Below are 144,179 nucleotides of genomic sequence, written 5' to 3' on the forward strand. Positions count from 1 at the left end.
AATGAAGGCTACCCGAAGTGAAATAAAGCAGAATGTTCAGGGAACCAACAGTGAAGGGAAGGAAACCAGGACTCAAAGCAATGATTTGGAACAAAAGAAAAAAATAAACATCCACCCAGATCAAAATAAAGAAACAAGAATTTGAAAAAGTGAAGAAACTCCCACAAACCTCTGGAATGATCTGAAACATTCCAATATCCAATTTATAGGGGTGCCAGAAGGAGAACAACAGCAAGAAATTGAAAACTTATTTGAACAAATAATGAAGGAAAACTTCTCCAATCCAGCAAAGGAAATGGACTTCCAAGAATTCCAGGAAACCCAGAGAGTCCCAAGGAAGTTAGACCCAAAGAGGAACACGCCAAGGCACATCATCATTAAGTTACCCAAGGTTAAAGACAAGGAGAGAATCTTAAAAGCTGCAAGAGAAAAGGAGACTGTTGCATACAAAGGAGTTCCCATAAGGCTGTCAGCTGATTTCTCAAAAGAAACTTTTCAGGCAAGAAGGGGCTGGACAGAAGTATTTGAAGTCATGAAAGATTACTGCATCCAAGATTACTCTATCCGGCAAAGCTTTCATTTAGAATGGAAGAGCAGATAAAGTGCTTCCCAGATAAGATCAAGTTGAAGGAGTTCACAATCACCAAGTGCTTATTATACAAAATGTTAAAGGGATTTACTTATCAAAGAAAAAGAAGATAAAAAATGTGAAGAGTAAAATGACAACAAACTCACAACCATCAACAAATGAACCTAAAAGAAAAGAAAAACAATGGAAACACATCTAAGCAAACAACCAGAACAGAAACAGAATCAAAGAAATGGACATCACATGGAGGGATTTCAGTGGGGAGGGGAAGGGAGGAATGGGGGAAAACGGTACAGGGAATAAGAAGCCTGGTCACTAGAATAAAATAGATGGGGAGAGATTAAAAATGGTATGGGAAACAGAGGACTAAAAGAACTTATAGGTATAACCATGGGTGTGGACTAAGTGGGGTGGGGGGTGCTAGAGAATTGGGGGGCAGGGTGGTGGAGGGGGGATAGATGGAGAAAAATTGGGAAAACTGTAATAGCATAATCAATAAAAATATTAAAAATTAAAAAAATAAGTCTGGAAAAAAGAATCAACCAATGAATGCATAAATAGAACAACAAATCAGGTTTTTTCCTCTCTCTCCCATCCTCTCTCTCTCTAATATCAATAAATAAAAAAATTTTAAAGATATATTGATTTGTAGGTTTCTTTTTTGGTAACTTTGCCTTTACTATCAGAGTAATACTGACATTATATTATGAGTTAGTGTTTTTCCCTCCTCTATTTTTAAGAAAAGTTTGAAAATAATTGTATTAATTCTTTTTTAAATGTTTGATAGAACTAATGTGGTTTTAACTTTCACTTTTCTATTTTATAAAAAAGTTCAACATTGTTTCATGTTTGCTAACCATTTTTACATTATCTTTTGTGAAACTCTGTTCAAGTCTTTTGTTTATTTTCCTTGGTATTCTGTCCTTTTCTTGATTTATAGAAGTTTTTGTGTGCTCTAGGTGAGTTTTTGTTTTTTGTTGTTATATGTATTGTTATATTTTTCCCACTCATAGTTTTCCTTTTCATTCTTTTGATTAAAAGAATCTTCAATTTTAAGCCATTTTTGCATCCTCCAATGTTGCAAATATTTCTCCTGTGTTTTCTTTTTAAAGTTCCATAATCTTTCACTTGTAATCTTCAAACTGAACTTATTTTTGTGAAAGGTGTGAGATAAGGGTTAAGATACGAGGGGTCCCCCCAAAAAACAGAATTATCTTCTGGGGGGCAGGCCCCTTGTGGTACAGGCTTTCCCCGCTAGGTAAAGTGTTCTAGGAACCCATGTGTACCAGCTGACGTTGTGAGAGGCTACCTTCAGCTTCAGTGAAATTGTTTTGAAGACTCTTTCATTGCATTTGCCCATTTCATGATGGGTGATTTACGAGCGCACCTGCTTACATCGCACTGAGTGTTCAGCAGTTTTAACTGACAACGGCATACCCCCCATGTCCCACCCTTCTTATTCACCTGATCTCACCCCAAGTGACTTTTTTTTGTGTTTCCTCAGATGAAAAAGTCCTCAAAGGGAAATATTTTGCTGATGTGGAAGAGGTGAAAGAAAAAACAGAAGCACTAAAAGGCATTGAAATCAAGAAATTCAAAAATTGTTTTGAGCAGTGGAGAAAGCATCTCGATATGTGTATTGCATCCAATGGAGAGTACTTTGAAGGTGTCTAAAGTTTAAACATGTAAGGATAAGTACACAATTTTTATAAATAAATTCTGTTTGGGGTTTTAGGGGCCCCCTCATATATTGTTTCCATATAGATATCCAATTGACCCAGGACCTAATGGCTTGCAATATCATTCACCTTTTTTATAACTCAGGTAACCATATATGTATGGATCTTTTTCTGGATTCTTTATTTAGTCTATATGGCAGTTTGTCTATCTATGTATAAATACTACAATGTCCTAATTATTATAGCTTTATTATGTAAGTCCTAGTATCTGATAGTGAAAGTCCTCCAACTTTGTTTTTTCAAGATTGTCTTGAATTGTCAAGATTGTCTTTTCATTCTTTTGATTAAAAGAATCTTCAATTTTAAGCCATTTTTGCATCCTCCAATGTTGCAAATATTTCTCCTGTGTTTTCTTTTTAAAGTTCCATAATCTTTCACCTGTAATCTTCAAACTGAACTTATTTTTGTGAAAGGTGTGAGATAAGGGTTAAGATACGAGGGGCATCTTAAGATACGAGGGTCTTGTATCTTAAGACCTATATTCTTGCCTTTTGAAGACTTTGGAAAGACCTAGCCTGATAAAAAATATTTTCTCCATACTCTGCCTCTGACGGAATATTCCGTCTCTGACGGAATATTCTTCACCCTTTGCATTTCTGTATTAATTTTAAAATCAACGTGTTAATTTCCACAAAGGAAAAAGAAAAATCCTACTGAGATTTTGATTGGGAGAGTGTAGTTGCAAAAGGTTTTGAAAGCTGAAAAAATAAAGAACACATCTAAAAATTGGGGAAAAGACCAGAAGAAACATTGTTTAATTTAATAAAATTTCTTCAGTGGCTGATTCAGGCCCTTCAGTCTGTGAGGTATGGGATTTGTGTAGGGATGCTGTTGTATACAAGACACAGTACCTGCACTGAAGGAGCTAGTTTCTCGATTCCACACTGAGTATCTCCACAGAATTGATGCAGTCTGTGTGTTCCTTTTTTAAACATATATTTTATTGATTTTATATATTTTATTTTATATATTTTAATATATAGATATATTCAATATATTTTATTGATGGGACAACTGCCATTATAGTTGTCCCATTCCCCCCCCTTCATTCCCCTCCACCCTGCACACCCCCTCCACCCACATTCCCCCACTTTCTTTCATGTCCATGTGTCCCAAGTTCTTTAGCTTCTACATTTCCCATACTACTCTTGCCCTTCCCCTATCTATTTTCTACCCACACTCTATGCTACTTATTCTCTGTATTTTCTTCCCACCCCTCCTCCTCCCACTCCCGTTGTTAAACCTCCATGTGATCTCCATTTCTGTGGCTCCACTCCTGATCTAGCGGTCCACTTAATTTGCTTTTAACCGTGAGTTTGCTGTCCTTTCACTGTTCATATTTTTTATCCTATTTTTCTTAGATAAGTCCCTTTAACATTTTATGTAAGAGCTTGGTGATGATGAACTCCTTGAACTTGACCTTATCTGAGAAGTGCTTTATCTCCACTTCCATTCTAAATGAAAGCTTTGCTGGATAGAGCAATCTTGGATGTAGGTCCTTGCCTTTCATAACTTCAAATACTTCTTTCCAGCCACTTCTTGCCTGTAAGGTCTTTTTTTAGAAATCAGCTGACAGTCTGATGGGAACTCCTTTGTAGGTGACTGTCCACTTATCTCTTGCTGCTTCTAGAATTCTCTCCATTTTAATCTTGGGTAATGTAATGATGATGTGCCTTGGTGTCTTTCTCCTTGGGTCCACCTTCTTTGGGACTCTATGAGCTTCCTGGACTTCCTGGAAATCTATTTCCTTTGCCAGATTGGGGAAGTTCTTTTTTATTATTTGTTCAAGTAAGTTTTCCACTTGTTGCTCTTCCTCTTCCCCTTCTGATACCCCTATAATTTGGATGTTGGAACATTTAAAGATGTGCTTGAGGTTCCTAAGCCTCTCCTCATTTTTCTTGAATACTTGTTGCTTCATTCTTTTCTGTTTGGTTGTTTCTTTTTTTCTTCTAGTCCACTCGATTGATTTGAGTCCCAGTTTTCTTCCCATCACTATTGGTTCCCTGTACATTTTCCTTCATTTCACTTAGTGTAGCCTTCATTTTTTTCATCTAATTTGTGACTAAAATCAACCAGTTCTGTGAGCATCCAGATCACCACAATTTTGAACTGTGCATCTGATAGGTTGGCTATCTCTTGGTCGCTTAGAAGTATTGGCTCTGGGGCTTTGATTTGTTCTTGTGTTTGAGCCATAATGTTTTGGTCTGCTTGCCACTGTTATGTATGAGGGGCGGAGCCTTAGGTGCTCACCAGGGCGGGGCAACCCAGTTGCTGGGTTATGATGCTATATGTGTGGGTGGGGTCAGAGACGGAACAATGGCGCTTGCTCTGCTCTCTCTTGGATTTCAGTCCTCTCTGCCACTTCCCACAAGCAAATTGGGCCCTTCTGGTGCTGGTTTCCAGGTGGGTGGGCTTGTGTATGTTCTAGAACCTTGTGGGTCCCTCCAACGAACTCTCCTGTGAGGCTGGGAGTCTCTCCCAGCACCTTAACCCATGCAAGTTTTTTCAGTCAGTGCTTTTAGGCTTTATTTCCCATCGCCGGGGCTCTTGGTTATGCAGTCTGTCTCACTACCTGTTTTTGCCTAGTTTATCTGTGCGAAAGTATGTCCACGGTCAGCCAAGCACCTTGAGCACCTCACTGGGTTTGCTAGTTTCCTCCCCACACCCAGGACCGCTAACCACCAACTTTTCCTGTGGACCTGTCTTTGCTGGCTGCCAACTCCGTCCCTCTTACTGGTCTGGATGAATGGTTTGTTGCTGTTGGACTTTGGTACAGTTCAACTTTCTGTCTGTTCTGGTTGTGTTTTTGTTTCTAAATCTTTGTTGTCCTTAAACATGGTAGTGCAATGAGGTACAGTATTTTCACCTACACCTCTGTCTTGGCTGGAACTGTGTGTTCCTTTTTAATCATGTCAGTTTTATAATTGGTGAGATTAGACAACTGCTGGGGCATCTTCTGATCATTTGTAAATGTCTTTGTGATAAAACTGGGCACTTTCCAACTCTTCCTGAGGTTTCATTTAAGAAACAGAGGCTCAGAGTTTGTTGAGTTTTTAATATGTGCAACTGGGCACTTTACAGATTATTTTATTTCATTCTCATAACATCACTCAACATTGAGGTAAATATTATCCCCTCTTCTACAGGTGAGAAAATTGAAGCTTAAAGAAACTGAGTAATTTTCTCAAGATTATACAACAAGTATATTTTGGATCTCTTATTGGAACTGAGGTCTTCCTAATTCCAAAGCAAGTGCTCTTAACCAGTACATGTCAAAAGTAGAAACAGTATAAAACTACTATTCTTATGATTTAATGTATTGTGATGTTTGCATGTTTAATGTTATAACAAAAAACCCACAATATGAATGGACTCTTAAACAAAGATAGACTTATGTGAACTTGTTGTTTCTGTAGTGCTCCACTACAGAAAATGGTGATGGTGGTGGTGGTAATAGGGGAGCTAGGATTAGTTATCTGGTCCACTTGGGACTGAAGGGAGTAAAAATACAACTCACATTGAAGGATGGGACTTTGGATTAAATGACACTCTTAACTATGGTCACTTGCCATGATGTGATACAAGACATTGAGACACTTAGGAGGTATTCCTAAGAAAGAGTATGAAGGCATGAAGACTGCAAAGACTACAGGATAGTGTCAGTGCTTCTAATGATATTGGACAGCTTAATGGAAACAAATGTCCCCACTCAAAGTTCTAAACTCTCAGACTATGCCATGGGCTCAAACTAGGGACATTCTATAATTCTTTTAAAAATTTTGTTTTATCTATTGATTTTAGAGAGAGACAGAGGAAAGAAGATAGAGGGAGAGAGAAACATCAATTCATTGTTCCACTTAGTTACAATCAACCATTCATTGGTTGATTCTTGCATATGCCCTGATGAGAGATAAAACCAGCAACCTTGGCATATCAAGATGATGCTCTAACCAACCTGGCCAGAGCTATAATTGTTCTTAAAAGATCTCTTATCAATCATGAAGTAGGGTTAATAGGCCCCAAAATAAATGCTGGGATTACTGAAAATCAAACATCAATTTAAATCTTGTGGGTTATCTGATTGCAATATTAGTTCAAATACCAGCCTTGCCAGATTCTTCATGTTGAAGTTAAGACACTGAATGAGAAAGTCTAGGATCCTGAAGATTGGAGTATGGATATATGAGAGGATTAGAATAACTCAGAATATGAGTATACCAAACCTCCAACCCCCATTGAATTTCCCTTGACAACTGAAGCCGATCAGACTATTCTTGCCTTTTGAAGACTTTGGAAAGACCTAGCCTGATAAAAAATATTTTCTCCATACTCTGCCTCCTCCATCCCTCTCTGTGTCTGCCTGTCTATCTACCCATGTCATATATATTTTTGTGTGTATGTATATGGTTGTATATGTTTATGTTTATATATAAGCACATGTATATGTTTATATATAAACATATAATTATTATATACACATGTAACTTTATCACATATGACTATACATACTACATAACAATATAAGTACTGTATGGAATACATATATTCATGTATACATACATATAGTATGTAGTTACATATATTATATACATCCTAACATGCCTTACTAGAGATGGGCTATAACAAAATCCAAGAAAAGAAGTATTATCAATGCATCACAAGAATTGTAGAATTATAGTAATTTATACTGGTAAAGTTTGGAAGTGGATTCTCAGGGTTTTAGGCCAAAGAAAATGGCACAAAATTTCAGGTCAGGTTGAATTTATTAGGTGTGCTGACTCAGGAAGTTGGGAATGTTTTGAACGGTTTGCCCAACTGGTTGACTGAAACCTGGTTTAAAAAAGTTGAGACACCAAAATTCCTTCATAAGATATTGAGAAAGAAACTTAAATAGTATGGAGATAAAAATGTTAAAGTGGATTGGTCATGCAGAGGCTGTTCTTCCAACTTCTAATTGTAGTCCATAATACGTCTTGGTGAGGTGAGTGTCAATGCTGAAGAATGAATGCACATTATACTGGCTATTCTGTGTAGTCTGGGGATGTGCTGGGAGTAATGGACTCCTGATTTTATTCCCCACTGAACTCATAATGAGAATTCCAAGTTCTCAGATTCTATCACCAAGGCAGGTGTGTGTGGTGGCAGAAAAATCCCTCCAATGATATTTGTTAGCAGATATTTGAGTATTCATTTCCTAAAACAAAATAGATGGCTGGAAGACCTACTTGATCTAAATAATGAAAAATAAGTAAATATGGTGAGTATAGACTTGCTACGAGACTTGATGGTGGAGATTCAGACCTACTTACTTAATTGCTGAATCTGAGTCAGTTCAGTGCCCCAGAGTCCCTGCATTGAAAGGGAAGCTGGGTCCCTTGAAGGAAGAACATGTAACAACATCACACTTATGTACTGTGACTCTTCCCCCCAGACTTCCCAAAGACACCCGCAAGTCATTGATCAGGGTAAGTGTACACTGTAAAGGCAAATACCTTGATGATTGGGGATTATTAATTCCTGAGTGAAATTGTGATTTATAGGACGGAATGAGATCACTTCCTTGTTTCCTTTAATCTTAGCTCAAATAAGGCCTTCCTTGAACACTGTATATAATAATGCAAACACTTCCCCATGTAGAATTCCCTGTCCCCCTTCCTTGATTTACTTTTTGCTGCATGGAATGTGTTGTCCTCTAATGTACTGTATTATTTGCTTAGTTAATTTATTTCCTTTATAGAATAAAAGGAAAGTGGTATTTCACATTTCACTGAAAATGTGAAATACTTGTTTTTTAAATTCCCTGAACCTAAGTGAGAGCTGTCAGTGAGCTGCACTTACCAATCAAGGTCTTATAAGCTAGCAATGAGAAGACACAAGAGTCCTGTGCTCTGGTGACAGATGCCAACTGTGGCCATTTCTGGAACTGACAAGGGGCAGTAGTTCTAGCAGTACCCTCCTGCACCCAGCTAGTGACAGGTCTGTGTCCAGCTATGTTGTGTGCTATTCGTTCATTCACGTGCAGTGCTGTCTTCCATGGAGCAGTACTGTGGATGATTTGGGTTTCTGGCTGGGTGGCCTAAAAGCGTTGGCATACTAGATAGAGCCAACCATACCAGCTTGTAAAATTCAGTTGCTAAATTTTAGGAATTTTGTAAGTCAGTCATTAAATTTAATTCTAACTATTAAATTTTATAAACTTATTAAATAAATTATATATAAAACAAAGATAATAAATATTTTAAAAAGTGGGCTGTTTTATTATTTTTACTAATTATTTTACTGTTATCAATGAACTTAAGGTTGTTTACATCTATTGCATCTGTATGGTACATCTTTTTCCAATTCTATGATCACTGATATCACATTGAGAACTTGGTATCAGCTGTGCTGGGAATATTTATACCACAGAAATTAGCAAACACTGCAACTCAGAGCTTTATTTATTATTTTGTTGATTGTCTAAAGTTAAATTGATGGTGAAATGTTAATAATACAGATTAAACTTAAAGGTATGTCTATAATTATTATAGAAATTAAGAAAACATATTTTTTTCCAGAGAACTGGTTTCACTTACCAAAAGCTTCGCTCTCTGAATCTCCCAGAGATTTTTTCTGAACAAATCAGTCAATGTATGTTTCTAATGACTAAGAAAACTGATGCATGCACTGTTTTATTTCTAATGGAACAGATTTTTTTTTGGTAGCATGTAGCAAAAATCTCTACAATAAATTCACAGTTTCAAGTTGGGCAGGATTCTGCCTTTCATTCTGAAGCATGGCTTCAGCCTGTAACGAGAACATTCCAGCATCTCAGATAGTAGTTGAATTCCTATTTTAAATTGTTCATCTTTCTATACATCCCAATTTAACATCTCTTCCACATATTACGACATATACCTACTGCCCCAAAATATAAATTTATATTCTGATGTGGTACTATTTTACATATTTTTGAGGAATTAAGCTACTCATATTAAAAGTCAGAAACATTTATTGAGTACCAACAATTTGCACAATATTGTAGCTGAAATTTTGGGAAAATATGAAAGTTTTGCTTGGTTCTTGAAGAACTTTATCATATAGTACTAGAGATCATGTAAACACAGTGATGATAATTCAAAATAGAATGTATAGGGAAACATGGGAGGATTAAATTACTATGAAACCTACCTATTTCAGCTAGGTAAACACTAAGCCATCATAACATCTATAACAATAAGCCATGCTTGATAATTTCATCCAAACAAAAATGTTAATTTTTTTCAGTTCAGAGAATGGCTGAGATGAGCTTAAGAGTCAGACAGATCTGGGTTTGAGAAGCAACTCAGTAATTTGCTTGCTGCATGTATCAGTTAATAGTTTAATCAGGAAGGCAGAACCACTAGAAGTGATGTGGAATAAGAGATTCATTATAAAGATTACACCTTACACAACTGTGCGAGAAGATGTGGTAGGAAAGCTGTGGTAGGTAAAGATGTGGTAGGTAAAGGAGAGGATAATTGGAGGATCATATGAAGTAGCTAACCTGGGAGCCTGTAAAGGGCTCTATGGAAGGCTGATTCCTCAGCTGGCGGCCCTGACATCACCCCAGACCAGAAGGGAAGGCTGTTGGTAAGAAAAGCTGGACATGAAATAGTAACACAGTGTGTTGGCTTTTATTGTCTCTCACTGCATCTAATCTGGCCTAGGATTGAGAGTGCCTGAAAGAGAAGATTGGCAGAAAATGAAGAGACTGCTTGCTGCCCAAAGCCAACAAGGTGAGCCAGGAGATCAGCAATAGTGTGCTTTGAGCATTGTGGCTGCTGCCTCACTTATACGTTACAAAGCTTGCACAGCTTTGTCTTGCAACAACTTTAAATGAGAATCATACAAATCAGGGAATCTTAGGAAACATAATGCCAATTTAGCTAAACTGACAGTGTCAATCTACCACACTGTTACCTCTTAACACTCTCTTAGCTCCAGTTTCCTCATAGGTGAAAAGGGAATAACAATACTTCCTCGGAAGCATTGTTGTGAAGATACATCTCTTAAGGCATATCTCTTCTTATCTGGCATGTAGTCTATATTATTATTTGTCCCATAAAACAAATTACTTGAAAGCCTATAATGCCACTTTTATGGTATGTCACTCTATTTTTCACATTATCCTCTTTTGATAAGATTATCATTATGATTTGCTATTTTATTTGTCTGTAATAATTGCCAGTTTTATTCCTCTGGCTAAAAGATCCAGAAGTGATTTAAAGTTTACATGTTAGTAGTTATTTCATGAAGAGTTTAGGAGCCACCCTTGCCCTTATAAGCTTGTTGCAAGTTACTTGATTCTCTTAGGTACTAAGAAAATTTTAATTCTGTCTGTGACATTAAAAAATACATATAGTGGTGAAAGACAAATATCATATGATCTCACCGTTAACAGGAATCTAAACAAACCAAACAAGCAAGCAAAATACGACCAATGACACTCAAATATGGAACAGGTGTCAGGGCCCAGAGGGGAGAGGGGAGAGAATCATAGGGGAAAAGGGAATGGACTCACATGAACAAGTATAAAAGACACATGGACAATAACTAAGGGTGGGGGGTGGGCAGGGTTGGGAATATAAGACAGAAACCTGTACTTGAACAAAAATTAAATAAAAATTATATTTAAAAAAATACATATAAGCAAAAAGAAAACTCACACCACACAGAAATATGCACAGTTAAGTTTTCAATGTATGCATGTATATACACACGTGCACACACACAATTTGAGATTTTTATCCTACATAATGTGAGTTGATACTAAATACGTTGTTTTGTAACTTGTTATGTTTTACTTTACAATATGGGATACTGTAGGGCAGTGGTGTCAAACTCATTTCACCAGGGGCTACATCAGCCTGCATGTTACCTTCAAAGGGCTGAATGTAATTTTAGGGCTGTATAAATGTAACTACTCCTTAACTGGGGGCAAGGAGCTGGCACTGCTGTGGGGCAGACACAAGGTCTAAAACAAGGTGGAGGGGTGGATTCGGGCCAAAGGCCTTGTGTTTGCCACCTGCGCTGTGGGGTAAATGGAGGCAGTCTGGTTTCCTCACCCAGGTGTCTAAGTAACTAAAGGAAGCAGTTTCCCAAAACTTTGAATGGGCCTGATAAGCAATGTTCTCATAGCCTTGAGACTAGATCCGATAAATGGTTCCCATAACATGAAGTGAGCTTGTATGTGCAGAATCATGCTATATTGTATAATTTTTTGGCTTTTTGCTGACTTTGTTTGTCTCTAGTACTTTAGCAGCTAGGGGCTTCTCAGCAGAGGGATGTGCAGCTTGCCAGGGTGCATGGCTTGCCCACCCATAAATAAAGGATGTAAAGCATCCCCACAGCTCTGTGCATTTCCTTCCATCTCTCTGAATCTAGAGTGGACCTGCCAGGCCTTGATAGGCTGCAACAATTGGTGTAAGTGTCAGGATTCACATGGTACAACAATGGAGAAGCCTCTGGGGTCTCCTAAGGGGAGCCTCAATGGGTGGTCTGATACGAGGGGGCTGTGGCACCTGGTGGTGAGCCCCCTGGCCTCATGGGCGTCCCCAAGGGAGTGGCCCGATGTCAGTGGTATATCTGACACCATGGAGAAAGCCCTACAGGAGGTTGGGGAAGACCTTAGAAAAGCCCATTGCTCATAGAGCCGTGGGGACCACGAGCTGGGTGTTTCAACTTTGCGAGTTGAAACGAAAACTGCTTCCCTTAGTTATCCAGATACCTGGGTGAGGAAGCCAGACTGCCTCCATTTACCCTTACAGATATATATTTTCATGCATTTGTGTGAAAATTCCCAATTGAAAAACAGAACTGGAGAATGGGTAAAAATACAAAATCCTGTCAGATGCTGGTAACATGGAAACTAAATAAAACAAAATTCCATCAGATGATTAAAAGTAAAACAAAGGTAAAAGAAACATCAGAAAATGCTAACAGAAAGAAAGCAGGAGTCAGATTGTACATCAGATTAAAAAAAAACAGATTTTAAGGCCTAAAGCACAAGGATAAGGACGTCTGTGTGAGGGACTTTGCTTTCAATGCATCATCACAAACTTGTTTCTTACTCTTCTTATTTTGTCCCTAAGCCTTTCTAACTCATCTACTCTTCTTAGTACCTCTTCAGTGTCCTAACACCTAACAGGACTTTCCTCTTTAAATCCTTGGACACGATGGGCCAGCCTATTACTAAGGTTTCCTTCTGCTTCCTGGCTTACACCTCCTTCAGAAAATTGAGGATTTCCTTCTGCCTCCTGTGGTACATCTTCTGAAGGGCGGCCTTCACTAGCCTTTGGCTTGTTTTGTGGTTTTCCTTCATTTTCTTCATAAGACTCTTGCATGTTGAATATTTTTCCATTATTTCTTTTTTGGATTATTAATTAATCCTGCATGGATCCAAGGGATTTTTCTCCTTTCCTCACTTGATTTGTGTCATGCCCCAAAGACCAAGAGTCCTAAAAGGACTCTGGGCTCTTTTCCCCTCCAGCAGCAGGGAGCTGCTATAGGGAATCAGGCCCCAGACTAAAAGGACTTCTGCACATGTCTGATTTGCCATCTTTAAAGAAATTACATCTAAGTTTTTGAATATATACTAATACTATGTTTAATGTGCCATTTTCTCTGGTTAAAATGATTTTTAATATTATTGAGAGCAAAACTCACATACAGTTAACATTTGCATTTATGGCCCCCAAAATTGGCATATGGTTTGGATAATATGAGTTTTACTTACGTCATCATCAGTCTTGTCTTCAACCTAACTGAATGGAATTTTTAGATTCCTCCAAAAATTTTGTGATTCTCTTATAATGTTCTCTCTTTCTTTAAGGTCCTTGAGACGAACATCTATGCCAGATTCAGCAATAGAAATATAAAATGCCATGCTAAATTTGAATTTAAGATAAGCAATGAAAAATTTTTAAGTATATCCAATGCAATATTTGATACAAACTTATAAAAATTATTCATTATTCATTAAAAATTCTAATATAACTGAGCATCCTATATTTCATATAGTCACCCTCTCTGATTCCCGAGTCCTACAGAGGCACCCTGACCTCACTAATTCAGGAATCTCTCCTATTGTCATATCTTTCAGTGCTATTTTGCTGACAAGTCCCATAACAACTTTACACTCAACATAACCCAAGATGAAGCATGACCTTGACTTCTAACATGGCTAGCTTTTCCATCAAGACGTCCACATTTGCACTATTGACATTCTTCTCATTTCCTCAGAAAGACTTTAATTCTTGAGTGCACTTCTCCATTTCACCTACTTCTGAACATTACTAAATTCTGTTAATTATTTATTTGAAGTGATTTCCAAATGCTCACTTTCTTCATTTTCACTGCTGCTACCTTTGCCCTCTCATTGGCTAGATCATCTCCTTAACTCCAGTCTCCTTCTTTGATAAATTCTGAATTACACTCATCTCCCTAAACCATTAATGTTTCACTGTTCTGTGCTTCTCAAAAACTTATAACTGCTTGCAACTGTATATTTTATTGAGTACTATAACTACTGCAAAATCATTTGCTCTTTGAGAGACAATGTTAAGACAATGAAAAGTGACAGCTCTTAGAAATAATAGGTAACTTGAATAGTACTATATCCATTTTAAAAATAAATCATAGCTAAAAACATTAAAACAAAGAAAACTGCAGGCCCAGGTGGATTCCCTGAATTCCAAAAAACATTTATTTAAAAAATAATGTTAATTCTGTACAAACTGTTCTAGAAAGTAAAAGAGGAAGGAGGTCAGCATTACCCTGACACCAAAAAGGAGACAAAGATATTGGAAGAAAGCTACAGACCAATATGCTTCATGAACAAATATACAAAATCCTCAACAAATATTAGCAAATTATATACAGCAGTGTATTAAAATAATACATCAAGACCAAGTAGGTTTTACCTCATGAGTAAAAGTTAGCTTCAAAATTTAAAAATCAGTCAGTGTAATTCAACAGACTAAAGAATTGTATGATTATCTCCATAGTACAGAAATTGCCTTTTTATTTTCAATTTGAAAATGAAAAATTTTAATTATCATTTTAAATAGCACCTAAAGCATAAAATATTTAGGTATGCGAGGTCTATCTGGAAAAAGTCCAGCCATTGTTAATATAACAAGAATGATTTGCACAACATTGATGTAACCTGGCAGCCAAGGAGAGTGGACAGGAATATGCATTTGTGAACAATGACAATTTCACTGTATTAGTGCAGGTGGTAGATGCTATTGAGTGAACATGTGTACTGTGTGGCCATTGCATTCAAAATGAGTGAGTGAGTAGAACAATGAATCTGCATCAAATTTTGAACATTGCTTGAACATTGCTTAAGCTTGGACATTGCTTTACTATTCAGCAAATTATTCAGATGATGCAGAAGGACACAGCTATAGGTAACAGGTGATTGGCAGCTTCATCATGACAATGCACCTGCTCATGTATCACATCTTGTGCAGAGTTTTTTGGTGAAACATCAAATCACCCAGGTGAATCAGTCCCCCTTACAGCCCAGATTTGATGCCCTATTACTTCTGATTTTTCTCTAAACTAAAATCACCTTTGAAAGCAGAGAGACTTCAGACTGTCAATGAGATTCAGGAAAATACGATGGGTTAGCTGATGGCAGTTGGGAGAACTGTGTGAGGTCCCAAGGTGCCTACTTTGAAGATGACTGAAGCATTATTGTCCTATGTACAATGTTTCTTGTATTTTCTTCTTCAGTAAATGTCTCTATATTTCATATTACATAGCTGGATACTTTATGGACAAAATGTGCATAAAACCTACATGCTTAACTGTAAAACATTGATAAGAGAAATCAAAGAAGACACAAATAAAAGTAGAGATATGTCATGCTCTTGAATTGGAAAACTCAATGTTGAAAAAGAAAAGAGTTAAAACACTCACAGTACCATCTTTTAAAGCTTACATAAAGCTATAGTAATCAAGATTGTGTGGTATTGGCAAAAACATAGACACATATATCAATGTGTCATAGAAAATCCAGAATTATTGAAGATGGCAGTAGAGTAGGTGGAAGGTACACTCCCTCCTCCTGAGACCACACTAGAATTACAAATAAAATACAGAACAATCAACCAGAATAACCAACTGAAGACTAGCTGAACAAAAGTCTTATAACTGAGTAGTTACAGAAGCAGCCACATCGAGATTGGTATAAAAGGTGGAGATGCAAAAAAATGCTGACCTTGCAGTAGCTGAGATTCTGGAGGGATAGTGCAGCTGCAAAGGTTCTCCCTGAGGATCATGGGGGTCTCACCCCATGCCAGGCTCCCCAGCCTACAGTACCAGAGATGGGAAGAGGTGTCCACATCATACCTGGTGTGAAAAATCAGTTGGTATTCTGTCCACCAGGGAGAGAGAGTTTGCTAGAGACACAGGCACCTTCTTAAAGGGCCAACACACAAAATCTCAGAGCTCACTCACTCTGAGCTCTGGCAGAGGGAGGGTGAATGAGATGAGAGTTGTGTGAGGAGGGACTGGGTTTTGTGAATCTGGGGAGAGAGTTGAAGGGACAGCCACTAAGATCCCTTGTGCTGAGTTCCACTCCCACACTACAGATGTCATCTTTCATGGGTGTAGCAATCCCCTCCTTATGGCATCAGCTTGAGGGAATACAATAGCCCCACCCTCTGGACATCCTGTTACCTCATCCTGTGGAGCTCACACCTTGCTGAGGAGTCAGCTACTAGGGCTGGGGAGTAGAGATCCAAGCAGAATCAGGGGCTATCAGTGACTGAGTTGGGTGGCTTTGGAATGGAAGCCACTCACTCCTCTTTTTCATGAAACTGACTGCATGTCCCCCTCAGAGGAAAATCCCTAACCCCATCACCCAGGCTATCAGAGGCCCCACCCTCCTGAATGCAGGGCCCCTAGACAGACTGAATTGTGCGCCTCTAGAGTGAGGACCACTTTCCTGCCTTCCCCTAAGCCTAATTGGCACCACCACCTCATGGGAGATCCACTAACCCCACTCTCCTGACTTCTGACAGCCCAACCCGTGGAGCTACAGCTCCTGGAAGAATCTGGGACAGACTGAGTTATATGGCTCTAGGATGGGGGCCATTTTACCTTCACACGCTTGACCGGTACAGAGCCTTCCCTTCACACAGCCAAATCTTGGTATGTCTGGGCCAGACACACTCTGCTGGACTCACCTTGACAACTCTCTGAAATCCTGCTTCACCACAAATTTCTGCAGGGATCTGGCAGAGGGCAGCTAGACTTGGTATACTCTGGGACTTTTGCTGAGTAGCCTCAGATCCAGAACTAGCACCAAGTGTGAACCTGAATCAATCTGGGGAACACCTCTCACCCCTACCTGGTGACTTACTGAGAGCCTACTTCATGCCACTCCATTACCACCAGAAATTCTTTCAGTGACTTAGCCTATCAGGCAGCGGCAGGCAGAGGTGGATCTTGGGATACTTTGGGCCTTTTGCTGACCTCTCTCTGGCTTGGTGCTGGTAGAGGCTGGCATTGGGGCTCAGCTTGGTCCTTCCCACGCACATCTAAACCCAGCTAAGGAAGCTACAAATTGCAGATTGCTTAGTAGCTCCAAACAGGTTTCCCAGGGCCATTCATAGGCAACATCTGTCACTGACCTGTATCAGAGTCCCTCCCAAGATGCCCCAAAACAGACACACCAGTGGCCAGATTCAGACAATATCAAAACAGCATCCAATTTTGCTTTGTGTGGTCAGTACCTGACAGTAATTTATACACTGTCAGCCAGTATGAGAGTTGACACCACACATGAACAAGCCAATAACAATCAAGACTTAATTACATCAGGAGGGCTCACATAAACCACACAAGGGACATTCTTGGAGCACCCAGCTCAGATGATCAAAGAGACTACACCCTGGGTCCCACAGGACACCTACTTCATAAGACCAGCTTATCAAGACTAGGATAGTGCTCGCTTCGGCAGCACATATACTAAAATTGGAATGATACAGAGAAGATTAGCATGGCCCCTGCACAAGGATGACACGCAAATTCATGAAGCATTCCATATTTAAAAAAACAGACTGGGATATATAGCAGATCAACCTAATGCCCAGAAACAAACACAAAGAGGTAGCCAAAATGGGGAGACAAATGAAATAGGAGAAGTCTCAAGAAAAACAGCTAAATAAAATGCAGGCAAGCAATTTACCAGATATAGGTTTAAAAAATGGTTATAAGGATGCTCAATGAACTTAATAAGAATTTCAAGGACCTTAGTGAGAACTCCAACAATGTGAAAAAAGACATAGAAACCATGACAATGAACCAGTCATGAATGAAGAATACAATGCTTGAAGAATACACTAGAAGGAATAAACAGAAGGCTGAATGAAGCAGAGGATTGAATCAGTGATTTGGAAGACAAGGTATCAGAAAACACCCAATCAGAACAATAAAAAGAAAAAAAAGGATAGTCTAAAGGACCTTGGGAAATATATGAAGCATAGCAACATCCACATCATAGGGTCCCAGAGAGAAGAGAGAAAGCAAGAAATTGAAAACATATTTGAAAATAATAATGACTGAAAATGTCCCTATCTGGTGAAGGAAGAAGATATACAAAATCAGAAAGACCAGAGAGTCCAAAAAAAGATAAACCCATGCCCTGGCTGGTGTAGCTCAGTGGACTGAGCATGGACCTGAGAACCACACGATCGCGGTTCGATTCCCAGTTGGGGCACATGCCTGGGTTTCAGGCCAGTTCCCAGTTCCCGGTTCCTGGCAGTGGACACATGAGAGGCAACCATACATTGATATTTCTCTCCCTCTCTCCTTTCGTTTCCCTCTAAAGATAAATAAATTTTTAAAAAAGATAAACCCAAAGAGGCCCACACCAACACACATCATAATACAAAGACAGAATCTTAAGAGCAGCTGAGAAAGAAAGTTACCTACAAGGGTACCCATAAGTCTGTCAGCTAATTTCTCAATAAAATATTTCAGGCCATAAGGGAATCTCATGAAATATTTAAAGTGATGAAAAACAAGGACCTATAATCAAGCCTAATTTACTAAGCAAAGCTATCATTTAAAATTGAAGAAGAAATAAAGAGGTTACCAGACAAGAAAAGAGTTTATAATCGCCAAACCAGCATTACAAGAAATGTTAAAAGATCTTCTAGAAGAAGAAGAAGAAGAAGAACAACAACAACAACAACAACAACAACAACAAAAGAGGAACATAATTATGAAGAATAAAATGGCCCTGGCTGGTGTAGCTCAGTGGATTGAGCACAGGCCTGTGAACCAAAGGATCACAGTTTGATTCCCAGTCAGGGCACATGCCTGGGTTGCAGGCTGGTTCCCAGCAGGGGACACACGAGAGGCAACCATACATTGATATTGCTCTCCCTCTCTCCTTCCCTCCCCCTCTAAAGATAAATAGATAAAAATATTTAAAAAATAAAATGGTAATAAATACATACTTACCAACAATCACTTTACCTGTAAATTGCTTAAGTGCTCTGATCAAAAGATATAATGTGGATGAATAGATAAGAAAACAAAACCCATATATATGCTGTCTACTAGAGACCCACCTCAAAAAGAAAAGCACACACAGAGTAAAAGTAAATGGATGGAACAAGATATTTCATGTAAGTAAAATTTTTAAAAAGCTGAGGTAGCAGTAATTTTGCAGGACAAAATAGACTTTAAAATAAAAGCCATAGGACTTCTGATCAAGATGGAGGCATAGGTAAACATGGCTCACTTCCTTGCACAAACACATCAAAATTACAACTAAACTACAGAACAAAGATCACTCAGAATGGTCAGGAAGAACATAAAGACACAAAAACCCACCAAGCAGAGCTACAAAATGGAAATGAGCACTCTATCAGATACAGAATTCAAAACACTGATTATAAGGATGCTCAAGGAACTCAATGAGTGCTCCAACAGCATAAAAAGAAGGCAGACAGAAATGAAGGATATACTAATGGAAATGCAAGTTGAATGGCAATCCAGAAATTATGGAATTAAAAAAACACATCAATCCAGACTGGTAGGAGACATGGAGACCCAGAACAGGTGGATCCCACACCCACACATGGTAGATGACAATTCGGGAAGGATACCTTGGGAGTAAGAGTTCCCAGCCCCACACCAGGCCCCCAATCCCAGGTTACCAGTGCCAGGAAGAGAAGCCCCCATAACTTCTGACCACAAAATCTATTGGGATTGGAGTTAATGAAAAAAAAACAAAAAACCTACTGAACTGGCAGTTTCTCTTAAATGTCCCATGCCAAACTTACTCAAATGCACTCCTTCTGAACTCCAGCAGCTTGAAAGGCATACATGGAGGAAATAAAATGTCTGGCATCAGGGCTAGAGCTGGGGCACAGCTCTTTCCAAACAGGAAAGAGAACTGAGGCCATTGTGCCTTTTTTGAGACCCCTCCCACAGAGCCACAGAACCAGTGGACAGGAGCCACATCTGAGATTCCATCAACCTGGCTTACACGGTTTGCCCTGCCCTGGAGATTCCCTGAGGCTCTGACCCACCCAATTTATGGGCTGACCTCAGCCTTGTACCTCTATCTAAGTGGCCCCAGGTCTGGCACTAGCACCAGCCAGTTTGGGATCACAGTTTAGTTCCGCCTGGGAACATCCAACCAAGCCCAGCACAAGTAGCAGCCATCTGAAGATAGCTTTGTAGCTAATTCTGGGTGGCTCCAGGTGGAACACAGGTGGTGACTGAACCTGATCTGCACCACCCAGGAATCCCCAGAGCCTTTACACCCAATGGACAGTTACAGATCACATCAGAACACCACCATCCTGCCCCATCATAGCTGATCCTCCATGGAGAGTGGAGGTTGGTTGTCAGTGGTCAGAGCCAGTCCTTGAAACTGACTAGCCTGGGTAAGTCCCTCCTATAGATCTGCTAACAGCAAATAAGGCTCAACTACAAGAGGAGGGTGTACTCAGCCCACATGGAGGGTGCACATGGTGTATGCAGTTTGTGCGGCAGGAAAGGCTGTGCCACTGGAGCCTACAGGCCATGCTCCCAAGACAGGGATTCATAGCAGCTCTACCTAATACACAGAAACAAACACTGGTAAGCTGCCAAAATGAGGAGACAAAGAAACACAGCCCAAATGAAAGAACAGATTAAAATTCCAGAAACAGAACTATACAAAATGGAGATGAGCACTCTATCAGATGTAGAATTCAAAACACTGGTTATATAGATGCTCAAGGAACTCAGTGAGTACTTCAACAGCATAAAAAAGACTCAGAAATGAAGGATATACTAATGGAAATGAACAATGTACATGGAATCAACAGTAGATTGAATGAAGCCAGGAATCAAATCAATGATATGGAACATAAGGGGGAAAAAAACAACCAAGCAGAGCTACAAGAAAAAAAAAAGATTCCCCCCAGATGAGGATAGCATAAGAAGCTTCTGGGAAAACTTCAAGCCAACCAACATTCGCATCATAGGGGTGCCAGAAGGATGAGAGAAAGAGCAAGAAATTGAAAATCTATTGAAAAAAATTAAAGAAAACTTCCCTGATTTGGTGAAAGAAATAGACATGCAAGTCCAGGAAGCACAGAGAGCCCCAAACAGGATGGATACAAAGAGGCCCTCTCTAAGACACATCATAATTTAAAATGCCAGAAGTTAAAGACAAAGAGAGAATCTTAAAAGCAGCGAGAGAAAAACAGTTAGTTACCTAGAGAGGACTTCCCATAAGGCTCTCAGTTGATTTCTCAAAAGAAACTTTGCAGGCTAGAAGGGATTGGAAAGAAATATTCAAAGTCATGAAAAGCAGGGACCTACAACCAAAATCACACTGCCCAGCAAAGTTATCATTTAGAATTGAAGGGCAGATAAAGAATTTCCCAGACAAGAAAATACTACAGGAGTTCATCATCACCAAACCATTATTATATGAAATGTTAAAGGGACTTATTTAAGAAAAAGATTAAAACTATGAACAATTAAATGGCAACATAATACATATCTATCAAAAATTGAATCTAAAAAACAAACTAAGCAAGCCCTGGCTGGTGTAGCTCAGTGGATTGAGCACAGGCCTGCGCACCAGAGGACTGCGGTTCAATTCCCAGTCAGGGCACATGCCTGGGTTGCAGGCCGGTTCCCTGCAGGCCAACTCCCAGCAGGGGATGCACAAAAGGCAACCATACATTGATGTTTCTCTCCCTCTCTCCTTCCCCTCTAAAGATAAATAAATAAATTAATAATCTTAAAAAAAATAAAATAAAATAAAAAACAAACTAAGCAAACAAGAACAGAGACAGAATCATGCATACAGAGAGTATCTTGATGGTTACCAGATGTAAGGGGAATATGGGGTAATGAATGAAGAGGTGAAGGGATTAAGAAGTACAAATAGGTAGTTACAGAATTGCTGTGATGATGTAAAATACAGTATAGGAAATTGAGCACCCAAAGAACCTATGCATGACCCATAGGTATGAACAAAGATGTGGGGGTTGCCTGAGGGAGTGGTTTATAATTAATAAAATATAATTTAAAAATAAAAAATAAAATAGCTCAGTCAGTATCACTTTAGAGTCCCTGAAAGTAAAGACGTACTAGGCAGTTCAAAGTTTTTATTTCATTTTATGGGTACGGGTTTGTGTGGTTGAGATCCTCAAGTGCTTATATCATATGCACAACAGCTATAAATTGGAATGAAAAAAACCTATGACAGTAAAAACAAAACTATAATTACAGAATTATGTTATTTGGTTATAATGCACGTATGGAGCACATGCACGATTTGGCTCTGAGAGCTTTTTCAAGAGGCATGTAAAATGAGTTGCCATTATTATGTCTACTATACATTCAAGGAAAATGAGACAGAAAAAAGAAATCCAAGATTATAGAACTAGAAACAGGTGGAATAAGCTGTAAGCTCCACTTGTTCTGTCTCTATGCTCTACTATCTTCATTCAATTAACATTCTTGACTAATGTGTACCAGGTACTTGTCTAATTAAAGGACTCTTCATAAATGCAGCAAAGTAAAAAAGTAACAACTATAAAGGTTTAAATCCCATGAACTTCAATATATTTAAGAAAGCATTCTAACTTATTTATATGATTTATAGTGATTCTCACAGTTATTAAAATAAAAATAAACTTTTAAAGCAAAGCTATAAAAATCTCCCTATTAAAAAGAATAGAATACATATTTGGACAAATACACCCAAAATATTTTTTATATTTCTTGTCACTAAATCTTGTTATGCTAATTAAGTACGTTATTCAAAAGATTCGTATTACATTTGAAAGTAAGGATAAACTATAATCATTAAACTCATATATTTGCAAAATAATTATTCAGCTTGTCTTAAAGAAAAAAAGAGTAACTACTATTTTCATTTAAAAAATGGTACAATATTACTCCAATATAAAAAGTAGTATTACCTACTATTTTGTAATATTTAGCTGGAACAATCTTTTAAAATTTCTGCATAATATAAAACTGTACCTGAGATTCTAATGGCATTTCAATGTAAAGTTTTTTTAAACCATCTTAAAAATCATGATACATTCAAATATAAACCAAAGAGAAAAAGCTGAAAGCAAACACAAATAGATTGTCTTCATGCCATTTATGTCAATGGACAGATACTTAATGCTTAGCTAAAGAACTGTGTGTTACTTTATTGACATATGATTACCTCCCATCCCCCATTCACCCTTCCCTCTGCCAATTATCTGACAGGATGTTTGCTTGCAAAATGATTACTTTCCTACAGTCAGTCTTGATTTTAATATAACAGGGTATCATTATGACTCAATTTGAACATTAGTCATCATGGAATATCATAGTCTCTACAGACAAATATTGTTCATAGTAACTTCTACAAACAAAATAAAAGCAAAATAAAATTCATTTAAAAGTATTAGTTTGAAATGCTTTAATTTTCCAAAAATAATTATTGGTTAAAAGAGCTCACAAACATCTGGATTTAAGATTTTTACTTATGTCCAACTTGTTATAAAAAAAATTTAAGACAACCTTCAAATCTATAACATACATAGAGAATATTGTTTTACTTCTATTGTAATTGACAAACATAAAACCAATATTTCCAATACTGTTGAAAGAGTCTATTGTAATTGACAAACATAAAACCAATATTTCCAATACTGTTGAAAGAGTTTCTTTAAAAAATAATGTATATTGATTGGAGAAATTTATAAAACACAATCATCGCTTCACTGATACCATTGGTTTTATAAAATGACTCATTTCCGTTCTCAAATATTTTAACTACTATTTTAATAAAAACAAATTTTCTTAAACCTCTGTTAACTACTCATCTATATATCACAGCTGGGCCTCATTTAAAATTTTTTGTCAGATTCAAATTTTAAGAAAGGCAAATGAAAATTTAGTTTTCCTGGCCTAATTTGATGATGTATTGCCATTTCTACATTATCAAAGTTCTGATTTTTCATCTATAATTTTAGAGCAGTGAAAGTCCAATAAAAATTGCCAATATCTGATTAATTTTGATTTAGAATAATCTTGCTCCAAATGATCCAGGCCTATTTCCACTTGTAGCAAAAGAAAATTAAGTAATTGCCTAGATGCTATTTAACACATGTCCGAGTGTCTAATTACATGGACTAAATTGACTGTGTTAGCACATTTCTCCCTTTCACCCTGTTGCTGGTCATTCATTACAGATGCTTCTTGACTTATGATGGTGTTGTGTCCAGGTAACCCATGTTAAACTGAGAATACTTAAGTCAAAAATGCATTTAATATACCTAGCCTACTGAACATCATAGCTTAGCCTGGCCTGCTTTAAACATAGTCAAAACACCTACAGTAGCCTACAGTTGGGCAAAATCATATAACACAAAGCCTATTTTATAATGTCCACCATCATGAGACAGAATCATATGACATATTGCTACCCTGGGAAAAGATTAAAGCTCAAAATTGAAAAGGTTTCTACTGAATGCATATTACTTTTGTCCTATCATAAAGTTGAAAAATTATTAAGTCAAAGTTAAGTAAGTTTCTAGCTTACTGTTGTAAGCTAGAAACCATCTTTATTTCCTTAGTATTTTATGACATTAAAACATTTTTAAAAACTTGCTCCCCAATCCCTTTCCATAAAATACAGAGACTTCTGGCCAAGATGGAGGCATAGGTAGGTATGCTTTGCTTCCTTGAGCAACCAAAAGAAGAACAACAACCAATTTTAAAACAAAAAACAATCAGAACTGCCAGAAAATTGAGCTGTATGGAAGTCTGATAACCAAACAAAGAAGAAACATTCATCCAGACTGGTAGGAGGGGCAGAGAAAGGCAGTCACAGTGAAGAGGACATAAGGCAAGGTGGTGACTGGTGGACCCAGAAGTCCCACATTTATGTGGGGTAAGCCAGGAGGAACAAATTGGGAGCAAGACAGACCACAAAACCCAGGGTTTCAGTATGGGGAAACTAAAGCCTCAAAACCTCTTGTTGTAAAAATCTGTGGGGGTTGCAGAGGCAAGAGAAATACTCAGCCTCACAGAAGATTCTATTGGAGAGACCCACAGGGTCCTAGAACATACACAAGCCCACCCACCTGGGAATCAGCACCAGAAGTGCCTAAGGTGCTTGTGAGTAATGAGGGAAGGGACCAAAAGTGGGGTGAGATCTGAGCAAGCAGCATTGCTCCCTCTTTGATCCTTCCTCCACATATAATATATGCCACAATGAAGCAAAGTGGGCTGCCCTGCCCTGGTGAATACCTAAGGCTCCCCCCCGTCACAACATCACAGGTGTGCCCAGACAAAGAAATATGGCCCAAATGAAAGAACACATCAAAATGTCAGAGAAAAAACTAAGTGATGAGGAGATTCCTAACCTATCTGATGCAGAGTTCAAAATACTGGTAATCAGGATGTTCACAGAAATGGTTGAGTATAGATGCAAAGTAGAGGAAAAAGTGAAGGCTATGCAAAGTGAAGTAAAGAAAAACATACAAGGAACCAACAGTGAAGAGAAGGAAACTGAGACTCAAATCAACAATTTGGAACAGAAGGAAGAAATAAATATTCAACCAGGACAGTATGAAGAAACAAGAATTTAAAAAATGTGTAGAGGCTTAGGAATCTCCAGGACAAATTTAAATGTTCCAACATCTGAATCACAGGGGTGCCAGAAGGAGAAGAGAAAGAGAAAGAAATTGAAAACTTATTGGAAAAAAATAATGGAGAACTTCCCCAATTTGGCGAAGGTAATAGACTTTCAGGAAGTCCAGGGAGCTCAGAGGGTCCCAAAGAAATTTGACCCAAAGAAGCACACGCCAAGACACATCATAATTACATTACCCAAGATTAAAGGGAAGGAGAGAATCTTAAAAGCAGCAAGAGAGAAAGAAAGAGTTACCTACAAAGGAGTTGCCATAAGACCATCAGCTGATTTCTCTAAAGATACCTTGAAGGCAAGAAGGGACTGGAAAGAAGTTTTCAAAGCCATGAAAGGCAGCAACCTCCATCCAAGATTACTCTATCCAGCAAAGCTTTCATTTAGAATCGAAGGGCAGATAAAGTGCTTCCCAGATAAGGTCAAATTAAAGGAGTTCATCATCACCAAGCCCTTATTACATGAAATGTTAAAGGGACTTATCTGAAAAAAAGAAAATAAAAAACTATGAACAGTAAAATAACAACAAACTCACACTTATCAACAACAGAATGTAAAAAAAACAAAACAAAACAAAATAAACTAACCAAACAACTAGAAAAGGAACAGAATCACAGAACTAGAGATCACATGGTGCGTTATCAGTGGGGAGAGGGAACAGGGAGAGAGGGGGAAAAGGTACAGGGAATAAGAAGCATAAGTGGTAGGTACAAAATAGACAGGGGGAGGTGAAGAATAGTATAGGAGATGGAGAGGTCAAAGAGCTTGAATGTATGACCCATAGGTGTGAACTAAGCTGGGGAGGGGTTCGGGCAGGGAACGCTAGTGGGAGGAGGGGTGCAGGATGGAGGGGAATGTAAGGGGGAAAATGGGACAACTGTAATAGCATAATCATAAAGTATACTTAAAATCCTTACAAAAAGGGGTGTAATACTTGAAAGAGAACTGTATGTTCACCTTTAATAAAACAATCAAAACTTAGGGAGAAAAAAACTTAGTCTATGTGGGGTGGGGAGAATGGAAGTTTTCCATGTTTCATAGGTGCCTGTTTTCACAATGTATAAAATTACTTTCTGAGCATTTATGGTGGAAAAATTAGTTTTAAACTATGGTATTTTCTGAATAGTTCTATTGGTGCAGAAAATACGAACGAAAGAGTTGAATCCAATTATTCTAAGATTTTTTAAAATCCCCACCCATATCCTGTTTTATTGATTTTAGAGAGAGAGGAAGGGAGAGACATTGATTAGTTGCCTCCCACAAGTGCTCTGATCTGGATGGAACCCATAACCTTTTGGGTGTACAGGTGATGCTTCAACCAACTGAGCTGGCTGGCCTGAGCTGGTGGGACCTCTACTATGTGTGTGTGTGTGTTTTTTTAAGATTTTATTTATTTTATCTACAGAAGGGAAGGGAAGGAAAGGAGAGAGGGAGAGAAATATCAATGTATGGTTGCCTCTCGTGTGTCCCCTGCTGGGAACTGGCCTGCAACCCAGGCATGTGTCCTGACTGGGAATCAAACTGCAATCCTCTGGTTCACAGGCCCGTGCTCAATCCACTGAGCTACACCAGCCAGGACTACTAAGTGTTTCAAAGAAGTATTTTTAGAATGAATTTTGCATACAGTTCTTTCAAGTCTATGTTTTGTTTTGATAAGGGAGATAAAATATATATTCTCTTAAAAAAATAAGAGGTTCAAAATAACAATTAAAATGTTGAGTCCCTACCCCATATTATTTAAAATATCATACATATCCCAACATATTAAAACACTTTACCTAGGCCTTTCTTTGCCAGGTAAGTACTTTTAAAATATTATTTTTTGTTTAACTGTTTACCTTAAATGAGATAAAATCTGATAGCATTTTTAGTGTTTGCATTGTATTTAATTTAGATTATGTATTCTTATGTACACAATTTCCATTCTGAAATGATTTATTTAATAAGTGATGGTCCAATCTTTCATTTGATAAGCAAGTATAGTTACTGTTACCTAAGTTTTAGTATATAAAATACTCCTTGCATATTTTTATTTCCATTTTATTAAAAAATTATACTCCTTTAAACAGATAAGTATTAACATTTATATATTAATTAAATTTCAAATTTTAATATGTAAAAAGCATGCTTTCAAAATATAAACTTTTAAAAATCATTGGCTTTAGATGATAGTTCATAGAGTAGGTCAATTTTTTCTATTTTTTGTTCAAATTTACCAATGTGGCAATGCTCCAATTTCTAAGGCATGAGAAAATAGTGTTAGAGATCCCAAAATCAGAATTTAAAGAAAAATCTGTTAGCTACTCTGTTATTGTAATCTAAATATCAAGATGCAGGACATTTTGAAACTGATTAGGTTCTGCACATAAAAGATGAAACTTCCAGTCTACTCTGAGCATTATTTTGAGGGTCGATTAAATTCAGTGTAGCTATGAGAATCTGGCTGTAATGGATTGTGTGGGAGAAAGGAAACAGTAAGTTTTCTGTGATGTTTCTTCTCACCAAGTGAAAAACTAAACTACCTTCCCTCTCTCCCTTCTTTCCTCTCCTTCATTTCCTACTTCTTTCTTGCTTTCCTTCCTTCCTTCTTTTCTTTCACTGTCTTTCTTTCTTTTAAAAATATTTCATCTCTCTATTTTAAAAATATGCTAACAATTTAAAGGGCAGTCTATAGATAGATGACAGAATTCATTGGATGTATTCATCAAAGTAAACTTGTTTCAACTTTGCCCATGCTTCATTTTCATTCTCTTTGTAGCTGAGCCATGGGTCATTCTAGCTGAAGTGGTAATCTTTATAATTTAAGAAGAGAAAAAAATCAGCCTTCTGTTGAGGTAGAAATAGTGCTTATTACCTAAATTGGCTATTTGACAGAATTTATTAGATGATTGGTCAGTTCCTAATGTTCATAACACTGGCAAAGTACATGTGAATTATGTGATTTGAGGAATAAACTTGTTTTTTGTAATACATGAAAAGATGAGTAAATTGTAATCATTAAATCACTTACCAAATTTAAAGATAAATTATTAGTTTGTATTTGCCTACTTAGAGAAATGCTAAGACATAATTCAACCTGTTCTTTTCTCATTAAATGTAATATGGAGTATGATTGTTTTCTTTTTTAATTCCTAGCCTTTAAATTAAAATGTTCCTTCATCCCTTGTGAGACTGCATTTGTTTATTCTCATTTTCTTAAAAAAATCAATTCTTCATTTTTTATTCGCTGAAGACTTCACAGTTTTAGTCTGTATGACTCAGTCAGATGTTGCCATGTAATATTAATTGCTTTGCTTCAAAATAAGAGATCAAACTTCTAAAGGGCAGGCAAAATAAGAGATCAAACTTTTAGGGCTTCTAAAAGAAGCCTTAAAGGGCAGGCATGACTTTTCTAATATGCACAAAGTCTTTTTAAAACTTCAGGGTGAGTGGGCTGAGATGGGAGTAAAAGACAGAAAACTGTACTTGAACAACAATTAAAATAAAAAAATAATAAAGAAAAAACTTCAGACTGATCAGATACAAATATTTTACATTAAAATTATAATTTCATTTTTATGTACATACCTTTAATGACAGTCATCTTATTCTGACCCAAAGCTAGCAGAATTATGGCATAACACTTGATGATAACTCTCAAATTTCACTTCGCAAATTCAAAAGTATTCTCCTTTTGTGACAATATCTAGACTATAGAATTTTCTGTTGCAAAGTTTAACAAAATTAAAGTTTGCTAACTTTAGGAAATGCTTGAGACATTTTCTGAAGAAACTCAATTTCTTAGTAGTGTGATAATTTATCCTGTTAAAACTTAGATTTAAAATACTTAATTGTTTATTGTTTTATCACACTTTGAAGTTTTATACTTGATATTTATTTCCCTGATACAACTATCTTAAAAAATAAAATTTTAAAATGGTACAAGCTTGTGTAAATATTACTGAAATAGCAATTGTACTATGTAGCCAAAATGTTTTGAATAAAAGTTTTAGAAGAAAAATCCAAAACACTTGGGCAAAGCCATAAGTATGAATTTGCTAAGTGTTTTAGCTAACATTGTATCACTGATTTTCATTCCTTGGTTCTAGTTTCTTGAATGTAACTAGCATTTCACTTTCCTCACATATTAAGGTACAATTTCACTTAAATGAATTTGAGTTTAATCTAAAAGTCATTATGTAAAAGATAGGCTATATTATGTGAAGGGGAAAGGGCTCTATTTGGTTATATTAATTATTATAGCAATCACCATTTAGAAATTACCAGGAAGTAGATTATATGTTTAATTTGAAAATAAAAGCTTTGGCATCCCCTCTGGACACTCGATGTGATCTGTTGGACCACACAGGTGACAGAAGACTCAGTCTGAAACCACTGAACTCTGTGATCATGAATGTGCAAACGCTTGACCATTCAAATTCCAAGTCCTACTCTTTGCCTTACCAAGATATTTAATAAAATAAAAGAATATACATAGATGTTATAAACTTCACTGAAATAATTTTGATCTATACACTCAAATGTCATATATATAACTCAGTTAAGTATTCCCTCCAATTATTTATTTGTATTTAAAATAACTTTAAAAGAGTAAATTTTATTTTTATTAATATTTACTTCAAGGCTTTAAGATCACTAACCATCAAAGAATAAGTACAAGGGGGGGCAGAGAAAAATGATTTCTTGTGTATAGGTAATTTTAAAGCTTAGCTTTCTTTTCTCTGGAAAATGAGCAGGTATCCCATGGACAGGAATAAAAAAGAACCCCACTAGAACAAATAGTTTATATGCTAGGTAAAACTTCTTGATGTCTCATGCATGCCTAAGCATATTGGCTTTTTCCCCTCCCCATAGATAATTCAACAGACTCTTCAATGTAAAGGAATACTTTTCTTCAGCTTTATTTGCACAAAAGCAAAAGTACTTATACTATCTAAAACAATACAAGAGACATTTTACTTCATAAAACTAACAAAAATACCAATGAGGCCTTTGGGAAAAAGTGAGAACATAGATCCTATAATTGTACTCCCAGTGCAGAAGCCAATATTAAATTAGTTTCAACAAAACAAAACAAAAAAACAGTTCAAGGATACAATGTTTTAAAATATTGTTTAAAATGATACTTCCTAATTCTTTGAGTAACTTCTAGATTTTCAAAAAGAAAAACAAATTTATCAGCATTGTCTATCTTGATATTTTCAATGTAAAAGGAAAATTTACTAACATAAGAATGTTTAAATATCTATTTTCTTATTTTCAGCTGTGGGTGATTGTTATTTTTAAAAGGCTCTTTGAGGCCAAATTTAGTCTATTAACTTTAAGTCTACAGGATTTTAAACATTCTAGTGAATGCTCCAATGCAGTTTTCAGTAATTAAAACACAAATTTTAAAATAGTTTTTTCTTCACAAATCTGGAATGTGTTAGTACTTAGTTTTCCTAAGTAAAAAACTAAGTTTTGCTGAAACCAAGAGTCTACATCTGGATAATCATGCCATTTTGAGTATCATACTTAAGTGTATTTCGATGGCTGAACTGTCAAAGATGCACATGTTCTGACTGCACTGAAATAAATACTTAATCCTGTGCCTCCTTCAAAGGGAGTTGAAACAAATGTACCTAGAGTAGAGGAATTCAATTTTTCTAGCATCAAGAAACATTATAGTTAAAATTTTTGTGTGAGCCGGAAACATACCCATCATTTGGGCCTAACATATAAATATATTGAGGCAGAAGAAGACAAATGCCCTACAAGAGAAAGTAATTACATCTATACAAGAGAGTAACATAACAGCTATTAGGGAAACAATCCTTGTGAATTTTCTAACTTTTATGCCCACAAACTCACAACCATTTAATTGTATTTCCTTCCCTCTTAAAAAATTTTTAAAAATCTACACTCAAGCATTATTGCTTTCTTTTTCAACACCAGATTGAATATGATTACAATTATCAACTCAAATTTTATTACAGTATTAACAATCAATGTTATGCAAGGCCATAAACTCCATGTGTAATAAACATAATGAGCTTGGGTGTTGTTAATATTGTTTAACATTTACACAACTCTGCCCTGTAAAACATACCCCTATGTAAATCAGTTATCTGGAAATTTGTCGACTGATAGTTTACTACTGAGGAGAAACAAGGAGTTTAGAAAGAAAATAAGAGATGGGAAGAAAAGATGAACATGATTAATAGGTGTTTGTTTTATAAAGAGGCCAGGGAAACTCTTAAATCCTTCACTGCTCCTTCCTACGTGCTCATTGAACTGAAGAGGTAGTTCACATGCCTTTCAAAGCCTTCAAAGAATTTAGTAGTCTGTTACTGATGCTAAATTATTCTACTTGCATCCTATTGTATATGAGGTGCTTTCCATGTATTGGTGCCAGGTGAAATCTTGGCTTTATTCATTAGAAACTTTGTTTTTCAAAAAAGCAGCTAAATTATGCCTAGAAAAGTCTTTCATGTTGAGTCTATTTCAAATAACCTTTACTGAAAACTAAAACACCTTTCTAGTTCCTTACCCCTCCTCTCTACCCGTAAAAGACCGGCATTTTTACTTTTCCTTTGAAATTCTCCTGATCAAAAATGCGTAATCCGCTTCGCATTTTTTCCTTAAAGAATCACTCTTATTCTCCAACTTCGTAGAAATATAAAGAAGTTAAACTTTATATAATATTTGAATCTTTAAAGTTATGGGTACCCAATACAGTAACTTAGTTCTAATTAAAATTCTTGCCGTTCCTAACTGTATTTTACTAAGATTACTGTCTGATACAAATATATGAAGATTCTTTGAGTAATTAAAAATGGACCCATAGATGTGCTGAGTACAGTAGCACAAAATATGTTTGCTTTTGAAAGGTACTTATTTGCAGCGGCATATACAAGTTTTAATAATTTTGTCAAATATCTTCGTGAATAATTTATTAACCCCTTAATCGTTTTAGCACATTACGTACACACGCGCTATACGTATTATGTATGTGTACACACACACACACCCTACTCAAGAATCAATTGCAATATTCCAGAAATGACAATGAAAAAGGAAGAACAAGAATTACATAATTAGTCTCATAAAAGGGGAATGTGGGAGTGTTAAGCAGGTGAATAAAAGAAACGCCCCAAACTAAAACTCAGTAGCCTCAAATTGGAGCTTTCCGCAGACTGTCGCGCTGAACGGGGAAGGCATATTTTTGAGGAAGTGGGGTGGGAGGGATCCCGACACCTTTCACCACATCCCAAGGGGGTCTGTCAGGGAAGGCTGCCGCGGAGTCCCGCAGGAGATGCTGACAGTACCAGGTGAGCACGAAGGGGAAGAGAAAGCATTGAACGCGTCCACAAAGCGCGCGGGGCCGCCCCTCTAGCTCAGGACTGGCAGTTCTGTCGGCCGGCGCAGAAGGAAGCGGCAGCAGGAGCGCGCGGGTCGCAGGAGGTGGGCGGCTAGGGGCGAGGGCAGGGCGGCTTGGGGCGAGGGTAAAGCGACGGGCGGGGGACGCTCTGGGCCGGGAGGCCCACAGCCAGCGCCGCCGCCTGGAGCCGCGTGCGCGCGCGGCAGCATCAGCTGAGCGCGCGGCGCGTATCACGTGGTGTGCGTGTCGAAGGTCACAGCGCGCTCACAATGGAGCTCTCGCAGTATGTGCAGAAAGGCTTCCAGATGCTGGCTGATCCCGGCTCTTTTGACTCCAACTCCTTCACGCTTCTCCTCCGGGCGGCTTTCCAGAGCCTGCTGGACGCCCAGGCGGACGAGGCCGTGTTAGGTAAGCCGCTCGGCTCTGATCTGGATCGGCCTGGGTGGAGGGGCATTCAGAAAGCTGCGAGACCCAGCGAGAGGGCTAAAAGCCCAAGGAAGAGGAAGTCTCCGGGCTTTGCCCTTCGCTCCGGACTGCATAGTGTGGGGTTGTGGCTCTGCCAGAACCCAAAGCGGACCCTGAACGTTGTTCTATCTCCTGTCGGCACCTGCACACAGCCGGCTACACGCTCCTTGCCTGATTACCCCCTCCCAGGCTCTTTGTTCCTTTCTAAAGCCCGAGTTTAAGTCATGTTTGTGGCCTAAACATCCAAGGCTTTCAGCCTGGTATGGGGAAAGGGCTATTTGACACTTGGATTTCATCAGGCGAGCTCTGGCAATTCAAGCTTTTAGTGCTAGGCTGCCAAAGGTTTTAAAGGGTCTGTTTCTAGAGTAATTACTAGGGCAAATATTTTACAATTTAGAGTAATACCTCAAGTTCTACGATCACTCCAACACTCTAGTTAGGTATGTATTACACCTAGAACGTTAAGATACGGTACATAATGTTTTGTTCCGCACCAGTTACCAAGAGGCGAGTCTCTTTTAAGTGGTGTGGTCAGTGATTGCCGAGTGGGTATATGTATGGGTTGAAGACATATTTTAAGACAGATCGCTTTTAGATAATTTTCTTAAATATAAATATCCCAGCAATTCAAATTTTTGTATTTTTTCCTGTGGTTTCGTAAACTAAACACTTGTACAAAAAGTATGAAAGTGGAAGTTCTTCAAACGAAAATAGTCACCACCACCTGGGTAATCTCTGAAAAAAAGATGGCTGTCAAAACCTGAAAATATTTTGAAAATTATATTTAATATTCTGAACTCGTGCCCTCGCTTCCTTTGATGTATTAATGTCCATGGAGCCATTTACCCTATAATTAATCTTTAGAGAGAATGTTTATTCATTCTTAAATTTTCACTCTGTAAAATATTTGTGTTCTTTCTTCTGAATTTACTCCATCCAGTGTTAGAATGACTACTGTATGGTTATATTTTCCTTAGGACCATGATGTTTATTTAAAAACAAAAAAGATCAGAAACAGTAAAATTATGGCTGTGTGCTCTCTATTGTTTTGCCACTGACGTTGTTGCTCATCTCATTTACTTATAATTGCCAGCCCTTATTAGTGGAATTATTTTTGTTCTCTTGTTAAAGGGGGGGGGGTTACCCAAATTAAAATCTCTTTTAGAAAAAAGGCTATAAAAATTTATTACAGGCATCACTGGCAATTTATTTTAGATCACCCAGACTTGAAACATATCGATCCAGTGGTTTTAAAACACTGTCATGCAGCAGTTGCAACTTACATACTGGAAGCAGGAAAGCAAAGAGCTGACAAATCGACTCTAAGGTACAACATTTATTTAAATTCCACTTATTAGCAAATAGTAACTTTATGACCCCGATTTTAGTTTTTAAAATGGGAATTAAACTTTGGCTTTTTTCCTTCAGCACTTATCTAGAAGACAGTAAATTTGATAGAGAGCGAACAGAACTGTTTTGCACGGAATATCAGGTTATTTACATCAAATTTTTTAAAATTAAGTACTATTTTTTTCTACTGTTTGCAAATTTGTGTTTTCTTCTTTTCTTTTTTTGTCCTCCAGAATAATAAGGAGTCCCTAGAAAGCCTACTGGGAAGGTAGGTACCTTTATAAGGTGTCAAGTTGAGCTACTTTTCACTTGCAGGTATGAATGGAGAACACTGGTATGAAACGAAACAGGGATCTTGACCAAACGAAAAGGGGCCAAAGGGCAAGTTAAACAATTGAAGTTAAGCTAATGTTTTTAAAGATAAGTTTATTGAGATAATTAAAAAATGTTCTTTTACTGTACAGAACTTGAAACTAAAATTTAACAATATTTCAAGTTCAGAATGGATTAAAATTATGTGTGTTGGGGGAGGGGGTTGAAAGGTAGACACCATACTTAGTAAAAATACCGAAAGTTTTCTGTAGATATTATGTACAAAATTATGCTTGTGTCTTTCAGTATAGGCAGATCTCTCCCTCATATAATTGATGTTTCTTGGCGTTTGGAATATCAGATAAAGGTAAAGTTTAACTGTTTTCTAGGGTTACTTAGGAAACTTTAAAAAATGCAGTTAAAGTCTGATATGTGTTCTGTTGTTTTAGACCAGTCAACTTCATAAGATACACAGACCTGCATATTTGGTGACCTTAAATGCAGAGGTATTTATACATTAGCCCTATCTAAAAAATGTGTAATGAAATTTAATTTCCTTGATTTAAATAAACAGCACTTTTTTTCTTCTCTAGAACACTGATTCCCAATCCCACCCAGAAATTAGTTTTAGTTGCAACATGGAACAATTACAGGTACAGTATTTGGACCTGTGAATATGTCTTCCTTTTTATAGAAGTTTAACTAAGAATTAATGCTTTTAGAAAGTTCAGAAGAATAATCATCTAACCCATCTATCAGTAGATAATGAAGGTTGGTTAAGGATTTAATGGGAAGGGGACTTGAAAAGCAATATTTTAATGTAGGCTTCACTTTTGAAATTAAAATGTTACTAATAGAGAATTGATGTATATTTATTGTTCCCTCTTATTAAAATAAACTTCTGAAGTATAGTGTTGAGTGAAAATTCCTTCTGTTTGTGATCAGTTTGATCCTATAGGACAAAGCAAAGTTACAAACATGGCTTTTAAACTGTCTTATTTGCTTTCAGAATTTGAATTAAACTCTCAAAACAGGATTTTAAAACTGGTTTTAAATAATTTTCAATAAATGGGAAAGTATATGTAAAATTCCAAAACTTTATATTGCCAATGTAAGACTGGGGAAATTAAAAATTACATTGATTAGTGGACATGCCAGCGAATTAATTTCTTACCACTTAAAAAATGAAGATCATTGCTTGAAATTTTGATGAAATTTAACTTTTCAAAAGACATCTCCAGAGTTGTTTTTAATGTAATCATTAATCAAACTTCGAACTTGCAGAAAATGTGAATACACCATAATCTTTGTTTAGAATAACATGGGAAATTTAACTTAGATATGTCTTTCCTGTTAGGATTTGGTTATAAATCATACTTCAAATCTGAGGGCAAGTAGCCTATTTGAAGATTAACTATTTTAGAGGAAAAGCTTTTGATGGTCTGTCAAAGGTTAATGTCCTCGTGAATTTTAAACTTGTTTATCAAGTGTCTCCCGACTTTTTTCTTGAATCTTTCTCAAACTTGGATACCTTTTTACCATGTTTTATCTTAAAAACTTAGCACTATATACGTCTTTTAGGACCTAGTGGGAAAACTTAAGGATGCTTCGAAAAGCCTCGAAAGAGCAACTCAATTGTAACTTGGGGAAGTTAGCGAGCCGCCCGGGTCTAGAAGACCAGGAATTCCTTGCCGTCGGCAGAACCATCAGAACCATCGTTTGTGCGAACTGAATATGCTCCTTTTTAAAAGAAAGAAAAAAATTTGGATTTATGTCGTTCATAAACTTCGACGCTTTTTTTACACTTGTTTAAGAACTACGAAGGAAATTCTGCCTATTTGAATCTTTATTAATTGTATATTGATAAATTTTGATCATTTTTTCAAGTCTTACAAAAGGCAGTATTTACATTCTGAATAAATAAGTTCCCTCCAAAACTACTGAGCGTTTGTTTGGATGTGAGTTTTGGGTGTCAATTATTGCTGTAAAGACAGAGCTATTAGCGTTAACTTTTAGCGACCGCCTTTTCTTTGGATTAAAATTAAACTCAGTGGGAAAGGATGCGATCTCCGGGGTTTGTTGGAAGACTCCAACTTCAAGATATGGAGAGCAGGCGCGGTCACTCTTCGGAGGGGAGCTGGCCGGTCCCGTTACCTGCGCTGGAGGGCTCGCCCGCAGCCGGACCCTCCCCCGCGGGGCTCCCGCGGCCCACCCGGCCACCGCCAACGCGGAGCCCCTGGCCGGAGAGAACAGCTGCCCGTGCGCGCCCCTCCTCGGCCGCTGGCGGGAGCTGGTGCGGCCGCGGGAAGACAGGGGCGGGCGCTGTTGTTTCCACGAGCCCAACTCCGGCGCAGGTTCCGTGTCGCGGTGCCGGAGTCTGGGCCGCAGCCCTCGCGGGCGGCGGGGCCGAGAGGGGGGCGGGGACCAGCGCTCTCCGCTGTTCGAGCCCGGGGACTTGTGTGGCGCGGGCGGAGGCGTACGGCAGAAAAGAAATAACGGAGGGGTTGGGGTGGGCTGAGCTGCGAGCAGAGCCAAAGCGATGCCGGCGTCGAGAACCGGGTAGCGCGCGTGGCGTCGCGAAGAAACGTCTCCGCCGGCGCACTGAGCGAGCGGGAGGGGGTCGGGTCGCGCTGCTCCGAAGGGAGGGGGCAGCCACCGGCCCGACTACACCGACACTAATTCCCAGGCCGCCCTTAAGGAATGAGGGGAGCACGTGACCTGGTGGGGGGGGGTAGGGGAGGGGGCGGGCGGACTCTGAGCCATTTTGGAGCCGGTGTCAGTTTCCACTCTGCCTTCAGCGGTGCATTTTTTTCCACCCTCCCCTCCCCCTCCTCATCCTTCTTCCCCTCCCCCAGCCTCTCGGCACTCACACACACACAGCGCCCCCCACCCGCCCTCCTCTTCCAATAGCAATATGAAATAATAATCGTAGTATTAAAGGCAGCGATCCGGGCGAGACAATGGGGATGTTGGCGAGGGAGCCCCGATCCGGATTAGAAACACCTCCCAGCCCCGCAGAATAATACTGATCGCGCCCCCTCCGCGCGCTCCCTCCCCCGAGTGCGGAGCGGGAGGAGGCGGCGGCGGCCGAAGAGGAGGAGGAGGAGGAGGCCAAGGAGGAGGCGTTGGAGGCCGAGGAGGAGGAGGCCGAGGCGGAGGAGGAGGAGGCCGAGGCAGAGGAGGAGGAGGAGGCCGGGCTCGGGAGGCGGCATGAGCCGAGCGCGGCGGCCGCGGCTCCTCTCGGCTGCGCTCGTTGCCCATTGACAGCGGCGTCTGCAGCTTGCTTCAAGATGGCCGCTTGGCTCACATTCATTTTCTGCTGAACGACTTTTAACTTTCATTGTCTTTTCCGCCCGCTTCGATCGCCTCTCGCCGGCTGCTTTTTCCGGGTACGTAAGAGGCGAGGCGCCTCCAGGCCTGGGCCGGGGGCCGGCCGGGGCCGCGCGGGGCCGGAGCCGGCCGCGGGTGGACCGGGAGCAACCCCCCCCCGCGCCTCGCCCCGCCGGCCAGGAGGGCGCTGACAGCGTGGGCGCCGAGCCCCGCGCCGCCGCCCGCCGCCGCCGCCGCCCTCCGGCCCCGCGCGCCTCCCGCGCCCGCGAGCACGCGCCCGCGCCGCCCGCCGACTCCCGCGGCGCCGGGACCGACCCGCAGCCCGCGCCGCGCCGCCGCCGCCAGCCGGGCTCGGCGCCGCTCCAGCCGCCTCCCGCTCAGCCCCGGACGCGCTGCGCGCGGCCCCACGTTTTAGTTCCTTTCTCCCCTCAGCGCCCCTTTACACCCTCGCGATGCACATGGCCCCCGAGAAGAACACTTGTATTTGCAGCCTCTGCGGCTCTCGCGGCCGCGGCGCCCTTTGTTGAGAGGTATATTTTGATGAAACGGGGACGGGTTCCTGAAATCGGGAGCTGCTTGGGTCAAGTGGCTTCCCTCCTCTCCCGAAGAAAGGGCTTTTGAGGGGTATAAACAACCAGAGAACGCCCCCATTTTATAGGGACGGGTTACGTGGGGGGCAGCGGTCCCGCCAAGGTAGATGTTAGACCGGGGGGAGCCGAAATAAAAATGTTATTAACTTAAGTTGGAGGGACACTTGTGTGAAATTGGATGGCTTGTAAGATGGCGGTTCCCAGTTGTTTCCAAGGTCTTCTGCATTTGGGTTTTAAATGGTAAAGTTTTCAAGGTGTTATTTGTTATCCGTCTTGAATAAGTTCTTTAAACATCACTTGGGAAGTGCTCCCTGGGAAGTGGCCATTTCAAATTTGGAGCTTTTTTTTTTTTTTTTTTTGGATTGATGATGGTGACTGGACGTTAGTCTTGCAAGAAGGTTTCCTTTCTTTCAAGCCTTTTTCCTCTTTCTCTTTTTCCCTTTCGGAAACTACAACTTTTCTCAACCTCTACTATGGGATGCACCTAGAACCATGACCTAAAGTCTACTGCCTTTTATAGATTTTGCTAAATGCCATCATAGGTCATAATGGCAAAGAGATGCTTTGGAAAAGAAGCATTAAAAAGTGCTTGGATGTGTTTATGCAGTCTTTTGGGTTTGACAGCTATATAGCATGATCTCTTCTACAGAGATTTACAGTTAATAGTTGGAAGTAAACAAGTAGAAGGACTTTGATCATTTCCAATTGCAACAAAAGGATTTAGTGGGCTTAGTAGTCACCGTAGAGTATTTGAAAGAGAAGGATGTGTTAACCCCTTCCCTTAACGTAGGAGAAATTCTGGGCATAGTTTTTCAAATCCGACTGTAGGTTGGTGGTACCTGGAATGTTATGAATAGTTCAACTTATTCCTTAACTCTCAAGTTCTGGAAACACATGATAAGCTATATTAAACACTTGGAACTTAGAGATGCAAATTGTTGACAGTGTATACTAACTTATGAGACTATGTTAACATTTGAGTTTTAAGTAAACTAATCAGAATCCTTTAGAGGTTGATTTTATGAGCGAATGTATAAATTTTTCATACTTGAGTACATTCCTATACTTCTGCCCCAGAGTGCAAATGTTTGAAATAATCTACTTGTGCAAGTTATCCATCTAGTAACAGTATCTTTAAAGCCATGCAAAAGTCACTGTATGTGCATGTGTGTGTATGCACACACACACTTTTGTAAGATAGTTTAGCATTTCATTGCTATTGATAAATCAATTAAGATTCTACCAAGTTCTTGGATATGCATTAAGTGCCCAAATAGGCAAAATTCTCCCTAGGGGCCAAGTTAACCCCTGCTTCACCCATACTTGTATTGAGCTGTGAGCCTCAACTGAGGTTATGAAGTTCATTTGCATTTCTTAGATTGCAATAGTCAAGCTGATTGTTAACATAAGAACTTGCTTCTGTTTTCCTTCATTTTGACATTACTGGTGTCAGGCCTCCAACCAAATTGACAGCCCCAACTAAGTATACTATAATGGCAAGTTTTAACTATTGAGTATTTTTACCATTGTATGTTTGGTGCATCTTTGCTTGATTAGCTGGCAGTTTCTGTGTTGGAACATAGAAGGTTTTCATTTCCAAGGTGCAAGTGTTTCTTAAACCTTATCAACATGTCAAATATTTTCATTTTTCACTAAGCTGCCAGTACTTTCAAATGGAATAAAAAGACAAAGAACTGGTTTTTATATAGTAACAAAGTGATACTATTTAGCATTATAAATGATAATGAGATTGTAGCCAAATTCTTCTGAATTTAGGTTGAGGGTTGTGTGAATTAAGATTTAGTGTGAATTTGAAAGGGTTTTGGTCAAGTACATGTGACCTAAATGTTTAAAGCCAATCAGTCGATTAGTCTCCACTGAGGTTTGATTGTTGTGTGTATTAATATTTGTATTTGGTGTTGGTTTTCTGGAAAGTGGAGAAGGAAAGGCAGCTCTTTTTACTGAAGCCCCTAACTTCAACTTCATGATTGGTGACATTAGTATGGTATGCTTTCACAGGCAGATGGAAGTATATACTTTCTAGGAAAGGTCCTGCAGTGTCCCGAGGAGAGTCTTTAACAACCAAGAATGTTTGTCTTTAAGCATCAAATACGGTGGATTTAGATATTGCTACTCTTTATGGACACTGCTCTACCCACAACTCCTCTGCAACCCCATTTAGATTTGTATCAACAATATGTTGGAAAATTCTTCTAAACCAGGTAACCCAAAGATAACTGAGGAGTCAAACATGAAGCTTTCTGGTTGAAGTCGCTGGTTGCCACTGTAGGCACGTTCATAAAAGAGGTTTTGTTTTGTATTTTATCATTTTGTAGTACTCCAAAGCATTTAGTTTCAGCCATTGAAGTATGTTGATTGCTACTTTCCTCTTCTGCACTAAAATTTCCTAAGAATTAAAACCTCAGATACTTCTTCAAGTTTCACAAGCTCCCAGATTTCTATTCGAGGCACCTTTGAGAAGGTCCTTCAGACAGGTCTGAAAGTTTAGTCTTATTTTATGTTCTGAAATGAATGAAGTGGGTGTAAGAAATGTTGTTTTTGAAGACTACTACATGAAGTAATTGACTTCCTGGATTGTACATTAGTTTATGGTTACTGACAGTGACCTTTTATAACATATACTATCTGTTGGGAATGTCATTTCATCGTGTGGGGGTCTCAATGGAGTTTAGGCTAAAAAAAAGACATTTGTTTTTCTCTCCTATGGTTGCTGTGAGTTGACAGAGTGTTGATTTAGCCTTGAGAATGGGTTGGTCACATGGTTCTTTACATATTGTCACTATTTTACCTATTAAAGTAGCTTTTCTTGCATCCAGCATAGCTCAAATAAAATATAGGGCTTTGTCCCCGTCTTATCTTCTTGTAAAACAGATTTTAGTTTTCAGCCTTTCTAGAACTTTATCGCTCATCTAATGTACAGCAGAACTTCATATTGAAGAAAAAAGTTTTAAAGAGGTTCAGTTCAATAAACGTCTTTGCAATTTGAGCCCTGAGGGTTTGAGACTAAGTGCACCGTTGGCAATTCTCAAAAATATCCCTTCGTGAAATTTTTGACCTAGTGATTGCTAACAGGAGAGACCGAAAGAGTGAAGCAAGATCTGAAAGAAGCGAAGAGTCGACGTGGAAAGAGGCCCCCAAGAATGTCCGAAATGACCGGGAGTGCGGTTTGCATTTTCCTTTACCATTCGCCCACTCCGGGGTGCCCCCAGCTGCCCTGCTGGGTTGCAGCAGGCTGGGGTACTGTTCCCTAGTGTCACGGGCCTCGTGGGGCCGCCCCACCCCCGTGAGCGCCGCTGCGCCCACACCCCACCCCGCCCCCGCGCCGGCCCCGCCCCCGCGCCGCTCCAGCCCCTCCCCCTCGCCAGCCGCCGCCGCCCCGACCGCCCCGCACGCCCCACCGAAGCTCCAGCTCGGCCTGGGTCCGCACAGAGTTGTGGCTGTGGCCGGATGCCAAGTGTAAGTGTAAGTTGCTATGGAAACCCCGACAGAGGCCAGTGCCGAATCTGGAGCGAGACAGAGCCACGGAGCCACAGAGGTGGATCCGCCCCTCGCATCCCGGCCCCCCGAGTGTCCGCGCGCTCAGGCCCCAGCCCGAGGCCGACTTGGAGGTGCTTCTCCTGAGGCCCCAGCACCCAGCTCCGGAAATGCCAGGGATGCAGATAGAGCAGAATTTGTTTTCCCTTTGTGTTGCGTAAAAAACGTGCCAGGTTCTGGTTGCTGGAAGCGCCTAAAACAACAGGAACCCCTGGAAAGCCAGGGCATGCTCCTCAGCTTCAAGAACCCCTGAAGATCCTTAAAGAAGTTTTGCAATAAAGTCAGAGACTGAACAAGCCCTTAGCCTTTGATAAATATCTGCGGGGACGGTGTAGCGACTGCAGCAGCCGTGGGGCTGCTAGGCTGGAAGACAAATGGAAGAAAGAGACCCGAATACTCTCGGCTCCCTGCCCCCACCCCAGACCTTTTCTTTGCCCTGCTGGAATGACCGGAGAGACCACAAGTTAACTTTAGTTGGAACATTTTTCACCAGTTTAGTAGACTTGATTCGAGTCTGATTATAAATTTCTTTTGTAGAAAACATTTGGACAGTCTAGCTGTACAGTGTTAAGAGTTTCATGAATGCCTCAGCATTTCAAAGTGTACAGTTACTAAAATTGGAGGTAATGTGGATTCTCTTTCTGTGACTTATGGCCATGTCTATGTCTTGTAGGATTTTTTATCAAGCAGAAATGCATCGAACAACCAGAATCAAGATCACTGAGCTAAATCCCCACCTTATGTGTGTACTTTGTGGAGGGTACTTCATTGATGCCACAACCATAATAGAATGTCTACATTCCTGTAAGTACAAAGTTTTAGATCTTTTTTGTGTCATAGGTGTTTCACATTTTATCCTGAAATAGGGAAATTAACAATTCCTCAATCCTTGAGAATGGTGCTAAAAAGTGATGGAATCTATTTTTCTTTTGCATTTAGTAACATTTTATTATAAGTATGCAATGTGTAAGTATTTATGAGGACATTAGTTTAGTTAATTGAAAATATCTTTAGGTATTTACCATTTTGGTAGTATTAGTTCTCCATTTCTGACACTAATTTTAATGGTTAGCATATAATTTCTAAGCTTACAAAATGTCTCTATTTCTTAGTCTGTAAAACATGTATTGTGCGTTACCTGGAGACCAGCAAGTATTGTCCTATCTGTGATGTCCAAGTTCACAAAACCAGACCACTACTAAATATCAGGTAGGAAAATATTTAAAATCTTTGTTTGTAAGTGTTGTTGGAATTGCATAATTTAGTGAAGGTTACCCTGTTTATTTCTGCACAGAAATTGTATTCTTGAGTCTCACCTAATATATAGGCTTTTTGGAAGGTAGCCCTTAATTTCTTGTTGTGTTAACAGTGACTAATTTTAAACAAAGCTCAGTGTTATTCAAGTGCTTTTAAGATTCTTAAAAACTGAATCAGTTCTCCATTTTTGCAGTTTTATTGACTTCATGACAGGTAAAAAAGTGAATGTGTTTAAAGTGCTTCTTTCTCATCCCTTTGTTCCTTCATAGCTAACTTAGTAATTTAAAGCACACACGTTTCTTGACTTAGAGAAATGTGAAGAATTTATTGGTGAATATAAAATATTATTCTCCTGATTTTTGAGTGCTACTACATAAAGAACTTTCATGCCTATAATTAATGATTGTATTGGGGTAGTTATAGACAGTAGCACAATCAAGTAAAATACAATAGCACCAGGAAAACAAAGAATCTATTAATAACTTATGAGCATTTTTAGCTATTGTCATATTGATAGTTTACTTGTATAATTTATTTTTTTTTCAGGTCAGATAAAACTCTTCAAGATATTGTATACAAATTAGTTCCAGGGCTTTTCAAAAGTAGGTAACTTGCTTAAAAATGAATTTTAAAAAGTGTTTTATCAGTTTTACCCATTATACTAAATGTCTAAGTCTTCTCCTCCTCTCCCCCCTTTAGATGAAATGAAGAGAAGAAGGGATTTTTATGCAGCTCATCCTTCAGCTGATGGTAAACTCTTGGGAGCTGGGAAGACATTTTATTTGGAGGGAGAATTCATTCAGTGATTCTTAAAATTGAATGTAATCTGAAGTATCACTTCCATTCTCATATGTACAATATTTAATTAAATATTTATTTTTTTAAGATTGAATTTCAAAATGTCTTTACAGCTGCCAATGGCTCTAATGAAGATAGGGGAGAAGTTGCAGATGAAGATAAGAGAATTATAACCGATGATGAGATAATAAGCTTATCCATTGAATTCTTTGATCAAAACAGGTAAATTCTTTAGGAAATATGTTTTATATTTGTGTGTTTATTAGATACATTGTTTCACTAATAAATTATCTGTTTCCTAGATTGGATAGGAAAGTAAACAAAGACAAGGAGAAATCTAAGGAGGAGGTAAGGTTCCATGTCCCCAAAGCATAAAAGAAACATTGCTTAGATTCTAAATTTTACAACTGTATGTTGCCCTTTAGAATACTGTAGGGTCAGATGATGCTGTCAAATAGAAGAAATTTGTCATGTTTGATGTTTAAGAATTATCTATATCTGGTACTTAATAAATAGAATTTATTTCCTATATGATTACTATTGATATAAAATGTCTTAAATAATTAATGTTTTGCTTTATATACTTAAAGTTTCCTTATTATGTCAGGTACCCTTTCATTTAATATTTATAAAAGTAGTAATCTCAAAACGTAGTTGAGAATTTAGTAATATCCCAGTTTTGGTGATACCTTTTATTATATTCAGGCAACCGAAAGCTTTTTTTTTAATCTGAAAATTAAGAATAAAAATTTGTTTTTTTAAAATGTAATTAGGTGAATGATAAAAGGTATTTACGATGCCCAGCAGCAATGACTGTGATGCACCTAAGAAAGTTTCTCAGAAGTAAAATGGACATACCTAATACTTTCCAGGTATGTATCTTATATCTTTCATACATTTTATATACATCTCTCTCTTTTTTAAAAAATTCATTGACTTTTTTCTTTTGGATTCTAAACTAAAAAAAATAGAATTTTTTTAAATTTAATGTTATTTGGTATATAATTTGGAAGTATCTTTTAAAATAACTTCTGTTTTGTGCTATGAAAACAAATCCCTAAGTAAATTCAGGAAATATTTTCCCTTGTTTGAGATTTCAAGAGGGATTCTTTGTCCAAATGTTTGGGGAAAATGTTTTTTAAAGCATGTTTTGATTATATTTAGATGACAAAAGAAAAATCTAGGCTTATCTTTGTTCTTTGTCATACTTAATTGAAATACCATTTTTTTAATAGATTGATGTCATGTATGAAGAGGAACCTTTAAAGGATTACTATACACTAATGGATATTGCCTACATTTATACCTGGAGAAGGGTAAGTAGGATATCTAATACAGATTGTTGTGGTAAACTATTTTAAAAAATTAAGACTGATTTTTTTCCCCCTTTTAACTTTGTAGAATGGTCCCCTTCCTTTGAAATACAGAGTTCGACCTACTTGTAAAAGAATGAAGATCAGTCACCAGAGAGATGGACTGACAAATGCTGGAGAACTGGAAAGTGACTCTGGGAGTGATAAGGCCAACAGCCCAGCGGGAGGTATTCCCTCCACCTCTTCTTGTTTGCCTAGCCCCAGTACTCCAGTTCAGTCTCCTCATCCTCAGTTTCCTCACATTTCCAGTACTATGAATGGAACCAGCAACAGCCCCAGCGGTAACCACCAATCTTCCTTTGCCAATAGACCTCGAAAATCATCAGTAAATGGGTCCTCAGCAACTTCATCTGGTTGATACCTGAGACCTTAAGGAAAAAATTTTAAACCCCTGATTTATATAGATGTCTTCATGCCATTACAGCTTTATAGATGCTAATACGTGTGACTATCGTCTAATTTGCTTTCTTTTGTAGTGATGTTAAATTTGGCTATAAAAGATGGACTAGATGTGATACTGATGTGGACGTTAATTGAAAAGAAAGACTGTTCCTATAAAGAATTGGTTTCTGAGAAGTCAGGCAAGATTTTTTTTTTCTGTGTGTTAGGAAAGATATGAAATGGCTTCTGTAACTGTTTTTTGGATTTGAAATTATTCTGCAGTGGATATAAAGATTTGGCCATAGTTTGTTAATTTCAACTAATGCCTACATTACTTTCTCCTTGATTGTTCTTGTTATTAAGCTGTTTTGTGAACCTGTAGAAAACAAGTGCTTTTTATCTGGAAATTCAACAAACAGAAAGAATATGCATAGAATAATGCATTCTATGTAGCCATGTCACTGTGAATAACGATTTCTTGCATATTTAGCCATTTTGATTCCTGTTTGATTTTTACTTCTCTGTTGCTACACAAAACTGATCAAAGGAAAGTAAACTTCAGTTTTACAATCTGTATGCCTAAAAGCGGGTACTTCCGTTTATTTTACTGACTTGTTTAAATGATTCGCTTTTGTAAGAATCAGATGGCATTATGCTTGTTGTACAATGCCATATTGGTATATGACATAACAGGAAAACAGTATTGTATGATATATTTATAAATACTATAAAGAAAATATTGTGTTTCATGCATTCAAAAATGGTTGTTAAAATTCTCCAAACTGGTTCGACCTTTGCAGATACCCTCTGTTTAAGCTTTCTCGGCATAGAATATTTTTAATGTGGATATCTAATTCAAAAGTCTGTTCCTTTGGAAGCAATTGGCAAATCATTATACTGACTTTCTCTAGTGGTACATGTTTACTTTTAAAATTGTTTCAGTAAAGAAGAACTTTTAACTAAGGAATTTGGAAATAGTGTCTTCATTTCCCATTGCTTATAGTGAAATCAATGTGTTTTTAAAATACATATTGATCACTATAATCTTAAAACAAATTTTAAAATAAACCAGCAAATTGCTGGAAGAAGGCATTTTATCTAAAATTATTTTAATATGTGATATAATAGTAGTAACTTCAAATTTAAGATTTGCTTTTACAGTTTTAAACAATGGCATATGCCCTTTCTCTAATGTCTGGAAATAGAAGCAATTTATTTTGAGCTTCTACAGGTATTAATTTTTAAATAGAGTGAGCATGTCGAATTTAAAATATGAATAACCCCAACACTTTTTAGTTTGTGTTTTGCTTTGGTCGAACTTGGTGTGTGTTCATCACCCATCAGTTACTTGTTGAGGGTGTTTATTCTATATGAATATTGTTTCATGTTTGTATGGGAAAATTGTAGCTAAACAATTTCATTGTCCCCAGTCTGCAAAAGAAGCACAATTCTATTGCTTTGTCTTGCTTATAGTCATTAAATCATTACATATATTGCTGTTACTTCTGCTTTCTTTAAAACCAGTAAATGAAGTTTTATGAAACCACAAAATACATATATTTTTATTTTGACCTAAATTTGTACAGTCCCACTGTGTTGTTTCTAATTATAGATGTATAATTAAATTTTCATTTGTAATTGGGAAAAATCCAATGAAAAATATTCATTTAGAAAATAGCTAAGACTAATAAAAATTTGTTATGAAAAGCACAATGTGCAGAAATTTTGGAAACCCTATTGTGGATAACAACAGGTTAAAAGCTAAAGAATCCATTGCTGTCTTAAATAGTGATGTTGCTAAGAAGTACATGATTTGTTGTATAATTGCTTGAAAGCTCAATTGAAAGATGTATCTGTTTATTTACTTTATAATCTTTGAAGTAAAAATTACCCATGTTTGCCAATTTCTGTGCCAATTTAACTCATTTTTCTAGGCCTCAAGTTTTTCATGATGTCATCTAAGACAAAAGTTAGTGGAAGTTTCTAGTGGTAATTTTACTTTGGATGATCATGTGTATAAAAAAATGAAAAAACTTCTTCAAAGGCTAAAAACTTCAAATGCTAGTGGACTGTCATTTGACTTACATAAAACCAAGTTGTAAGATCAACATGGAACTTTAACAGTGGACTTATTTTGGAAGTTATTTATTAAAACACCAGCTCTTGCCTTTATGGCTTAACATTTGTCATACTTGAAAACATGTACATTTATTTTATTAGAAAAAGGACCCCCCCCCCACTACTTGGGAGTTGCTTCAGGCTATTTCAGCTAAAACTTTGTTTTTTTATTGAAACAGAAGATTATATTGTTTTGCATTCTCCCATAATCAGCCATCACAGTTCTGACAACAAAGATTTAAAACTTGCTGAACTACCACTTTAAAAAATTTCAGCCTTACAAAAACCTGTATCAAAGCTGCTAACTTTTGTAACTCTTAGCAGTAAAAACAGAGTATGTGAAAAGTTAGCTTTAAGTTTGGCTTTTGCCTTCGAAAAGGATTCTATACTACAAAGTTAGTACTAACAATATTTTCCACAGAAAATGCCTAAATTGATTTCACAGATTTTAGCTTAAATGCAGAAAGAGAATGAGGCTGTTTGCTGTTGTGTAAATAGTGATCTATCTTGCTCTACACATGCATACCACTTTACAATTACATTTTGCTTTTAAAATTGCCGGCCGTTAATTGCAGAGTTGGGGGGGGGAGGGAAAGTTGCCTTAACCCACCAACCACATTGCTTAGTTTCCATCTCTATGTGCAAATGTTAGGATCTCTGGAGAAACAATGCGGCTGGCAGAGTAATGTGGTAGGGGCTTTTCATCTTTTCCTCCTACTATTTTACTGATATTTGGAGTTTTAGTTCATTGTGAAATCTTTTGGTACACTCCTACAGGCAGGCCTACCAAGTGTTTTGTTATGAAGTGGTAACACATTTAATAGGACACTACTTGTGTTACCAATAAGAAATGAATGTTTGTTCTTTTTTAAGAATAGCTTACAGTAATCTTTGAAGGGATGGGATTCTACTTTTAGAAATAATGTGCCCAGGGAACCTAGACTCTTGTAGAATCCTGAGGTGAAGGAAGGGTTAGTTTTTCTTTTGTATATATGTCTATCCATATAAAGTTTTGATAAATGTATCTTTTCTCATTGCCCCTGGAATGACTGGAAATTCTGATTTAGTTTATTGCTTTCCCCCATTAAATCTAATGCGAATTTTATCCAAAAGTTCTTGATGAAATTACATTTAAATGACCCTTTTAAAAACATACACTTTTAAAGACATCTAATGGTGCAAAGAACACAACGCAGCTCCAACTTAAGGCTCTGGGTTAGTTAGATAACGTCATTTCACTTGATGTTACTTTGAGTATAAAATGAACAGTACAACAGGTGATTCTTGTTCAGATCGCTTAAAAAAAATCTGACTCCTCTAAATAAAACCTTGAACTAAACTGGGACTACAGATTTCAGGTAGCTGGGTCCTTCACCTATTAGAGCCTCAGTTAATCAGACTTGGGGAAATAGCCCCGCGAAGACTGAGCCTGTAGATCCTGCAAATCTCAAGATCGCCCAGTTTTGATTATGAAAGTCTCCGAAAATGTTTACACAGTCGAGTGTTTCCTGTTTCCGCAGTTAATTTTTTTTAACGTTTTTCTTCTTTTGGTTCTTGAAACGGATTTCCTTTATTTGCACCAGTTTCTTTTTCTTAGTGTGCATTTTCTAGAGGTCTCATAAAGACTTCACTATCAACTTTTGTCTTCAAGTCGACGGCATCAAAAGTCATTTATCTCTGGAAAGACAGCACTCTAAGATACTTGTGGGTTTTCTGAAGAAGTTCAAGTGCATGTGGAAAAGTCATTGCGAAGTCTCATTTAACCCATCAAAAAAAAAAAGAAGAAGAAAAAGAAGAGTAAGCGTTCCAAAACTTCAAAGAACGAGTTATATTACTTTCAGTATGTTAACTCTTGTCGTTAAGATTTTTATATATCCCTGCCAGGGATATATTCTTCCTATAGTTCCTTCCTATCAGAAGGAACTCCCCAAATAGTAGGTGATGTTGTAAGAATCACTTAATTTCAACACAAATATTACTTCTTGCTCTGATTGTTGGACGTGGGGGTCGCCATAAAATCCAAACTTCACAGAGAACGCGATTCCAAGTTGGGACCTGATTCTGCGCTCTCCATCCTGGTGTCCTCCTAAGTAGCTGGAACCCAATTTGAGTGGAGACGTGGATCGTTGAGGACCAGGGTACACAGGGGATCGGGTTGAAAACTGGGATGAGAAAGGGATAGATAATAAGATGACTGGATGAGAGAGGTCCACCCGGGTCTCCACACCAAGGGTGGAAGACACTGGAACAAAGCCCAAAGCCGAAGACGGGCGCGCACTGCAGGACCTGGAAGATAAGCCGGCACGACGGCATTTAGGGTGGAAAGATGAATGGCTTTCCATCACCCCCTAAAAGCCTTTTTATGTTCTGGTGCTCAGTGGAAAGCACCCAAGACGCCCCCTGCAGAAAATGACCTCCCCTTCTCGGCAGCGCTGCCTTCCCGGTCCGGGAACCTTTACCGAACGGACACGTTCGGAGGAAAGCGCCCTTCTCCCACTCAGTTTTTCACCAGCCGCTCTCGGAGGAGCGCGAGGAGCCGCGGCTCAGGCCTCCGCCACCGAGCGCGCGGTGGGGGCCCGGCCGGCCGGCGCGAGCCCGGGCCGCCTAGGGCACCGGGAGGCCATCTTGCGCGTGCGCCGCTCGCCGCGCGCCGCGCTCGGCCGGGCGGATTCGCCTCCCGCCAATTTTGAAAGCTAGATTGTCAGGCCCTTCGCGGCTTGGCTGGCGGAGAAACGAAGTCGTTTCTCCAACGTCTGACCCCGTGGTGATAGGCGGCGACAGCGCGGTGCTCAGGGCCTCACAAGGTGGCCCCTTCCTGCCGAAGGCGAGGGAACGGCGGGTCCGCCCTGCCGCGGAGGCGCAGCGCCCGCGGGAAACGGACCCGCGTCCGGGGGGCAGCGGTGTCGAATGCAAAGCCCGCAGAAGCGCGGTTTCGCTCGGCCGTTCGAGATAACCGCTTCGCTCTGATCTCCTGCCTCGAGTCCTTCGTCCTATCTCCTTCACTAACGAGGTGTCCTTGGCGTTGGGGATGTTGTTGGATGCATTGTGAACTAAATTAACAAAACGTAAAATCGCCACCTTGAAGGTTCCCCAAGGCTGCGCTTCGCAAGCATGTGACTGGAAAGGCCGAGGATGAGAGAGTACTGTCCAGTTGAGCTTCTTGGGTGGGGGGAACAGGCTCTAGTTCTTCGGGAAGGAAACATGACCAGGCGACAGAATCGAGGAGAGGGGTGGCTGCGCCGCAGGAATCCGGAGATTTTGGCGAATCAACCACAGCTTGGGACCCAACGGCGACGCCTGTGTGGGTCCTCGGGCAGGGCAAACCTGGGAAGGGCCAGGGCTCTTGCATCCCCGGCGCCCTCGGCAGAGGAGCCGGCGCTCGGAAGTGGAGTGTCGCCACCGAAAGCCTCGGGGACACAGCCAGCTCCCCGCAGAGCCCGCGCCTGCCGGACCCCCGGGGTATAAACGCCCTTCTGACCCGGGAGTCCCGCGTGCGCCCAGAAGCCGGGAGAGCGAGGCATGGCTTCTGGGAGAGAGGGTCGGGGCAACGGCAGGGACGTGGAAGCAGCCTGAAAGGGGCGACGCGGGCGAGCGCTCTCTCTGTGCGGCCGACTGCAGGGGCCGCCATTTGGTGGCGGATTTCGGTATTTCAACAGCACGTTGTGTTGAACGTCACAACTGGCTTGTCCATGTGGCATGAATTTTTTCCCAACCACGGTTTTTAAACATGTAAATTTTCCCCCTAAGGCTCTCCCTTTACCCCCTAGGAGTGAGCCCCTTCCCCACTCGTGGAAGGCTCCGGTTCGCCGCGCCTCTGGACCCCAGGGTGGGGGGACTTTCCTTGGGGCGACCACGGCGCTAACACCCAAGGGCCAGTGTGAAGCGCGATGAAGTCCAGCGCAGACCTAAGGGGGTGCTTTCCTCCCCGTTTTTCCAAGACTGAGGCAATGCCGAGCCCGCAGCATTCCTCTCCTCGGTGAGAAGAATCTCATTTCCTTGGGGGTCCTGACAGGCCTTGTCTTCTCGCGGGCCCTCGTCCCCGCCCTGGCCCTGCGCGGCGCACCTCTGGGCTGGGAGGCGGGCAAACCCGCGGGGCCTAGCCGCCCGACGGCAGGCGGCTCCTCGGGGAGTGGCGCCTGGGGATCCCGCACTCGCACCTCCGACTCCACCCGGAGCCCTCGAGACCTGGGAAGCTTCAGAGTCTGTGCAGTGCCTGGAGGCCTGGAGTCCCGCCCCGGGCCGTCCTCTTCCAAGGTTTACGTTAAAGCCCCCGAGTGTGAGGAGCCCACCGAGTGGAGAACAAAGGGCCGAGGGGTGAAGGTGAGAAGGGTTCGCACGCGAGGCTGCCCAGCGCTCCGCCTGGCTCCCACTCGAGGCACGAGCAGGGCAGCCTCCGGGCCTGGAAAGAAGCAGGCGGGTGCTTTGGGGCGTCCACAGTCCCCGGCTTCCCCGCAGACTGAAGGAACCCGGTGTCGGAGCCCCAGCTGCCATGTTGCATTGGCGGAGGGCGCCAGTAATTTGACGCTCCAGAGGCAATGACACCTCCAACCCAGGAGCCCTTTGGCCCTTCGTGCGGCACAGCTGTGGTCAAGGCCCCAAGGGGCCGCAGAGCGCGGGCGGGAGGGCGAGTCCTACTGGCGGAGGATTCGCCGAGACCGCGCCGCAGCCGCTTTCCCTCGCCGCCACCTTCCTTCCAGGGGCTGCGTGGCTGCGCGCTCCGCAGAGGCTCGGTTGCCAGTAGCAACCACACGACGGCGATTTGCAACCGGGGCCGCGGCCGCTGGTATCGCTGCCTCCCGGCACACCTCGGGGTAGAGCATTTGCAACTCTGAGGGTGGCCCTAGTTGCCATCTCTGGTCCCCGCCCCGGGTCCTCATTTTGTCAGGATCCTCAGCTTCGCTCAAAAGCCAGCTCCCGGGACTTGGCCCTGCCCCCACGGCAGACAATAGGGGAGCTAAGAGCGCACTCCGCAGCGCCCGCTGCGCTGAACAGGCACCTGAGCCCCTGAGAGAGGGGAGCTTTGCTTAGTCCCAGCCCCAGGTGCCCTGTCTACACCTCGAACTGAAATTCTTTGTCACTCCATTAGAAAGCTTTCTTGACATCATTAATAAGGATGGTGGTAAAGAAGGAAGTCAAGACCAGACGTCCACTCTCTTTCTAGTAGTGTCACCACAAAGAAAAGCTTAAGATTATGTCTGCTCTTGGTAATGGTGGCTTTCCTCTGGGTTAGAGCCACAGGCAAATAAATGCTACTGTCTTCCATCTTTGTCTGCCACGAATATTTTGCACGAAATCTACAATATAACCACTCGTGTTAGCTGAAACATTATATCCATATACTTATCCTTGTTTATACAGAAGTGGTTCATTTCATTTGATGAACCACATCACCCCCTGGCAGTGTGGACTGAGTGGTCTGGTGCATAAAGATGATGACTGAGTAACCCACACAAATGTTTCTGCCTTTTTAACTTTCAGTGGTTCTGGAACAATGATTTATTTTTTAAAACACCTTATTAGTATTTTAAACAGATTTTAATTGAAGAAAAATCTCCAAAGTATCCAGGAAAGCTTTTATTTAGTGAGTAGGATAACTCAGCAAATATGTGAACTGCTAAATTTCTTCACTCTTAATACCTGTCCTGGCTTTAAATAGTTATTTAGTTCAGTGTTCTTCGTGGGTTGAAATTTCATGTAAATCACAGGTGTGCTGAAATTTATAAGTAGGAAGCTTCTTGAGGACAAGTATCTGTTTTATTTATCTTTGTATGCTCCAGAGTCTTTTTTTAATACAACTCAACAAATATCTGCTGAATTTCCAGAGGATTCTAGAAATTCAACAACCCTTACTAGAAAAACAAAACCTTACTAATAACTATTATAAAGTTTGGATATCTTTAATGAACTCATTTGCCAGGCTAGTTGCATTAATCAGATATCTTCATTCATCATATTTTTATCTAATTATGTTTCAGATATGGTACATTGTACTAAAAATATCTGACAGGTGCTTCCAGAATTCTAAGAATAATAAATTGTAAATAAGAAGTTGTAACTTTGCTATTTTCCCACCAAAACTGTCTGAAGACTGGTTGAATAGCCATAAGTAAGATGAGATATTAAAATGACTTTCATACTTTCATAGAGCAGAGACATGACATTAACTATCTTTAGAGTTCAACAGGAACATTTAAGGGGCTAGTATTGGATATTGCTAATATGCTAAGGCAATGTTTCTTGAAATAACCTATTTAATTTAAATAACCTTTAAAACATACTGAAAGTAGTTAATATGTCTTAATCATATCAGATGGCAAACTCAAATCAACATGACTCCTAAAATGACTCTTAGGTATGATGTTATAAAAGGGTTTCGCCTTTACTCTGCACGAAATGTCAAGTTTACTAAATAAGACAGTTTACTTCAAAAAAGTAAGTTAGCACTACTTGGTTCCTGGAGGCAACATAATGACCTGTAGCTTGCCCAAATACCCCCACCACCACCTCAAAAATAGGAAAGCAAGGCTTTAGTGAAAAGTTTCATTCTATGGTCTTTCAAGAATGAAAAGCTCCAACAACTTGCTTTGGACCAAGTTAAAGAGATTATCTCCCTTTTTCACTACAACTATGTCTTTCAATGAATTGAAGAATAAGATCAAAGTACATTCATATTCATGTGAATTATCACTATTGACGTGAGAATGATGGATTTCATTGTTTTATTTAAACTGAAACCAGAAATGCTGCTGCTTTTGAGTCTATATCCCTAAGGCTGTAGAATTTCTTCTGAGTACTCAAAAACAAACAATTAGGTTTGACAACCACATCATATCCATAATGTACTTCCGCACAGAGGACCTTTTATTGGAATTGGTTACATTTCTATAGAATTTTACCGCATAATTTTTTACTACTTTCCAACATCCCGAACAAAACTCCAAAGTTCAGTAAACACACTTCCAAAATATGTAACTATAAGTTGTACTGGAGAGATTATGTTTAGAAAGCATCTAGCTGTTCATGAATCAGAACATTAATTTATCAGTAATTAACTCAGGATAGTGTTTTTGCTTTGAACATGATTCATTACAGTTTGTTTTCTAGTGTAACTGAAGAACTTAGAATAAGTTTGGGAAAATGTGTTTACCAGCTGTTTCTTTCTACATATGCCTCATGACAATTTTCTTAAAATATTTTCACTCGGGGTGTTTTCAAGCTATCCCATCATTTTCTAAAGAAAAAGATTATGAGATTCAGTGGACCTTATTCACTTATATCAAATGATCATTCTGCTCCAATTACTCACCTGTTATTTTTTGTCAGTTTGGGGAACACTTTTAAGGAAATTTACTGCAATAAAGTAAGTTTACAATGGAATAAGAGCAACCTTTAAAATAAACTTAAGGGGTGCCTTTTCATGAACTTTAACATACACAATTCATATAGGCTCTCTGAACTTAGAGACATTCTAGTGCAAAAGTCTAGTATAATGGTCCGCAATGGGTTCTGGGCATATTCTTTCCCAGAAAGTTAATTGATAGCATTTACTCATAGCACTCGTAAACATTTGCCATTCATCTAAAAGCATTAAGCATCACATTTAAAAAAATAATGTGTGTTTTTTTCTATCCAACTGTGCTAAAAGAAGTTTATATCTTTACTATCACCATTTGGTATACTTAGTTAAGCAAAGAGTTTGTAAGTTTGTTTTTCTTTGGGATTTGACCATAAACATACTGGCATTATTTGTATAGTTCAATGTGTATCTGTAAACCCCCAAGACCTTTACCTTTGGCTTATAATTACAATGACAAGCAATTACGTATTTTTTTCACCAGGAAGAGAAAAAACACTACTAGAATAAAGAGCATTTCTTTATAACTCATTTTCTACCTTACTAATGGGAAAGGCGTTACTATTTTCTTATAGGTGGCAATTAATCTTTTCTTATGCTTTTCATGTAAGAAACTTTATTCACTTTAAAAATAAATATGGAGTAATGTTGGATTATGAAATAAAGTAACCCAGCTTTAGCAGCATTCAGCTGTGTCCTCTAAATCAAGGGGAAAATGACAGGAGTTGCAAATTGTAGTGCAAATATCTCCTCTTAAAAAATTTGATGCTGTGCCATCATGTCTTCCAATTAGTCTACGTTTAGGTAGCTCTCTCTACGTTCTGATAATTCCTGTGGGGATATGCAGAAAGGATAAATAACCTATGCTATTCTTGTGAAAGCAGAAACATTGAAAACCGTTTTTCTGTACTTTTGCTATATTTCCTAGGCGTCAGAGTAATGCATGAGCAAAAAATTTGGCTTGGGTCTTGATAAAGAGAAATGACGTCAAAAATTAAAAAATTGAGGCTCGCACATGCGCAGTGAGGTGCAGCTTTTTTTTTCTTTTTTAAGTAAGCTTTTGCCTCTTCACCCAGCCACTGGGATTCCGCTTGCGCAGCGAGGTCTAGGGAGCTAGCTGGCTGATGTAAGGTAGCGCAGGGTTCCCCAAACGCACTCCGGACGAAGAGCGGAAACCCCACAGACTTCCCTCCCCTGCTCCCCGCCCCCCAATAGGACTCTCCTTGTTAAGTCCTCGGGGCAGAAAGTCAGCGGGAAGCAAGGCCTGGCCGACCGGCCGTGGCGAGTTTTTCTGGCTGCGCCAATGCTTCGGGGTCTTGGCTCCGGGTTCGCCCCTGCGGGCCGACCGCCCCAGTCCCGGCCCACGGGTCCGCTGCGCCGCGGGCCGGCTCGGGGCCCCCGCGTCTCCGCGGAAGCTCGCGCGGGGTGAGGTTCCTGCTGGAGGCTCGGCCGCGGAAGCAAAGCGAAAGAACAGAGGCCTCTTCGTCTCCCCTCCCCGCTCCACCCCCGCCGCCCGCCCCGCAGAAGCCGGCTCTGTGGGACCCATGGCGCCTTCCCTCCCGGTGTCCGGGCCGGCAGCCCGCGGGGCTGCGAGGACGCTGACCAGAGGGGCGCCCCCCTCCGCCCCCGCTCCACGCCCGCGCCCGCAGCGTCCCGGGAGGCCCCGCGGGCCGCAGGCCCAGCGGCCGAGCCTGCGCGGCTCTTCCGCACTCGCGCCCCGGGGCCGCGCGCCGCCCCTTCCTCCCGCCCGCGCTCCCCGCCCGGCCTCCCCAGCGACGCGCGCGGGGCCGCAGGGGTTCTAACCCGAGAGGCAGCCGGATGCAGCCCCAACGGGCGACCTGCGCCCTGCCTCGTTAGAGAGTGTGCGGGGAATGCAGAGGTGCTCCTTGGGGCTTCTAGAAACTTCGGGGTAAAGGAAAAGCCGTGGACGTCAGGGAGGTCGGCGTGTCTCCCTCCCTCCCACACCCCAGCAGCCCTGCCCGCACTGCGCGCAGGTGTCTGCCCACGCCAGCGCCTTCGAAACCGGAACCCTGCGGCCGCGCCGCGCGGGGACCCTCCCGCGTCAGGCTTTGCGGCGCTGGCAGAGAACCCTGGGTTCAGGGAGGGCAGAATCTGCAACAGCCAGACCACAGCTCCGATGCGGGCCTGAGGGGGTTCCAAGGGTTGCTTTACTCTATGGTACCTCCGATTGTAGTCTCCTGTGTCCTGTACTGATAAAAAGGGGTACCCATCTTCTCAAGTCCCACAACACCAAGATTTTAAACGGGTGGTGGGCTTGGGGGGCGTTTAGAGGCTGACTTGTTTGGCAAGGCGGTTAGAGATTTCTACCTGGTGATATGGGGTTTGGGTACAATTCTTGAAGAACACCCATGTAAGTCTTTAGAAAGATGATATTCACACACACACACACACACACACACAATTAGCAGTATTTTATTTTTAAGCATGCAGGTCAGAAAATGTTATGCCATATTTCAGACTTCTACATTAGAAGCATCAATCAGTTTTTAGTATCAATTACTTTGTGCTATATGTTGTCTTTGGACATGAAATTATTGTGTGTAATCCCCCTGATGACAGTTTACTTTGGGAGTGTGGAAAAGCTCTGCATCCACTGAATTAGTAGACAAGATCTTTAGGATTTGGGGGCCAGCTAAGTTCACTGTCAACATTTTATTGACCTTAATACTAAACACAACAACAACAAAACGTAAAAATTTTAACGTTTAAAATGTAAAGAGTTGACTTAAAAAGTCTTGAAAAGCAAAGAATGGGAGGACACAAGCATGGAAATGTTAATCTTCCCCTCCTGGACCAAAAAGTCTGCCAGTCTCCTGCTCTGCTGACAAACTTGGTGGCAAAATTGGTCTGCTCAGACCCAAACCTAAACTCAAGGCGTTTCTCCCCCACAGAATGGCAAAACAACATTTAAGATATGTGTTTGTTTATTTATTATAGATAGTTTGAATCCACTAACTTGGTTATGGGGTATGTAATGCCTTTACTTTTTATTGAAGTATGTAAACATGGAGTTATTTCATTAATTTAAAACTTAGTGTTGACAAAATAATTATTGTGGTCTCATAACTTGAATTACATGCAATTGCCAAATAAATGCCTGTTTAAATACTAACACTTTTTAAATTGTTTTGGGAAGGAGAAAAGATTTTATACCTAGATAAACAGCTATTTTTCCTAATAACAAGCAGCCTTTTATTTTTTAAGTGATGTTTTAGATAGTGTTACCTCTTCACCTAGGTTACCCTAAGTCCTTCATGTTTGTTCCCAAAGCACTTACAGTGCTTAGAGCAATTACAGCCCTTACAACAGGGCAGGATGCAGGATGTGCTTGTTAAATGAATTAATACTTTGTTTACATGTCTGTCTCCCACTAGATTTCATGTCTTAGAAGACAGGGACATTCTGTTACTAGCAAAGCTTCTAGCACACTTGATTTACCTCAAAAGCAATTTTAAAAATGTGGATGTTAATATCTAAGTACCATATATAAAGCTTTGATTTTTGAAATTCAGCTAGGAGCTTAAGGAAAAAAATGTATATGTTAAAATTAACAAAATTTCTTTTAGGCATGTGTAGGATATATTCCCATAATAATGGGAGTTTCTGACTTTCCAAAGCAGGTTTTTAAAGAGAAACAGAACAGAACTTTTCAACTGACTTTATACTGTCTTTTGGAGTTTCATTTATATAAAGAGAGGAATACAAAGATGATTTTGAAGTTATATAAGGTTAGCTTTTTACAAAAGAGCCAAAGTCTTCCAAACAAATCTGTCATGGAAACATTTTTGCAAGTTTTTTAAAGAATATGTTTTATTCTGAATCAAATGTATTATTTCATGTGTCAAGTACATTGTATATCTGTATTTAAAGTCAGCTGGTACGTTAGAAACTTTAGGTTATTTTAAATAGCACTTTGAAAAAACCCTGAAATATCCTTTTACATAGTTCCCCCCTCCTCACTGCTTAGCTGTTAGAAGTGTGTATATGATCATGGGGGCATTCAATTAACTTTGTAAAAACAGAATGGTATTTTGAAGTTAGGAAGTTGGAAAGTGGGTTAGAAAATATAGCTTGGCTTTCTTGTTAGTAACAATAGTCTCTTGCCATATTTTATTTGAATTCCGAACTATATTTATATTATGATCCTCTATGTTATATTTTTCCATTTAATTTCAAAGACTTCTAAAAAGAAAGCTAGAATTAAGGATGAAGCATCAAGTTTCTTTAATATGTGCAATTTCAGATATAAAGGAGGAATCCTATATTGTGTTTTATAAGGAACAGTACAATTTAATCCATAGACATTGTTAATGACAGACTCTCAGGCATCTATAGTTAAAAATAAATTAGATACCACTTGAACTTAAGTTTTCAAACTTTGTAGCATTCCTTAACTAGACTTAGGTTTATAGGTTTAGACCCTTTCACCACTGAGCTCTAATCTCAATACTTTTAAGGTAGAAAATACATAGTAAAAGAAAAGAAAATACATAGTACAACATTTACTAAAAATGGAAGCTGTACTAACTTGGGAGTTTAATTGTTTAAGGACCGAAACCAATTATGGAACCTTTTAGTTTTAAGGGGATTTTTTTTCGTAATGCAACAAGGAACTGAAAACAAAATTACAATGAAGGTTTTTTGCAATTTTAATTATTTGTTAGATAATCTCTTTCTCCCCACATCTCAAAATAAACACACACAACAACCTTAATTTTAAAGGTCTGTTTCCCTATGGAAATGTGGAGATCATTGTGAAACTTTTGCCTTAGAGTTAAGTAAAGGGATTGTGGGTATCACTGGCCTCTCAACTGAAGGGCAAAGATAGGCAGGCACCTGCCTTACTGAACACGCTGCGCTCTCTGATTGCTGGCCCATTCCCCAGCTATTTGGGGCTCCACAGAATATCAAGATTTCATCAGAGAGCTCGAGTCAGAATGAGATCTCCAAGTTTATTTCATAGGACTCACCCCAAATATAAGAACCAGTCACGTTTGCATGCTCCCTTCTATTGAAGAAGACATATCAAGAGGTTTCCTGTCTTGGCACTATTCAGCAGCAGCGGTGGCTATCTTCTCACTTGGCACCTGGTGAAATTGTAGTTTCTGCTGGGGAAACATTTCAGATTGACACCTGTGATTGAGACATATGGTCTACAGCTTTTCAGAGAAGCTAGAAACCAGTAATAGACTAAGTATATAATTTTTGTTAAAAGAGATCCAGGAAAGAGTTAAAGTTACATAAACTAGGGAAGTCTGGTTAACATCATTTTGAATTAGACTTTCCAGGTAAAGATTCTCTCCCGGCTGTTTTTTTTTTTGAAATGTCATTCAGCAACAAAATAAGCCTACACTTTCAAAAGTGATATGTTTTTTAAAAGTCACACAAAAGTGAGGAAAACAAAGTTAGAAGTAGTAGGCAAAGTCACTGAAGACAGGACATATATCCCCTTGATTCCCTGTCTGCTTTTCTCTTTGGATATCTAGGAGTGCTTATTAAATGCTTTCAACACAATATAATTCAGTGTATCAATATCGTGTCTTGACGAAGCAGGAATTCTGAAAGCTGAAATGCCAGGTATGTGAAAGCTGGACTCAAGGGGAAAGCGTTTGGCTTTAAGGTTGCATTGACAATAATATATTTATCAGATTACACTATGTCACACTGAGATTTCTCTTGACTGTCGAAGGCAAGACGACCCATTGACCAGTTTCCTGGTCTCCCCGCACTTGCACCGGGTTTTCCCTGCCCGAGGGGTCCCCGTTTGCAGGAGTTGCGTGCAGCCCGGCCGCACACAGGTCTGGGGCAGTTCGTGAAGAACCTGTGTTCCCCGCGACGCCCTACCCGCAGGTTAGGGACCCACAAGCCCGCCCGACCCCTGCGGCGGCTGCGCGCGCCTGGCCCGTAGGGGGCGCCCCCGCGGGCGGAGTCCCCGGGGCCGCCCGCCGGGCGAACTTGCGGCCGTGACCTCTCCCCGGACTGTCAGTCGCAGCCCGACGGCCGCGTTCCGGTTCCGGTGGGTTCACCGGGAGACGCGTGTCCACAGAGAGGACCCGCTCGCGTCCGAGTCGCCGCCTCGGTCGCCCCGTCCGCTCGCGGACGGACGGGCCGCGCGGGTGGAGAGCGGCGGGCGCCCCGCGTCCGAAGCCCGTGCTGCTGGACCGGCGCTGGGGCGGGCGCCCCGACGGCCGGCGGCGGGGGCCGGAGGACTCAGGTCGCGCGGACCCGGCAGAGCCGGCGACCAGACCTCAGAACAGGGAGACCCTGCGCCAGGCGGGCGATCCGTCTCCGTTGCTCGCCTAGCCGCGCTCCCGCGGGGCTGTGCCGCCTGGCGCCCCTAACTCGCGCGGCGCCCCGAGTCCGCAGTCCCCGAGTCCCCGGACCCGCCTCGCGGTCGCCGCCTCCCCTGCCTCTCCCTGACCCGAACTCCCGGGCCCGCCCCAGCCCTCTCCTTCCCTGGGCCTCCTTCCCACCCCATCCCCAGCTGGCTGAGTTTTGGGGAGGAGGAAATTGGAAGACCCGAGGACGGCGCCCCTAAACCCTTCCGATTCACCGCGGAGGCTGTACAAGCTTTCAGGCGCTCCCGCGGCGCTTTGGAGGTGAGGCCGAGAGGGCGAAGCTTACAGACGTGTGTGCGCGAGGCCCAACGTCCCTATTTCCATCTTTACCGCTACCAGCCAAGTGTCAAGTTGGAAGTCAGAGCCAAAGAAATTGCCTGGAAGTCATTTTACGTGAATGGGGATCTACCCTAATCAGACCCGTTTTATCTGGGTGCCGGTGCATGTCACCCTCTCTTTGATCACCTTCCACTTCTTTACACCAAAGGAATTCCAGAGTGGTTGACACATTATTTCTTCTTTTGCATTAGTGAAAGAGCAATGATGTGCTTGAATATTTTCCAGGAGATTTAAAGTCGGTAAAGACCCAAGTTTGAGAAATCCTTATGGTGTTCTCTTTTCACCTCTCAGCCCGAACTCAGACTACAGAGGAGAGTTGTGTGCGCGCGTGTGAAGTGCTTGTTATCTGTTACCAAAGAGATAAGATAAAACAGCTCTTTGCTCTACTCTTTTCTCCTCCTCTCTCCCTCCCTCCTCTTTTTCTCAGTCTCTCCCTCATTAAGCATGATTCCATCCACAATCTGAACTCAAAGTAAGATAACATTTTATCACTACCATGAAAAACCTTCAATTTATAGGATATGATCTTTAAAACTCATTTAAAGTAACATGGAATTAAAAGAAAATTAAGAACATATTGGCAGGGCAAGAATATTTAGACATAATATTTACTCTGTTCCCCAACCCTCAGGGGAATTACTAATATACCTAAATGATATATACTTTTTATATTTTTTGGTCACTGGGGGGGATTTTGGTGTTTATTCCTTGTATGTTTTTATTTGGAGTCAGGAGATGTATTTAGAACAGCAAGTGTATTTTATAATCACTTAAAAACTTTTTATTTAGGGATAGTTGTAAATTCACATGTAGTTGTAAGAAATAATAGATGATCCTGTATACTTCAAAACTGTAGTATGGTATCACAAGTAGGATGTTCACATTGATAATTCATTGATTTAATTTAGGTTTCCCCAGTTTTAATTGTATGTGTGTGTGCGCGCTCTACAGTTTTATCCTGTGTGTATCCATCACCACCATAGTTAAGATACAAAACTCTTTCATCACCACACGGATGGCCCCTTATATTGCCCTTTTATATTCACACCCATCTCCCTCTTGTGTCTAACCCTGGGCAACCACGAATTTCTTTCCATTTAAAGCATTTTGTCATTTCAGAGTTGGTAACCTTTTGTTCTACAGTTGTTTCGTGTGAAAACCAGTACTTTCTTCTGCATGTATGGTGTGCAGACATGCTCCTCAAAGTACTCAGAGCGGTGCTGGATACACGAATTTTCATGTATACGGACTAACCAAAGATGATTAGATTAGATTACATTTTTAAAATGCACTTATTTTTTAGATTATTCTTTCCTTTTTCAGTCCTACTCAATCGCCTTTGTAAATGAAAATTTGCAATTTACACATATTTACTTTTTGGGCAATATACAGCTAAACTAAAAAACAATTTAAAGGGTAAAATGATTGCCATTAAAAATTTGATGCTGAAATATGGAAGTATAGATAACACTTAAGACACAGACTACCATGTTTAGTATAATAGTAGTAAGTTTTCTCTTCCCATAAATGCACAATGTAGAATATATTATGGAATTTAATCAATCCAAACTTTTAGGCTAAGTGATCACCAAAATAAGTGACTTATATATGAAATTTTAAATAGCCAACTATTTCCACTTATGGTCTGGTGTATGAAAGAATGGAATACAAAAAATATATACCTTAATATTTTAAAGTTGTGTACACTTGACTAATATCTTGATGGAACACTAATAAGAGTTTTTCCTTCCTGAGAATTTTATTTTAACATGTTTCACGTTAGCTAGATTTAATTTAAGTACCCGTTTAGTTATTTTAAATAGAGACAGATCATAAATATTCTAGTATATTTTTAATTAAAAATAACCTGTAAGGTTTGTTATAAAAATGTTTCGTTTATTAATTTAAATATTTAAGTGGTTTATTCTTTTAAAAACCTGGATTTAAAAATACTTTTGAAGAAGTCACTGTATGTGTGCACCAATTATATGTTCTCAGCAAGCTTTGTTTTTTCAGACATATGACTTTATTTTGGTTGCTGAAGATACCAGTGCGTTTTATTCCTGACTTTGACATAGTTTCTGCATACATGGGAAGGTTTTTACTCACTCTTTTCTAATAAACTATTTAAATAAATACGTATCACATCCAAGATGATGTGAAAACCATTTTATATAAGCATCATGATAAATCAGTAGTTCACTTGTTAAGAATTCTTGAATTCATTCACTGTGAAAGGACTTTAAAGGTGAAAATCATCAATGGAGTTTTATTTCATTTTAAATCTCTGCTCTTTTTCATTGTGTTTTTGATGTGCTACTCAGTTAATGACAGAATTTGTCTTATTAAATATGTCCAAAGTAATTACTAAAGCAAGCCAAGTGTTGTCAGATATATTCTTCAGAGTATTTGGACAAAACTAAGTTTGATTTCTAATCAACCTTGGTTCTAGAAAGACTGTGCAGTATGTCTATAACCTAGGGTTCTTTTTTCTCATTGAGATTTTATTTCTTCTAAATAAAAAGAGCATACATGAAAACATTAGAAAGTTTATTGGTTGTGAAAAGTTTCTTTATGTACCATCAAACCCTGCTCGTTTGAACCATTACATCTTGCAAGTATTTAAAAATGAATTTTGATACTTTTCCTCTTTGAATAAAGCCTGTAGTAGTAGAAATATAGATTGCTACTTCTACCAGTTGTAGAATTGGAGTAAGTTAAGGTGGCTGTTTAGTTATAAAATATAAGAATTATGTTTAACAACATATTAGAATACCAGGCCACTCTTATGTTGTTTAAGAGGTCTTTTGAAATAAGCTAATAAAAGTTCCAAGTAAATTATTTTTAAACTGCTTAACTAAATAAAAATAAACTTCTCTGAAGCAGATATTTTTATAAGTAAAGTGGTGGTAAAGTTTAAAATAATACCTTGTAATATGTTACATGTAACCTATAGTAAAACAGTGGACATTGGCAAATCAGTAGGTATATATATTTTCAGAAGAGTAGAATAAAGTAGTTTGCGTAACACTTTAAATATGCATCTGTATGAAGCTGGTTTGCAAGTTGAGTCAATTTAATGGGTTCAGAACTCAAGAAAATGAGTAATATATGTTGGCAGAAAATGATTTTAAATTACATGTGTCTGGGGCAGGGTTAAGATCTTCAGATTAATCCACTCATAGCCCTTCAATTTGCTATGAGAATGAAAAGCCTGTGGTAAGCATTTATGATGTATTTAAAACATGTGTGGTAGGTAAAAATGTATCACAATTCTCTTACAAAAACTACTGTTCAATAGGATAAAGATAATTAGTGGAGCAACTTCAAAAGACCTAATGAATTATGCTATTTAAACTTGCTGCATTTTGTCAATATAAAAGAAATCATAATTGTAAATATATGATAAATCAAAGCACTGACTTTTTTTTTAAAGATAGGGATAGAGGTTTTTTTCACATATGTTAAAGTGGAAACTATTCTAGAGAAGTATAAAAATTCTAAAAATGTAGCCTCGAATAATATGTCCTAAAAACCAGATTATTCTGACATTTACTGTGTTCTAAACCACTGTTCCTACATGAACATTTATTTATTTTGTTATATAAGCATTGGTACATAAATAGAAAATAATATAGTGAGGGTTGCGTCTCATTGTTTTCTTAGGAAAAACTGGATGATTAGGGGAAAAAAACCCCAAGCTATCAATCATCCTATGAGAGTGGGGCTTAGAAATGGCAAATGGTGTGGGCTAGATTTAAATGTTACATGTTAAATGTTTTTGAAAGGTTATTTAAATAGTTTTAAATTCCACTTTACATTTTTAATGTTTCTTTATGGCCTTTGCTCCTATGACTAGAACCTTTCCTATACTCCTTTGCCTAATTAATTTATACTCATTCTTTATGGCTCTGTTTAGATATTGATTTCTCAGGGAAAACTTCCTTGGGCCTTCATAGTAAGTTAAGCCTCCTGATTTATGCTTTTCTTGCTTCTAATATTTCTCTTTCATAACACTTATTCTAATTGCAATGATTTAGTTTCTGTTTTCTCCACTGTGAATTCCATGCCTAGCATAATGCTTAGCATAAAGTAGATATTTAACATGTTTAAATAGAATGAAGAAGTAATTATATTTGCGTTTTCACATCTCTTAAAAATCAGGTTTTTGTAACAGCTGAGGTAGGTAGAGTGGTGATCTTCTACAGTGTGGATACTTAAGCCCAACAAGGTTGAATAATTACTCTCATCAGAGTGAATTAGTGGCCAAAGTGGGACTAAGACCTGTTTCTTAATTGCTGCCTGACCTTGTGCTCTTTCTGCTTGTAGGAATTAATAAACTATTTCTAAATGGTTCTAGGGATTCCTAATAAACCTCAGTGTTAACTGTTGAAACAAGTTGTCTGTTTAGGCCTTTGGATACCAAGGCTGTCTAGTAATTGTGTGTATAATTGCCTTTTGAGGTTTCCTTGAGGACCATTATAAGAACTTGAATGGAGGCCAGATGCAGAGGACCAACTTTAATAAATACCTGGAGGTTTGAGGGAGAAGGACTTGTATTAGGGTTAAACTGGCCTCAGAGCTCTAGAGGACCTTGTGGCCGTATCAAACCAGAATCTCGTTTGAAGCACCTGAGGAAAAGTGTGTAATCCACTGGGAACTGAGACCCAAGAGAGTACTTCAGAGAGTTGCCGGACTGAGACCCTGCTGGGATCAGGGAAGGTGCAGAGGAGGCTTCATCAGGGCCTGTGGCCCTGTGATTGATTGCCTTTTCTCCTGGGCTTTTTGATAACTCATGAGGCAGAGCACAATGAAGGGGGAGGCACTGGATAAATGTTGGTTAATTGAATGTATACTTAACATTTCCCTTTGTTTCTGATTTGACCATACTTTATATGAAGGATTTTTCTCCCATGTTTTTTAGGGGCAGAACTTTGGGATTTCTATTGAAGTGGATGTACTAACCCTAGGAGAAATCCAGGGCCACCCCTTGAGAAAAAATTTGGCCTGGCCTTGCAGTGCATGGGCTGGCCCATCAGAACACAAGTCAGACTTCCCTAATTTTCAAAGTGTGTAATGATTTGGTTTTGCTATTTGCCCCCATGCTCTCTATCATTAGGGTAGCTCATTTAAAAGATTTGTTATTATTTAAGTTCTGTTAAAACTCTAGGTTGAATCAATAACATTTGTTTTTGTGTGTATGTGTGCATGTGTCTCCTAAGGAAGTGATTTCTACTTTTCCATATATTCTGTCTCTGTGTCAAGTCAGAATCACTATTAAATTATGTAATTTACTAGATTATATTAGTTTTCCACAAAAATGTCTTTGTAGAGTTAGTCTAATATTATGCCTTCTATTTAATTTTTAAATCAAGGGTTTATTTTAAAAATAGACAATTTCCCATAGTTTCTTTAAATCTGCCATTTAAGATATTGTCCATTTTGTTATTAAATGTTTTTAATATAAAGACACATACACTCTTCAATTTAACTGTCTTAACTATTACACGTCAAACTAACCCCTGGTATGGAATTTTCCAAAAAGAAATGCTCCTACTTTATTTTATTTCATGAAGCATTTCCCTTTTTACTTTTGCTAACATAAAACTCTGTGTTTTGTTCATACCTCAACTGAAGCAACTATCCCTAACCTATATTTCTAATAAAATTGTCAATCCATGTCTTCTTTACATGGCTCTTAATGATTATCTTTGTATACATGTATTTTAGAGTAAATTATCTATAGAGAATTTAGGTAGAGTATAAATAAAATAAAAATTAATTCTATCTGAAGATATGTTTTTGAACTAACTACCTTCCAAAATTTTCCCCTTCAAATATCACTCATGAAAGCTCTTGGAGCAGACAGTCCTTTCAGAACTGTCCTGTATATTCATTTTCACCATTTGTTCATTCATCATTCAATAAACATTTATTGAGTGTCCACATGCCAGATGAATGCTGAGATGGTGATCATACAAAAATAGAAAGCCCTTAAGGGGCTTATTTGCTAATGGAGAGATAGATAAATAAATAAAATACTGCTTGATAAGTGTGTAAAGATAGACATATGGAGCACATATGGAAGGTACTTAACTCAGGCTTTGGGAGTGAAGGGTGCTGTTTATAGGAGATTTCCAGGAGGCATTCCTAGGAGTTAGCCAGATGAAGGGGGGAAGGAGAAACTGCATTCAGGAAGAGGGAAATTATGTGGAAAGGCACAGAGACAAGAAAAAATGTGGTATATACTTGATAGAAAAGACAATATTTAGGTATAGCTGGAGCTTCTTGGGAGTAATAAGACAAAGGAGAGAAAAGTCATTGTCTAGAGAGGAAAACAAACCTAATTATGAAGAACCTCTTCTGAAGTTTGGATTTGTCCTGAAATTGATAGAAAGTCATTGAAGAGTTTTAATTAGAGGAACATTGGGATCCATTTTGTGTTTTAGAAAGATGATTTTCCTAGTAGAGAACAAATTAGAAGGGCTAAAAAAAGGATCAGGAAGACCAGGTATCCATTTTTGCTGCACCACTCACACTGGATACGAGATATGCAAGACTTACAACTTAGTAGAAGGGGCAGGCAAGGAGAAATGAATTTAAGATGAATCCCAGGCTTTTGGTTGTATAGGCACATTAACGTCATTCATTAATGGAGAAAGAGGGTACAAAAGGCAGAGGCAATGGTGATTTCACTCTAACAGTGTTGGGGTGGTAGTGTGTCTGAGAGAGCTGTAGGGTAGTGACTATGTTAAACTATTTGGATATATAGGGCTCTGGAGCCTAGGAAGGATACCTTAGCTGGGAATAAAGGTTTAGATATGTGGAACTTACATATTCATTTCAAAATTAGAGTTAAAGATTATATTTTTTATGTAATTGTAAACATGTAAGTTTCAATCATTTTATCTAAAGTATGCATAAACTGAACTTGCCATAACTTGTGTCTTCTACATGCTCATTCAATTCAAATCTCACATATATAGACAGTGATGGCTGTGACATAGTGGAGAGTCAGACATACTGCAAAAATGAATGGAATTTCAATTTAATAAAGTAATAATGACAGCGACAGTAATGTTGGTGTAGAATAATGTCAATCCAGCAGGTTTACCCTTTGTTATGCACTCTAAACCTGGCAATAGGCCAGTTTTAACTGGTAAGTGGTACATGCTATATATCATTAAATTAGTAAATAACTGTATACTCTGCTTCCTTGCCCTCTTAGAAGAGTTGCTAGCTTGTTCAGTGAGTCAGTGGTCTCAGGCCCCTGTTCCTCCCACCTCTCCCCACCCAAAAGTGACATATCAGATGTGATAGCCCTTAACTCATAAAAATTGAGTTAATAGTGAATCACCAAACAAAATTCAGAAGATACTAACTATAGTATTAACTATAATGAGAATAATTTTCAAAGGAGAAAACATGAATTTTTATCATAATGTAAAAAGACTATACATATATTTTGTAATTCATTCTGACCCTGTAAATCAATTATAAGACTCTTTGTGTATTGTAAGGGATATAACATTTAAACACATAATTGAGAGACTATCGGTCAAGATGGAGGCATAGGTAGACACGCTTCACATGCTTGTACAACCACAAGAAGGATCACAACTGACTTCAAAACAAAAAACACCCAGAACTACCAGAAAATCGAACTGTATGGAAGTTCGATTTAAAACCAAGGATTTAAAGAGGCCATATTCATCCAGATGGGTAGGAAGGGCAGAGATGAGGAGCAAGGGTGGAGAGGATATGGTATGGTGGTGGCAAGGTGGGGGTGGTGGCTGGAGAAATGGGTGGTCCAATATTCACAAGTGGTGGATAAAAATTGGGAAGGGTAACTGGGGAACAAGTGATTCTAGCCCCAGGCCAGACTGTGCAGCCCAGGGTTCCAGTGCCAGAAAATTAAAGCCTTATAACTTATAGCTGTAAAAACCAGTGGGGGTTGGGGTGGTGGAAGAAACTGAAGGTCTCACAGGAGAGTCTGTTTAAAGGGCCCACATAGTCCTAGAACTTATGCAAACCCACCCACTCTGGGAACTAATGCCAGGGTGGAAGCTAGAGGGCCACCAGTCACATTCAGGAAGTAGGTCCATGATTGGAAACAGGGAAAGTGCTAAGCAAGCCACTAGCAGCCAGGCAGTGGCATTGTTTCCTCTCTAACTCCTCCCCAACATACAGAGCCATGAAGTGATGAAGTGGTTTGCCCCACCCTAAGAAATACCTAGGGCTCCACCCCATACAACTTAACAGGTGTGCTAAGACAGGAGTCAAAGAAGCTCTACCTAATACACAGAAACAAACACAGGTAGGCTGCCAAATTGAGGAAACAAAGAAATAGGGCCCAAATGAAAGAACAGTATAAAACCCCAGAAAATGGAAATTGCCAACCTATCAGATGCAGAGATCAAAACACTGGTGATAAAAATGCTCAGGGGACTTAATGAGTACAGCAAAAGCATAAGAAAAGAAATAAAGGCTACATTAAGTTAAATAAAAAAGTTAAAATGAAGGGAACCAACAGTGGAGGGGAGGAAACTTAGAATTACATCAGCAATTTGGAACAAGAGGAGGAAATAAACAGTCAGCCAGAACAGACCAGAAGAAATAAGAATTAAAAAAAAAAAAGAAGTGAGTATAAAAAGACTCTGGGACATCTCCAAAAAGGGCCAACATCTGAAACAGACATGCTAGAAGAAGAAGAGGAAGAGCAACAAATTGAAAACTTATTTGAAAAAATGATGGGAGAAAACTTCCCTAATTTGGTGAAGGAAATAGATTAACAAGTCTAGGAAGCACAGAGAATCCCAAACAGGTTGTACCCAAAGAGGACCACATCAGTAAACATCATATTTAAAATACCAAAGGTTAAAAGTAAAGAGAGAATCTTAAAAGCAGTAATTGAAAAGCAAGTAGAAACTTACAGAAGAGTTCCCATAAGACTGTCAGCTGATTTCTCTAAAGAAACTTTGCAGGCTAGAAGGGACTGGCAAGAAGTATTCGAAGTGATTGAAAGCAAGGACCTATAACCGATACTAGTCTACCCAGGAAAGCTATCATGTACAATTGAAGGGCAGAAAAAGTGCTTCCCAGGCAAGGTAAAGTTAAAGGAGTTCATCATCACCAAGCCCTTATTATATGAAGTTTTAAAGGGATTAATACAAGAAAAAGAAGATCAAAACTATGAACACTAAAATGACAATAAACACAATTATCAACAACTGAATCTAAAAAACAAAAACAGAAAATAAGCAAACAGCTAGAACAGTAACAAAATCATAGATATGGAGATCACTTGGAGGGTTATCAGTGGACAGGGATAAGGGAAAGAATGGGGGAAAGGTACAGAGATTAAGAAGCATAATTTGTAGGTAATAAATAGACAGGGGGATATTAAGAATAGTATAGGAAATGGGAAAGCCAAAGAACTTACATGTATGACATATGGATATAAACTAAGGGGAAGGAATTGCTGGGGGGAAGGCAAGTACCAGGTGGAGGAGGGGAAAGGGAAAAATTGGGACAACTGTAACAGCATAATCAATCAAATATACTTAAAAATAAAATCGTAATTCACTGGATAGTTATGAGAGTGAAAGAGCATTTCACAGAAAACAGAACTAGACATATGATACCAAAATTTATGATTTTTAAAAAGATTTTATTTATTTATTTTTAGACAGAGAGGATGGGAGGGAGAGAGGGAGGGAAACATTAATGTGTGGTTCACTTGAGTGCACCCCCTGCAAGGGACCTGGCCTGAAACCCAGGCATGTGCCCTGACCAGGAATTGAACTGGCGACCCTTTGGTTCACAGGCTGGTGCTCAGTCAACTGAGCCACGTCAGCCAGGGCAAATTTATAATTTCTTAATCAAGTGCAGGAACAGTGGCCTGAAGTACATAACTATAGAGGCTGGAAGAAACCAAATCAGGTCCTGAAAATTCTTATTCTTAAAGAAAAGCAAAGGAGGAACACTTAAATATTTTCAAATAAGATATGAGCAGTGAAGCAAAATGAGAACCAGTCCGAAAATTTATCAGTGTCACAAAACTTGCTTCAGTAAAAGTATAACCATATAAATGTAATATCTTATTAAAGAAATAAAAAATTAAATCTATTAAAGGATGAGTGTAATTGGTTAAACTCTTTGATAGGAGAACATATAGTGCTTAGAGTAGTAAAATCAATGTTAGTGGTGGTTTCTAGAGCCAAGAGTACAAGTTTTTCAAGAAGAGTTAGTTGTGCAATGTCTGGCACAGATAACGCCCATTTTTAGTCACAAAATCTTTAATTACAAAATCATAAGCATGTAATTATGCAACATAACAATATCAATCTCAAGCACACTGTATGACATTTTAGATGAAATGTTCAAATTGCTGTCCACATCGTGTCAGACATTCATGTATCCTACCAGCCACTCAAGCAAGCTTTACTTCTGCCAGAACCTTTATATTCAGAACTGTGCTAGGTACTTTGAAAAACAAAAGAGAAGTATAAATCAATCTCCACTCTAGAGATGTTTATTATTTTACTATGGAGATAAGACATTTTTCAAAGATAAGACATTTTCTTTTCTATAAAACAAACTAGACAACCACATAACATGCTTTGGCAATAATGGCTGCTGTGTTTTGCACAACTTTGAGAGTACCATTTATATCATAATCTATATAAGTGGCATCCCCTGGATTTATGCAGTACACAGCCTGCTCAGCCATACTTTATGGACCTGGAAATTACTCAGTTTTCATTTTCATTTGTTTCCCTGAGTGTAAGTAATGTAAACAATAAAGCTTCCCATTTCATTAGAATAACACCACAAAAATCTTAATTTGACCTATTGCTAAATCTGATCTGGTCCCAACCAAACTCCCTAGCTTTATCTCTTTCCATGTCACTCCTCCACTTGACATTTCAGGCTGATCTGAAGTTATATCAGATTCTTCAACAATCTGCCACAATCATGCATCCCTTGTCCAAACCAGAAACCTGAGTGGTTTTCCTGTGTTCAGACTTGTCTATTTTCATCTTTTCTCACATGTGTAATCAGAGTGATCCTTTACAAAGTACACATTTGATTGTGTCACAGTACTGACATTAATGGTCAGATACAATTTAAAATACTTGCACTGGATGCTGTGGCTCAGTGGATTGAGTGCCAGCCTGCAAACCCAACAGTTGCTGGTTTGATTCAACATTGGGGGATACGCCTGGGTTGCGGGCCAGGTCCCCAGTAGGGGGTGTGCGAGAGGCAACCACACATGGATACTTCTTTCTCTTTCTTCCCTGCCCCCTGTCTCTCAAAAAATACATTGTAAAAATCTTTTTAACCCCCCCGAAATACTTAAAAATACTTTATTGGACCCTCCAGGATTTTTGTTTCTGTCCATTTCTTAGCCTTCTTTCTTGAACATTCTCTCTCCCCTCTTGCACTTTAGTCATACTGCATTCTCAGTTTTGTCAATATATCAAACTGGTTTTGGTTCTGAACGACATAGTTCCTTTTCGTTGGAATACTCTCCAATCTATTTACCTCTCTACTCCAGTTTGTTAGCAGGCAATCTGCTCAGAAGCCTTCAGATATAAACTTAGATGTTACTTATCCTGAGTTGCCTTTTCTGTGTTCTTTAAAGCCTGAGTTAGATGTCCTACTGTGTGTTTGTAGAGCATACTCTACTTCTCATCTAGTTGCATACATCATAATGTGTTGCATTTATTTCTCTCTCACAGTGTGTTTATAAGTTTCTTGAGGTCAAAGACAACTGTGTTTCAGCACCTGTCTACTCTCTCTTTCCATGTATATATATAATACATTATATATATGCATTAATACATAACACATTAATGCATATATATAACATGTATATGCATATATATTTTTTCAATTATAGTTTACATTTGATATTATTATGTATTAGTTTCAGATGTATAGCATAGTGCTTAAAAGATCAGGTACTTTACACTGTGGTCCTGATATTTCAAGTACCCACCTGGCCCCATACATAGTTATTACGATATTATTAACTATATTCCCTATGCTGTAATTTACATCCCCATGATTATTCTGTAACTACCAATTTGTACTTCTTAATTCCTTCACTTTTTTTACCCATCCCCCCAACCTCCTCCCCTCTGTCAACTGACACTCTATTCTTTGGGTCCATGAGTCTATTTCTGTTTTTTTATTTTGTTCTTTAGATTCCCCACATAAGTGAAATCATACGATATTTATCTGTCTGACGTATTTCCCTTAGCTTAATATCCTCTAGCTCCATTCATGCTATCACAAAAAGTAATATTTCATTCATTTTCATGGCTGAATAGTATCCATTGTGTCTATGTACAACAGCTTTTTTACCCACCTGTCTATTGATGGGCACGTGTGTTCCTTCCATAGCTTTGCTATTGCAAATAATGCTGCAATGAACATAGAGATATATATACTCTTTCAAATTAGTGTTTTGGTTTTCTTTGGATATATTCCCCAAAGTGGAATCACTGGGTCATAAGACAATTTCATTGTTAATTTTTTCCAAATTTTTTTGTTTAATTATTTTTCAAGTAATTATTTTTAATTTTTTGAGGAACCTTCACACTAATCAACATTTCCACCAGCAGTGCATGAGGGTACCATTTTCTCTACATCCTCGACAACACCTGTTGTTTATTGATTTATTGATGATAGAAGTCTGACAGGTTTAATATGTTATCTCATTGTGGTTTTGATTTACATTTCTCTGGTGATTAGTGATAGTGAGCAACTTTTCATACTTCTATTGGCCATCAGTATGTCTTCTTTGGAGAAATATCTATTCAGATCTTCTGCCCACTTTTTAATTGGATTGTTTGTTTTTCTGGGGTTGTGTTGTCTGAGTTCTTCATAAATTTTGGATATTAACCCCTTATCAGATGTATGGTTGGCAAATATTTCTTCCACTCAGGAGGTTGTCTTGATTTTGTTGATGGTTCCACTTGCTGTGCAGAAACTTTTTATTTTAATGTAGTCCCATTTGTTTACTTGTTTATTTCCCTTGCCCAAGAAGATATGTCAGAAAAAATATTGCTCAGAGAAATGTCAGATTTTACTGCTTATGTTTTCTTTCAGGAGTTTTATGGTTATAGGTCTTATATTTAAGTCAATAATCTATTTTGAGTTTATTCTTGATATAGTGTTGTAAGGTGGTCTAGTTTTTTTTACATGTATCTGTCCAATTTTCCCACCACCATTTATTTATTTTTTATTTTTAATATATTTTATTGATTATGCCATTACAGTTGTTCTATTCCCCCTTCATTCCCCTCCACCCTGCACACCTCCTCCTCCACCATCCCCCCTTTTGTTTATGACCATGTGTCACAAGTTCTTTAGATTCTATATTTCCTGTACTATTCTTGCCCTCCCCCTATCTATTTTCCACCTACCATCTATGCCACTTATTTTCTGTACCTTCTCCCGCCTTCTCCTCCTCCCACTCCCCTGTTGCTAACCCTCCGTGTGTTCTTCATTTCTGTGGTTCTGCTCCCAATCTAGGTGTCCTCTTGGTTTGCTTTTGTTTTAGGTGTGGTTGTTAATAACTGTGAGTTTACTGTCCTTTCACTGTTCATATTTTTATCTTCTTTTTCTTAGATAAGTCCCTTTAACATTTCATGTAATAAGGGCTTGATGATGATGAACTCCTTGAATTTGATCTTATCTGAGAAGCACTTTATCTGCCCTTCCATTCTAAATGAAAGCTTTGCTGGATAGAGCAATCTTGGCTGTAGGTCTTTGGATTTCATGACTCAGAATACTTCTTTCCAGCCCCTTCTTGCCTGTAAGGTCTCTTTTGAGAAATCAGCTGACAGTCTGATGGGAACTCCTTTGTAGGTGACTGTTCCCTTATCTCTTGCTGCTTCTAGGATTCTCTCTTTCATTTTAATCTTGGGCAATGTAATTATGATGTGCCTTGGTGTGTTCCTTCTTGGGTCCAACTTCTTTGGCACTCTCTGAGCTTCTTGGATTTCCTGGAAGTCTATTTCCTTTGCCAGACTGGGGAAGTTCTCCTTTATTATTTGTTCAAATAAGTTTTCCACTTGTGGCTGTTTCTTTCCCCCTTCTGGTTCCCCCATAATTCGGATGTTGGAACGTTTAAAGATGTCCTGGAGGTTCCTAAGCCTCTCCTCATCTTTTTGAATTCTTGTTACTTCACATTTTTCTGTTTGGTCATTTCTTCCTTCCCACCACCATTTATTGAATAGGCATTCTTTGTCCAATTGTATGTTCTTGCTTTCTTTGTCATAGATTAACTGAACATATAGGCATGAAATTATTTCTGAGCTCTCTGTCCTGTTTCCTTGATACATGTGAGTTTTTATGCCAGTACAATGTTGTTTTGATTACTATAGCCTCGTAGTATAGTTTGATATTAGGTAATGTGATACCCCCTACTGTGTTCTTTTTTTCAAGATTTCTGTTGCTATTTGGAGTCTTTTGTGTTTTCATACAAATTTTTGGATTATTTATTCTAGTTCTGTGATATATGCCAGTGGTATTTTGATAGGAATTGTGTTGAATCATAATCGATATATCTTGAATGAATTACTCATTCCATGGTAATTTCTAAAATATGTGGTAGAAAAGGCTCAATTTATGAGCCCATAAAGTCTTAATTTTTTTCTTCATCAGAATAGAAGGTATTGATTAATATGCACCAATAACAATAAAATTTTGGAAACAACCTAAGTGTCCATTAGTGAATGAATGGATCAAAAGTCTATAGAACATTTACACAATGGAATACTATGCAGCAGAAAGAAAGAAGGAGCTCCTACCCTTTGTGACAGCATGGATTGATCTATAGAGCATTATGCTAAGTGAAATAAGCCAGGTGGTTAAAGACAAATACCATGTGAGCTCACCTATAAGTGGAACCTTATCAACAAAACAACCAAGCAAGCAAAATATAAACAGAGACTTTGAAATTAAGAACAAACTGACAGTAACCAGAGGGACGGTGAGAGGGGATAATGGGGGTGGGAAGGGAGGAAGGGATTTCAGGGAACAATCATAAGGGACACATGGATAAAGCTTAAGAGGCAGGTAGGATCAAAGGTGGGAAGTGGGTATGGCAGGAAATGGCAGTGAGAAGGGGAGTGGTGGAGAGAAAATGGAGACAATTGTGCTTGAACAACAATTAAAAAAAGAAAGAAGACCAATTTTTTTCATTCAATCATAATAAATATCACTGAAGTGCATATTCTAAAATTCAAACAGTAAACAGCTAATGACAGAGGTAAAACTACCTTTAAAAACTCTTTATGTATTAAGCTATGCATGATTATTTCCATTATAACAAATAAAATAACACTATAACAGGACTACTGCTATTGATTTCTATTGAAGTAGGAAATTAGTATGTCAAAATAGACTTAGTATTTTGACTGGTTGAATGTTATGACTGCATTAAGATACCTCATGCCTGCTTCAGGAAATGGCAAAGATGGGGTTTTCAGTAAAGATACATGAGTATTTTAAATACTTAAATGTAAATGTGTTAGTAATATCCATATTAATAACCATTGTCAACTAAACATTTTAATTATTTAATACAAATAATACAAACTATGTTTGTTTACTACAATCAAATTAGAAATAAAGTGTCAGAGAAATAAAAGTGATTCCTTAATGCATCTACTAAATTGGATTTTGTGGGTAAAGTTTTTATAAAAATATATTTTAATATTTTAGTTTAGTTTGAAATCAAGAACTATGTTTGCATTTTTAAGTTCTATATTTTTGCGTATATTAAACTTGATAAAAAATAGAAAAAATCAAAATGTTGCAGGATGTTTTTTGTATATAACAGCTGTTGAGCTTTATTATATTAATGTTATCTTTTACAATGGTTTTGGTCTATTTTAACTTTTTGTTATATAAGTGTTCAACTCACTTTGAGTTTTGTCTCTTTTATCTATTTTATTCTTGTAGCATTTCTACAAGAGATCAGCTGCCTTTGTATTACAAGTAGTTGGTAAACATTCTCCTCAACTAGTTCAGACAATAGTTGATTGTGGAGCTCTGGATATGCTTGTGATATGCCTGGAAGATTTTGACCCTGGAGTCAAAGAGGCTGCAGCCTGGGCACTTGGATGTATAGCAAGACATAATGCAGGCAATGAAGCATGTTTTAAACTAGGGGAGTGGGATGGGATGGGAGTAATAGACAGAATACTGTACTTAAAAAATAACTAAATAAAATAAAAAATCCATAATATTTAAAAAACCTAAATAATAATAATATACTATCATCTATTTGTTTATATCTATTTACTTATTTTCATACTTAAATATCACATTAGGGTATAAGTCTCATGAGAATAAAAACTTTTCCCTGTTCTTTGTTCTATTTCTATTTTATAACAATGAATATGTCTGGTTTCTTTTCCCAGTTCCTGGCATGAAACTTTACGAATTTCTTGAGTGATAGAGAGTTTGGTTATTCATGAGCTCTTTGTATCACACCTGAATTTATGCTAATAAGGTGACTGGGAGGGTGACACACCTTGATTCCACTGAGACAGTGCATGAAAGCTTTTCCTTCTGGACCATCCCAGAACTTGTCCTATGTGCATCTTCTTTTGGTTGGTATAATTTTTATCCTTTACATAAAATTATAATAATTAAAAAACTAGGATTATTAAATTTTATATTTATTAGATAAATCTGGCTTTGTTTAGTAAAACTTAGGTGAGTTTTTAATGATGTTTCTCTATATTATGAGAGATAAGCTCCAAATGATGCCCAGGTTGTTTGGGTTATAAATTTGTAAAAACATCTATACATTCCAGTCTTAGTTAGCAGAAGAGAAATCTGTAGATGGAAAGAGAAGGGGGAGCAGGAATTGAGCAAATGACATATTAATTCTTAAAGTCTTTGGCAAATGGGTTCAGTTAAAATTATTCTAGTTCATCAGCCCTCAGGGTACATTGAGTCTTCGCTCTTACTTATAATGTAGGGTATTCAAAATTAGTTAGGAGCCATGTCATATGAATGAGTAGTGTTAAACACATATGGACATAACTTTCCAGGGCATGTTTGTATTCAGCTCGTATTGGGCAGGAAGGAGGAGAAAAAGACGGACCACCTTTGCTTATAAACCGACAGCTCAGTGCCAGTAACTTTTGTGTGAAGGTTATGCTGACACCTCTGATCAGTAAAAAATACATAGGTAACAAACTTCCCCCACAATTTTATAGAAGTTGCTAAATAATATGAACAAATAATACAACAAGGCTATGCAGTTTAACATAGGTAAAAATGACCTATTTTGTTAGTAATCAAGAACTGCGTATGAAAACATCATAACCCCTTTTATTATTTGGGAGAAAAAAGAGTAAAGAAGAAATAGAGCCAAGTGGCAAAGAGCATTGTGTTAGCATGAGTTTCAGTACAAGTTTTACCATTTATTTGCTGTGTGACATTGAGTATGGCTTTTAAACTTTCTGAACCTTTACTTCCTCATCTACAAAAAGAGGGTAACTACTTCCAAGTTATTTTAGAGATTTATTGTAGGTGGTCAAAGTAGCTACTTTAGAGATTTGTTGTGAGGATGATGAGATGATATATGTGAAGCACTTAGAACAGTGCTTGACACATGGTAAATATTAAAAAAATGAAAGGTATTAGTATTAATACTGATGGTTAGAGAGGACATGATAATGTTTATAACCATTGATAGAAACACTACAAATTGTATAAACTTGTGGGAAATTGTTTGGTAAAACTAATCTAAGTCACAAAAGAGTTTATGGTTACTCTAGAAAGCCTGCTTTGGGAATTGCTTTTAAGGAAATAATTCCACAGAATAAAAAACTATATTCATGCAAATGTTATTGTAGCATTATTTGTCATAGCAAAACCCCCCAAACATTTGGCGGGAATTTACAGGTTAAATTATGGTAGTTTATTTAATAGACTCTCATTCAACAAAAAGTGATTATAAAGTAAGAAAGAACAAAATTATATATTACAATTATAATAATATAAAAATAAATTTTTATGTGAACATAAATTACAAAATATACATGTTTGCATTACTAGGGTGTTAGAATTAAGGATATTTTTCTTCATTTTTCACATTTTCTTTCTTTTTTTTTTTCAATGTCTAGCTTTTTCTAAAAATCTTTATTGTATTTTTTCCATTATCATTTAGTCCCCGTATACCCCTCTCACTCCAGCAATCACCACATTGCTACCCACTTTCATGAGTCCTTTTTCCTTTTTGCTCAACCCCTCCACTCCCTAACTTCCCCTCGCTCCAGGTGTCATCTGTTCTCCATCTATGAGTGCCTCCATCTACAAGTAACTTGCTTGTTAGTTAAGTTTATTCATTAGGTTCCACCTATGAGTGAAATCATATGATATTTGTCTTTCTCTGACTGGCTTATTTCACTTAGCATAATGTTTTCCAGATCCATCCATACTGTTGCAAAGGGTAACATTTTCTTTTTATGGCTGAATAGAATTCCATTGTGTAAATGTCACCTAATTATTCTATACACTCATCTATTGGTGGACACTTGGGCTGCTTCTATATCTTGGTGATTGTAAATAATGCTGTAATGAATGAACATAGGGGTGCTTATGTTCTTTTGAATTAGTCTTTTTGGTTCCTTAGTATTTATTCCTAGAAGTGGGATTGCTGGGTCAAAAGGCAGATTCATTTTTAATTTTTCAAGGTATCTCCATAGTGCTTTCCACAGGTAGCTGCACCAGTCTGCATTTCCCCCAACGGTCCAAAAGATTCCCCTTTTTCCACATCCTTGCTAGCACTTCTTGTTTGTTGATTTATTGATGATAGCCATTGTGACAGGTGTGAGATGGTCTCATTGTGGTTTTAATTTGCATTTCTCTGATGATTAGTGACATTGAACACCTTTTCACATGCCTATTGGCTATCTATATGTCCTCTTTTCATAAGTATCTATTCAGTTGCTTTGCCCATTTTTTAATTGGGTTGTTTGGTTTTTTGGTGTTGAGTTTTGTAAACACTATAAATTTTGGATATTAACCCCTTATCAGATGTGTTGGCAAATATGTTCTTCCATTCTGCGGATTGTCTTTTTATTTTGTTGATGATTTTCTTTGCTGTGCAAAAACTTTTCAGTTTAGTGTGGCCCCATTTATTTATTTATTTATTTATTTTCTTCACCTGGGGAGATATATCTATAAAAATTGATATGAGCAATATCAGAGACTTCACCGCCTATGTTTTCTTCTAGGACTTTTATGGTTTTGGGTTTAACATATAAGACTTTGATCCATTTTGAATTTACTCTTGTGTGTAGTGTAAGAAGGTGGTCTAGATTCATTTTCCTGCACATATCTGTCCAGTTTTCCCAACATCATTTATTGAAGAAACTATCTTTAGCCCATTGTATGTGCTTGCTTCCCTGTTGAATATTAATTGACTATAAAGCTGTGGGTTTATTCCTGAGCTCTCTGTTCTGTTCCATTGATCTCTGTGATAGTTTTTATGCCAGTGCCAAGCTGTTTTGATTACTATGGCCTTGTAGTATAGTTTGACATTAGGTAGCACTATTCCTCCAACTTTGTTCTTTTTTTTTCTCAGGATCACTGTTGCTAAGTGGGGCCTTTTGTGGTTCACTATAAATTTTTGAGATATTTGTTCTAGTTCTATGAAACATGTCATTGGAATCTTGATAGGAATTGCATTGGACCTATAGATTGCTTTGGGCAGTAGGGACATTTAAATGATGTTAATTCTTCCTACTCATGAACACAGTATGTGCTTCCACTTATTTGTATCTTCTTCAATTTCTTCTTTCAGTGTCTTGTAATTTTTTGAGTACAGGTCTTTTACATCCTTCATTAGGTTTATTCCTAGGTATTTTATTCTTTTTGAGGTAATTGTGAATGGGGCTGTTTTCTTAATTTCCCTTTCTGTTAGTTTGTTATTGGCATATAAAAATGCAACTGATTTCGGGATATTAATTTTGTATTCTACTACTTTGCTGAATTCATTGATCAGCTCTAGTAGTTTCTTGGTGTGAAATATTTGATTTGGGATTCTCTAAGCACAGTTTCATGTGACCTGCAAATAAGGACAGTTTCACTTCCTCCTTTCCAATTTGAATGGTTTTTACTTTTCTTCTTGTTTGATTTCTGCATCTAGGACTTCCAGTCCTATGTTGAATAAAGAGGTGAAGTGGACATCCCTGTCTTGCTCCCCATCTTAAGGGGAACACTTGCAGTTTTTGCTCATTGAGTATGATACTGGCAGTGGGTTTGTCATATTTGGCCTTTATTATGTTTAGGTATGTTTCCTCTATTCCCACTTTGCTAAGAGTTTTTATCATAAATAGGTTCTGGATTTCTTCAAAAGCTTTTTCTGCATTTATTGATATGATCATGTGTTTTTTATCCTTCATTTTGTTTATGTGGTGAGTCATATTGATTGATTTGCAAATGTTGTACCATCCTTGCATTCCTGGAATAAATCCTGCTTGATCATGGTGTATGATCTTTTTGATGTATTGCTCTACTCAAATTTCTAATATGTCATTGAGGATCTAGCATCTATGTTTGTCAGAGATATTGGCCTATAACTCTGTTTATCTGGTTTTGGAATTAAGATAATGCTGGCTTCGTGAAATGAGTTTGGGGGCCTTCCCTCCTCTTGGATTTTATAAAATAGTTTGAGAAGGAGAGCTGTTATTTCTTTTCAGAATGTTTGGTAAAATTCACCTGTGAAGCCATTTGGTCCAGGGCTTTTGTTTGTTGGGAGTTTTTAAATTACTACTTTAATTTCATTAGGTGTAATTCTGTCTATTCAAATTCCCCGATTCTTCCTGATATATTTTTGTAACATTGCATGTTTCTAGGAATTTATTCATTTCACCCAGGTTGTCCAGTTTGTTGGCATATAGCTGTTCATAATATTTTCTCACAGTCCTTTGCATTTCTTTGTTGTCAGTTGTTACTGCTCTTCTTTCGCTTCTGATTTTATTTATTTGGGTCATTTCTTTTTTTCTTGATGAGTCTGGTTAAAGGTTTGTCAGTGTTGTTTGTCTTTTCAAGGAACCAGCTCCTGGTTTCAATGACCTTTTGTATTTTTTTAGACTCTATTTCACTTATTTCTGCTCTGATCTTTATTATTTCTTCCCTTCTACTCACTTTGTGCTTCATTTGTTATTCTTTTTCAAGTTCCTTTATGTGTAAAGTTAGATTGTTTATTTGAGCTTTTACTTGTTTTTTTTTTTGAGCTAGGCTTGTAATGCTATGAATTATCCTCTATAATTGCTTTCCCAGTGTCCCACAGATTTTGGGTTGCTGTGTCCTCAGTTTTGATTTGCTTTAAGGTATCTTTTGATTTCTTCCTTGATCTCATTTTTGACCCCCTTGTTGTTTAATAACATGTTATTTAGTCTTCATGTCTTTGTATGCTTTTCAGTGTTCTTCTTGTGATTGATTTCAGTTTCATAGCATTGAGGTCAGAGAAGGTGGTTAATATGATTTCAATCTTCTTAAATTTATTGAGACTTGTTTTGTGTCCAACATGTGGTCTGTTCTAGAAAATATTCCATGTGCACTTGAAAAGTATGTATAGTCTGCTGCTTTGGGGTGAAATGCTCTGAAGATATCAATTAAATCCATTTGATCTAGTGCATCATTTAAGACCACTGTCTCCTTGTTGATTTTCTGCCTGGACGATCTATCTATTGAAGTCAATGGTGTGTTAAAATCCCCAACCATGACTTTATTTCTGTCAGTCTCTCCCTTTATGTCTATCAAGATTTGCTTTACATAGTTAGGTGCTCCTATGTTGGGTACATAAATGTTTACTAGGGTTATATTCTCTTGTTGGATTGTTCCCTTTATCATTATGTAATATTCTTCTTTGTCTCTTACTATAGCCTTGGTTTTAAAGTTTCTTTTGTCAGATATAAGTTTTTTTTCTCTATTTGCATAAAATATCTTTTTCCATCCCTTTACTTTTTGTCTGTGTGTATCTTTCAATCTGAAATGGGTCTCTTGGAGGCAGCATATATGTGGGTATTGTTTTCTTGTCCATTCATCTATCCTATGTCTTTTTGGTCAGAGCATTTAAGCCATTTACATTTAAGGTGATCATGGATAGATACATATATAGTGCCATTTTATTATTAGACTGTTTTCCTCTGTTTTTCTTTCTTTCTCTTTTTCTTCTTCTTAAAGCAAGCCCTTTAACATTTGTTGCAGTATTGGTTTGGTGTTAACAAACTCCTTTAGCTTTTTCTTGTCTGGGAAGCTCCTTATTTCTCCTTCGATTTTCAATGATAGCCTTGCAGAGTACAGTAGCCTTGCCCATAGGTCCTTGCTTTTCATCATCTTGAATATTTCACACCACTCCCTTATGGCCTGAAATATTTCTGTTGAGCAATCAGATGCCAGTGTAGTTGGTGCTCCCTTGTAGGTTACTACCTGCTTTTCTCTTGCAGCTTTTAGGATTCTCACCTTGTTTTTAAGCCTTATCATTTTAATTATGATGTGTCTTGGTGTTAGCCTGTTTGGGTCCAATTTGTTTAGGAATCTCTGAGCTTCCTGGACTTGTGTGACTTTTTCCTTCACCAGATTAGGGAAGTTTTTGGTCATTATTTCTTCAAATAGGTTCTTGATCCCTTTTTTGCTCTCTTCTGGTATTCCCATGATATGGATGTTGTCATACCTCTTGTTGTCCAAAATGTTTCTTAAGCTCTCTTCCTTTAAAAAAAATTTTTTTTCTGCTCTGCCTGGGTGTTTGTTTCTGTCTTCCAAAACACTAATTCGATCCTCTGTTTTATCTAACCTACTGATTATGCCTTCCAGTGTATTATTTATTTCAGATATTGCATATTTTATTTCTGACTGGTCCTTTTTTATGGTTTCTATGTCTTTTTTCATGCTGTTGAGTATCTTTATTATCATTATTCTAAACTCTATATCTGATAAATTGCTTGTTGCCTCCAATACTTTTAGTTCTTCTGGAGAATTCCCTTTTTTTTTCATTTGTGACCTGTTTCTTTATCTTCCCATTTTGTCTGCTTCTTTGTATTTTCTTAGTTCCTAAACTGATAAGCCATTAAACATGATTGGCTGCTAATCTAATGAAGCTATAGTGAGCAGTTGGGCTTAAGCACCACAGGGTGGGGCAGAGTAATTCCTGTGGGTGGAGCTATTGCTTCCCCTCAGGCTGATGCTATTTGGAGAGGAGTAATCTGCCGGAGAAAGCCCTATAGGGAATGACTCAGCACGTGGATCCTGGTACCTGTCCCTCTAGTTCTCTCCCCAGGGTCACCAGTCCTAGACTTACCTCAAGGGTCTCTAGTCCTCTCTGCCCTCCTTCTGCTGGAGCCCAGGGTAACTGGCTGCAAACAAAATTTTGTGCATTGGCCCTTTAAGAGGCTCTTTGCATCTCTAGCCATTTCTCCCTGGCAGACAAAAGTCCTGCTGCTTTTCACAGCTGGATGTTATCTGGGTTCCGTTCTGGCTGTGATGTAGGTTGGAGTGTCCTGCTTGGGGGTTAGACTCCACACTCTTTAGGGGGAACTCCCTGGCCACTGAAGTATCCTTTCAGAACTACAGATGCCATCCATGGGAGCCCAGCCAGCCCTCTCATTTCTCCATACTCCCTACCAGTCATGTTGTGGTGAACTGGTTTTTTCTCTATGCATCGTTATAAGGCTTCTCTCCAGCTAGTGTTCAGTAGGTTATTCAGGATGCTTTCTCTACAATTCAGTTGTAATTGCTGATTGGTCCTGGGAGGAGGTTAATGTAGCTTCCACTTATTTCTCCACCATCTTGGATCCTCCCTTCCAGATTTTTTATGTATATGTATGTATAAAATAATAGCTACCATTTACTGAGTAATTACTATGTGCCTGGCTCTGTACAGTGTGCTTTAGATACATTATCTCATTTTGATTATGCTACCTTTATGGTAGATACTCTCTCTGTTAAACAGAGGAAGAAAGTGGAACTTAGAGAGGATACCTGAAATTATAATAAAGGTCGACCTAGGATTTGAGCCTAAATCTGTCTGAATCCAAAGCCCATGTATGGCCCACTTTGCCATACAGCTTCACTAAACACTTCCTGAATGAGCATTAAAAAAGAAATCCAAACAGAAACAGTAAGAAGTTCTCTAATTGTTATGTTTCATTTGGTCCTAAAATGGTGACACTATTAAATACAGAAAATGAATAAAATGATATAAAAGTATTGAGAAAGTAAACTATTGTCCTGCTTAGAATGATTCAGAATTAGTATATTAAATTATTTCCTTAATATCTGGATTTTGGTTTTCTGGATAGGTTCGCCTTGGGACTATTGCTTAATACATGATGATTGAAAAAACTAAGGTAGTGTTTTAAGTTAGAAGCTGGTTATCATGGAGAAACTACATGGAAAAAACTTAATTTTTTTAATGTCAGAGAATTTTATGACAAACAGATTATATTGAGTTGTCTAAAAAGTCTATGTTTTTTCTGTAAAATAAAAGACACATTTTTACTAATAACTTTACTGATTTGGATATTTTGAGTGTGTTGGCTATCTCCCACATGGTAAAACATTGATTGTTATCAATTAATGTCTCAATTTGATTGCCATCAACTTTAACTGGTCTACTTCACTGTGGAGCATCATCCAGTGAGAGATTTCCAGTATGAAACTTTGCAAACCACTTTTGACATGTTTGATCAATCATAGCACCTTCTCCATATGCTGAACAATTGAGTTTCAATTGTGTTTTTACCTTTCTTTTTTTTATATATATATATTTTTTCTTCTTTTTTTAAAAATATTTTATTTATTTATCTTTAGAGGGGAAGGGAAGGAGAGAGGGAGAGAAACATCAATGTATGGTTGCCTTTCATGCATCCCCTGCTGGGAGTTGGCCTGCAGGGAACTGGCCTGCAACCCGGGCATGTGCCCTGACTGGGAATCGAACTGTGATCGCCTGGTTCGCAGGTCCGCGCTCAATCCACTGAGCTACACCAGCCAGGGTGTTTTTACCTTTCTTGAAATAAGAAAGCATAATATGCCAAAAATGTTGCTTATTTTCTTCTATCCTCACTATTAAATGGCTACACAAAAATTCACCAATTTTGATGTTTTTTTTAAATGCATGCTGATATAACAGCTGTCACAATACATTCTAACAAAATTGTTTTCAATGAAGTTAAAGACAACTAAAGGCTACTGAAGCCATTTATGAAAAAACAAATGAACTTTTTTGGCAACCAATGATATGAGTATTTCAAAGGGTGGTGCAAAAGAGCTTTGAGGGACAACTGTACAGGCACATTCTCAGGCAGGTACCCATTGATATCTTTTCCATACCTCTTTTTTTTGTTCAGTTTAAGGCTAAATGATAATGGTTTTTAAATAGAACCTGTTTTAGGGGTTCCATTCAGATTTTTTGCTATAATCTGGTTTCCACATGGAATTCTCTCTGTAATTTCAGTATTTCACGGTACTTAAAGGCCTGGGACTCAGAAGCTCCCAGAAGAGATTACTGCATAGGTTTCTCTGAAAGAAGAGGAAATGTTATTAGTAAGAAATAAAACAAGTCATTATTCACATCCTGAATATCAGTGGAAATAGAAGAGTTACCTCCAAATAACCTGGTTTCTTTCTTGACAAAAATGGGGTAGATTGAGATTAATGGGAGGATATTCATTCAGTGTTTCCTTCTTAGTGAGGAAATGTTTAAGAAGTTTAAGAAATATAAACTTCAAATCGAGATGCAAAAGACAGTGTATCTTTAAAGGCAATAGAAGAAAAAGACTTTGTGTATGGGAAATAAAAATAAAGTAAGCACTGCCAGCTCAGTGGATCGAACACAGGCTGAAGAATCAAAGGGTCACCAGTTTGATTCCTAGTTGGGGCACATGCCTGGGTTGTGGGCCAGGTCCCTAGTAGGGGGCAGGCAAGAGGCAACCACACACCAATGTTTCTCTTCCTCTCTTTTTCCCTCCCTTCCCCTCTCTCTAAAATTAAAGAAATAAAAATCTTTTAAAAATAAAGTAAGCATACAGTTAGTAGAGGAGACAATGAATAGGCATCATCTGATTTTTCCTTATTTGAAAAATACAATTTAAATCTATACTTAGGTATAGCTTTTAAAGCATTTTATTGATAATCAAAGGGAACTGGGGGCTAACAACCAGAAATGACAGGTTTTAAAAAAATTCTGTGCAAATAGTATCATTAAATTTCTATGATTGAACCAGCAGTTATTAAACACAGTTGATAATATGTACCTCTTCCTTTGAAGATAAATTATTTCTTTATGTTTTTCCTGCTCCTTAATAAAGACTGAGGTAGAATTCTTTTCATGTTGGTTGTCTCTCTTTTTCCTTGTTTCTATACTCTTTCACTCTATAGAATTATTCTAATCAATGTCAAATCTCTCACTATTTCTAAAGATTAGTCCTGGTTTGGAGATTCAAGTAGTGAGGCAAAGGGGATGGAAGTGTGAGAGGCAGGCAGAAGGAATCATGGCTCTGTGGAGCCACAGTGCTTCCTGTGCAAAGGCCCCAGAAAGTTGCTTCACCCTACTCAAGGTCCTCCTTCTCTCCTCCCACCTGGCAACTTCTGTCTGCCTGCCTTGTTACTCTGGAGCACAAGAGTGTTATGGAGGAGTGCTTCCAATGAACTTGTGTTAAGAGTGTGGCAGCAATTAGAGTACTTAGTGAGGTGAGGGCAATAGCCTGACTGAAAGTGTGAGGAAGGAGGAATCATATAAGTGTGTTTTGTATAAACAATCTTTCACATTTGACCTCAAAAATAAGCTTTAACAAAACAAACAAGCAAGCAAAATGTAACCAAAGACACTGAAATACAGAACGTGCTGACAGGGTCCAGAGGGTAGAGGGGAGAGAAGCACAGAGTAAAAGGGGATGGACTCACATGAATAAGTATGAAGGACACATGGACAATAACTAAGATGGGGGGTGGGGATGGGAGGGGGTGGGGAGCACTGGGGGGGTGCAGGGCTGGGAATACAAGAAAGAAAACTGTACTTGAACAAAAGTTAAATAAAAAAAATAATTTAAAAAAAAAGAAAGGGAATTTTCAGGATGGGATACCCATTTTGTCAAAGTTTGTGCAGCAAGCAAGTGGTGGAGACAGGATACCCCTGGCAAGTTCCTTTTTCCTTCTGTTAAAAAAAAAAAAAAGCTTTAAATGTTTATTTTGGGAGCTTTAGCTAAAAATCCTGTCTTTTGTCAACTTGGTCTCTTACAAATTTTGGCTATTCTCAATTTTGGCAAACAGCAATACATTTGATTACGTGTTATAAAACACTTTAGTTATTGATATAATTGTTCTATATCATAAATGAGGAAACTGAAATAGAGAGGTTAAAGGATTTATTTTGGTCAGACAGCAACTAATGGTGGAACTGGTGGAACTCAAAACCTCTCAGAAATTTTTTCATTTTTATAGTGTAAGAAAGGAAAGTGTATGAGAGCTCATCATTCTTTGTTTTAACTTCCTTCTTGTATTTGAACGTCTTGCCAGATACCTCTGTTTTGATCCCTGATGGCTGGTTTCCACATGTGTAACTATTCTTTCTCCTGTAGACCTGATTTATGCCCTTTGGACCTAAATCAAGTGGGAAATTACCATTCCAGCTCAGTAGCAGTTCAGAGATGAGATCACAGAGGCCAAAGATGATCAGCGCTTCCAGGAAGTGGATGGTTTGGACACTACAGAAACATGTAGTAGAGTGTATCCTATTTACTAAATAAGTAATGTAAAGAAGGAATCCAGACAGAGCTGGCCCACCCATTTTTTTTATCTTGTATAGAATGATGAAGTGATTAAAGGAGATAACAATTTAAAAATTCAGAAGTTTTGCAAATATTCTTCTCATGGCATTCGTGGCACCTATATATAAATACCAATATCCTAAATTGTGTGGAAGAGGTTTAGGAAGCAGTAATTAACTTTTTCAAATTCCACATGTTACTAAGAGATATCTGAATTAACTTTGTAGTGCATGTCTTAGAGTAAGTAAGGATGTGCTGGAGAAGGGGACAAGAGCCTGGCAATTAAAAATTATTTCAAAAGCCCTACAGACAACTTTCTTTATAGGTGCCTATAGATAATGTTGATTTTTGTACCACCTTATTATTTTTATTGATATAACTTTTTTTTTAATGAGGAAGGGTTGAGAAACACACAAGCATAGAGGCAAATGATGTTTATGGGATTACATATACTATACCTATTTTTATCCTAATATTTATTTCCACAAATACTCTTCTGTTTACTCAGGACTTGGTGAAAAAGAGAAAGTGAACGTAAATGTCTCTTTTATGTTCTTCGCGCATCGAAGCCAAATGTGTTTAACAAAATAACATTTTAATTATAACTTTATTCAGTAGTTATCTAATTTGTTAGTCATTTTTGGAGTTAGTTTGTATGGTAGTAAAAAAATATGTTGTAAATCCTCCTGTATTTTCATTTATTGTGATTTGAGTATTTGAAACACTTAGTCCTCTACCCCACACAATGCTTCCTCTACCTGATGGCCCCTAACATTCTTTCAGTCCGAGGCTTTGTTTCCCATTTAGTGCAAATACTTATGTGAGAAATGTCACTAAATGTGTGTGCTGTGTGAATAGAGGGAAAAGTATTTGTATCCTAGTGGTTTCATAAACCAAGTTTGAAAAGTGCATTGTAATGTATTTTTAAAATTTGAACAAAATTGTTTCTCAAACTTTATTTTCCAGTCACCAGTGTATAAATTCTCCTAATATCTTTTAAGTATTGAGGGAAAACACATTTTTGTGTACATTTTATATTTATTTACATTTGAATTTCTAGAAGTACATTGGGCATAGTGCACTTAACTGAGATTTGAAAGGAGTAGCACTAACAACTGCTGACCAGGGACCACTTTTGTAAAAATACCATATAAACTTTCTAACTATCCAATATCTCATTTCTCTCTTCCTTTTCTGTTTCCTCTTTCTTTTGGGTGTTCTTGCAGAGAATCCCACGAGGGCACCAGTAGCCCTTTGCTATTGAAGCTCCTCCATTAGCCTGAGTTCCTTGAGGGCAGGGACTTCTCTGAAACTGGGCTGGGGCAAAAATGTAAATGCCAGTGAAGTTTGAACAATAAAATATGAATTTTCCATTTAAGTTTTTGTTAAGCAGAACACAAAATTATAGGTAGGGTGAAAATACAACTATGATTGCAATGTTATGACAAGGAAGTGAAAAACAAATGTAAAAATTTCTAGGTACAAAAAATATATTTTATAAAGCTCTGATACCGAATAATTCATTTTCTTCACTATAAGAGCACTCCAAACTCTCTCTACTTTTGCCTTATTTTATTCAGCTTAGCCTCAGCTATTAAGTAGTTATAAGTCAAAAATTGAAAATTGATAAAATTGGGGTTTTAAAAATTGCTTTAAATCTTATGCTACCTATTATCTTCCAAGGCCATACCTAAGTTTTTATCTTTTCCTACCTTCTGTTTCTCTCATCTCCACTTCTTAACATATTTTGAAGCTCTTTTATACTTGAGCCCTGTAACAGTGTGCCTTCCATTCCAGCTGATTGTAATTTCTTACAAAGGTCCCATTAATTTCAGATCAGTGGCTCATTTGACTTACTTGACTTTTTAAAAGAGCCAGAAGTACTTAACCTTCAAAGCATATGTATGCATGTATTTATGTATGTATGTTAACCCTTAATCTCTCCAACGCTCAACCCATCCATGTATAAGGGTTAGAGCAGTGGCTCTGAAGACTGGGTGAAGAAAAGTGGTGTGGAAATGATGAGAACAGGAAAAAATGACATTTGCAGGGGTGGTGGGGAGGAGATAGATAAAAATTGTATATTAGACTTTTTCATAATAATATGCATATTTTTCCTCCAATCTTTGCTCCCTCCCACCTGAAATTGGAGATATCAATTTCTTAGCTCAGAATTATAGCTTTACTGAGCATTACATATGGAAGAATGTTGCCCCTGTCAGATATGTTGGTGAAAAATTAAAGGGTTATGGTAGCCAGCCTTCAGGATGGCCCTCCAGTGTTGCCTACTTCCTTTTTTTATTTTTATTTAAAAATTTTTTTAATTTAATTCTTGTTCATTGTTGCCTACTTCCTTTCATTCACATCCTTATGTAGTTTTCTCTTACACTGTACCAATGAACTATATAGCAGAAGTGATGGTATATCACTTCTGAGATTAGAGTATAAAAGACTGCAGCTTTTGCCTTGGTTTCTCTCTTCTGGATCATTCACTTTGGTGCAGGCTTCATCTTGAACAGCCTGTGGAAAGGCCCCCAAAATGAGAAGGAACTCAGAGGAGTGTGGTTGGGAGCAGGTACTCTAGAGTCCCAGTCAAGCCTACAGCCCCATCGTGAGTGCAGCCTAGTGGGAGGTCACAGATCTAACCACCCAGCTAAGCTGCTCCCAGGTTCCTGATCTATAAGAAACTATGAGATAATAAATGTTTCCTGTTTTGGGCTGTTGAGTTTGGTGTCATATGTTGCAGAGCAGTAGATAACTAAACCAGTTGTAAACAGCTGGGTTAGACCAAAAACTAGACACATTTCTTCTACTTTGGAAGTGACATTCCTAAAATCATATTGGAATATGGTCAGTATATGAACAGGTTTGGCAACTGCAACAGCATATTTGCTTTTAGTACAATTTCATAAAATCATGAAAAATTTGGCTGAATAGGGTGACTGATTATTATAACATTAACATCATAAGTGGTGGCCAAATTTTAATGGTTTTTAAGACTGCTTTCTTTCACATAGGCTTTGAAGTGATATAACTATGTGTTTTAAAGCTAGATGCAAAAACTAGCTTATTTTTAAAACTGATAATAGGACCACCTAAGTGCAGAGAGATGATGACTTGTGACTTTCTTTTGCTTTTTAATGAAACAAAGTATAACTTTTTGGAGGGCTTTGGAACAGTGAGTTAAAAGTAGTACTTGAAAAAATAAATTTAAAAAGCAATAAAATTAATAGAAATTAAAATTCCTGAGGTGTTTGATTTGTCTGATTATTTTTAATTAGTGTGCTAAATACATACATAGATATACTTCTTTCTTTTATTCCTTCCTTTTGGAGAGTTCTCTTCATTGTGAGTTCTTTTCATCAGTTCTCATGTTGGATCAGTTAATTTTTCTTTAATTTTCTTCTGTGTCTTCCTTATAAGACAAAAAATCAGTTGAGATTTTAAAGGCCAGGTTTTGGGTCTTCCTCAATTTCTCCTGTGAATTTTCTTATATAACCAGTAGAGTGGTTCTTCCTTTATGACTCAAAAACATGACCACAAAAGCAAGAATCAAAGGTAGCCCCTCCCACAGGCTGGTTTAGAAGGTGTGAGGTGTAAGCCTAAGTGTTTTATTTGGCCTGCACTGTGTTCTTTAAAAAAAGTGTTGGCAACACTTAAAAACCCGGCGATTTCACATTAAAAATCAAATTTCTGGCTTGTCTTGAAAAATCGAAAGATCCGACAATAGCAGGCCTCTATTCCTACATGGCCACACTGGGCTGAAGCTGAGTAACTCCTATTCCTTGTAGCTGGAACCTAAACTTTTCCAGTGTACTGCTGTTCCCCCACTGGGCATTTTTCTTTTCTTTTTTATATGTATTGATTTTTAAAGAGAGAGGAAGGGGAAGAGAGAAAGAAAGAGAACGAGAAATATCAATTTGTTGTTTCACTTATTTGTGCATTTGAACCCGCAGCCTTGGTGAATTGGGGTGATGCTCTAACCACCTGAGCTACTGGGCCAGAGCTCCTAACTGGGTATTTTTCTTACACCCTCTGGCTTCTCTATTCTAGTTACTTGCCTGGGTCTTGTGGACATTTCAGTTTATTGCTCTTAATCTTAGCAAACAACTAGCCATAAATAACAGTTAAGAGGCATGAATAAGGCCATTGTGAGAACTACTAACGCAAAATTACTTTTGCCTGGCTTATCTAGCTTTACCTGTTATAGTCATGCTTATTATACATCGATGGGCATTTCTATCTGTGCTCTTTCCTTCTAGTCAGTATGAAGTCATTTCTAATATCCCATTCATCCAGCTTTAGATAATACTAATTTTATAAATGTTGATTTTTAAAATCCTCTTTCATTTGTGTCTCTTTTTGTTTTAAAATTAAATCTAAAGTTATACTGATCTTTGTTGATTATTCTAAATTGAAGATTCTGATCCATTTAAATGTAATACTTCACACCTGTTAGTGAGTGAGCACTGCAAGGGCAGGTTTTTTTTTTCCTAGAGGAGAGAAAAACCCCTGAAAACAAAACTCCATGTTCTGAGAGCAGCATAGAATAAAATTCTTAAGAAAAAAAGCAACTGTCTAAGATGCAAAGAATTGTTACCCCAAAATTTCACATTATTAATATTGAAAGAGTTTTATGCAAATAAACCTCATAAATGTCATTAGAAAGAGTCATAGAAAAACTGAGACAGGACTGTAATAGATGACTCCACCACCATCCCTATCACAGCCCTGTGGAGGAGGCTGCCTCAGTTTCTTCACTCAATAGTTCGTGAGGCCCAACAGAACTAGTCATTCCTTACTGAAAATGGCTGACCATCAAATTGGAGAACTTTATATTTAATTGTATACAATGTATGCTTTTAAAATGATTTTTAGTAAGGAAGGTGCTATTAGATCTTACTCTCTCTGACAATTTACAATCTAAAAACATAAAAAATGATGAATAAACTTTAACATCGAACAATGTAATATTTTAACTTAAATGTAATAAAGACATGGATTAAGGCAAGAGGGAAAGTGTGAAAAAGTAAATGGATAATATTTTTAGTGTATATTAGTAATTCTTTAAAAAATAATTATATACTCTTTCCTAATGTTTTCTTTAGAGAAGACATATATTCCCACCATTTTCTGCCATATTGAGAAATAAGCTAACATGTTGTTTTGTCCTTTATAATAGTAATGTTAATATAGTTAGCCTTAGCAGTAGCTATATGTGTGGACAAAAAAGTTCATTTTTCTTTTATTTTTTAAAAATATGTAATCACATTGAAGACAATCTGGCAAATGGAGAAGAAAAATATATCACTAATAGTAACACCAACCCAGTGTAATTCCTGAGGGTACCTTGGTGGAACATAAAGCTTTTTACTCTGCATTTGTCTTTGCATAACTACTGCTAATCTTGCTTGTTATTAATAACATATAATTATGTCAGCTGTTGTGCACAGCAGAAGGTGTATTTTTAAAGAATAAATCTTCTTGAAGATTCACTTCGAATTTAAAATAAGACTAAGATATTTTCAGACACAAAAGATAAATTTCTTGACTCAACTGCTTTTTTTTGTCAAATCTATTCTGAGCATCTGAATCTATATCAATCTTCAATTTCATAAGCATGATAATTAATTGAACCATATTAGAGTTGAAAAATGAGCTCGTCGAAATTTCTCCTATGAGAAGTTTGTTCTTAAATGTTATGAGAATTTTGTATGTTTTGGTTACTACTGCTTTTTTATAGGGGGAAAAAGAGAGATGGAAGTAAGGCAGGAAGCACTGCCTGAAATGGCAACCTTGTATGCATTTTCTCCCAACACCTCACAAACTTGACTCCTAGATCTGCTCCATACTTGTAGTGGTCTGTTTGTATATTCGCCCGGGGCAGAATCTTCTAGAATAGAACAATGTTTTAGTCTATTATTCTGCTTCCCCAACATCTGGCCAAGTTTCTAGCACATAGTAAGTACTTAATGAACAGTCAGTGACTAAAGGGAGAGGAAAATATGCACATACACTGAGCATAAGAGAGGACAGAATTACATCAGGATGGTTTTGGCTGTAAGTTACAGAATATCAACTGTATATCAGCTGTGGCTCAAACAGTAAGGACATTTTTTATTTCACACGACACCAAGTTCAGAGTCAGGGCAACTCCAAGACTGGTTATGCAGCTGAACAGTGTTGTGGAGGACCCAGATGTTTTTCATTTTTGAACTCAGCCATCCTCATCATATTGGTAATTTCTTTCATTATGGTTGCAAGATGGATATAGGAGTTCCAGATGTCATTTGCAGAAATGGCCATGTCCAGCAAAGAGGCAGTGTTTCCCCCTGTGTATCTCTGTTTATGACTGAGGAAAACGTTTCACAGATACTTTTAGCTGATTTCTACTCTGGCCCCATTGTCCAGGATTGGTTCACGAGCCTATGCCCTGGCTGACAAAGGCTTTTGTGTAGACAGTCACTGGCACTGAAAGGCCAAAGGAAGCAATAGTAGGAAGAGGGGAAAGATATACCACAGGAGAACGAGAAGAGTGATAGGAGGCAGGCTGAAAGAACCTGTATTTTGTAGTGTATAGTAAGGTGTGCATTATGCAGATGCCAGTCTTACAGAATCATACAAATTCAGAGATGTGAAACACAGGAAATCACAAGTACAAAATTACTAGGCCCAATCCAGGTCCTTGAATGCTTTATTACCTTTATGGAAAATCTTTCTCTGGTGCTATCCTCAGCCTTTAACATCACTACTCTAGAGAGAACAGAAAACAGCTTGGGTAATATATCAGAAGAACAGTTTGCTTTATCATTCACATTGTAGAGTTCAGGGAAAAGAAGATATGACACTTTGTTTTTCAAGAAAAGGATAAAATGTGTGGAGATCACAAAGATAATGGATTTTTTTAAAGAATCTTAAATTTTTATTAATAGTACTTTTAAGCAGTTATAGTTTACTACATATTTTTGACCCAGAGACTATGTATAAAAGTTATCCAGGGGTGTCCAGCCTGCAACCCCCAGGCTGCACGTGGCCCTGGATGGCTGTAAATGTGGTCCAACACAAAATCATAAATTTACTTAAGACATTATGTGATTTGTTTTTTGGATACATGTCACAATGTATTTAACGTGTGGTCCAAGACCATTCTTTTCCTTCCAGTGTGTCCCAGAGACCCCAAAAGGTTGGACACCCCTCTCTCAAAACAAAATGTTCAATCCACACCCTGGCTGGCGTGGCTCAATGGATTGATTGCCCTCCTATGAACTGATAGGTCACCTGTTCAATTTCCAGACAGGGTATATGCCTGGGATTTGGGCCAGGTCCCCAGTTGGGAGCATGCAAGAGGCAATTGAATGCTGTCTCTCTCGTATTGATGTTTCTTTCCCTCTTTCTCCCTCTCTTCCCCTCTCTCTAAAAATAAGTAAATAAAATCTAAAAAAAAGGTTCAATCCAATATATATATATATATATATCTCCTAGGTGCCATTGAATATGTACTATAAAGTTGTTATTTTTGTATAATACCTATGTAATGTAAACTCAATTGAATTAACATATTAATAATTAACATAAAATATAAGAATTATACCTAGAAATTACATATAGTATCACACTTTTTGTTTCTTTCCATTCCTCTGGGTGGGTGGTGTGGGAGAGAGAGAGAAATAGTGATCCCCTGTTTCACCTGCTGTCTCGCTGGTCTTTAGGCAACTGCAGCAGAATCACAGAGGTGTTTCTGAGTAATGTTACAGTATTAGGTTGGTATTCCAGTCTGTTGCAGCTTTTGATTTTTTTTTAAGAAGCATTTTTCTTTTGTCGGCTTCTGGTTCTTGATTACATATTAACTTCCCATTGTATTTCATACTTCACACTAGATTTTTAAAATTGAAAGATATCTGCTAATCAATGTAGTGTTAATTTGTAGAAGTCTGTGGTCTGCACTAGAGTTGAAAGCATCTGGCACATAATAACCTTCCATTAATACTTGTTTAATGAAAGAATGAATGGTTTATACAATATTGAGATTTCTAAGATAATTGTAATAACTTGAGGAAAACAAATATTGGATGATAACCTGTATTTGCTAACACTGTTTCCTTTTAGAAAATGTGGTATTACCCATCTTTCAAAAAATTAAACACCACATTTTCTTTGGAAACTTCAAGTGATATGCTGATTGATAGCTTGGCTATTAAGACATAAATTATCAGGGCATTACAAATGTGGAAAAATGAGAACATATTTTGAAAGGAAGAAATTATAGATATGGTAATATATGATTCCTTAATGGAGGCCAGGGATAAAATAAACATAGAATTTTGTAACTATGTATTGTGCTTTATGTTTCTCAAAAAACATTGTTTCACATGTATGGGTCTGCCTGACTGTCTCTCATATCTATAGTTTAAAATCTTTAAAATGTTTAAACATTTTTATAGCTGTTATTCTTGGATACACAAGTAAATCAATGTGAATATTAAAAAATGTTTATTTTTGACAAGTTAAATGATTAAAATAAATTTATTCTTTAATCTAAACATTAATACTTATATATTAAAGTATGCTGTTTATAGATTTTGTTTTGAAAATGTTTTTATGAGTACAATAGAAATGCACATTTTTATTTTTTATAAAATTTTTAAAAATCTTAAAAAAATACTATGTGATGCATGGAATTTAAAAATCAACATTGTTAGCACAAGATTCATGTTAATGTTTACTCATGTAAATAGTACAAAATACTGCCTAATTAACATGGTTGGTAAATTTTTGGTACTTTAATTTTCTCTGTTATTGTAAACCATGCATAAAATGCTTGCCTATTGAGAAGTGCAGAATTGTCAGAGCTTAAACAGCTGACATCTGCTTACTCTCTTAAAAAAAAAAAAAGAATAACAAGCCATTTCAGCCTAATCTACCTCAAATGTGTTCATGTAAATGGAGGTCCATCTATTGACCTGTATTCTTTTCAGCTCAGGATTGGTCCACATGGTTTATGAAACCAGGAAGGCTGATTTGAAATGCAGATGTCGAGACAGTGAAGTACCCCCTCCCCTTTTTTCTTTGCTGTATCTGTCAGGGTGAAAAATGGCTTGCACAAGGGTCAGTCACCCATACTCACTTAATTACTTTTCTTGGACCCACAGAACTGTCACAAGCTGTGGTGGATGCGGGAGCAGTTCCTCTTTCACTACTCTGTATCCAGGAGCCAGAAATTGCTTTGAAAAGGTTGGCTGCTTCGATCCTCACTGATATTTCAAAGCATTCTCTAGAGTTAGCACAGACAGTAGTGTATGTAGGAGCCATTGCTCACTTAGCTCAGAGAGAATTCTGAACCCTGATGTTCAATCGAACGTATTTAAAAATAAGTTAAAAAATAAACAAACTTTATTTTTTAATATAAGAAAATAAAAATGTATATAGATTAATATTATATTTTCAGAACTAATTTATAAATATCATTGGAAACAGATGTGACTATATTATATATTTGGTCTTTTAATTATCCTGTAAAATTATCCTGTGAGGAATAGACAACAAAGACATGACTGGAAAAAGTATGTGCAATGCTAAAAATTAGAAGCAGCATCAGTATTAACATTAATCACTAAAATAAGGAATCATATAATGACTGAATCTGAGGGCAGGAAAGGATCTAAAAGATTTTCTACCTCACCACTACTAAGTGTCTTATGAAAATCTTCACATTTGTTTGTATTTTTTATAGCTTTCTAAAGTCTGATCTTCAGTTAGTAATCACCAGTTAATTGTGTCCTATAAAATTTTTGCATTGTTAGTGCTAACTGAGCAATGGAAAGTTCTTTGGAATGGTATCATCATCATGCCAAAAATAAGATGTTAGTTCTGCCTGATCTTTTTTTGTATTATATTACCGCATGTATTGTAAATTAACAATTTAAGTATTACAAAATTAAAAAACAGTATTTATCCAAAGGTAGTATTTATTCATTGCTCATCTGCAATAGAGATTTAAATATTCTATACGATGCTAAGACGTTTAATTTGGAACTGAAGCAATCTAAGAAATTCAGTATTTAGGTATAAGACTAAGATGTAAATGTCTCTAACATAACCAGAAATTTTAGGTTATGTTAGACATGTAATTATTTTTTCTTTGTATAAAGGAATTTGACTATGTATAAATAGCTGTTTAAATTATATCTGAATTTTGCATTGGACCCTAAGTAATGCTTTCTTTTGGTTTTTGCCTGACAGCATCAGTTCCTTTTAGCTCTCTGTCAGACTGCAAAACGTTCTGTGGATTTGTCAGAAATGGTAGTTAAAGCAGAGATTTTTCCAGTTGTACTTACTTGAGTGAAGGACAAAGATGAATACATGAAGAAAGATAATTCCACTTTAATTGGAGAAACTGAAAAATACATACCTGAGATTTAAAAAAAGCTTTAACTACAATTACATTAGTTAGTTTTTCTTGTTAAGTAAAACATCAATTTGTAAAAGGTCCAGGTTCTATGCTGCATGGTTTGGTTAGGTCAGTGTTTCTCATGCTGAGTACTATGGACATTTGGGACTAGATAACCCTTTGTTGTGGGGAGCTGTCCTGTACAGTGCAGGGTGGATATTTAGAAGCATCTTTGGTCCCTGACAGTAGCATCTCTTCCCATATCATAATACTTGAGATTGTCTCTGTATATTGTCAAATGTTTCCCAGAGGACAAAGGTGCCCCCTGTTGAGAACCCCACTGAATTATATCATTAAAGTTTGAAACAGAAAAACCAGTTTTTATCATTTCCTGCTTTCCATGTAGACTTTTGCTATTCTTGTCATTTCTGGTCAGCCGAGAGTAGTGAGAGGTTGTATATACTGTTTTAGGGTGGGAGAGACCACCAGGCCCCCAGCCCCGTGTGACTGCTCTAGTAGCTGCTCTTATATGGAGCTTCCTATTCTGAGTTCTTAGATGCCAAAGGCATAGAGATGAAGCAAGCCTGGGTGGATTCTGAAGTTGTATCTTTTTCTGTGTATATTTTGATTAATCAATTTCATTTTACTAAAGCTTAAAGTCTTCATTCTTTATTTTGCCTAATATCTTTACTTGGTTGCAATTTTTTATGATTGAAGTGTAATCAGCTAGTAATCATTGTTTGTGAAGAGGGGATAATGAGGCTAGAATAATTCAAGTCTGACATTGTCGTTCAGCATTCAATGATTAATCTGCTTCCTACTCACATGTTGTGATTGGGGCTTTCAGTAGTTAGCTAGTTATGAACTAGCCCTAGGCTTAGTGTCTAGGTGAGGAATTTTGACAACCATTAGAATAGGGATAAAAGTTGTGCTATCGATGCATGAAAAATTGAAGCACAAGATAAGCTCTGCATAGTGAGTATATTTGTACATTCAAAATAGGATTATTATACTTGTATATTTCTTTAATAAGTATGTAATTTCATGAAATCATATTTCAAATTTCACCAGGTGTTACTAGGTCCTATGTAAAAATGTTTGGCAATACTTAAGTAATATTTAAAGATTATCCTATGCTTTTTGGTCACAATTACCTAGCTCTCCTTCCTTTCCCTTAGCTTTCACAGTTGATAGTTAACACAGGAGGAGTTGCTGCCGTGACTGATTGCACTGGGTCTTGCAAAGGAAACATAAAGCTGCCTGGCATCATGATGCTTGGTTATGTGGGATCTCACTCTGAGAATCTGGCAATGGTGGTTATCATTTCCAAGGTTCGTTCTTGCTTGATTTTCTCCTAGTTATTGTAGTGAAAAATTCTAAGACAGAACCATAGTAATACTCTCCTACAGATTATAAAATATAACTGACCAGAGTGAAAGAAACCTGAAGAATTCTTCAGCTTCTTTTCAAAGATTATTAGGAAGTTTCTGAAAGCAATGCTTGAAGTAAGGTTTACTTTGTATATAGTTAAAAGTTTTACTCAGTATTCAGTATATATAAATATCAATACCTCTGAGTATTAGTATTATATCAATTGAAATACAGTATTCAGTGTATTTGTATCCTGAAGGATTGACTGTACATATTTACAAACATGTAAAACATACTTTGATTAAAGACAACTATTTAAATTACATGCCAGTAGTCATTCTCCCCTTTCCTGTCATTTGGATAGGAGAGGACAATGGCTAAGACATCTCTTTTTATCTACTTTCCAACAGGTTTCATGAATTCATTTCTCTTTTTAGATGGGGGCAATTCAGAGCACATGTTAGACAGCAGTGTTTTGTGTCCTTGCTGTAGGAATTTGGCCTCATCTCAATTTACAACTTGGTAGTAACCCACCATAGAGTGTAGCCCTGACCATAGTAGGTGTTCAAAAATATTGATTGCATGAATAAATATTGATCTCCTGAAGAACGCTTCAGAGGTTGTGTGCTTATAGTGTCTTTGGCAACCCTCTGGGGTGTAGGTTTCTTATCAGCATAGAAAACCTGCTGCTGTATGTTAAACAGAACTGTGGATTTTTTTTTATCCCTTGCTAATCCTCAGAATAAGAAGGAGCCTCAGATCTCTATTTTCTACCTATTCCTTGATAATTCTTTGCTGTGCTCGCTTTTCATCCTACATGTTTCCTTTTGTTCTTCTGTCCCCAATGACTACGACGACCCAGACTAGAAGTGCAGGGCTGCTTGCCGAAGGGTCGCTGCGGGGATGTCACTGGGGTTTTGGTTCTTGGTCCTTTTGCAGATCGTCAGAAAGCTTACACGTAGGAAGAAGGACGAAAGAAGCAGCAATTGCTTTTGCTTCCTTTATTTCCTCCCCAAACTAACCAGGAGGTGCTTCCCTCCTTTGGTCTAGGGTTGCTGCTGGCCTCTCCCACCTAGCTGTCTCCCAGTTGGTTGAAGATCAATGTGGCAGCAGCAGTTTTAGGCAAACTCACCTGTGTCACTCTCTTTTCCCTAGGTAGTACTGTAAGGACTAATAACAGCACTTCACATTGAAATAATACTTTATAATTTTCAAAGCACATTCATGTTCCTTATCTCATTTGCTGTTCCTTACCACTGAGGTCAGTTCAGTCAGAGTTTGGAGGGTGGGGTGGAGAAGGCTGACTTCTTTTCCTCCTTTTTCAGTTTTGATGTGCCCAAGAGTATGGACTTTCTGAAAAATTGCCTCATTCTGAAGACAGGTCTGACCTTTTGTATTGGCAGACAAACATTTTTAGTTGGAAAAAAAGAAGCCAATGAGGAAATATGGCAGGTCTCTTCAAGAAATTGGTCTTAATAACCAAAATTAAAAGCACGGTGTGGGGGGAAGTATATATGATCATTTGGCCTTTGCTATGGTAGCATGACAATGTGACAATGACTTTTGTGGTACTACATTTAAGGTGCCCAAGCCCTTATTGTATGAAGTATTAAAGGGACTTACCTAAGAAAAAGAAGTTCAAAACTATGAACAGTAAAATGACAACAAACTCACAACTATCAACAACTGAACCTAAGAAACAAACCCCAAACCAAACTAACTAGAGCAGGAACAGAATCACAGAAATAGAGATCACATGGAAAGTTATAAGTGGGGAGGGAGAGGGGAAGAATGGGGGGAAAAGGTACAGGTAATAAGAAGCATAATTGGTAGGCACATAGCAGACAGGGGGAGGTTAAGAATAGTATAGGAAATGGAGAAGCCAAAGAACTTATATGTACAACCCATGGTCATGAACTAAGAATGGAGTATTGTTGGAGGGAAGGGGGGTGCAGGGTGGAGAGGGATAAAATGGAGATAAAAGTGGGACAACTGTAATAGCATAATCAATAAAATATACTTCAAAATAAAATAAGTAAATTTAACATGATAATTATTATGGTTTCAAATTAGTTAGAAAGTTATTCCTGTAGAATCTGGAATTATGATTTGATTTGGCTATTTGATTCTTCCTTAGATATAGAAACTGTGATGTATTTGAGGTCCTTTACTTAATTTTGTTATGATTATTTAGATAAAACTGAAGCCTAAATTGCAAAATATAATCACATGCTATCTGTGTAACAAAAACAATCATTTCTATTTTGACATTTGAACATGTTAAAATGGGCAAAAATGTCATTTAAAAGTTGGCCAAAATTAATTAAAATTGATTTACTATTTCAGGAAAGGTTTCAGTGAGTATATTTAATCTAAAAAATTACTTATCTGCCTTGGCTGGTGTGGCTCAGTGAATTGAGTACTGGCCTGTGAACCAAAGTGTCACTGGTTCGATTCCTGGTCAGGGCACATGCCTGGGTTGCAGGCCAGGTCCCCTGTGGGGGCACACGAGAGGCAACCACACATTGATATTTCTTTCCCTCCCTCTCTTTCCTTTTCCCTCTCTCTAAAAATAAATAAATAAAAGTATAAATAAATAAATAAATAAATAAATAAAATCTTTAAAAAATAAAAATTACTTAAATAGAATTCTGGCTCACATTATTCATTGGATTTCAAATCTATAGTAGTTACTTGTTGTCAGATTTATTATGGTTAGTGAACATCAGTTTTAAAGGATTTTAAATTAACTTTTTTTAACAAAGGAAAATAAAGGGTTTTAAAATCTAAGCATTTTAAAGCTGTCACAGGAGAATGTTTTTTTGCTTATATACTAATCTGTGGCATCTGTTGTTTTGTTAAATGCTTCTCTATTTGGGGAGTAAATGCTAGCAGAGATTGTCTTGGTTTAGTTGAATTGTAACAGATAATTAAGGTAAATTAGTTCTAGTCATTTTATTGACTTGAAAAAATGACAGCCCCGATGATGCTCTCACTTATTGAGCCATCTAGGGAAAAAAGGATTAAGACTAAAATGATTTCTTCTAATGCTTGAGAGACATGGAAGACTCTTTAATCCTGCTCTAGATTTATAACACTTGCTCTTTTGATCAGCGCTGCAGGGTGTGCCCCAGTTGTCAGTCTGCTTGTCAAAAGAACCAGATCATATGAAGGCTATTACTGCTTGGACCTTGGGACAGGTAGGGAGCCTCACCGCAGAACATGCACACAGGCTGTCACAGTCACAAACACTTGGCAACTTCTGCTTTCTTTGCACATGTCAACAGAAAGCTCTGAGGGTTGGTCTTCAAGTAAAAGTGAGTGTTTATTGATGATAGCCATTCTAACAGGTATAAGATGATATCTCATTGAGGTTTTAATTTGCATTTCTCTTATGATTAGTGATGTTGGGCATGTTCTTGTATGTTTGCAGGCCATCTGTATGTTCTCTTTGTGGAAGTGTATATTCAGTGTGTCTTAGTGGATTGAGTGCTGGCCTGCGAACCACAGGGTCTCTGGTTTGATTTTCAGTCAGGGCACATGCTTGGGTTGCAGGCCAGGTCCCCAGTAGGGGGTGTATGAGAGGCAACCACACATTAACATTTTTCTCCTTCTCTTTCTCCTTCCCTCCTCCATTCTCTCTTTTAAAAAGTGTCTTTTCAATTCTTTTGCCCATTTCTTAATTGGGTTATTTGTCTTCCTAGCATTGAGTTGTATTAGTTCTTCATATATTTTGGAGATTAATCCCTTGTCAGATGTACCATTGGAGAAAATGTTCTCCCATACAGTGGGTTCCCCATTCATCTTGCTAGTGGTTTCTTTAGTTGTACAGGTTTTTAATTTGATGTAGTCCCATTTGTTTATTTCCTGCGTTGTTTCCAGTTCCTTAGGAGACCTACTGATAAAAGTATTTCTACATTGAATATCTGAGATATTATTACCTCTCTCTTCCTCTAGAATTTTTATGGATTCGTGACTTATGTTTAAGTCTTTTATCCAATTTGAGTTTATTTTTGTCTATGGTGTAAGTTGGTGGTCTAGTTTCATTTTTTTGCATGTACCTGCCCAGTTCTCCCAACACCATTTATGGAAGAGACTGTCATTGCTCCATTGTATGTACTTGCCTCCTTTGTCAAATATCAATTTCTCATAGAGATGTGGGTTTCCTCCTGGGTGGTCTGTTCTTTTCCATTGATCTATATGTCTGTTTGGGGGCCGGTACCATGAACTTTTTATTACAGTGGCCTTATAGTATAATTTAATATCAGGAGTTGTAATATCTCCAGCTTTGTTCTTTTGCAAAATTGCTGAGTCTATTTGGGGTCTTTTTTTGGTTCTATATAAATTTTTGGAGTATTTGTTCTAGTTCTGTGAAATATGCCATTGGTATCCTAACAGGAATTGCATTGACTGTATAGATTGCTTTGGGTAGAATGACCATTTTACTGTTTTAAAAAAAGTAAGTCTTAATTATTACTGTTTTGTGAAGATTTGTTAGATTGTGATTCATTCTTTAAAAATGTGTAATTTAAAATGTTTTGATTTTCATTATGGACATTATCTTGCTTTCAGAGGTCAAGAAATATAAATTTATCAAAACTGAGGAAACTCTTCTTTGAAAATGGGTTGCCCTTGTCTATAAAAATCTGTGATATGTTTTAAAGAAAGTTTTCTGCAGTTGCAAAGTTGTTTGTAAAGCGAATATCTGAAAAAATAAAAAATAAATAAAACGAATATCTGGTTGTTGCCTTCTATATTCCTGCTGGCTTTTTTTTAATAGAATAGGAATTGAGGAGGAGTAGAATTTTGGAGTTAAAATTAGGTGGAGAGAACTTTAGTCCATCTTATATTTACAAATTCAGTGTGAACGAATTTAAGGTGTTTTCAAATGTACAGCGTAACTGGGGAGGAGGTGTTCTTGAAGCCTTATATACCTCTCGTAACTCCAAGTTTGCCAGGTCTTTTAATTATATGTCTTAAATTTGTTCCTTAAAAGAAAAATGTCCATACTATGCACAAAATTATACATTTTAAAATACGCATTTTTAAAAATTCAGCTTTCTGAAAAAATGTTACTAGCTACTAAAATTCTTCACAAAACATAAATATAAAGTAGGCTAGATTGTTTTATAATTATAGAATTTCAAAGAAAGAAAATATTTCTCAGCATACTATCTTATTAGGAAAACATGTAACTTGAAAACAGCGTTTAGAATTGACTTGGATTAAAGGATGTGCACAGAAAAGACAATAATTCAAAGTAAAGTTAACAACAGTAAATTACATTATATTTAAATTCTAATTAAAACAATAATGCCCTAGTTGGCATAGCTCAGTGGATTGAGTGCGGACTGTGAAGCAAAGTATCGCTGGTTTGATTCCCAAACAGGACACATGCCTGGGTTGTAGGCCAGGTCCCCAGTAGGGGACCTACTGGTTGCTTGAGAAGCAACCACACATTGATATTTCTCTCCTTCCTTTCCTCTCTCTCTAAATATAAATAAAAATGAAATCTTAAAAAAATTTTAATTAAAACAATAAATTAATATATAAGAAAACAAACTTGCTGAAATAACTTTAGATGATACAATGAGGCAGGAAGTTTATTAGAACTGTATAGTTCAGGGACTCTGAAAGTTGTTTATAGTGAATTATTTATTTAAAAATTATTTATTTAATTACCAATTTATATGTTTATAAATTTAAATTTTTATAATTTGCAAACTTTATACAATTAAATATATTTGGTTGTGTTCACACATTATTTCTCTACAAATTCATTGAGTGAAGTTGATTTGTAAGACTAATTTTTTCATTTTTTATAAGACTTTCTAAATCAAAGCAATGATTTGCTAGATTTGGGGCTTCCCTTATATTTCTCTGATGTTAATTGCATTCCTTGGCAGTTCTTGGTAGGACAAGTTAGACTGACGATGTGCTAAGGCCTTTTGCCATTTAAGAATTCTGTGATTTTTTTGACTTTTTGGTTGAGAAATCAACCCTATTAAATTTCTTTAACCCATTATCATTGTTGTCTTTTCCCCCTCCCACGTCCTTCCTTTAACCCCCAAATTCCTCATTCCTCGTCTTTCCTCTTCCTTCTTCCTCACTTCTCACCCACCTGCCCCTTACTTCTAGGACCCAGTGGCATGGCTCCTCTGCAGGATTTCTATAGGCATAAGCTGTGCTGCCTAGGCTACAATAATAATTATGGTCAACTGCTAGATTGGTCAACTGCTAGATTATCAACAAATACATTATCAGATACTCTATCACTTTCAGATTCCTGCACTTAACAACTTTTATTTTCCTGTAAGTTTTGGGAAAAAAGGAATGCGTGAGCTACAGCATGAAAAATTAATAGTAGGGAGTCAATAGTAATCATAGCTGAGAAACCCTTGCAAATAGTCTCTTAGCACATACAGGAGTGGGCAAAAGTAGATTTACAGTGGTAATATAAATAAATAATACAATAATTAATACATGATAATACAAGAGTAAATTCTGTGTTTCACATATTTACAACTACAAGCCTACTTTTGCCCATTCTGTATACTTTTCATATACTACTAAGTTTATATAACTTGGTTTTTAATGAATTATTATGATACTATAATGTATAAATATCTGTAGAATAAATGTAAGATAATTTTTATTGCATTTTATTTTGACAAAGGTGGCTTTAGTAAAACATTTAGGTTTACTAATAGAAGTTAAGGTTTATTCTGTCTACATTTTTTTAAAATTTGATGCAGATTTCTTTTTTTTAAGATTTTATTTATTTATTTACCTTTAGAGGGGAAGGAGAGGGGGAGAGAAACATAGGTGTATGGTTGCCTTTTGTGCATCCCCTGCTGGGAGTTGGCCTGCAGGGAACTGGCCTGCAACCCAGGCATGTGCCCTGACTGGGAATTGAACCGCGATCCTGTGGTTTGCAGGCCTGTGCTCAATCCACTGAGCTACACCAGCCAGGGCTTCTGTCTATATTTGATATAAAATAATATTTACTTTCAGGAAACACACTGGTCAATTAATTAAAAAGTAGGATCTTTATTATTCATTGTTCTATTAGCAATCTTCCAAAGTTTCAAATTCATCCAAATACTTTTTAATGTAGGGACTTCATTATTTTTTTTCTTCTCCAAGATCTTTTGGATTGTATCAGTTATAGGACGGAAGTTTAAGTTTGTTTGATTTGACACTATCTCAGTGGGGAAAGATGCAACCAAGAGCTTCAGGAACTGTCAAACGGCATTTCCTATTTGTTACTCTGTGGCAGTTTTCAAATTATAAGGCTAGCTCAAGTTTATTTTGTCCCAAAAGCATGTCAGCTTCTGTAAGCATTCTGTAATTTGTTCCAATTCAAGAGAACCAAGGACAGCCCCTTAGAATTTCTTGCATATTTTCACATAGATTTATTATCTGTCTGTATCTGTATTATTTCAAATGCCTCTTTAAAAACAGAAAAAAACCATCTTTTATTTAAGAAGCTTACCTACACACATTTTTAAAATATTTAGGCATTTGCATTTTCAGTTGTTTTGATTTAGAGCCATCCTATGTTTCATGTTAGTTTTGGCATTTGAATAACTTCATTATATTACCTTAGTTATAAAACTATTTCTAAGATAATTATTTGATTTGTTGTGTTCTTACCATGAATGTTTCTTCCCTTTAACTTTTTTAGCAGGTTTCTTGAAATATAATTCATATACCATATAATTTGCTCATTTAAAGCATACAATTCTTTGATGTTTAGTATATTCAGAATTGTGCAGTCACACTATAGTCTAATTTAAAAACAATTTTATCCCCCCATTAGGCATCACTTCATATCTTCCCTACCTAGCCCTGGGCAACCATTAATTTACTTTCTCTCTTTGTCTCTTCTGGCCATTTCATTTAAATGGAATTGTACAATATATGTGGCCCTTTGTTCCTGGCTTCTTTCACTTAGCATAAATTTCAAGGCTCACTCTTGTATGGCACATATTGATATTTTGTTCCTTTTTATTGCCAAATGCTATTCTATTATATTGATATACCACATTTTGTTTGTCCATTTACCAATTGGGTTGCTTCTACTCTGACTATTATGAATAATGCTGCTATGAACATTATTGTATACGTTTTTGTGTGGACTTTCATTTCTCTTGGGTAGATACTTAGTAGTATAATCGCTAGCTAGTACAACTACTTTGTTTAACATTTTGAGGAACTACTAAGCTGTTTTCCAATGTGAGCACCATTTTGTATTCCCATCAACAGCATATGTGGATTCCAACTTTCCACATCCTTGCCAACACTTATTGTCTTTGTTTTTTATTATAGCCCAGTGTTTTTTATTATGGCCCAATTCAGACCCATACTAGTGGGTCTGAATTGGAATTCACATCTCATTGTGGTTTGGATCTGTATTTCCATAATGGTTAATGACATTCATAATCTTTTCATTTGCTTATTGTTCACTCATATATCTTCTCTGGAGAAAAGTCCAATCAGACTCTTTACCCATTTAGAAATTATGCTATTCTTGAGTTGTAAAGGTTCTTTGTATATTCTGGGTACAAATATTTATCAAATGTATGGTTTACAACTATTTTCTCCCAATCTGTAGATTGCAGTGTCACTTTCTTGATAGTATTATTTGTAGCACACTTTTAAATTTTAATGAAATTTAATTTATGTATTTTTTTGTTGCTTATGTAGTTAGAGCCATACCTAAAAAGACTTTGCCTAACCCAAAGTTGCAAAATGTATTCCTATGTTCTCCTTTCATTATAGCTCTTTGGACCAGAATGCTTTCAGAACAAAATTAGCTTTTAAGTAAGAAACACTTTTTAAAAATTTTGAACAGTTAAAAAAATAATACATTAAGCAAGGCAATAATGAATATTTTTTATTATTTCTCTCATTTTTTTGTGAAAAACAACTGAAATGGTATCAAGTGTTTGTACTGACACTTTTATTTTGTTAGTTACTATTCTTATGTATGTCATTAAGAGGTATAATATAGTGTTGCTAGTCACCTACTGTGGTTTTTATAACAGCTTTGATCAGTGTGGACAGAGTCAATTTTTAGGAATGACAGAAAAATAAATGAATATAGAACAATAGGTGCCATGCTAGTTCATAGTAAACCAGGCTCAAACTGAAGTTGCCCTAAATAGATAGATAGCACCTGACTCCTTCTCTGACATCATCATGCTTGTGTATGTCTAAGGATAAACAGTAACTACTAAATGCAGTGATAACTAGAAAAATTCATAATCTGTTATTCATAAGTTCAAAGTAAGATATTACTTGATCTGCTGAGTTAACTAAATAAGTGTCTTTTTGACCTCATATAATTTCTTTCCAATCACAGTATGAAGTTGTAGAACTATTTGATAACATAGGCATGTTCACTAAAGACTATCAAATTTTACATTCAATATATGACATGATCTTGTATGTAGAAAGCCCTATAAAATACACACACACACACAAATGCTAGAACTAATAAGAGTTCAACAACGTTATAGGATATAAGACCAAAATATAAACATAAATTTTTATATTTTGCTAATAATGATCAATTCAAATATGAAATTAAGAAAATAGTTTTATTCACAATAGCATCAAAAAGAATATATCACTTAAAAATAAATTTAAAAGAAGTATAATGCCTGTACACTGAAAACTACAAACATTGCTGAAAAATTTTAAAGAAAATCTGAATAGAGGGACATCCCATATTCATGTATTGGAATATTCAATATTTTTAAGATGGCAGTATTCCCAAAATTAATCTATATATTCAATGCAGTCTCTACCAGAAATCCAGCTGACTTCCCTTCATCACCTTGAAAAGCTGATTCTAAAATTCACATGGAAATACAAAGGGCCTGACTATCCAAAACAATCTTGAAAAAGAAGGACTTAAACTGTCTAATCTCAAACCGTACTCAAAGCTACAGGGATAAAGATAGTGTGGTACTTATTTACAGAAAGACATGTATATCAGTGTGATTTAATTCAGAATCTGAAATAGACTCTTTTTTGGTCAGTTGATCTTTCACAAAGATGCCAAGGCAATTTAATATGAAAAGGATAGTATTTTTAGCAGATGGTACTTTGACAAAACACCAAATTAGATTCTAACATGACAGAGTTTTTTATTTCCCCCGGTGCTCTGTCAAATAATCCTAGATAGAATTAGAAAGAAGACTTTTATTCAGGAAAGTACTTTACCATTGGTTAATTCTAAGAGGTCATTCCATTTGAGGGGTTATTTTATTTGCTCCACCCCCATTTTCTTTAATTCTGCTTATATTAGAAAATTGTATTGAAAGTTATTTTAACCTTACATAAAATAGTATTCTTCCTAAAGGAATGTATAAGTATGTAAAAATTAACTTTATTTTCTTTTCTTGAGAAAAGATGTTCAAATTTCCTTCATTTAGTGATTTCACACATATTTTATATGTTTTATAAACTGGAATATCATTGTATTTATAAATTATATGTAGTAGATATATACTTTGTGATATACTATTGCTTTGGTATATTTTATATGTATTAGTTTTTTCAGAGCTAACTTACTGAAACTCTTTTGGTCAAGAAGTTCTCATAAACTTCCCAAAAGAGTGTAAACTTATGCCTTTGGAAAGAATTTGCTTGCAGAATATACATGAGTAGAAAACAAATTTGAATCTTAAATAAAGTTATTTTTGCCCACGCCTGCACATACAAACCGATGTGGATTTTATAGGGGAAAACAGCTGTAGATAAACCCAACTGTGAAGCCTTCCAAAGAGAAGGGGGTAGGCTTTAGCACAAAGAAACAGAATTACAACCAGCCATGGCCTTAGAGCTTGCTGCAGGAATGTGCTGCAGTCACACCAGAGCCCTTCTTCAGCTATACTTTTGGCAGTGGGGCAGCACCATATGGTGTCACCATGAAACACAGAGTGCTGGAGAAGAGTGGGGAAGGTACCTGTGGGTGCCTATTCTTTTGCTTATGGGTGATGCACTACCTGGTTTTGAGCTTTTCTCTGCAGTTGAGTAGATTCTGTTTTGCTTCTGTCTGTGAGTGTTGCGATTTCTACTTGTGATCTGTAGCAGTGCATCTGCAAATGCTCATTCAGTAATGTATACAGTAGAATATTTCTGACTACATATCTATAAGCCAGGAAGCCTTTTGGAGAACATAGAATGACTGATACTGGCTTTCTACAGTAAACTATTTTCTCATTGTTATCTCACAGTTTCATATGCACAAGTTTTATACTAATAAAATGTAATACATATTAATTTACAGGCTATAGCTTTATAATTTATAATTTTAATTTCCTCATAGGTATTTTAAGAGCTCAACAATACACCATATAGTCTAAAATTTGACACAAAAGCAACCAGCAGAGTATTCTATGATGAAACCAATGAAAGATAGAAGAAATTTTTCTGACAAGTATTTTAAAAATGAAACAACTGCAGCTTAGACCAGGAAATTGATTTCATTTTTAAATCCCATGAACATGAAACATGAATTTTTGTCAAGCTTTCATTGATTGCTTACTTTAATATGCATTCTGCTTTGTATTTCAGTAAAGTAAAAAAGCCATAATACCTTACAAAAATGCACCTATTATCAGCCCTTCAGCCATTTCAATATGATGCTCCTCCCAATATTCTGAAGCATGTGCTTGAACAGTTCAGTAAGGTAAGAAGTGCTCTTAGCCTGGAGGTGGGGAAAGAAAATGAAAATGAATTAACTTGTTTTTTTCTGTTGGATCAATGTTTTCTTCTGTAAGATGGAGGCAGGGTCCTACTACTTTACTGTCATTGATTGTATTGACAGGGATGGTGATGTAGATCAATGAAATTCACACATATAATTCACACTTCCTTCTTCCTCACAGTTTCTGTACTGTTCTTTAGTGTTCTTGGGAAGTAAATAGTATGTAAACATAAAGACCTCATAATTCATATAGATCATTTATATTGGTAAGTAACTTTGAGTAATTTTTCTGGCATCTGTTTCACTCATTTGGGAACACAGCAAAGATCTTTGAAAGGAAAGAAGAATGGTCTCTGAGCCACTGAAATATTTTCCACAAAGTTCATGCACTTACTGGAGATGCTCTCAGATAGTCACTTGAAGTTTGTTGACTTATTTTATGAACAATTTTAACAAATATAACTTTTAAAAATAGATTATTGCAGATTAAAAGTAGTAAGGTAGGAAGGTTAAGCTTCTAGCAGTGGACAGCAGCCAGTAGAACTGATAGCAAAAGAACTGACAACTTATAGCAAAAGCTGAGAGAGTGACTGTGTTGCCAAGCCATTGGTGGCCATATGGTAACCCTATGCCATCAAGGATTGGTTAAATTGTGCTCAGGGGATTTGATTTAAGAAAACAGGGTCTGTGGAGATAATATCCTATAATGGCTCTGAGATCAGGCTGTGGAGTTGGGGTACCTGGATTTACATTTACCAGCTATAATATCTTTAGCAATATCTTAATCTCTGTAAACTGTAGTATGATTACCCATAAAAGGGGAATAAGAGCACCTCTTTCATAGGGTCATTGTAAAATTAAGTGAGATGTTCTATGAAAAGAGTTTAGCTCAACCTCAAGCATATCTTAAACACTCAAACACACACACAGTTGTTTTTAAGATACAGAACATGAAAGTAAAGCTGATTTAAAATTAATAAAAATGGAGGCGAAATTTATTTGAATAGTCAACTACAATACTGTACAAAGGAGGTACTACTATCTATGTACTTTTTCCTGCAAATAATGAACAAATATGTATATAATCGTAACTTGTAAACTAGTCCCTATAGTTATTAGATCTAGTTTAAGTACTCATCTGAAAGATACTAATAGCCTCCACTGCTCTCAACTCTGTTCATGATCTCCAACAATCTGACTGACCCTCAAGCACTGTAGCCAGTGGACAGTACATTTTATATCGATGAAGCTACTCCAGCTCTGACCCCTGCTGGGAGCCAAGTAAGAAACTGACCAGCTAAAGTGGGAGTCGGGGGGCAATAAGGAGCTGAGTGGGTCATCTACAGAGAAGATCCAGTTCTTAAAAAGGAGTAATAGACCCTACTTCTGAAAATTTCATTTTATAGTCTAATTTTCCAGGCTACTGAGATATTCTAGTTTTCTTGAACTTGCCATAAAAATGAACACTAGCCCAAACTGTGTTAAAAATTAGTCAGTAAATAAATAAAAATGATTTAGTGAGATTTGTGGAAGGTTACATAGCTATAATAAAATAAAGACAATACCTTATATCATGTAATCTTATAAATGTGCCTTCAGGAATATTTGCTTCAGGTGAAATTTTATGTTTTCTTAATCTAAGGATACTAGAGCTCTAAAAAGAGATGGGAAAGCAAGACAGTAGGTAAGAAGATAGTAATTTAATATGTCTGGGGACAGGCATAGAAGGTATAAAAACTCTCTAGGTCAAAAAAATATTTAAAACTTATGTATATGTAGACCATTCCATTTTTTAAAAAAAATCCTCTCATGTGTTTATTGATTTTAGAAAAAGAGGAAGGGAGAAAAAAAGAGAGAAATATTGATTGGTTGCCTTCTGTACATGCCCTGACTGGGGACTAAACCAACAACCTCCATTCCATTTTTGGGGGGTCCAGGTAATATTTATTAACATTCTATTAGCAATATAATTTTGTAGTTTTAAGTATTTGTTAAATGTTTACATGCACCCTGTATAGCTTTGAAGGATAGACAAAAAAGAATAAGACAAAGTTCTTCTTCAAGGAATTTTATAATCTAGCTGGGGAGAGCAGAGGAAACAGTAGAAAATACTTTAATGTGCTAGACTTCATAATGAACTTTTATTTTTTTAATTTAATTTTAATTTTTTATCCTCACCTGAAGACATCCTTTTTGATTTTAGAGAGAGCCGAAGGGAGAGAGAGAAAGAGGGAGAGAAACATTGATGTGAGAAAGAAACAATGATTGTGTGCCTCTTGCATGTGCTCCAACTCGAGGGCCAAACCTGCAAGCTAGGCATGTGCCCTGACCAGGAACAGAATCTGCCACCCCTTTGCTTTCTGGGATGATACTCCCTCCACCCAACTGAGCCACACTGGCCAGGGATATAATACATTTTTTAAAAAGAAGAAATAAGCTAATGTAGTCTGAAGTATTCAGGAGGAGTTCAATGGAGGTAGTACAAGTGAAAAAAGCTGGTTTGGAAGGAAAAGTAGGAATGGTAGGGGAAAGAAAGTGTGTTTCTGTCAGAGGAAATAGTAGTAATGACCAAGAAAGAGAGTGGGAATTCCCACATTGTGAACCCCCTCTCCAGGGCCTTCCTTATCTGGTCAGTTGTCACATATCATTAATTCTTCATCAGCACTGGCTCTTGCCTCTCAACACACAAGCATCCACTGTCAAATCCAGGGATGTTCTTCGGTTTTCATTAGTTTCTTCTTAAAATCTTCTCTTGGATTTGATTCCTTACTTCCTGATTCTTCTTCTGTCTCATTAACATATTAATTTCCTTTCTTTGCCTACTCCCTAGTATGTTCATTCATCTGTTAAACAATAATTGAGCATGTATTGGGCACCAGGCACTACAAAAATAAATGAATGAATAAATGTATGGTCTCTGCCTCCATGGCATTTGTGACAGATATAAACTGATCATGAAAATATCATGTAGCAAGTGCACCAACTGGGCTTAACAGAATGCTAGGAGAGAAGAAAAGTACCTAACTCATCCTGGGATAAGAGAGGAAGGAAGTCACAGAGAAAGTTTCTTAAAGGAGGTAATGACTGAGCTGAATATTAGAAGATAAGCAAGAGTTAGACAGGCAAATTGGGTGGAAGGCGGAGGGGCATTCCGGGAGAGGAAACAGCATGGGCAAAGGCAAGAAACAACCCAGGATGTACGTTTCGGATAGAGATTGGTGGGAGAGGAAGCTGGAGAAGTATTTAGTCACTGGGTCACAGAAAGCCTTCTGGGCCTGGTTAAGGAGGTTGCCTTTAATTTTGTAGGTAGTGGAAATGTGTTAAATGGGTGTCAGCAAAGGAGGGAGACCACTTTCTGTTTTACGTATATGAGTAGATCTTCATTGCCTTTGCTCATGTTTGTTGCCGTTATTCCATCTGCACAACAAGAAAGTTTGTACATTTCTAAAAAGGCTGAATTTTACTTCTAATCATCAGCAATTTTAGGCTCACTGTGTTACATACAGGTATATTGGACACAAATTCTCTTTTATACTTTCTTGGATATATTGTTGCTTTTCACTAGTAACAAAACAAATTAGAGAAGAAAAGCTGATATTTTAATGTGCTCACTTTTGAAGGTGCTGCCGCACAATAGCAAAGCTCGACCACTTTTTGTAACAAGTGGTGAGCTTTAAAAGTTTCAAGAGATGAAAGCAGAACCTGGATCTCTGTAACAAGAATATATCAACAATATTAACAACTGCTACCCAGAGGAAACTGTAAGGTGGGAAAAATAGACTTTGAGAAGTTCAAAATTGTAATGTGGTTTTTCTGTTTTCAAATGTAATTTTATATCCGCTGTGTCAAAATGTGGACTTTGAAATACTGTATACATTGTTTTTTAGATCCTCACTTGAGGAGGAGGAGGAAGGAGACAGAGAGAGAGAGAGAGATACATTGATGTGAGAGAAACATTGATTGATTGTCTCTTGTATGCACCCCAACTGAGGATGGACCTGAAACCTAGGTGTGTGCCCTGACCAGGGATCAAACCTGCATCCTCTTGGTATACGGAATAACGCTTCAAGCAACACAGCCACTTGGCCAGGGCAAGACCAATATATACCTTCATTTTTGGTCTTGCTTGCTTTTTTATTATTTTTTTACCTCAAGTTAGTGTTCTGATTGACACACACATTTCCGAGTTAAACTGGAATGCCATTTGAGACATTTCTGTACTAATTTAAGACATGTATTACTAAAAAATATCCAAATACAATGTTCAAATTAGATTAATCTTTAATATAAACCTGATTTAGAAAGGGCCTATAGATTCTGATTTTCATAGTTCACTGCATATTATTATTTTTAAGCTCACCATTATATTAATGGGAGTATTACAGATAGAAAAGAAATATTGAGTGTCAAAAATAAGGGTACAATTTATATTTGAAAAATTACATAAATAATATTGTTCATGATAAGCAGGTGCTTCACAGTAGTGTAGCAGGAAGCTACTTTCAAGATTAATTTTTTAAATGATTTGAAGATTATTAAACCTAAGGCTCAGATCTTGTAAGCATAAAAGAGAATCATACCACTAAACCTAAAATAAGTGAAATGAAAGATACCTCCTTGGTAACACTTTTTTTTTATTATATGAAAAATGCCTGTAACACACACACACACAATTAAATTTGCTTTCTAATTGTCTTGAGAATAATCTCTAGCACAATTAGAATGCAGATGCTGATTATTGTGTTGTCTAACATGAAAAAATCTATTAGCTATGATCATTATAGCAACGTTAGTCGCCTGACGTAAGTCACTTTAATAAGATACCTTCACTGTATTTAAATATCTTACTTTGCAAATATCCATTCTCTGCCACTGTATTGATATCCCTTAAATGTTTGTTATTTATCTACCACAGTCTTGTGAGTTGGTGTTCTCTTTCTTGATGGTCTCTAACCTTGTTCACAAAGCATTACTAGAGCATAATTATTCAGAAGTTGCATTTATAGAATCATTTCAGATAAAAATGTTATGTTGAATCTTTCATGCCCACTGTGCTGAATCTTTTCACCAGTACCTAATAAAAATTTTTATTTTTCAGATATTATTCTCCTAGATAGTTAGATCCACTTTTACAGAGAGTGGACAGCTATCAACCACTTTCTAACTAAGCAAAGTTATGTTTTTCTACTCAAATTCACATTAGAGTAGTTATGAATAAAAGTTGTTAAATAAAGCTCTTTCTAAATATTTCAACTAAGTACATTCTAGATTTATTCAATGTGAAATATCTTTAGATAACATTTTCTAAATTTATGTAATATTTTAAAAATTAGTGGCTTGAATATATGAGAAATTGTTTACAGTAATTTACAGAAGATTTACTCTAGAGATAGATTTAAAAAGACATTAAAGAATTTTAAAATATTTGCTATTGTTCTATTAAAAACAATACATACATACACCCACCCCTCCAACTAGACAGATGAAAGATGGTATTCAAAAACTCATAGTTCTTTTGGCCAATTCCCTATAGGCATAGGCAAGGAAAACTAGCCTTGCAAGTTCCATAGTAGATTATAGAAGGGAAATAGTTGAAAGAGGAATCTGATGACAGAAATACAGAAAATATAGCAGTACAGAGACTCTAATGCCTGTGACATAAATGTATTAACCAAATACATAGATTTTGTGGATAACCTGTCATAGATAAGCGTAAGAACCAAGGAAACTCTCTTTTCCATCCCAAGTTTTCTAAGCTCTTTTTTACTCTGCCTAAACTTTTGTTTCTTACCTTTCAAGGAGCGGGAGAGGACAGAAGTCAACGTTAAGTATTATACAACTGCAGACGTGCTTTCCACTTTCATTGAAAGGTTTCTTAGTCTAGCTCTGCTCACAAACAAACAAGGAAGCAGGCATGTAAAACGGGTCATCGGAACTCTCTTGCCCTAGCTTTACTTTCAGAGATTTAAGACATAATTTGAAAAGAACACCACCAGACTCAGAATTTACATGCATCTTCACTCATGTAGGGGGCTAAAATGGGGTGAGAGAGCCAGTTTCAATAAAATTTTAAATAAAAGCAACATCAGAATAGTCCTTTTCATTCTTCCTGTCTAGTGTGTTGGGGCCTTGGGGAAGATGTGACTAAATTTAAGAATCTTGGTTAGTTGGCATGTATATGTCTTTTGACCTTAAGGGACAATCCTTACAGTGACCTTCCCTGGAAGACTGGACAGGGAGCCCCTACACCTCAGTGCTTCCTGTCTGTCTGGCTTACAGGTTTCCTTCTCAGGCTTTTTATTCCTTCTCAAAAGGAACCTACCCACTTATTTTTGGTATTTTCTGGGTATATCTCTGTCATTGTTTTCTAGCAGTACATAGTGTTTTGTATCTTTTTAAACATTATTATACCCAAGATTGTCTTTTTTTGCCTTATATCAGCCAAGGATTTCTCGCATTTTGACTTTTTAATACTTCCTTGGACTAATTTGCTTCCTTGCAGTAATTTCTTTGACTTATCACATAACAAAATATAATTTTTATTCCCGATTTTATAGCCTTCATTCCTCTTTCCTGTCTGCCTGCTTCCTATGAACCTTTTAAGAATCTGAGAAAATAAAGGTAGTTTTCATCTTTCTAGCATTAAGACCTTTTTTCTAATATGACTATGTTGGTAATAAAGAAACCAGTCTATGTAGGACGAAACCTCCTCTAATGTTATGGGAATGGTGAATTTCCTATTACATATTTCTTGCTATTGTATGCTGAACTTGAAAGTTTTCACTTCACACATTACTTCATACTTATCAAATATTAGTGTTAAACTAATAAAGTAATAAATATTTAGTAGTGTGTGCATGGGTGCTACAATTTGATCATGTGCAATATGGAAAATTTATACTACAAGGGAGGGACCCAAAAACATGAAATTATCTTCTCAAGGGCAGGCCCCTTGTAGTACAGGTGTCCCTGGCTAGGTGAGTGTTCTAGAAACCCATCTGTATCGGTGTACCACATAGTGTTGTTGTGAGAGGCTGCATTCAGCCTCAGTGAACCTTTTTTGAAGACTCAGCACATTTGCTCATTTCATCATGGGTGATTTATGAGAGCACCTGCCCACACCATGCTGAGTGTTCAGCAGTTTTTGACCAAAAATGGCATGAACACTGTTCACCCAATCTCCCCCAAGCAACTTTTTTGTTGTTGTTTCTCCAGATGAAAAAGTCCTCTGAGGGAAACATTTTGCTGATGTGAAAGAGGTAAAACATAAAATGGCAGAAGCACAAAAAGGCATCAAAATTGATGAGATCAAAAACTGTTTTGAGCAGTGGAAAAATGTCTCAAATGGTGTATTTCATCAAATGGAGGGTACTTTGAAGATGACTGAAGTTTAAACATGTAAGAATAAATACATTTTTATAATATAATTTTTATAAATAAATTCTATTTTGGTTTTTTTTTCCTCATATGAAATATTCCCTGACATAAAACACTTTTAAAGCAAGTGAAATTTCATTTTTTAAAAAGTCTATTATAAGACCTTTTAAAACATAAAAAAAATTTCTGTTTGTATAGTGTTTCTCATTGATGGTGTTCTTTGATATTTTTACCCTGATTTGAAGTGTGTCAATTCTCTGGGCAGACCAACCTCTGTCCCCACTGTTTCCCCTCCCCCTTTGCAGTTTATTTAAAATTCATCTATTATTAGGATATCTCATTTAGCTGAACATTTTATTTTTAGGACTTCAGTTCAGAAATAGAATTGGTTGAATCTTATTATTGGTTGACCTGTTCATTCAATTCACCTGTTGTTGAAATATAGATGCCTACCAGTAGTGCCGGAGAGAAATGTTGAAAATCTGGGTTCTAGTCATATCTGTTAAGAAGTAAGAGGGATAATACTTGTTCAACTTACAAATAAGGTGCTTGTGAAAATAACCTGCAGTGATATGTGTAACAATTTTGCAAACTGTTCCATTCTGTGCAAGACAATATGTGATTTATGGGCAATGACAATCCATGACGGATTACACGTTTCAGACCAAAATCATGCAATTGGGCAGACTCTTAGATACAGATTATTTACAATAAAAAAAGCTACATTTTCTGCCCTCGTGGAGTTTCCTAATATAAACACATTTACCTGGGCATAGAGAGTAAAATAGGCACAACATACCAAACACAAAACAGGTATATTTCATTTAGTATAAAAAACAAATGACAACCTTATATTTATAGGACATTGGCCTGTTTTTCTAACCTTTTCCTCTAAAACTACCCCTTAAACTTTCTTTAAGAAAGGATTAAAGATTTGCTTGTTTCTAAACTTGATTTGAGGTCCCACTTAATGTAAACCCTGATCTTAAACTTTTGCGATCTTAAATATCCAAGATGTCAAGTTTAAAAATTAACCTTGAAAGAATGAAGAATTTGTTGTGTTTCCAAATAATCAACGCTTTCTTTAAGTTCACAAACACTGACCTTAAATTCCTGGGTAAGGCTATTCCCAATATAAGATGTCAAGTTTAGAAACTGACCTTGAAAGATTGAAAGATTTGTCTGTTGTGTTTTCAAATGCCAACCCACTGATTAAGTTAGGTGCTGGCAAATGTTGAGGCTTGTGTACACGCTGGCTTATTTTGCCACAAAATTCATTGTCTAGAAAATATTGATTTGTAGCTAATCTCTTTCAGAGATTAAACAGATCAAATTACAGTCTTAACTATAACTGTTGCATTTACTAGTTGTTTAAGGGACTTTGGACTTTTAAAATTTGATTTGTCTAAAGAATTATTTTTGTAGTAATATAAATACTTACATTTTGCTTTTAAGGGGTCTTGATAGGTGATAGAATTAGACACATATTCAGTGATAATTGCTTTAAAAATGGTGAGTTTTATTGTTTGTAAAAATCAGTAAGGTTTTTTTTTTAATTTAAGATATACAAAATAAGTAAAAAGGTAAAAACAGCACACCAAACTTCACAACTCAGAAAATAATTGTCATTAACAAGTTAATATAATTCCCAGCCCTTCTTTGAGTCTTTGTACAGATAGAAAACCATTCAGAAAAGTGTATTCATGCCATAAATGCTATTTTAAAATAAAAAGCAAGGGTTATAGCAGTTTGCTTATTTCACAGAAGGTGGAATTTTTACTTTTTTGTTCATTTTAGTGGTTTTAGGGAAAATATTTCCCCAATCACAAATTAGGGATCAATATAAAATATGTATAAATGACTTGCTTTTATTAATGATTGACTAGCATTTGCTATGGAGATTTTAAACTGAGTCCTATTTATGGCTAATCAGTTTAACAACATTGGATCAAGAGTATATCATTTAATAAGATAATTTGATACACATATTTGTACATTTTAAAAAACCTTTCCCATGCATATAGAATTTGTGGTGATTCAGTCTTGCTAAAATTTTTACTAAAGTATAAAACTTATAAATTACTGATTGTATTTACTTAATGTATTTTTGATATAAAGAATTTCAATTCTTTGAGAACTAGCGTAACTTATATTGGGTTCTCTGTATTTTTGAATTTCTGTAGCATGTATGGTTTAAATCATACAAATATAATTAAAAGGCCTAAGAGAATGGCAATCATTCTCCCCTTTTTTCCTTTACTAACTCAAGTATGAACTTCTTCTGGGATGAGTGATATGTACCCTGCTTCTCAGTCCCTAATGGCACCCAGCCCTGTGGTAAGCACACAGTAGAATAGGAGGCAGGCTGGACTGATCATCTGGGCAGCAGGCTCTTCATAGTTAAGTCGCTTTAAATCCCCAAGCTGTAGTTTTCTGAAATATAATTGCTTAGTGCAAAAGAGGACAGACTCTAGAGTCAGGACCCATATTAGAATCTCAAAACTACTCCAACCTTACTCATTATCTTTCTGCAAGTTACTCATAGCACTCATTTCATAGGATCCTGAGGATTAAGCCATGGTGAGTGAGCATAGGCCTTGGCACATAGTGAGCAGTTCCACCACTAGTCTCTATGATATCTTTATGTACATAGAAAAAGGTGCACAGTCCTCAAGACACTTTACTTCCATTTGGCAGAAATTTTTGCAATACCCTGATTTTATTTGAGTAAGACACTTTACTGCCATCTTCTGGAAAATTTTCTTTATAAATATACACATAATGATGTTTACAATGTGAACCACACCCCCTTAGGTGTGTTGGTGCCCTCAGTCAATCATGACCTATATAACTGTGCACATAAGTGCTCAATAGATAGCATTTGCTACTCTTCTTTTCACTTTTATAAATGGGGTTTGGAGGAGAATTCCAGATAATGCTATTATTGCATGAAGCAATTAATTTTATTTTATTGATTATGTTACTACGGTTGTCTCAATTTCCCCCCCTTTTCCCCTCTCCACCTGGTATCCCCCTTCCCTCCAGCAATGCCCACCCTTAGTTCATGTCCATGGGTTGTGCATATAAGTTTTTTGGCTTCTCTATTTCGTGTACTATTCTTAACATCCCCCTGTCTATTTTGTACCTAACAATTATGCTTCTTAACCCCTGCACCTTTTCCTCACCCTTCTTTCCCTTCCCAGATGATAACTCTCTAAATGATTTCCATATCTATGAATCTGTTCCTGTTCTGGTTGTTTACTTAGGTGTTTTTTTTTAAAGATTCAGTTGTTGATAGTTGTGAATTTGTTGCCTTTTTAATGTTTATAGTTTTTATTGTTTCCTTTTTCTTAAATAAGTCCTTTTGACATTTCATGTAATAATGGCTTGGTGAGGATGAACTCCTTTAACCTTAACTTGTCTGGGAACTACTTTATCTGCCCTTCCATTCTAAATTATAGCTTTGCTGGATAGAGTAACCTAGGTTATATATCCTTGCTTTTCATCAGTTTGAATACTTCTTGCCAGCCCCTTCTAGCCTGTGAAGTTTCTTTTGAGAAATCAATAAACAGTCTTGTGGGACTCCTTTGTAACTAACTGCTTTTCTCTTGCTGTATTTAACTTTCTTCATCTTTAATCTTTGGCATTTTAATTATGATGTGTTGTGGTGTGGTCCTCTTTGGGCCCAAGTTGTTTGGCACTCTCTGTTCTTCCTGGATTTGTATGTCTATTTCCCTCACTAAATTAGGGAACATTTCTTTCATTATTTTTTCAAATAGTTTTCAATTTCTTGCTCTTCCTCTTCTCCTTCGGCATCCCCACGATGCAAATGTTGGCACATGTGGAGGTGTCCCAGAATCTTCTTATGCTATCATTGTTTCTTTGAATTCTTATTTCTTCTTTCTGTTCTGGTTAAATGTTTATTACTTCTTCATGTTCCAAATCATTGGTTTGAATCCTGGCTTCCTTCTTTTCACTGTTGGTTCCCTGTAGATTTTTCTTTATTTCTCTTAGTGTAGCCTTCATTTCTTCCTTTATGTTATTGCCATACTCAGTGGGTTCTTTGAGCATCTTGATCACCAGTATTTTGAACTCTGCATTTGATAGGTTGGCTATCTCCATTTAATTTAGTTATTGGGGGGTGGGGGTTGTTATTCTGTTCTTTCATTTGGGCCATATTTCTTTGTCTCCTCAATTTGGCAGCCTCCCTGTGTTTGTTTCTGTGTATTAGGTAGAGCTGCTTTGACTCCCTGTTTTAGTAGCATGACCAATTGTAGAAAAAGCACCTGTAAATTGTGTGGGGCAGAGCATTAATTAATTGCCCAGCTGAGGCAACCCACTTCACTGCTTTGTGGCTTTGTGTGGGGCGAGGAATTGGAGAGGAAACTATGCTGCTGCCTAGCTACTGGAGATCCGCCTGGTACTTACCCATTTCTAGTCACTTCACCCACTCCCTGTATGTGACTGTCACTCTTCTGTCTGTTGCCCTAGTGTTGAATCCCAGAGTGGGTGGGTTTACATATGTTTTAAGACTGTGTGGGCCCTTTAAGCAGAGTTTTCTGAAAATCCTGCAGTTTCTCTTGCTGCCCCACCCCCAGTTGTTTTTTTTTACAGCCAGGAGTTATAGGGATTTATTTTCCCAGCTCTGGAACCCTGGGCTGTGTGGTCTGGGCTAGCGCTGGAAATGCTTGCTTCCAAGGTGTCCCTCCCAATTTTTATCCACCATACATGAACGTGGGACTGCTCATGCCCATTCCATGACTACCACCTTTCTGCTTCATACTGTGTCTCCTCACGTCTTTGCCCCTCCTACCTATCTGGATGAATGTGGCTTCTTTAAATCCTTGGTTGTCAGACTTCCATACAGTTTGATTTTCTGACAGTTCTGGGTGTTATTTGTTTTGAGATGTAGTTGTAATTCTTTTTGTGGTTGCACGAGGAGGTGAAGCATGTTTTAACTACACCTCCATTTTGACCCTGCAGCCTGGCCTGCAGCAATTCATTTTTAAATGAATCAGCATTTTATTACAAATCCTAGAACCATTGAGCTTACTGTTTCCCTTACTTCTTATTTTCCCTGCAGAAAAGTATGTTGTACAATAAAACCTGCAGTTTAAATTAGTAAAAGGCTAAAGATTTATGCGATCTGAAGAGGAACCAGAGTATAGTTTAAATTAGTAGAGATACTAAAATTAAGACATTACTCTTGTATTTATAAGTTTGAATCTACAACCAAATCAGGGAACATATTTTATGTATGCAAAAGCAAATCACATTTTGGAATAATCCATATAGCCTTTTAATCTTGATTTTTAAGATTGGATCAAATATATTATCATTGCAAGATGGCAGATCTTTGGAAAGCAACTCTGCTGGGGATCCATTCACCTTTATTCACCCTGGAACATGAGCTAGGATAGTCCTTATTCAGAGAGCATTTTAGTACCTTTTTTTTTTTGCATACAGAAGGGAAAAATTCAGCTCAAACATAGCAGTATAATCTGTGTACTGAATTTGGATTAGGGAGAATTTATTGATAATGGGAACACTCTCCCCAGATAAAGATTTGTCACCCTAAGAAGGACCCCCAGGTGCAAGAATGGCTCATAGAAGTTTAGAGAAATCAACAGCCCACATTAAATGAAATGGAAATGCCAAAACTGTTTGGCCAACTGAAAAAAAAAGATATCAAATGGCTCATAGGGGTGGTATGCACTTCAGCATGTGGGGATGGAAAAACCACCAGCTGACTGTGTTCAAAGTTCCAGAGAGCACACCAGTTACCAAAGTGATAAGGAATGCATTGTTAAGAGGGTAAGAATCACTGAGAATTTCAGTGGTGGTATTCTTCTGTTTGCCAGGGTTGACTGGAGGTGACACTATTATGGAACTGGGCTCCTCAATAAGAATGTGAGGATCCAGACAAAACAGAGTCCAAGTGACAGTACATAACTGTCAGAGGCAAAGTTGAGATGATGGCAATGAGTTGCAAGATTGGTGTGGCATCCAGTGTCCCAATCTGTAGAGAGTTATAATGGTGGTTAGTTAAACTCAATGTTCTTAGAGGCAAACTAGATAGGCAGTAATAAGGGTATCAATTTATAAAATAAAATCAAGAATGGGTGGTCAGCAGGCTAATGGCAGCCGCCCCAATAAAAAGTCACAGTCACTGTGGTTAATCGTGAAGCAATATCAGTTTCCAAACCTGAGTCAATTCTCAGATCTAGAACCCATTGACTAAAGAGAAGCTGGCCCCTATGAGAATGGAACCTGAAAGACCTCCATGAATTGTGTTTAGTGATTATTTCCCATGCACTTTAGAGCACTGTTTCAATGCTTATACCAGGTGACAGAGTTTGTAAAAGACTGGCTCTGCAGCAGGTCTAGGCACCGGTACAAGCAGTCCTGCCATATCATTCAGCAGACTCTGTGCTGTTAAATGTTATCTGTGTTGAGAAAAGATGCCATGTAGAGTTACCTGTAATCCCACTAGGAGAACCACAACACAGATTCCTAGGATCCTGAAGCAAGGTCATACCATCCCTAATAAAGACCTATACACCATTCAAATAGATGTTTTTACAGTCTAATGACCCTTGATCGAGATGGAGTATCTTACCATGTGATATAATGTAATTTTGCAGCCAGAGAAAATATCATGAGCTGGGTTCTGTCAGATCCAATAAGTCATAAGTGGGGTGGGCCCAGCAATCCACCACAAAATGGAAGTGGCATATATGACTAGATGTAAATAGGGCCAAAGGACACCAGTTCTATCAGCTGATGGCCCAGGTCCCCATGCTATCTTGTGCTGGGTTCACAACTATGGTGTTCATGTCTATGGTATAATCTGCCTACACCAGCATGGGTACTAGCTGAGGCTGAGGCAAATGTACAATGGGTGATGGAGAAGGGAATAAAGTACGTTACTTCAGGCTTGAGATCCATTGCAGCTGCAGCAACTGTAGTTTTCCTCTTAGCTTTCTTGTGTTTCCTCAGCGATAAAGGCCAACCAGAGTCCTGGAGTTGCTGGTGACTAGATAGCAGAACTTACTGTAAGAAGCAAGTGGATCTGAGCACCACAAGCGGTGAACCATGATAGACACTCTGATGCTCCACCAGTGCACATCTCTCTTCAGGGCCAAAGGCCAATGCACCCATCCTCTAGCTGCTGCTGTTTTCTAGTCACACCTTTAATAGCCATACCACAGATGCAAACTGATTTAAGTCCTCAATCCACAACTAGAATGGGGCTTAATAATTTGCTAAACTTCAAAATTAAGATTTTAAGTTGAACCAAAAAAATTAAGAACTCTTAGGCAACTAATTCAAATTGGAATCAAACTAAGACAGAACATCAAATTTTCCTAGATCCAGGCCCAAACCAAAGTTCCAGATACTTTGTACATATAGTCGTGGGTACACAGACTCTCCATGGCATTAGCAGCTCTTGCTAATTTGAAGCCCCTGACTTTACTGTGGCAGCTTAGTGGATGTCTTCCTCAGTGTGCTCCACTGGGGTTAGGGAAAATGACTAGAATTTTAAAAATTAAATTGCACTCAGTTATCTATGTGGCTCAGTTGGGGAAGAAAACATTTTTTAAAAGTAAGTCTGTACTACCCAGTCCAATATCCGTCAAATCACATCATAAAAATAAGTGACACCTGGCAGTGCTTAATTGCAAACCAATCTCAGTTCTCATCTGATGTTGCCTGATTCCCTGAATACAAGCAGTAAAATCTTAGCCTCATTAACAATGAGATTGCCTCACAGCTCAGACAAAATCCTTGGGCTTCTTATCCAAGAGGGTGGGAGATGGAGTTAAAAACCCAGTATTTATGTGAAAATTTATTTTTAGAAGCTCTTACATTGTTGCTCACATGAGAGATACAGATCCGGGTTTAAGCACCATGAGGGCAGGAACTACACTTCTGTGTATCCAGCACATTCCTTAGCATAGTAGTCTGGCACTCAGTGGGCAATCAGTAAAAAATGATTGAATGAATGAATGAATGAATGAGGCTGCAGAGGTCCACAAACCAGCCTTGTTGTTGGCCCCATTGAGGGGACTTTGGCCAGGACATTTCGAAAGCGTAGCTCAACCAAGCAAGAATAGGCTCTTTTCAAGCTCAATTCTGTCAAGACTGCTGCCACTTTGTTCACACTTGGCATTGAAATCTGGCTGTGCTGTCTGCCACATCCATTCAACTCAAGTTAGCAGTGCTTGAAATAGTTCTTAGGATTTTAGGATGATAGCAAAAATAACCAGTTTCAAAGGAATGAACCCACACTATAGGATGATTTTCAGGATTTATTAAACAGCGTGAGCTTGAATACACACAGTGAGAGACAGAGAGAGAAAGGGAGGGAGTTAAGGGAGGGGGGAAGAGAGAGAGAGAGGTAGAGAGGTAGAGCGGTAGACAGCGAGAGAGAGAGAGAGAGAGAGAGAGAGAGAGAGACAGAGAGACAGAGAGACAGAGAGAGAGACAGAGAGAGAGACAGAGAGAGAGAGATTCAGATTCTCCTGGGAATTTTGGAATTTACACAAAAAGCCAGTGATTAGAAGTTGGTAGCTAAGTTGTTAATGGTGGCTCTTTGGAAAAATTAATGGTTTTCAGCTTCTGAGGTCCTGAGAACTGCCATGGTCCAGTTCTCCCCGAGGAAGGCTTGGCTGTTCAACTGTCTTGGGTTCTATGAGATAAGGGAGTTTCTGCCCAGCAATTTTACTTTTACTTAAGGTCTCTCTAGTTGGTTTCTTTATTTGCAAAGAGCAGGAAAGCATTTTAGAGGAAACCATGTATTTTAGAGGAAATAATATATCTAAGTTGTTCTCTGGAAGAATGGTGGTGTTGCTGAAGGAAGTGGTGAGATGTGGGAAGGAAAGCGACACAGAAAGCTGGAGGGAAGGCTCTAAAACGAATCACTTTCCTACTGAGAGTCAGCTGTGGACACAAGGAGCTGCCAGCTGCTAACTGGAGCTCAGCACAGGGCTGCCAGGGGCCACCTGAGTAAAACTGGTTTTAAAATATTTCTTTCAAAAGATGAATGCTTTCTCTTTATCCTCTTCTCTGCTTGGGAATCTCTTCTATACTTCTTGGCCCACTGACTTGTTTTCAGTCTCCCTCAGCTTTTCTCTGCCTTCCAAGGTGTTAATTGGCCCAGGAGAGGGCTACATGGTCTTCTCTTTGATTCCAAGAGATTTCTCTGAACTATTAGCTTTTTCAATTGAGCCCAAAGAATGAACTCAAATTAGTGACTTAATCTTTGCCCGTTTCTTACATCTTCCTAAGTACGTTTCTCATTGTGAGGATATGGAAGGCAAATTCTGCCCCTGGTTCAAGCTGTCTATTTAGATGAATTTATTGGATGCTACTGGGAAAGAAAAGCTAAACTAGAAAAAGGAAGATTGTGAGTCCACGAAAACTACACCAAACTATGAGGAAGGAGGGCAGGAAAAGAGGAGGAATTTGAACCATTTATTTGCAGCATGTCTTACTGTCAGTTAAATACAGTGATTTGCTCTGTTTTCTGTGCTTGCCAGTTATTTAATTAAATTCATGACCTAGAACGCTAACCAGCCCCACATCTAAAATAATTGCTTCTCTGTTGGTGAGCTGTAAAGCTGGGATTGATTTTCCCCTGGCCGATAGCTCCCCTTTCTGAGTCATGAATGTCATCTTCACTCTCCTCCCCACGTAATTTTATCTCTGTATTTGATCACTGTTTAGTAGTACACTTCCCTAAACAGATGTCTCAGTAATTAAAATCCCACATGGGCACACTCATCAGTGAGTTACATCTATTTAATAGTCAGCTTAGAAAACTTTTCACCCCTGCCTCTTCTCCTGTCCTGGTGTCATATATCACTGGCCTTTAGCAGGCTTTAAATATTAGAGTTCAAATTTATGTTAGTTTTCCTGCATTCATAGAAGCTCTCTCTTCATTTTCTGACTACATTTTCCACACACGCCCCTGATCTCTTTCTCCTTTAACTCACCTGGATTTTCTGTACAGTTTTCCAGCAGCTCTCAAATTCTCATCAGATGAATCATCCTATCTTTCATCCATGCCAGCACCAGCAATTAAAAAAAAAATCAGAACAGTATTGTTAATACCGTGGTTTAAGAGTATCTTTTATTTTTTCCCCTTTAGGCACAACCAAATATTTCAATCTGAACAATTCCCCTATTTTTTTTCTTTTTAACTATTTGAGATCAAATACAGGAAACCTGTTCAATTACCAAAGGTCACTAAAGGATTTTGATGACAAAAAATTATAGAAAAAAAGAATGTGTTTGGGACAGGAAGTGGAAGTTAGAAAGGGCTTAGTGCGTGGAATTTACTCACTTTTGAGAGAGTATTTAGATGGAAATTCATTAAAATATTTATACCTGAAGAGAGAATGTTATTATGATAAATCTTGTGGTACTGATAGTACATTACATAAAACTTGAGGTTAATGCTGTAATTTCCAGTAGGTAAAAAGGATTTCCATTGCAGTTGAAGATGCATCTTGATTTTAAGAAGATTTTGAAATAAGTAGAGAATATATGTATGCTTTCTGATACTTATCAATTCAGACTTGAACAAAAATCAGATAAATGAGTGGGCAACAGTCATATAGCAAAAGGATTCTTTTTTTTTTTTTTACTTTTAAGTGAATAAAAGTGTGCTGTATTTAATGTAGGTTGTTTTATGTAAGTTTGTCAGAACATGTGTGTTTCTTATGAAGTTCCTTTGAATTCACAATATTATGGGATTAAAAATAATGTGATTTAAAAAGCAAGCAACAAGTTCAGAAGTTAACTAATACTATTTTGATTCTATGGAAGTAAATTCTAAAATTATTTATATAAACTTTATTATTATGATTGCATTTAAAGACTAGGTGAAAATCCTATTGTGCAATGGGAGCTAAATTTTGGTAGTTTTGACACTTCTAGACTTGTTATCTAAACAAACAAAGGCCATGTAAATAAACAGATATAAAGTTAACAACAGGATTCTTATGCAAACAAGAACAAGGAAAAAGAGGGAATATTTCAAGAAGGTAACTTCTGAGTTCAACATGATGGGAACGCTGGGGATGATTTTTTCACTGTTCATCATCCAGCTTCACTATAGACCTTATGGCTCGTGAGCCTGGAATAATTCTCATTTTCACCATGCTCAGGACAACCTCCTCTTGTCTGGTAGAACCTCTCTTCACCTCCATGCAGCTTATGTTTAATCCACTTAAAGTTCAGGGCACTTCTTTCTCTGATCTAAGTGGTTAAGCCTTGTTTTCCCTCCAGTCATTCCTAACCATATGTCCATTCCATGCTCTGCTGTCAGCTTCTTTCAGATCATTGAAGAATATGTACTAATTCCAATAACTCATTTCTGGCTTCCCACTGCCTTAGTGTACATTGGGGAGAGTATTTCCTGACCTTCACACAAAATTGTGAAGGTCAAAGGAGCTGTGGATGAAAGGGCTTTCTTTGCACACTGTTAATATGTGGCCAAGAAGCTTGGGCTCCAACTCTAACTACCTGGCTCCAATACAGCTTCTAACATTTTTCCAGCTGTGTGTACTTCAGCAAACTACGTAATTTCAGTTCTCCAATTTTCCTAATGTGGAAAATGGAGATCTTAAAAACACCTACATGCAGGGTTTGTTTGGTGATGGTTACATGAGAAAATTCATGCATATTACGAGGTCAGAACACTTTTAAAACAGTCCCTGTTTTAAGCCCCAATAAGTACTAGCACAAGTGCAGGCATCAGATGGTATTTCCCATTGAGGTCAGCCAGCTTCCTCACATCCTCATGTCTCTCCCACCAGAGGCCTCTGGGACCTGTTCTCATTTGGGCACATTGGAAAGCTAGGCTATATCCCTTGGTGTGGTCTGTGACAGCTAAGGATGGGATCGGGGTGTAAGAATGCCAGCTGAACACTGTATTTGAGGATTGGCAGGTACTTTTTAACAGCTGCTTCTCTTTCTCCAAATTGTGTTCACTCACTGGGCTTAGCTTCTTTTCTGATGATGACTTCATTTCAAATACATTATGTCAGTATTTCAGTTTGCTACCTATTTGTATTTAAAGTCACAAAGATACTTCTTCCTAATCTAGAGAATGGGGATAGTAAGACTACCTACCCCAGGGCTTGTAATGAGCTAAATCAAATGAACCTCTTCCAGAAGATCTAGGACAGCACAATATTGTAGGGTTGCTTTTGAAAAGAAATTGGAAAAAAAAGGAAATTGTAATCTAAACATCACCTTCTACACATGAAATGAGGTGGAAACAAACCAAACAAAACATGAAATAGACAACAAAATCCTAGCATTCTGAAAATGGGACAAATAATTCTTCTAAATGAACTCTCTTCCTGCAAGTGGTTCCTCCTGAGTTTGTGTCCATAATACAATGCCGTTGCTGCCCAAAAGGTGTTGCAATATCTTTTTTGAAAAGACTTTTAAGGACCTTCGTGCAAATAGTAACTCTGCCATTTTATGATATTTATGACAAATGTCTTTCTACTTTACAACTTATAATTCAATATTATTTATATATTTTTGGCATATAGATGCATATACAGATACATCTATATGTTATTCCTTTCATTGTTTTGTGGTTACTTCTTTCCTATCCAAGTATCACTTAAATATTCATTTGTATATATTTTTAGTTCTTTTACAGTTAAACTTTCACATTTGCATCTTTACTTCATCTGGAATGTATTTCAGTATATAGCATGGTGTGAGCAACTAATCTGCTTTCTTTCCCTCCCAAATGATTGGCTGATTTTCCTAGTACTAGTTATTGAATAATCCATATCCTTCTAATTGGTGATGCTTCATTTACTGGTATATTGAATTTTATGTCAAAGCCATCTGTTCTGAAGTATTAATCTATGTATCAATCTTAGTACTCCAAAATCATTGTAATTGTTGTGGGTTTATAGTATGTATTAACATTCGGTACAATGAATCTCCTGTTATTACTCTTTCTTTTCCTAAGAGGTCTGGCTACTGTTTTCTGTTCTTTTTCTCACAAAATTGAAATTAATTTTTTTCAACTTCAAAAAAAATGTCATTGGAATTTTGGTTAAAATCACAAATTTAAAAATAGATAAATGTATCTCAGAGCATAACAGATTTCTCAATTTATTAAAATCTTTTTGTTCTTGTGTTTCCTCTCTCTCGCTTGTATAGACCCCTTTCGGGTCTTGCCAATATTATTTATATGTGAATAGGATCTTTATATATTTTCCAATAAGTTATTATAATAGCTTTTCAATCAGGTCTCTTAAGTTTTTTAGGAAAAAAGTATCATCTACAAATAAAAGTTTTCTTCAGCTTTTCAATATTTTAGTTATTATTTCTGTTTCTTGTCTCATTACAAAATTATTTCAGCATAGTTTTAAGAGAATAGCAGGCCATATATGAGGAAAAAAGTAGCAGGCTTTGTACCTGATTTTAATAATGACTCTATTGTTGCATCATTAAGTATGGAAATTTAAAAATATAACCTAAAGTAAGATGAACTTTTATGTACCCATCATCTAGCCTCAGAAATTATCAAAAACTTTGCATGTACTTTTAGTGGGATTATTAATTAATCTAGCCTTTTATATGCTAATTTGGAAATATCTACTCAAAAATAGATCTAGCAATTTCGTTGCCAGACATTAATATAAGTACATCAGCACCAATATGCAATGCTATTCAAGAATGATCACTATAATGTATACGATTGTAGAAAACTAGAAAATAGCCTAAAGTCTCCCATTGCTTAGTGAAAAATGGTACATTCATATACTGGTACTAGGCTGCTATGAAAAATTTTGTTAGATTAATGTACTGATGAGGGAAGATGTCCAAGTTAGTTTATACAATGGAAAAGACAAGTGCAGAACAATACATATAGCATGATTCTATTTGTTTTTTTAAAGGAAATAGTCATACGCTTTTATGTACATGGAAAATTTCTGGAAGGATATGTAAGAAACTGTTCATGGAAGTTACCTCTGGGAGGGAGAATCAAGAGTGGTGATGGGGGGTTGAGGAATTAACTTTATGGTTTCTCTTCTTTGTTACAGTTTGGCTGGCTTACCATTAGCATTATTATTTTAATAAAATTTTACTAAAATATAGGATGGTGCCTATGAATTTAATATTTACTAAGAGTTGATTTTTCAAAAATTTAGTTGTTTTAATCAGGAGGCAGTGTTAGATTTTTATCATGTATTGAGATGACAGCATTTTTTTCTTATATGACCTAAATGTATGATTTATTTCATTTGCTTTAGTATTATAAAAAATTGTGGTATTTCAAGCATGAAATCTACCTGATCGTGTTAAAAATGACTTACTTCATTGAATTTAATTTATTGGTAATTTATGGAACATTCTGGTATTGGTTTTCTTATGCAAGTTTTTTTGAGTGTTTTTTATGCCATTCTGGTAGATTTCATAATAATTACATTTGATTCATAGAAATAAATTAAATTTTAATATCTATACATTTAGAAAGGGAATTATATGTCCTTCAAATTTTGTCAGACTTTGCCCATATAATCTCTAGAGCTGACCGAGAGACTTTTTTGATTTTTTTCTCTGATTTTAATCTACTTTGTTTTTTACTTTTTCTTGCTTCAATTTGCATGGTTTATGTTTTCCCAGAAACAAATGTTTTAGCATATAATTAACTACACATAGTATCTTATATAATTAAAAAAATAAGCCCAAACTTCTCAATATCTCTTATGTCTCCTTTCTCTTTTATAATTTTTTAATATTCTCTTTTTTTCTTTAATTTATTGATTTTAAAAGGGGAGAAAGAGAGAGAAAAAGGGAGAGGAGAGAGAGAGACAGAGAAGAGAAAGAAACATCAATTTGCTGTAACACAATTTATGTATTCATTGGTTGACTCTGGTACATGACCAGAACCTTGGGCCAGATGATACTCTAACTACCTGAGCTTTCTGGCCAGGGCCCTCTCTCTATCTTTTATTAAATAGATTTGCCAGGTATTTCTCTACTTTCTTCCAAATTTTCCTGAAAAATATTTTTGGAATTGATCAATAATTGTGTTTCTTTTTTTCTAATTCATTAATTTCTGCTTTAATCTTTCCTTAATTCTCCCTTTCTCACAGTTTAATTTTTTAAAAAGTACTACTTAGTTCATTTATTTTTAATCTTTTGTGTTAAATTTTCCCCTGCTAAACAATGTAACTTAGGTTTGGTCTGTTTTCAAGTGATTTCTGGGTATTTCTAAAAATTAAATCTACTCTCAGAGAGGAAGATTTGCTATCATTGATGATGTTCATTTAAAACAATATGACTCAGTCTCTTGTGACAAATTTCTAAAGAATTCTAAAAATATTTGAGTAATGGCAATGTAATTACAGCAAGCTTACAACCTGTACTGAAGGAGTCAACATCTATTTGTATAAAGGGATGGGCAAAAGTAGGTTTGCAGTTTTAATACAAATAAATAATGCAATAATTAATAAAAGTAATACAATAATAAACTGTTTTGCATATTCACAACTGTAAACCTACTTTTGCCCACTCCTGTATATAAAATCTGTGTATTTGCCAGAACATTATCTGCTTTAATATGTTTGGAAAGGATCAAGTGTCAGGATTTAAACAGAAGCTCTCATGTTTGTTTAATGGGATGTCCTCAGATACTGCATGTTTGTAACTCATGATATTTTAAAATATTTTTTTATTTTGTGAAAGGTATTTAAATACATTTTTGTGTACAGCCTAACTTCATGATTGGAATTAACCTCAGATGAAACATTTTTCAAATGCAAAGATGAAATATGTTCACATGGTAGAATGACAAAATTTTCTCTGCAAAAAAAATTCACTATGATGATATAGATATAGGCAGAACATACTTTCAAAAATAATTTTTGAATGCTCTGATAGTCCAGATTATAAACAAGAAAAATAAGTCTCAGATAAGAAAATATTGTGACAACAGAAAGGTAAATTTGCAGGTGTGACCTTTGCAAACATATGTCTCAGATCATCAGATCCATGCGTTTGTAGATTATGTAACAGTGTTTAAGTGGCCAGGAAAGGGAGGATTTTGTGGTCAAGAAAGTGGAAATGTCCTATTTAACATATAACTCTTGCCTGTCCCATCTCAAATTACTGTTGATCAAGTTACAGATGGCTGGCAAGCCAGGTGGGAGGGAAAAAAAGATCTGACAAACTTGACAGAAAACAGGCTGGAAAGCCAGTGTCTACCATTTAAAAACATGAACTTACTGAAGTCTTAAATATTTAAAATAACTCAAAGAAAAATTGTTTTGCAAACATTCTGGAACGGAAGTAGTTCCTTTAAAAAGCTTTACCATAGCTTCCCCTCATAAGATTTTAGGAACGGTAGAACATGACTTTATGAGTGAATCAAAAATATTTAACTAGGCAACCCCATTCCCAACTAATAGCTTTATAATCATGACTGAAAAGTATTTTCTTTGTTTTGCATTCACTTGTATCTCTAGTTTTTCAAGCTTCCAAATGTTTAAAACATTGTGAGTGCCTCTGGTCTAGAAATTTATCCTTGAGAGGAAACACTTACTGGAAAACCAAATTAATGGAAAACCAAACTTTTATCTCCACCAACTTCAAACAGAGGCATGTATATATAATTGTATGTAGTATCAGTGGTCTCAATGATGCCTTTTAAAGTAGAAGTTTAGGGCTAATAGGACATTAAGCCAGAGCCCCAAATAACCTTAATTTTGTTTGTTATTGTGGCTGTGAAATTGTCAGTAAAGCAGACATCTAAAACCCAAATGCTGCTAAAGGATTACTTAGAAAGCAGAGCGTGAGGTCAAGTTTAAGTATTAAGATTTTATTAGGAGCAATCCCAGGGCAGTAAGGGTGAGGGGAAATGCAAAGAAAAGCTAAAATACAAGGAGATGCAGCCTTGAGCTGAAAACAACTTCACAAGACAATATAGCTTATTGCTCAGTCCCAAAGGGCAGCTTCCAGACAAGCCATGCAGAACCATCATGACTTGAGACCCTCTGTCCAAGGAGAGAAAGAGAAGTGTATGCTGTCTACTTCTTGCTTTCTGCACTCTTTCGATGCAAGTTTGTCTTATGAGACCCTCATGCCCCAACGCTCTGGGTATAGCAAATTATCCTTCCTTTCAATTGCAAGGGAAAGAAAAAGCATGCTGAGTGAGCCACTTGGTTTTTCAGGGGAGTCTAGCGCTGTTGGGAGGAGCCAGAACTTCCATCAGAGCCTTGGTGTGACAGAGGCCATGCTGAAGCCTGACCCTCACTTTGGGGAGGTTGTCCTGACTGGAAGCCACAGCAGCAGAGGCCAAACCTATGAGCTGGGCAAGAGGCTAAAATGAGGGTAGTAAAGGGGGGATCCCCCCAAATCTGGGGAGGTGCATAAACTTGGTGTGGTGTAGTGTATCCTTCTTGGACCTGAGCTATTCCTGTGCCAATGTGCATTGAGTCTCAAGAAACAAAGAACCACTCAAGTCAGAGACAGTACTCATTTAGCGCTTGGATTTTGTCAATCATAATTTTTTCCACAAACCTGTCTTTTGTTCCTCAATTACCCATAGCCACTACTTTAACTCTTTTCCTCCTAACTTTTTTGAGATCGGAATATATTAAAATTCACCTACTTGAGGACTACAATGTGATGCATTTTGGACACTGTCTTTGTCCTGATCTACCACACCTCCTCAAGATGTGGTATTGTCCTATTACCCCAAATAGTCCTCCTGGTATTCCATCCTCTTCCTTTTTCACCCCTCTCCAGGCAACTGTGATTAGTTTTGGCTCTTCCGGAATTTCATAGAATCAGAGTAACTATAGTCTTTTGTGTTTACCTTTCCTCCTTAGCATAATGTTTTGAGATGCATGCATGTTGCCGCATGTGTTAATGTGCCCCTCTTTATTCCTCACTCTATGTTGGAGAAATTACTGTGTATGTTACCTACGGGCATGTTAACCTGCATCGTCTCACTTGGTACCTTCACGACAGTCCCGTTTCCCAGCAGAGGGGTCGGAGGCTCGGGCCCCCAGCGGAGAAGTTTGGGGAGGGGCACGGGGCCGAGTCCTGCCAGTCACTCAGCCCGGCTGCCAAGCCCACAACGGTTCGAAGCTCAACCCGTGGCACCTGCTGTTAAGCTTCAAGGGGCAGAGAGGGCCTGGCTGTGTGCAGGCTCCGGCCAAAGGCACCGGAGCCACTGCCCGCCCCAGCCACAGGCCTGTCCGGCAGCCTGCTCCTGCGGAGAGGCCGCAGCGGGTACTTCGCCCGCAGACACAGGGCAGCCGCGGGATTCCCACGCTGAGGGCGGGTGGGAGCAGCCGCAGCCCCATTTCTGCGGACGCGTCACCTGGCGGGCAGTAAAGCACGCCGCGCGCCCAGGCGTTTCACCCGGCGGCGCCCGGAAGTTTCCCTCCGCGCGCGGACGGCACTACTTCCCGAAGAGCGGAATCGTTGGCGTGGGCGCAGCTGCCTACCTCCGAGGGGAGAGGTGAAGCGCCGGCTGCCATCCTGTCCCCGCCCCTTGCGGAGGTGGCTGCCTGTCGCTGCCTGCCAGAAAGGAGCGGGCGACAATAGTTGCTGCGGTTCGCTTTCTCCTCCCGCGGCTTCCTCGTCAAAATAATATGGGGACTCTTCACTTTGAGGACGCGGTGGAAACATTAGGGCGTTTTGCCCTCTGGCGTGGAGCGGCTCCCCCGCTGCTTTCGTCCGGGGGCTTGAGGAGCCGCGGCGGCTCCGTTTTTCTGGTTCCTGTCGCGGGGCAGCAGAGGGACTTACAGGAAGGCTTTGTCTGGGGAAAGAGCTGTTGCGAAACGAACTCTCCTGAAGGGCCGCCCGCCGCCTTCAGTGAGGAGCGCTCCGGGAACAGTTGGCATTTCTCCCCCCCCCCATTTCAAATAAAGAAAGGAAAAATTTGCATTTTTCGTCACGACATTTTCATTCAGATTTCAGTCTTAGTGTCTGCAGTAGTAGGAAGGTATCATTCTCTTTAATACCATCTCCTTTAATGCCGTATTCCTTCATTAATCTAAAAATTTCTACGTAACCAAGTTGTCTTTGAGCCTAACATTTTTTTCCTTCTCCTCTCAGAAATAAAGGGAATTCACAGAAAACTGTGAAGGGGGCGATGCTCCCAGACTGAGAGCCATGTTGCCTCACACACAGGCCCGGACCGAAACGGCCCGCTGAGGGGAGGAGAGAGTGGGAAGGAGGACTCCGCGGGGGCGGGGGGGGGGCGGTTGCGTTTAATTTTTTTTTTTTTTTGGCTGGCGGGGGTGGGGGTGGGGAGTAATCCTCTGATTCAGTGATTTTTATGAATATCTGAAGAAAGTGCCTGGTCAGAGAAGGTGGGAGGCCACTGAACCTAAGAAAGTGGCTTGGAGTGAGGCGAGAAAGCATCTATTGTTTGATTATACAACAACCTGCAATGACAGAAAAGAGGGAAATAGAGTATTTATTTATAGCACAGTGTATAGTTTGGGTTTACTTAGAGCCTGTGACTGCTTGTCTCCCATACTCTTTGTTTATTTCTCTTTATAGCCGTATATTGTTGTATATTTTATATATTGATTTATTGGCTCCTCTCCCTCTTTTGGTAGAAAACCCATGAGAGCTGGGAGTTGTTTGTTCCGTGTTGTTCCCCCGAGCCTAGCACAGTGTCTGGCTTGGGGCTTTGTAAATGTTTACAGACTTAGTGAATAGAAACCAAACATGGCACGCCATTTAAAGACATCATGAGAGAAGCATAAAACAAAAAACCCCATGACGTAAGGAAAACTGATCTCTTTAAACCTGCTTTTTTCGTTTTGGAGCAATAATTGATAAAGAAGAGTCAGTCAAGAGACAGTCAAAACACCACTTTGGTGGTTTTCCAAAAAAGAATAATAAACGCAATGAGCTCTCACTTTCAGGGTGCTTTCTGCTTCATTCTAGGGATTGTGTGTGTGCCTGGGGGAGGATTTGGGGGCAGGGTGGGGATGAAGGGGGTCCAGGGGTTGGGTGAAGGAAGTCAAAAGGTACAACCTCTCAGTTATAAATAAGGTGTGGGGATGTGATAATATACAGCCTTGTGACTATAGTTAATATATTGCATATAGTTAATATATTGCTAAGAGAGTCAATCTTAGCAATACCCTGGCCAAGTGATTCGATTGGTTGGAGTGTACCATTTACACCCAAAGGTTGCAGGTTTGATTCTCATATACCTAGTTTGTGAGTTTCATGCCCAGTTGGGCTGCATAGGGGAGGCAACCAATCAATGTTTCTTTCAAATCAATAAACATATCATCCGGTGAGGATTAAAAAAAAAGTTCTCATCATGAGAAAAAAAATTTGTCACTGTCTGGTGATAGATGTTAACTAGACTAATTGTGGTGACTATTTCACAATAATGTAAATATTGAATCAATATATTGTACATCTGAAACGAATATGTCAATTATACCTCAATTGAAAAAACAAAAGAGCTGTAGCTAGTGTTGCTGAGTGGGTTGAACAGCAGCCTGAAAACTGAAAGGTGGCAGGTTCAGTTCTTTCTGAGGGCACATGCCTGGGATGCTGCAGTCCCCAGTTGGGGGTGTTTGGGAGGCAACCAATCAATATTTCTCTCCAGCATCAATGGTTCTCTTTTTCTCTCCCTCCCTCCCATTTTCTCTGAAACTAAATATAATATTTAAAAAAAATAAAGAAAAGGAAGAGAAGTAGAAAAGTTTTAAGGTAAAACAATTGGTATACTTTGCTAAGAAGATTGGGGGAAAGGATGTCCTGGGCCTGAGTCCCACTGAGACTCACTTAGATATAAAAATGTCTGGGAATAAGCATGGCTGGACTGTGATAGCTGTCAATATCCCTTTGTACTCTAGAAATTTCCAGTTGTCACCAGTGGTTAATGGGAACTCAGGAGCAAGATTTCTGTGCCCTGCTCCTAGTTCTGAGAGACTATGGACAACCTCCTATAACTACTCTAAGTTGGTGTCTATAATAAAGGTAAATGGAGTAATATTTATAAATGGAATTGAACACTGTGGGGAAAAATAGAGGAGCAGCTATGGATTGGTCAACTTTTGTTGACGGTGCAATATTTGCATTTCCTAAAAGTGTATGTGACTATTGAAACATTATTTACTTCAGTTTTACTAAATTAATAAACCCATTTTTCAGGCTGGTAAGCTACCAATTATTGTTAGCTTTTGTAAAGTTCTTCATACAGTAAGATAAAGTTGAAATAATAAATAATAGTATTGCTACCCATAGCAATGTGCAAATGTTAGAACATTTAGGGAATTTGATAAGGTGAATATAGTCCATTCTCTATTTTTAGTATAATGTCTACTCAGGAAAAAAAAGATGACTTTGAACCAAGCATGTCTAAAGTGTCTCAGACATTTATCAGATGTATTCAATTCTTCTGGATGCCAAAGAATCTTTTAAAAAATATCTATGGGATTTTTAAAAAATCCCTGAACAATGTGGGCTGAAATTATTTGTGGCTGGTATATTAGAGAGTAATACTCTACTGATATCAGGCAATTACCCAGAAACCTATGGACTTGAACTGTGGATGGAATGTGAACTTTTTACTACCACAAATCACTCTTGAAATTAGTTACCAAAACACTAAAAAATGATTCAGCAAGGGAAGTTTTTTTAAGGAAACATTAGTCTGATAGATTTCTGAAGCTTGGGTTTTTCATTTTAGTTTTGGGTGCTTGTTTTCCCATTTTTCTAATACCTGTATCTCAAACATTATTTTATCCTTATTTAGAAAGCATTTTATTAAATCAGAGGACACTGATTTTCATCTTAAAGTTATAGTTTCTGTCTCAAAACCACTAATTGGGAGGAGCTTATTCTTTTACAAATTTGAAACGTAGTTGCAGAACAACTCTACTGGGTTAACACTAATGTCAGGTGGAAAGTGATACATTTATGGAAATAATCCAACTAAAAAAATTCTACTCTTGTTTGAATTACCCCAGCCGGGCAGTGCTTTGGTCCAGAATAGATTCCCTCTGGTTTAAGTTGGGCTCTTTAAGGGCAAAACAATATGGTATATAAGGGAATCAGCCTGAGGCTTTCTTAGAATTTAACCTCAGCAATGCTGTAAAATTTAGCTTGGTTTAGGTCAAACATTCTCAACTAAAGATTTTTTTAGAAGTTACATTTCCACTCCATGGCTGCCATATTTTGAAATATCTGTACTACCTACCATGTAGTAGTATTTATAATCCTTGTATCCTTTACTCAGGTCCATACATATTTTGGTAATTTTTTTTTCAAAATAGCATTGGGAACCATGTACAGATCACTAGTTACACCTTTGGACCTCAGGAGCCCAGCATGACATGAAACTCATGAGAGAGATAAACCAAGGCTTCTAGGTATTTTACATACTTTCTTGCCAACCTGATTTTCACTTCTCACCATCATTGCTCTTCCTCTGGAACTGATGGTTGTTTTCTTTTAAAAAAAATTTTATTTATTTATCTTTAGAGGGGAAGGGAAGGAGAGAGGGAGAGAAATATCAATGTACAGTTGCCTCTGCCGAGGACACACAATGTATCGTGTGTCCCCTGCTGGGAACTGGCCTGCAACCCACGCATGTACCCTGACTGGGAATCGAACCGTGATTGTGTGGTTTGCAGGCCTGTGTTCAATCCACTGAGCTACACCAGCCAGGGCTCTGATGGTTGTTTTAATTGCCTCCTAGTCATGCCATTGGTGAGGGAGGGATTCCTGTTCTCGAGTTATGGGGATGGCCAGACACACAACACCTGACACTGGACAAATGAGATTAACAGCAGTATATACTCACCCAGGGCAGGAGTACACCACATACAAGGATACATGGAACAGACTGAACAACCAGGAGCTTCTAATTCTGCTTTGTAGAATTAGAAGAATAAGATGCCCCTGGTCCCCATGGGAAGATGTGATTGGCTTCTTTGAATTTTGAAGGCTGACAGGGAAATGAAACCCACTACTCAGGGATAAGCAGGAGTGATACCTG

General features: G+C 37.7%; 3 protein-coding genes, 1 non-coding gene and 1 pseudogene across 7 annotated transcripts; 4 read left to right on the top strand and 1 right to left on the bottom strand.

Annotated features, from left to right (window-relative positions):
* Positions 1-12,339: 12,339 nt before the first annotated feature.
* Positions 12,340-12,692, bottom strand: LOC118995160 (transcription elongation factor A protein-like 8; annotated as a pseudogene).
* A 4,615-nt stretch (positions 12,693-17,307) lies between these two features.
* Positions 17,308-17,414, top strand: LOC118995185 (U6 spliceosomal RNA). Its single transcript, XR_005068222.1, has one exon. It is a non-coding gene; the product is annotated as a U6 spliceosomal RNA (small nuclear RNA).
* Positions 17,415-33,126: 15,712 nt separating this feature from the next.
* COMMD3 (COMM domain containing 3) lies at positions 33,127-36,964 on the top strand. Its single transcript, XM_037058112.1, has 8 exons — positions 33,127-33,305; positions 34,578-34,689; positions 34,791-34,854; positions 34,946-34,980; positions 35,331-35,391; positions 35,474-35,530; positions 35,618-35,677; positions 36,606-36,964. Exons 1-8 carry the CDS (start codon positions 33,167-33,169, stop codon positions 36,663-36,665), a joined length of 588 nt encoding a protein of 195 aa, XP_036914007.1. The 5' UTR covers positions 33,127-33,166; the 3' UTR covers positions 36,666-36,964.
* Positions 36,965-38,181: 1,217 nt separating this feature from the next.
* Positions 38,182-48,212, top strand: BMI1 (BMI1 proto-oncogene, polycomb ring finger). 4 transcript variants are annotated; one of them, XM_037058108.1, is made up of 10 exons: positions 38,182-38,413; positions 43,173-43,303; positions 43,612-43,708; positions 44,303-44,358; positions 44,456-44,506; positions 44,668-44,776; positions 44,857-44,902; positions 45,328-45,426; positions 45,790-45,870; positions 45,956-48,212. In XM_037058108.1, the coding sequence occupies exons 2-10, from the start codon at positions 43,192-43,194 to the stop codon at positions 46,283-46,285; spliced, it is 981 nt and encodes a 326-aa protein (XP_036914003.1). In that variant the 5' UTR covers positions 38,182-38,413; positions 43,173-43,191; the 3' UTR covers positions 46,286-48,212. The 4 variants fall into 4 exon arrangements, with proteins under 4 accessions (XP_036914003.1, XP_036914006.1, XP_036914005.1 ...); XM_037058111.1 differs by lacking the exon at positions 38,182-38,413 and adding an exon at positions 38,715-38,884 and having other exon boundaries at positions 45,956-46,292; XM_037058110.1 differs by lacking the exon at positions 38,182-38,413 and adding an exon at positions 42,327-42,421 and having other exon boundaries at positions 45,956-46,292.
* Positions 48,213-58,225: 10,013 nt separating this feature from the next.
* On the top strand, positions 58,226-118,935 carry SPAG6 (sperm associated antigen 6). Its single transcript, XM_042053991.1, is given in 14 exon segments — positions 58,226-58,231; positions 61,710-62,194; positions 62,286-62,532; positions 78,460-78,643; positions 99,437-99,612; positions 99,615-99,644; positions 100,527-100,698; positions 101,851-102,005; positions 105,168-105,272; positions 105,275-105,344; positions 108,487-108,496; positions 113,635-113,749; positions 117,388-117,533; positions 118,866-118,935. Coding segments are annotated over 14 exon segments (1,971 nt in total).
* Positions 118,936-144,179: the final 25,244 nt, after the last annotated feature.

This window comes from Sturnira hondurensis, unplaced genomic scaffold, assembly GCF_014824575.4.
Source record: "Sturnira hondurensis isolate 20B ecotype Veracruz unplaced genomic scaffold, ASM1482457v3 Scaffold0009906, whole genome shotgun sequence".
Classification (NCBI taxonomy): domain Eukaryota; kingdom Metazoa; phylum Chordata; class Mammalia; order Chiroptera; family Phyllostomidae; genus Sturnira; species Sturnira hondurensis.

What these genes read in the sequence shown, in the direction of transcription:
- COMMD3 (XM_037058112.1), top strand. Translation starts at nt 33,167, where the DNA reads ATGGAGCTCTCGCAGTATGTGCAGAAAGGCTTCCAGATGCTGGCTGAT. An exon ending in GGCGGACGAGGCCGTGTTAG is followed by an intron (nt 33,306 to 34,577) that starts GTAAGCCGCTCG and finishes AATTTATTTTAG; the next exon opens with ATCACCCAGACTTGAAACAT. An exon ending in TGTTTTGCACGGAATATCAG is followed by an intron (nt 34,855 to 34,945) that starts GTTATTTACATC and finishes TTTGTCCTCCAG; the next exon opens with AATAATAAGGAGTCCCTAGA.
- BMI1 (XM_037058108.1), top strand. Translation starts at nt 43,192, where the DNA reads ATGCATCGAACAACCAGAATCAAGATCACTGAGCTAAATCCCCACCTT. An exon ending in ACATACCTAATACTTTCCAG is followed by an intron (nt 45,427 to 45,789) that starts GTATGTATCTTA and finishes TTTTTTTAATAG; the next exon opens with ATTGATGTCATGTATGAAGA. An exon ending in ACATTTATACCTGGAGAAGG is followed by an intron (nt 45,871 to 45,955) that starts GTAAGTAGGATA and finishes TTAACTTTGTAG; the next exon opens with AATGGTCCCCTTCCTTTGAA.